The sequence below is a fragment of the Astyanax mexicanus genome, chromosome 19, assembly GCF_023375975.1.
Source record: "Astyanax mexicanus isolate ESR-SI-001 chromosome 19, AstMex3_surface, whole genome shotgun sequence".
Taxonomy (NCBI): domain Eukaryota; kingdom Metazoa; phylum Chordata; class Actinopteri; order Characiformes; family Acestrorhamphidae; genus Astyanax; species Astyanax mexicanus.
The window spans coordinates 20416698-20541549 of NC_064426.1; the positions used below are offsets into that span (position 1 = coordinate 20416698).

General features: G+C 37.4%; 2 protein-coding genes across 4 annotated transcripts; both read left to right on the forward strand.

The window, feature by feature from the left end:
• The first annotated feature begins 1326 nt into the window (after positions 1-1326).
• Positions 1327-81415, forward strand: cpt1a2b (carnitine palmitoyltransferase 1A2b). The gene is made up of 19 exons (XM_022664553.2): positions 1327-1444; positions 7163-7341; positions 8800-8939; positions 10319-10496; positions 12256-12357; positions 15246-15383; positions 16705-16782; positions 18452-18559; positions 20099-20186; positions 20374-20569; positions 29197-29385; positions 37321-37426; positions 38561-38677; positions 57448-57612; positions 66170-66298; positions 68668-68823; positions 74423-74536; positions 77124-77216; positions 78103-81415. The coding sequence occupies exons 2-19, from the start codon at positions 7201-7203 to the stop codon at positions 78205-78207; spliced, it is 2343 nt and encodes a 780-aa protein (XP_022520274.2). The 5' UTR covers positions 1327-1444; positions 7163-7200; the 3' UTR covers positions 78208-81415.
• An 11657-nt stretch (positions 81416-93072) lies between these two features.
• LOC103025085 (uncharacterized) lies at positions 93073-121530 on the forward strand. 3 transcript variants are annotated; one of them, XM_049468241.1, is made up of 17 exons: positions 93074-93403; positions 94390-94484; positions 97875-97934; positions 99888-99956; positions 101677-101814; positions 101994-102135; positions 103016-103033; positions 105530-105586; positions 108143-108190; positions 109364-109423; positions 111736-111786; positions 112886-112951; positions 113040-113143; positions 116140-116211; positions 117415-117477; positions 119339-119378; positions 120637-121530. In XM_049468241.1, exons 2-16 carry the CDS (start codon positions 94416-94418, stop codon positions 119375-119377), a joined length of 1056 nt encoding a protein of 351 aa, XP_049324198.1. In that variant the 5' UTR covers positions 93074-93403; positions 94390-94415; the 3' UTR covers position 119378; positions 120637-121530. The 3 variants fall into 3 exon arrangements, with proteins under 3 accessions (XP_049324200.1, XP_049324198.1, XP_049324201.1); XM_049468243.1 differs by lacking the exon at positions 111736-111786 and having other exon boundaries at positions 93073-93403; XM_049468244.1 differs by lacking the exon at positions 116140-116211.
• Positions 121531-124852: the final 3322 nt, after the last annotated feature.

Sequence of the window (124852 nt, forward strand, 5' to 3'; positions counted from 1 at the left end):
AGTTGTGAGTCTCTGATAAATCACAGTATTGATAAACACATTCTTTGTAACTTAATATGTAATATGTATTGTATGTAAACTCCACGAGAAGCATGATGGGAAATAATCTCACAAATAGTGACCCTGCAAGATCCCCAGTGTCTGTGACTTGTCTTTAGATCTGAGAGTGTGTCAGACTTTAGTCTGTTAAAAGTCTTTTTTAGAGTCTTTTCAAATTCGTATAGATCCTTCAAGATCCCCAGTATTTGCAAAATCTTAGTCTGTAAGTAAAAAGTCTGTGACTAGTCTTTCAAAGTTGTGTAGTGCAGAGGTGTAAAGTAACGAATTACATTTACTCACAGTACTGTAATTGAGTAGATTTTATAAGTAATTTGTAATTTTTTAAAGTAGTTTTTAAATTAGGTAATTTTACTTTTACTCAAGTTCATTTTGACACAAGTAATTTACTTCGCTACTTTGGAAAACTCCCCGTTACTGAGTAACAAATGAAATGCTGAAATGAAAAAAAACAAACAAATTGTCTGAATAAAAAAAATGAGTTTTGTTCTCCATGGTAGCACAGCTGAACCTCTCCATGCAGTGTTTATTACGGTTAGCGGGAGAGACGCTGTGTGTATCAGCTGTGTAAGCTGGGGTCTGTGCACGCAGCTCGGGGGAACCCATCGATATGTGCTCCTTTACGGCACTGCGCATGCGCAGACCAAATTTTTTTTGTATGATTTCATGTTTTTAATGATAATTCCTTAAGTTTTTATTGGGAACATTAAACAATCTGCTTGGGTGTTAAAAAAAAAACATGTAAATAGCAGTTAAAGCATAGCGATGGCAAGTTAAAAAATAATAATGGTTAAATATTAATAATACGGTTTATAGTCACCTATATGACCATAACTTTTTAACAGTGAAGAAAGAATTGCCACTTGTTCTTGAAAAAAAAATTTTATGGGGTGTTCTGAACAAATACTGCCTGAAAGGTCCAAATTATTTAATTTAATAATGATTTAATTTATGATTTGTACTTTTTCACATCAAATAAATAAAAGTAACTATGTAACTTTTACTCAAAGTAAATTTTAAATTGAGTACTTTTTTACTTTTTCTCGAGTAGATTTTTAGATAGGTACTTTTACTTTTACTTGAGTAGAATTTTAGCAAAGTAAAGGTACTTATACTTAATTACAATTTTCCAGTACTTTTTCCACCTCTGGTGTAGTGTATGGTTAGCATAGTTCCTCTCCATACGGACTAGTGTATGACTGAAATAAACGTGACGTAAGCGAGTGGTAGGCGGCGTGGTTGGGGGTGTGTCTCTGTGTGTGTATAGGGTGTGTGTGTGTGTGTGTGTAGTGGAACATCTACTTCTCACTTCTGTAGCGCTGGAATCTTCTGGAGCCGCAGCTATAGCTACAGTCTACACAGGATAGCCGGCCGGCCGTGTTTAAAGGTAGGTTCGTTTAGGTTTAGTCTTCATTGTGTTTGTGTCTTTTTCTCTCTCTCTGGTTTTCTGTTTTTTTTTTTCTGCTGGATAAAAGCTGTAGTGCGCGCTTTTGTTGGAGAAGGGTCTGGAGAAGAGGTGGACAAAAGGATCTCTCAGTTAAACAAAACATAACCTAGCTACCACCAAAACACTAAAAACAAGAGGAGAAAACCAGATAACCAGAAAAACAGATAACCAAGTGAGTAAAACACAGAGAAAAGACGGTTAAGCAGGTTAAGTAGCTAAGCAACGTTAACTAGCTAGGCTAGGTTAACCGCTTTTTTTTTTTAAACTCTTTCTAAACCAAGTCGGTAACTGAACGTGACTAACAAGCTATTAGCTAGGTTATGTTTGGTGAAGAAATGTTCGTGACTAAACTATGAGCTAAAACTCACAATTTAATGTCCAAATGTTCCAAGGGTGCATTTCTTTGGCTGTAAACCCTGTTTTTCCTCTGAAAGGTTGTGTGTGTGTGTGTGTAATGTGGAGGGAGTGGTTTGTGTCAGTTCAGGCTTATGTAAGGTGTTTAATAGTCCAGTAGCTTCGTGTATGTGTTGTAAATGTGGAGTTTGTGTTAATAATATATCATTTTAAGTAACATTGTGCAAATTCTAACGACTTCTCTCGTCAAATGGCTAAAATTTAATCATAATACACAGCAGCGTTGTGATTGTAGTACTCCCATAGGCCGCTGGGGGCACCAAATGTATACTTTAGTTATACATTTAGGGGGAGTGATCTGCGTGATTTATGGTTATGACTGTTCTGAAAACAAATTGATCTTTTGGGAAAGCATGGCCTTCAAAATTCACGTTTAAAGGTCTCATTTAATCTTTAGTATGAATAAATGCCTTGTGAGCCATTTTGTGAAAAAAAAGTGCTCCAGTGATTCTTTATTTCACTGGATTACAGGTCTCTGAAGAAGGACAGGATTTCAGCTCTTAAATATCCCTCCCTGCAAACATATCGCCTACCTGCCTCCCTCCACAGTCAATTTTACAATTTTGCAGCTCTAAAACTCAAAGCACAAAATGTTTTCAGAGATACAGCCTTAGTTAGTTAAAGATTTAGCACTGAGTGCTAGGTAAAGTTAATCTTTAACTTCGCTTAATGCCACGGCGCCTAAACTAACGCTACTAAACTTTTACCTCAGACTTGGTGATTTGGTGCTTGGGTAGTTTTGCAACGCCAAAGCCCCAGAGTCCGCTTTATATCATTAAATCTGACCCGAACGGCGCCCGATTTGTCTGCTGTTCTGTCAAGTTGTGCTACCTTGTCAAACCGTGCTTGCTTATTGTATTTTTAAGGTCTTGGTAAAATGCGGAATCAATTGGAGAGACAATTTAACCCAATAGTTACTTACACATGATAGCTAATGCTAACTAGCTGTGTAAACACTAGTTTTACAAAAAAAAGCTGTACACTCTTTAGCTGACAGTGTCGGCTGTGGTTTTTCCTTTTTTGCATCTTGTAACAAAAATCTGATGGTATAATGCAACTTACTTTTGTTACAAGACGGAAAAATTAGAAAATTGAGAGGAGATTCTTTTTCATTTTTCTTGAAATTCTAGTTGTGAGGTGCAAAAATAAAAAATATGAAAATGGAAGAAAACCTGCTTTTTCAATACCACTCCAAACTCTTTATTATTTAAATAATAAAGAGGTTTTACAATTTTTTATTTTCGAATTTAGCTCTAAATTCTTAAACAATTGAATTGATAAACATTGATAAACACTAACCAAACATAATCTTTACCATACCTATATTAATCCAATATCATATAAAGCTGTAATATAATCTTAATCATACACATATTAAAGCAGAAGTCCAGTGTGAAATAGATTTGGGGTGTAGTGAAACCTGATAACAAATATATACTTTTATCAAATAGCCCACCTCTGTTTACCCCCAGAATTCCAAAATACAGCTTTTTTAGCTGATGGTCCCAGCATTCTTACAATGCTAGCGATGTGGGGCATAGCATTGCCCATGCAAAGACATCGTTTTTTTTTTTTAACACATTTTTACACCATTAACAAGCTCAAAGTAGCTTCACACTTGATTGGTAGAATTTCTGAGGGCCCTGACATTTAAAACGATGTGCTAAGAACTTTGAAAGTGGACAGTATTTTGTGGTACTTCTCCGGGTACCACCATCTTAAAAGGAAGTTATGATGATAAGTCATTCCTAGACTTAACCATTATCATGTTAAGCTACAATGTAATGTTAACCACAGTCATATTAACCCTAAACTTGACCTTAACCTTATCGTAATGCCCATAATCATAACTCTAACTGCACAACATTAGGCCCATACCCATGGGTGCATGGGTGTACCAGTTCTCAAGTCTTGAGTTCATCTAGGTGCTGTACTCCAGTTGGTTGTGGTCATTTCAATTGGTTGAATGACAAGTTTAAAGATTGTTTGTAGAGCTTGAATTGTAAAAAAGTGCTAATGGGTGCCTTGACTTTTTGATAAAAACAGCCTGTTTAAAAGTTTTTAAATTTAATGTTTTCTTTTAATCCCATCACTGTGAGAATGTTTATTCCTCACAGATATAGTAGTACAAGAACACACACACAGACACATGCTGTGTAGGGAAATGCTTTAGACAAAGGTCTGCACGCTCTGCTGGTGAAAGAGAAGGGGCTAAAATGACTCGCTGTAGTTGACCCTCAGTGCTGAGCTCATTCCTTTACAGCTCTGTCTCACCCCACACTCACTCTCTCTCTTACTGGTGTGAATGGAGCTCTATGGCTGTGTTTAAACAGGCACACACATCCTACAGTTCCCTAGTGTGTCTGATATGTGGAGGGCTTTGTACTTGAAGTGTAAACATGACTCTGGAACCAACTGCTGTTTTAAAGACCCTGGATTTCTGTATAACTGGACATGCAGTTATGTCTCAGGCAGATGTATAAATGTGTACCCGTGTGCTTTGATTAGACACTAGAAGCACAAGACAGTGTTAAAGTGCTTTCCCCATTGCCCTAAAAAAAGGCTCTGAGAACATACTTTTGTGTAGTGTACCTTTTGGTGAGAGATCACTGACTGCTAGGCATGACACTTTGATGCACTCAAAGACATGCTACCTAATTAATAAACATTGAGAGGGGCTTCTTATTGGACTGAGAGAAGCAGGATGGTTGTTTTGATGAGCATCTTGGTCATCTTTCACTTTTGTTTGCAGTGGTGTTGGTAATGAGAAATCTGTACTGCTAAGGACTGGAACCACATCTTCTTTAGTGATGAGTCCATGTTTTGTTTGTGATCTGATGACGGACACTGAACACAATCAAATCCTAACAGCAATGTTCCAAAATCTCTTATAAAGACCTCCTTGGAGAGCAGAGACATTAACTTCAAAAAAGCTTGATAAACATAGACACAGGTGTCCCAAAAACTCTGTGCAAATCAGTCTATTCAGCCCATAGACTGTGTATAGCTGGACAGAGCATCGTCTCTCAAAAGTGAAGCCACCACAGGTTGGGTGCCCCCTGCTGTTCGGTTGCAGAAAGCTGTGTAACCCCACCCATCCCCATTGGTTTCAATGGCAAAACAGACAACTTTCAATCAAGTTTTTTTTCCAGTATACTGTAATTCTACGTCCATTATTTAAAAGCAGCAGCTAGGGTAACCTCTGCTTATATTGTCAAATTTTTATATCCCCACAGAACTCGTTTTTTTAAACGTTATTCAGCTCTATTCAAAAAGGTGTGGTTTTTGTAAAGGGCTGGGTTACACCTAGCCATGGTGGGACCAATGACTGTATGGGCGGGACCATAGACTGCGTATAGCAGCCCTCAGGGGTGGGTTTATTTAAATGAGTAGGCTGTCTCTCCACAGTCCTTCTCCCTCCTCTGGTCTCTACTGCACAGATTGGGGTTTCAGGATCGCCAACATGGCGGAAGATTTTGACTTCATTTTCATTGAATGAATGGGAACGACGACACAGCGTCCATCTTTTTTACAGTCTCTGATTCAGCCTAATCCCTAATCCTAACCTTAAACCTAGCACTAAGCATAAGTAAAAATGTAATCATAACTATATTAGCCTTATATCTAACAAACCACAACCATTTTAACCCTATTTTTTTCTTTATCCTAAATTCTAAAAAAACTATTATGTGATTATGTGATCGGAAATCAAGGATGATTGCGGTTTTTCAAGGGTTTGGAATCGGGTGAAAAATCACTCATTTATTAAAATGTTATGTTATAACTTCACGAGTTCACAATAGACTCACATCGAGAATCCCTTGTGATGTAAGTGAGTTTTTGGCCGCTTGCGCTGTTTATCAACACTGATTTATTGCCGATTAGCACACTAATTCAGCAATCTACTTATGGAACCATCCGCTACCTCAATTAGTAAAAAAAAGTCTAGTCTAAATCTAGTCAGCCTGGCCTAAACCACACTACATCATTATTACTGTCTTTGTGTACTGTTGTTGTGTAACATTTTTAGTTTGTTTATGTAAGAAAAGAGGCATATTTAAATGGAAATTATTTATATGGCTATTTAGTACTTGTTTGTTTTGTACTGAAAATGGTCATTTTTGATATCGTAGTTTCAAGTATCAGATTGGGACTGAAAATAAATAACTCAACTAATTTATTTTGTAAAAAGTTTATTGTAAAAAGCTGAACTGTTTGTCCCCATGTTATTAGTGTAATTTGTGCTGAATTTGTTCTACATATTGTCATTTGTGGTGGATTTGTTTTACAAGTTGTCATTAGTGCTGGATTTGTTCTACATGTTGTCATGGACATTGTGTTTGGGGTCAGTTCAGGCTGCCTCTAGACAATAGGGGGCCTAGGACAAGATTACAGTACGTCTAGAGGCCCCTTTGGTGAACCTGAAGTACTTTCTTTTCTTTAGGGTTGGGGGAAGGGGTGGGGCTTTGTTCTAAATCTGCCCGTCATACCTCTTCATACATTAGCTGGGGCCCACCTTGAATTTTCAGCATTGTTTTGTTGTCCTACAAGCGTCCGTCAAGATAACGAATGTTCTGTCACTCTTTTCAACAAACTGAAAGCCCCATCATTATGTAGGCCCTAGCCATCTGCTTTGGTGTTGTTATAGAATAAGAGTGCATTTTTGGGCCTAGACAGTGATTTGTTTATCTTTTCTTTTTTTTTTTGTCTCTCTCCTTCTATCAGTTCTCACTGTATATCTGAGGAGCAAACCTGGTTGCTTTGTTAATAACGATATGATAACGTAACTCATTATCGACATATTAAGTGCAGAGCTGTTCAGATTTTGCTGTTTTTTGAAGAAACTGCTGAATTAATACTACTTTGGTACTAAAATTGACCAGGTTATTTAAAATTAACCACAAAAGAACTTCAATCTGTGCTTTTAATAACAACAGTGTGGAAAAGAAAGAAAGAAAGAATGCTGTTTATCTTCTTTTTAATCTTTAAATAATCATAACAATCATAATTATGTAAACCTTCTCTTCATACCATGGAACGCACTTAAACAAACATACAGGAACTGCTCCTACTGATGACTTTATTATGAACACTACACTGTCATGCCAAAAGTCATGGGACAATGACTAGTATTGGGTTCCGTGACTTGATCATGTGGGTTTTAATTTTGGCTGATCACCTAATTTGTAAAAGGATTGGAATTGAACTTTGTTAATTGTATGTATTTGTTCTTTCCTTCATCAGGGTGGTGTTTAGCTGTGTTTAGCAGTGTGTTTACTGCAATGGCTGAGGCTCACCAGGCCGTGGCATTTCAGTTCACCATCACTCCGGATGGCGTTGACCTGCAGCTGTCCCGCCAGGCCCTCGGGCAGATCTGTCACTCTGGCCTGCGCTCCTGGAAGAACCGTTTTAGCAGGATGAAGGTGGGTGTGGGGTTAAAACAGGACATGCAGAAGTAGTGTAAAGCACTTTTTTAATGTACTGGCATACCACATAATATTACCACAGTTCATGGTATTACCTGAGGCAGGGAGAAGTGTGAGCCAGTGAGCAAGTAGTGCAGATGAACATTTTGCATTAGTTTATTTAGCACGATAGCTAGCTGACATAGTGTTCACCACAAAACACACTCAATCAGACTGACTGAAACGCCATTTATAAACATTTAGACAAGATCAACTCTCAAAAAGGTTGATGGATGGAAAGCATGTCAGAGGGATAGAAGGGCAAAATGTGACCGGTTCTGCCTTGTTTGTACTCCAGCTCTGCTTAAAACTACATAGATAGTAACATTAGCTAGCCAGATAACAAACTAAACACCCCAGCCCAATAAAGAGCATGTTCAAACACAACACAATGCAGGTAAATCTCTACAGTGCTGAACTCTGAACATTTTAGAACATAACATCACAATTTAGCTTTCTTCAGTGAATCAGTTCTAATTAAGCAATAATACACAAGAGGGAGTGCTTTAGCATGTAATATTGGCACTACTAGAGTGTATTATTGAGATTATACCACAGTTCCATTATCACTTTTTATAAAAAAAAATTTAGCTAACGAAGAAGAGAAAATTCGAGCAGTTTGGTTATAAACACTCTACAAGTTCAAAAAGTTCCATTGCTGCTCTGTTTGTAGCTGCATTGTTTGGCTTGTAAGCACTGCATCGTTGCTAGGTTACCTGTATGTGGCAGAGTAATACATGGAGAGCTTCAATTACAGTGCATTACCGGCTGATAACGGCACTCTTAGAACCCCTCTCAGCCAATCACATTCAGGATCATAACTAACTGTGGTAAGATAGTCTATCTTAATAATTGTCTTAATTTGTAAAAACTAATTTCATTTTAAGATACAGGGCCCTATCTTACACACTGCGCAAGGTGTGTCGCGATGCTCATTGCTATCTTTCACCCTACATATTTTCACCTATTCTGCCTGTTTCGTTTAAATAGCAAAGTCACTTGCGAATATGTCTACATTGGTGTATGTGGTAATCTGGAAGTGAGGTGTGTTTAAGTAAATAAGCTATTTTGGCAACAGAAAACACAGGTGCACTACTGATTAAAATGAACCTGGACAACAGTCAACTGTCAGATGTTTATTGCTATCTTGGCAATACAGGTGCTATTAATATGTGTACACCCCCCCTTTTCACATTTTACCCAAAACACACCCATGATTAATTAAGAGAATTAGTAAATTTCTTTTGCATGCTTGCATATAGACAGCTAAAATAGGCCTCACGTAGTTTTTAGATATTGTGGCATATGGTGTAACACTGTATAAAGGTTATTAATGTATTACACTATCCAGTTTTGTTTGTTGTGTGTGTGTTTGAGTTATTAATGTGTATTTATAAATGCCTTCTCTCTTAACAGAATGGGGTCCTGAGGGGTGTGTATCCCGCTAGCCCCTCCTCCTGGCTCTTTGTTGTCATAGTGATCCTGGCCACCTTGCATGCACAGTCTGACCCCTCCATGGGTCTGATTGCAAAGATACAGGATCACCTGCCCCTCAGGTAACATACACAGGCCAGGTAACTTCTATATCTATATTGGTAATAACAGTGATGTAAGCCAGATTAGATCACTTCCCAGCTATGATACACTCAGTGCATGTACTGCTCCAAAATACAGAAGAAAGACTTCCCTGGACAGCAGAGACAGTTATTCCAACAAAAGCTAGATACATGTTTTAAAGAAAGAAACAATAAATAGTACATCAGTACCTAGTTAATCTTTTGAGAAGCTAGATGTTAAATACTGTAATTAGTATTTAAATACTAAAGCAGGGGTGACCAAACTACGACCCGCGGGCCATTTGCGGCCCGTTTCCTTTTTTGGAGCGGCCCGCAAGGTATTTTAGTAATAGAATGAAAGTTGGCCTGCTGTTAAACAGGTTTTATAATGTGAGATTCAAAGTTTGAACGCTAGGTGTCAGAAGCGGGCCAAAGAGTCGGAGAGGGTGCGCATTTGTAGCGCAAAAAACGGGGCAAAAGAATCTAAAAGCAGAGAGGGTGTGCATTTCTAGTGCAGAAAAAAAGGGGCAAAGAGTCTAAAAGTGGAGTGAGTGCGCATTTCTAGCGCAGAAAAAAGGGGGAAAGAGTCTAAAAGCGGAGAGGGTGCACATTTCTAGGCAGAAAAACGGGGCAAAGAGTCTAAAAGCGGAGAGAGTGCTCATTTCTAGCTCAGAAAAACGGGGCAAAGAGTCTAAAAGCGGAGAGAGTGCGCATTTCTAGCGCAGAAAAACGGGGCAAAGAGTCTAAAAGCGGAAAGTATTACAGAGTCTGTGGCCCGTGACTTAAAATATATTTCTTCTTCTGGCCCCCAACAAAAAAAGTTTGAACACCCCTGTACTAAAGTCATTTGTAAATATATATGAAGGGCAGAGGATACAGTAATTGCATTTAATATATAACTATATAATATTTATTGTAATTACTGCATTTTAGGGGTGGGCGATATGGCTCTAAAATAATATAACGATATTTCAGGGTATTTTTACGATAACGATATACTTGGCGATATAGGAAAACTAAAATAATTAATTCATTTCAGAAATATAGTATAATAGTATAACAGAATAATCATAATGTGGCAAAATAAATGATATAGCATAAAATAATATAATGCAACAAAAAATATTGCAGAATATTTAGTGCATGAATATAAACTGCAAACTAAAACAATTATACAATAAATACAACTAAAGCTTCACAGTGAATAATAGACTACGTTTAAGTTAGAACAGCCCTATTATCACGATATGGATTTTTAATATCATAATATTTCTGTGTCACGATATATTGTATACTATATAATATTGCCCACCCCTACTGTATTTATTACATAATACTCTTTCTTTCTCTCTCTCTCTCTCTCTTTCTCTTTCTCCTAGTCTTTCTCTCACTCTGAGTGCTAATGGTCAGACGATGGTGTCAGCACTGGTGTTCAGTACTCTGCTGTGGCTCTCTGTGATCTCGGCTTTGAGGTTCTGTCTGAAAGTTCTGCTCTCCTATCACCGCTGGATGTTTGAGCAGCATGGCCGCATCTCCAACATCACCAAAGTCTGGGTGGTTAGTGTCTCCCCTTCATTAACACATATTTTCAGGACAATCCACAGTGACGATAAAAATTCATCATTAATTCTTCATTCGTTTTTTTGAAGAAGGAACGTGTCCAATGGCACTTAAGCCTCGTCTTATCCTATTCATTTCAATGAAAAAGCCACCAGAGTCACTGCATGCCACAGTGCATGCTGGGTTGCATTGAACGCAGCCCCTCTGGACAAAAATCTTTACTGATGAGTCCATAATAAGACAAAGGACCCATGTGCATATATATGTGGTGTGCAATATTATTTCCACAGTAGATTATGCTTGCAACTGCTTTATCAATTGTAAATGTAAATTAATTCTTATTCATAAACATATACACTACCAGTCAAATGTTTGTTAATTTTTTTCCCTACATTGTAAATAAATACTAAAATCATCCAGACTGTGAAGAAACACAAAAGGAATTATGTAGTAACTTAAAAATGTTAAACAAACCAAAATACTCTGGATACTTTAAAGCATTTAGGTGACTCTTATCTGGGCTGCTGGTAACTTGCTGTTTCTGAGGCTGGTAAATGTGGTGAACTTATCCTGTGCAACAGAGGTAACTCTTGGTCCTTAATCTTTCTTAATTCATTTTATCATAACATTTTTGATGGTCTTTGCGACTGCACCTAAGAATACTTTCATCATCCTCTTCTTCAAATATTTTGGACTGACTGACCTTCATTTCTTAAAGTATTTTTTTTACTTAAGTATATTTATATCTTGTATATATATATATATATATATATATATATATATATATTATTTATTATATAAATAATAATATGGATTAGTCATATAAGGGCTGTTCACTGTATACCAACTTCACAACATAACTGATGCTTTCAAACACATTAAGAGGCCAGAAATTCAAGTAATTAACTCTTGACAAGTTCAGCACAGCTGTTAACTGAAGGTTATTTAATCTCATAAAGCTGACTGAGAAAATGTCAGATGTGATTTCTCTATCTAAGCAAGAGGTGCCTACTTTGAAGATTCTAAAATATAAAACATATTCTGGTTTGTTTAACACTTTTTTTGTAAAACTTGTTTTTGTTCTTAGTTTGAATGAGTTTAGTGTAAATCAGCAATGCAGAATGTTTTAATGAAAAAAAAATCTAATTTTTGGTAAAATAAAAAAAAAAATGAATCTGAAGGTAATCTGTTACGCTCACATATACAGTCCAAGGGAGTTGGATTCTGTCAGGGAGGCAGAATTCAGCACAACATTTGGAAAAGCAACTCACTGGATTGTCGACATGCCAATGTCCGACCCACACCCCTCTAAAACAAACCAATGTCAGGTATACAGAGACAGCTCACATAGGTGATGAGAACAGAACATACTATACATTCACTAAACTGCAGTGTTAAACCAAAACTAATCAGATCAAAAGTATACATTGGAAAAAAACTCATGAACCTTGGTCCAGACATTGAGGTGTGATGAAAACGCCCTAAGACAATACAGTTCCCACAGAAGAACATAATAAACATAATCGATATCTTACATTAATACCTCATTTATTATGTGCATAGATGAGATTGCACAGTTGTTGACCTGCCCTGGTTAAATGTCCTTGACAGAAAGGGTCAGGCGACGGTCATCCATTGTGTCCAAAGTCTTTGCATTTGTTTTAAAGCATTTACAGCACCAATCTGCACCATGCTTTTAAAACTAACTTTTGTTGCTTTATTTACATAATATTTCTATCTGTCTTCCCCCGGTCAGACCCTGGTCAGGTTATTTTCCAGCAGGAAGCCGCTGTTGTACAGTTATCAGACTTCTTTACCACACCTGCCTGTTCCTCCCATTAAAGACACACTGGACCGGGTGAGTCACTACATGTGGAATGTACTTGTGTGTTTGTGTTTCAGGAATGTAAATAAAAGGTATGCGTGCCTAGCTGATATTTAACACAGACTGGCAAAGGCCCATAATTACCCACAAACTCTGCATGTATGTGATTCAGTGTGGAGCTCAGTCTCCAGCACACTTGAACTTTTTCATATTTAGCCGTCTTACAACCGCAAATTTAAATGTAATTGATTGAGATTTTAAGTGATAGACCAACACAAAAAAATTGTATAAGTGTGAAGTGGAACAAAAATTATACATGGTTTTCAAAATGGAAATCAAATGGAAATCTGAAAAGTGTGATGTTACAACCCCTTTAGTTTGTCTTGGTATAAGAGGGTCATTTAACATTGTGGATGAGTTAAATGTGTGTAAATCTGTGAGGGAGAAAACCACAGACCAGATAAATTGCCATTTAAACCATTTACTGAAGCCACAACTCAATATATACAGTGACAGAAGATCCAAAACCAATTTCTCAAAAGAAAAACTGGAACTCAGGACGGCACCAAAGGAAAGAACTTAACAAAACAAACCAAATCCCTAAGCTAACAAAACAAAAAGAATAACAACTTTTCTAAAGAAACAATGAAAACAATAACTAAGTACACTAAACCTAAAGTAATAAATAAAACATACAGAGAGTGGTGCCCCCCCCTTACCTAGGGTGTTTAACAAAAGAAGGCCTGCGTGATGGAAAATGTATGAGCGCGCTCCTTCTTACCTGTCCAGCACCTAAAAAGGAACAAATAAGGAGACAAAATACTACTGGCTATAACCCATTTTAGAACTGATTGTTAGAAATACATGATTGCATGTATCTGTCTGTCCTCTATTTTCCTCTGGTGGCAGACTTTAAATAAAAGGAGCTCCACCCACTGTGGGACCTCAGCACCTGGACCACACCCCAGGCTGCACCTGCAAACAGACACACACAAACATACACACAAACATGCTCTACGTGCATTTGCACGTAACAGTGCCCTACATGGCTTGTGGCAAACATGCAAACATCACTTCTTGTGTCTTTCTTTTAACAATGGTTTTCTTCTTGCCACTCTTCCGTAAAGGCCAGATTTGTGGAGTGCACGACTTATAGTTTACCTGTGGACAGATTCTCCCATCTGAGTTGTGGATTTCTGCAGCTTCTTTAGAGTGACCATGCGCCTCTTGGCTGCTTTCCTGAGCAGCGCTTTTCTTGATCAATCTGTCAGTTTGTGTGGATCGCCATGTTGTTTTAGAAGTTGTAGAATACTTTAATTTTTTTTTTGGATGATTGATTGAACAGTGCTGCTTTAACCCTGCTTTAAACCTCTCCACAACTTTTTCTCTGACCTGTCTGATGAGTTCCTTGGTCTTTATTATGCTGTTTGTTCACTAGTGTTCTCTAACAAACCACTGAGGTCGATACAGAAGAGCTGTATTTATACTGAGACTAAATTACACACAGCTGGACTTTATTAACTAATTAAGTGATTTCTGAAGGCAGTTGATTACACTGGATTTTATTTCGGGGGTTCAGAGTAAAGGAGATACTTTTGCACGTAACACTTTTTAGATTTTTATTTGATTAAAAATAAAAAAAAACATGTATAATTTTTATTACACTTCACAATTATGTGCTACTTTATGTTGGTCTATCAATTAAAATATGAATACATTTGCAAGCTACCGTAGGCAGTAAAGCTTTGCGAAATTAATTAAAATTGTATTCTACCTCTAAAGGGTTCTCTAGCTAAGTGTCATGACCTTTCTTCTTTACTTTTAGTCTGGAGCTATCAGGCTAAAGGAGAAAACAAATAACATAGGCATACTTGATCAATAAACGCGTCACAAAACATGTGGAGATGTTCAGTAATTTCTAATAGACCTATTTATTTTTTCTGAACTAAGAAGCATTTGAAATAGATGCAAATTTGATCGGTTAATCCACTGCAGGAGGGTTGTGAGCAATATGTTATAGCAGTTTATAGCAGTGTAAACACATGCATCTTTCCACAATGCATTCAACAACTTCTCACAGTCTAATAATGAATTATTTATTCTTTTGATTGTCCTGACCATTAAAGAACAGTGAAAGGAGAATAATAAGATATGCATAGAAACATATACAGGTTTACAATGTGTCCTATATGCTCAGTGGAGCTCAAAAGTCGGATAATGGTGGAAGAGACAATGTCATAATGTTATGCTTGATTTCTGTTTATTTTTATATAAATATCCAGAAAGCCAACTATCAATGATTTAGCAATGTACAGGGGTTGGACAATAAAACTGAAACACCTGTCATTTTAGTGTGGGGGGGTTTCATGGATAAATTGGAGCAGCCTGGTGGCTAATCTTCATTAATTGCACATTGCACCAGTAAGAGCAGAGAGTGAAGGTTCAATTAGCAGGGTAAGAGCACAGTTTTACTCAAAATATTGCAATGCACACAACATTATGGGTGACATACCAGAGTTCAAAAGAGGACAAATTGTTGGTGCACGTCTTGCTGGCGCATCTGTGACCGAGACAGCAAGTCTTTGTAATGTATCAAGAGTCACAGTGTCCAGAGTTATGTCAACATACGCACCACCAAGAAGGATGAACCACATCCAACAGGATTAACTGTGGATGCTGTAAGAGGAAGCTGTCTGAAAGGGATGTTCGGGTGTTAACCCGGATTGTATCCAAAAAACATAAAAACACGGCTGCCCAAATAAAATTATTGTGGTCTAAAACCAAGTGTTTCAGTTTCATTGTCCAACCCCTGTATTTAGCAATAAATGTCTGACTTTACTTTGGGCAAAAAAAAAAAACTGTGGAAGAGTTTAGTCTCAGTAAACTGTACTAATGCCTCTCTATGTGTGTCCCATTGTCAGTATCTGGAGTCAATTCGCCCCCTGCGGAGTCCGGCAGATTTTGAGCGCGTGAGCCGATTGGCTGCTGAGTTTGAGAGCAGTCTGGGAAACCGCCTTCAGAGATACCTTAAACTTAAAGCCCTGTGGGCCACTAATTACGTACGTATTTACAACATTTACTACATTCTTATTTTCCCTTGCATTGTTGCTTTTTTATTTATTTGTAACTTTGGGTAATAATATGTATGTTCCAGATTCTATTAAAAGGCCTTTCTGAGCTGTATTTTAGGGCTGTTTACAGTGCAGAGAGTTGAATCTAGCTAAAATGTAAAAGTGCCATGGCTCATAACTCTTCCTGTTAGTTGGTTGGATTGGTGTGGTGTAGTGGATAACAACAATACCACCAATACAACCAATAAGAGTTTTAGATTTTTTTGAGCATGAACTCTGCTTTCTCCTACCTGTATCGCATTATTCACATGTAAGAGCACGGATAAAAGTGCTCAAACCACCAAAACACCAAAATAATATTTTGAAATCTGTTAATGTTTATTTTTATTCCATTTTTATTTTTTTTTTCCACATTATAAAGAGTAGCTGTAATTATGGGTGGGCAATATGGCCCTTAAAGTTTCTTAAGATATTTCAGGGTATTTTTGCGATAGTATTTTTTGGCGATATGACAAAACATTGAATGAAAAAACACTACTTCAACAAAATGAATTTTATTTGGCGATATTATTGCATATGATATGATATGACACACCCTTAATTGAGATTTTACCCAGATTGTAACAGAATTGAATCATCCAATGATCCAATATGGCATGATGCCAATAATGCACAGTAAAATAAATGATATTGGGCAGATATAAACTAATCTATAATATCTCATAGATATATAATGAAAAATGAGAACAGAACAGTGTGAATCTTCATTTTGCTACAAACAGCAAAAAAGTTGTACACTTATGATCTATGTGGCCCTAAAATTATATCACGATATTTCAGAGTATTTTTGCACTAACTATATTCAACACTTGGCAATATTACTGCATATGATACAATATGGCACATCCCTAACTATAAACACATTTTAAATGGGTGTGCCAATTAAATTAATAAAGCAATATTTTTTTGTACATTATTTGATGCGCCAAGTGCCTGAACTTTTGTCTCAATTTAAATGTTCTGTTTAATTGGATGTCATTTTTAGAATTTGTTTAATTTGTCTTTTTCAAACAATGCAAAGGAGATACAAATGAAAAGAGCTGTATAATTTTTATGATATAATTTATGTGTTAGCATTGTAATAGTATTATAATAATGTGTAACATATAACGTCATTGTATCTTTTATTGTTACCCAACATAATAACGCTGATCTTATGAACTTTCTAGTGACCCCCTCATGCTTATTCTCTCCTATGCTTATTTTTTCACTGTTGCCTCCTTGCCCCACCTCTTGTCTCCTTCTGCAGGTGAGTGACTGGTGGGAGGAGTATATTTACCTGCGAGGCCGGAATCCCATCATGGTCAACAGCAACTACTATGGAATGGTACTCTTACCTAAACTGCTTATTAGTTTTCATGTCCATGCTCTGATTATCTTTCTCTCTGTCTCTCCTTTAGCTCCTGTCTCTCTCACTCTGTCCTGTTTTGTACTATTTGCTCTGCATTAATCTTTCTTCTCAGACAGCAGGTTGTGAGATGTCTGAGTCTAGTGCTAATGAGGTTAGAGGTTTAGCTCTGGCACCAAAACATTCTCAGCTCATTGTTTTTACTCAGTCAGTCTGGTTTGTATCTTGTATTCAAACATCTGTGTAGTTTAGATCATTTATGAAGATGAAGAAAGCTCATTCATATTCTTATAGAGTTTGGTGTAAACTGTTTTGAAGGGATACATTTAAGGTAATTTGAGACAAAATAGTCCAAAATAGTTTTATCAACGTTACATATAGTCAACATTACATATATATACAGCATTACATATAGTGACGGTTGCATTAACTTGCATTACCGTATCTCATTTTAAATATGTAAATAATATATCTATTGTATGACCATAATTTGGTTAGTAAAAAAATGATACTGGTGTCACATGCGTTAGCCAGGCTGTGCCTAGGGAAATGTTGCCGGGGGCATATAAAAATTACCTACTCAAAGGGCGCTTTAGTGGTCCAGCGGTCTGATGTGCTGCCACTATGAGCGGGAGGTCGCAAGTTCGAACCCCCGCTCATTGCCATCAAGCTGCTGGCGCTCAGAGGGAGCAAAATTCTGGGTGGGTAGATGGTACTCTCTCCCCACATCATTAAAGGGTGATGTCTGCAGCACAGGTCGTCTGTGAGCTGATGTATCTTAACCGAGTCGCAGCGCTTTCCTCCAAGCGCGCTGTGATGCTACTTCACATGTATCGGAGGAAGCATGTGTTAGTCTTCACCCTCCTGGTGTGTTGGGGCATTACTAGTGATAGGGGGGGTCCTAATGAGTGGGCTGGGTAATTGGCTATGTAAATTGGGGAGAAATTGGGAAAAATTAGAAATAAAAAATTTTAAAAATATATATATATTACATACTCTAAATATTATCCACTTAGATAGTGTTCAATACTGGAGTGTTCTCCTGACTAATTTGTGTATTATACAGCTCTGGAAAAAATGAAGCGACCACTTCAGTTTCTGAATCAGTTTCTCTGATTTTGCTATTTATAGGTATATGTTTGAGTAAAATGAACATTGTTGTTTTAATAAATGTTATTTATATAATTTGTACAATTTGATTTTCTGGATTTTATTTTTGATATTCTATCGCTCACTGTTGAAATAAAAAAGGAACCTACCATTAACATTATAGACTGTTCATGTCTATTCATGATATAATTGAACAATGAAAGCAGTGCTCCAAAATCTAGTGAATCTAGAGCATATTTCCTGGACAGTAGAGAGAGTAACACCAGCAAAAGTAGAATAATCTCTTTTAAAATAGTTCCGATACTTTTGTCCATGTAGTGTATGCGTCGGTTCATTGGTGCTTCTGAATAGTGAATTAAATAATTAAACTTGTGTCGAAATCATGGTGAAACCTGGTTCCATTTACCACAGCTGTAGAGAAATCAGAGTTACTATGTGATAAATGTTTCAAACTTAACTTTAAACTAAAACCCATAAGAAGAAATCCATTTTTTATGCTAAATTGTTTCCATTATAATCTGGATTTCTGTTTCCTCAGGATTACCTGTATGTGACCCCCACAGCAAATCAGGCAGCCCGAGCCGGAAACACCATCACCGCCCTGCTGCTGTACCGGCGCAAGGTCAACCGCGAGGAGCTGAAACCTGTACGTTCTGCCTAAACACTCTTTAGACACACCCTCCACATGCATGCAGCCACTGGCAACTCTGTCTGTCCGGGGAAAACAAACATCTTGGGCTCCAGGTAGTCAGGGGTAACTGTGTTACTCAGCTTGTTTTGATCTCAGCTTGCACACGTGACCGGCATGCTGAACATGTCAGCACAGGTCATGTTCATGTGATCTGGCTCAGCTGAAGGGATGTTGCTTTAATGCAGTGGTTTTTTTTAAATAAAAAAACTGAAAAGTGAGGGAGGCAATATTATTCGCCCCCCTTGGGTTAATACTTTGTAGCGCCACCTTTTGCTGTGATTATAGCTGGAAGTCGTGTGGGGTGTGTCTCTATCAGTTTTGTCTCTCTATCGTGAGACTGAAATTTTTGCCCATTCTTCCTTGCAAAACAGTTTGAGCTCAGTGAGGTTGGATGGAGAGTGTTGGTTTGTGAACAGCAGTTTTCAGCTCTTTCCACAGATTCTCCATTGGATTCAGGTCTGGACTTTGACGTGGCCATTCTAACACCTGGATACGTTAATTTGTGAACCATTCAATTGTAGATTGTGCTTTCTTTTAGATCATTGTCTTGTTGGAAGATAAATCTCCGTCCCAGTCACAGGTCTTTTGCAGACTCCAACAGGTTTTTCTTTTTTTTCCAGAATGGTCCTGTATTTGTCTTCTACAGAACCTTCTTCTACATGTTTGCTGTACAAACAGCACTTCTTATGTCTTTATTTCAACAGTGGATTTCTGCTTGCCACTCCTCCATAAAGGCCAGATTTGACTTATGGTTGTCCTGTCTGATTCTTCCACCTTAGCTGTAGATCTCTGCAGTTCATCCAAAGTGATCATGGGCCTCTTGGCTGCATCTCTGATCAGTCTTCTCCTTGGTTGAGCTGAAAGTTTAGTGGGACGGCTGGTCTGGTCTGATACTCCTTCCATTTCAATATGATCACTTGCACGGTGCTCCTTGAGATGTTTAAAGATTGGGAAATCTTTTTGTATCCAAATCCAACTTTAAACTTCTCCAAAACAGTATCTCAGACCTGCCTGGTGTGTTCCTTGGTCTTCATGATGCTCTCTGCGTTTTAAACAGAACTCTGAGACCATCATAGAGCAGGTGCATTTATACAGAGACTTGATTACACACAATGAAATTAAGTTGCGGGGAAGGCGTGTGAGTGGTACACACGTTGCCAAGATAGCAATGATAATCTGACTAGTTGTGTTTTCTGTTGCCAAGATAGTAATACACAAGAAATTTGGCGTAGGATAGTAATGAGTGGGCATTATAGAGCTTATTTAAAATATTTAAGCACATAAATGAACCTGAGTGGCATCCAAACTAAGGAAGCTGTTCAGTCTGCCACTGTTATTTATACATAAGTGATATAGTCAACGCCATTTAGTGCACAGTGGTTACTGCAAGCACCTAAAAATCACAACCCAGATCTGTGCCTTAAGGGGTTAAGAAAAGAAAAGTTGACCAACATACAACCTAATGACTGGTCTGTATTGCTTTCTTTTTCACAGAGTCGTATTCCAGGTACTGTAATACCGCTCTGTGCAGCTCAGTGTGAGCGAATGTTCAACACAACACGTGCTCCTGGAGAGGAAACAGGTAACAATAACAATTTTTTTTATGCGCAGCCATACCCTTTGCAATCCTTAAAGCAATGGTTTGGAAAAACCTCCAATTTATGCAGGTTAATTTTAACACCACATGTTGGTGAGTAGCTAGTGTGTAAACTAAGCTTTTCTATGTATATATGTGTGAATATGTATGTGAATTTCTCTCTCTCTGTCAGATGTTCTGCAGCACTGGGAGGACAGTGAATATGTTGCTGTGTACCACAAGGGGCGCTTTTACAGGCTGTGGGTTTACCTCACTGGGCGCCTCCTCTCGCCCAGAGAGATCCAGTACCAGATTCAGAGAATCCTGGATGACCCATCACCTCCTCAGCCAGGAGAGGAGAAACTGGGGGCGCTTACTGCAGGAAACAGGTACAAATACACACTCATGAACTCTATAGACAAAAGGTTTCGCAGGTTAATGTTCAGGGCTTTTATATCCCTAGCAATAGACATGGTGCCAACAGGTTCATATTTATGCTTCAACAGGTTTATGTTTGTGCTTTTTTAATCTGTGTCAATCAAAGGGTGCAACATAAAATAGCTAAATGGTTTCATTAAAACGGATTCCACAAACATTTGGACATACAGTATAGTGTATTAAAATGATTTTCATTAATAGAAAAGGCTCCAAACATACCTACCTACACAGCATTTAAAAATATTCAATATATAGTATACAGTGGCTTGCAAAAGTATTCATACTGCTTGAACCTTTTCAAATTTTTCACCTTACAACCACAAACTGAGTTGTATTTTATTGAGATTTGAGTGAAAGACAAACAGAAAGTAGCACATAATTGTGAAGTGGAATGAAAATGTTTTTTAAAACTTTAATCAAATAAGGGCGTTTTCACACCAGCACTATTTGGTCCGGTTAAAACGAACTCTGGTCCGTTTGTAACTTTAGTGCGGTTTGATTGAGAAGGTGTGAAAACAGTAATCGCACTCGGGTGCGGATCAAAAGAACCGGACCGAGACCAGCTAGAGGAGGTGGTCTCTGTCCGGTACCAAACGAACTCTGGAGCGGTTCGCTTGTGGTGAGAACGGGATCCGGTCTCAATCGGATCCAGCTATTAAATATAAGCCATTTTTTTGAGCTAAACTGCTGATAAAGCAAGCACAGATTAAACTGATATATTAGCCAGATAACGCTAATTACCACAGCTGTGAACAAACATTGTGTCCATGCATGCGCCGTCTGCGCTGCATTCACTGCTCACAGCCACGTGACTCTGTTTATTATGTATAAATCTGCGCTGCACGTAGAAACAGATTGAGAGGATCTTTTCATGTCTTGTGTCAGAAGTTTTAGGTAGATTTAGGTAGAGATGGAACGGTCGAACAGCTATGTATAGGTATCTGCCTTTTTTCAGCCAAAAATACGGTATCCACGATCGGCCGATATTCCTCTGATTTAGGCGATCTGATTCAGGAGTTTAGAGTTAAGCAGTTAAGCAGTGCTGTGTGTGGATGACCGTTGAAGCTGCTCACTCAAAGGAAGCTGCAGTTCCTCATCCAACCACTAGCTGGAGCCAGACTACAGGCTCGGCTCAGCTCAGTGGAGGAGTCAGTTCGGAGCATTTTTTTGGTTTCTGCAGTTCATATGTGTAGGACCAATGTGCCTCGCAATGAAAAGAAAATAAAGGTTTTAACCCCACTAATAGGATCATACGGCTCTTTACAGTTCATCTTTCAGCCCAATCAGTGAGTCACGGAGTTAGTTAGCTCACAAGCTAACAGCAGCAGCTAACGACAGCAGGAATAACGGTGTTGGTTAGCTCACAAGCTAACAGCAGCAGATAACAGCAGCATCAGTCATGGAGTTAGTTAGCTCACAAGCTAACAGCAACAGGAGGAGTCACGAAGTTACAGGAATATAGTTCAGACTGTTTTTAGAGCTAGATATGCAGACGTTTTCGTTTGTTTCCACCCTGAATTACCTCAGAATTATAACTATGCGTATTTTATAACTTGTAATAACAGTTTATGAGGGCGGACAGGGTCAGGCTGTATTTTTAGCCCAATCTAAGCTCTAGCTGGAGTGTTAACGTTAGATTACTGTTGTTCTTATTAAAATAATATTAGTTATATATTAACAGTAAATATGAGCTATTTTAAGCAGTAAGCTGACTCCGAAGAACAAACTTCTGGTGTCTTATAAATATTTACACATAACTTATATCTCTCCTAAAAAAAAGTGTTTATTTTGGTCAGTAACACTTTTGCTTAGGCATGGATGTAATTAGGGGAATCTGCACCAGGTTTCTCTGGCACCTGTGTGGCATTAATGTGGCATTTGGCCCCGCCCAGTTTCGGTATCGACGATCGGCTGATTGAGATGAAAGACAATCGGCGATCGAAATCGGTCCTAAAAACACTGATCGGTCCATCTCTAGATTTAGGTCAGGACTTTGATTGAGCCATTTTAACACAATAATATTTTTTATCTGAACCATTCCACTGTAGCTCACTATAGGCTGTATGTTTAGGGTCATTGTCTTGCTGGAAGGTGAATCTCCTTCCCAGTCTCAAGTATTTTGTAACAGGTTTTCTGTTCCTATCAACTCTGACCAGCTTTCCTATACCTGCTGAAGAAAAGCATCCACCACACATAGCACCTTCTTTCACTTGTCTTTCTGTCACTCATATTATAAGTATTCAATAAAATACATTTAGGTTTGTGGTGGTAAGGTGGCAAAATGTGAAATATTTCAAGGGGATATGAGTACTTTTACAAGCAACTGTATTTCAATGTCTTTTTTTAATATAAAGAATACAAGCCTCACACTAGCCCACAGTTTAACAGTCTTAACAGTCATGTTCCCTGAATAAGACTGTGGCCAGTGTTCTCCAGCAGGGGGAAGCCTCACTCTGATGTTGATCTGAGATTGTTTTAATAGCTCAGTAGAAGCTGCAATTCTCTTGTGCCCTAGATGGTGGTGCTCTTCTATCTGTCTGCTGTCTGATGATTGTTTCCACAAACAGAAAGTGCTTCAGCAGACTTTTTTTGTTGAAGAGCCATAAAGAAGAAGAGCTTTATGGGAAACTGGCAAAGACAGCAGTATAAACATCCTTTAGGACTCTCCACAAGGCAGCAGACTGAAATATATAAGGCAACAATTATTCAAGGCATGTTTGCCCCACTACACTGACTGTCTGCTTTGTTTCAGTTTCCGATTGGTTTTCCCCCTTGCTTGCAGCTATTATTTCCAGCTATTTCATCAGCTGTTACGTAACTTTGGCTTAAAACATTCAATGTTTGTTGTAGGTATGAAACAGCTTTAAATAAAAACTGTATTAAAATAAAAAAAGGTTTATTGAGTACTAAAGCAGTACTTCAGCTCTGGAGTAAATAAACTTTGCCTAGATTTGATATAACTTTATAACTTTTAATGGAAATCAATTAGGGGTGTGCCATATCGTATCGTACATGATAATATCGCCAAAAAAAACTGAATATCGTGAACAATATTATACCCTGAAATATCGTGCCATATCACCAACCCCTAATTATCACATCAGAGTACTATTTTCATTCCTTTACTTTTTCGCAAAAGAAAAATTCACACTGTTCTCATTTCCCATTATATATCTACTAGAGACAGATTATAACTGTTCATTATCATTTATTTTACTTTAATCCTGGATACTTGGAGATATTTGGAGTGCATTACTAGCATCAAGACATTCTGGATCATTGACTTCTGTTACAAATCTGATAAAAGTATTGTTTTTTAAATCTCAGTTAGTCATCTCATATTGCATGCAATAATAAAATTCTAAATAATTTTTCTAATTCAGTGTTTTGTCATATCGCTAAAAGTATCTTTATCATAAAAATAGCATTAAATACCGTGATATTATTTTAGAGCCATATCCCCACCCCTAAAATAAATGTAAAAATATTTTATTTCGAGTCATTTTGGAGCTTTTCTATTACTGTATTCTCCGGACTATAAGGCGCAATTAAAATCCGTTAATTTTTTTTTTAACTCTAGAGAAGATCTTTTTTTAAACAATATGTTTATTAGAGTTTTTTTTAACAAAGTCATGTTCAAAGAACATTCTGCTTGAAATATAATTACAAGAAGATTAAAAAGGGAAGAACACTAAAAGACAGGACTAACAGGGCGTATATACTAAGATAATTTTTGTTTGCCAGTGCAAAGTCAACATAGATAACTTAGAAGAAAAGAAACAAGAAAGAAGGTCTCCATCAAACTCCTCAAGATGGTCTAAAAATGGCTGCCAGATTTTATAAAATAATTTCCACAAAAATCAACAGTACAATTTATAATCTGGTGCACTTTATGTATGAATTATACCAGTTGGGTATTAAGGAGTAGTAAAGCCACTCTGCTGATGTACAGCATTATAAGCATTAGCGTTAGCCGCTAACCACAGCGGTAGCTCTTTCGCCGCTAAGAGTCGAGTATATTGGATTGTAGTTTGAATGTTTGCCGTGGTAAAACAAGCTACGTAGGACGAAACACTAGCTGAGAGCGTCCTGGTTTACCGGAACACTCAGGGTTTCTCAGTCTAGCGCTATCAGGCAGCATTTATGTCCCGCTAGTGCTGCAGGTAGCGGCTAATGCTAATGCTGCTGTACCCAGCCTTAGTGCTTTAAGAAACTTCACTGAAAACTCACCCTTAGACAAAATGAAATTGAAATTGAAAATCTAAGCATGCTGTAAATAAACGGAAGCGCTTCACTCACCCAAATCTGTGTAGATTAATAGTCAGCGCTCATTTGACTCTGAATTTTTTTTTTTTGGTGACACCCTTGCTCACTTCGAAGTAGGCATCCCTACTAGAGTCGAATAATGTGCATTATAATCCAATGCACCTTAAATATGGTAAATACAGAAAAAGATGGTAGTCCAAAAGGTTATGAACTACTGCCACATAAAATATATGAAATATATAAAATATCAGTAACCCTAAAGCACAGTAATAAGTATGGTTTTAATTTGAATGTCACCTTAATAAATATGAATAGTAGATGCTGTATCTTGTATTAAAGTAAAACAAAGCAAAGCTGTCTGAACAAAATGTATTAAAATACTTTTATGTAGTTTCAGACTTTATCTTTTTTTTTATTTATTTGGTTATTTTTTGTTTTCTTCAGAAGGTTTACATCAACACTAACACCTACTAAGTCAAAAATCCTTTCTTTTATATTTAAAAATAAAAAGTTGCTTTTGTTCCAGACATAGTATATGCTATAGCTGTTTAAACTGATCTAGGATCAGGTCCTAGGTCAGGGTTAATTTCAACTATTTATTTTTACAATATTTTACTTTCTGTTTTTAATAAAAGTCTTTATTTTGACTCTATTTTAAATGTTTTATTTGACCATTAAATTTATTTATTTCAGTTTTAGTTTCTGGGCTATAGTAATTCCAAATCAATCCAAACAAACTTTACCAAAAGCTCTTTCTCTCTTTTTCTTTCTATAAAGTTCAGTATATAGCCATGTATTTTTGTTGCTATTTGCTTGTTTCAAACACTGATGATGATTTTATCAGTAAACCACATTTAAACAGTGACAGATACATGCAGATTTAAGAGATAAGTTCCAACACAAAACCAAAAGATTAATATCAGCATCAGATTAGCACGACACAGAACTGAGGGGAAATACGTCTCTGAGCACTGTGGGTAATGCAGCTGTAAGGTTCTCTCAAGTTGTGCTGCAGGTTTTCTTTTAAGATAACTGTGTTCATCAAAGGATATAGTTTATTATAATATAGGTTAAATAAAAAAAAAAACTAACGAAAAAAAAAACAAAAACAAAAGTTTAGTTCAGCTATGTTATAAGATTAGCGACCGCTCCCTTCATCCTTAAAAGCAGCTTTTATTCTAAATAATCGAAGAAAGAAGAAATCAACTCCTTATATTTTAAATAAGGAAAAATGAAAGAGATGAAAATTTTATAAAGTTTATAAATTCTTTTTACAGTTTCTGACAGAAACACAACTTATATGATATGCCTGATATGCCTTCTGGCAGTTACTGTACAAACACTTAAACTTTAATAAAAGTCAATTGTTTACCATTTAAACGAATTATGCTATTTATACAATTTTAGGGCAGGGCCCAAGAACAAATATAGTGTAGTTTTGAACAGCATTTGTTAATTTGTTATTTTAATTAATCATCCCTGGTTACTCCAACTCTATTCATTTTTATCCACAACCAAGGCTTAGAGTCTCATTTGCCTGACAGGTACCTAAACCTTTGGTAGAGGTCCCCAAGTTCTAATCTTTAGCTATAATCACCCATACATATTTACTTGTTTTTAATTTCTTGTTACTCCTGTTTAGGGCTTAGTATCAAAATTCGTTAGACCGAAAGGTCTAAAAAAATATATTGGTAAACACATCAAAGATTCATCCACATTTCATTTTCTTCAAATTATTGACACTGATGTGCTCTCTCGCTCTCTCTCACACTCACTCACTCTCTCTTTCTCTCTCCTGAGATATTATAATACAGTAAAAAGACCCAAATCACACTAATCATTAAGTGATTGACACAACTGATGTAAATTATTTTCAAATTCTAATGCTGATTTTTCTTTGAAAAGAACTCAGAAATACATCCAGAAATTTGCTTAGGGAAAATATTTTTAGTTTAAGCACAAGTAATGCTTGTTCTTAATAAAGTGCCGCAAACAAAATGCTTATTGCTCACAAGATCCAAAATGATGAAGCCTTTCAAGGTGAGAGTATAAGAATGAGATTACTCATGTTGGCTGTTAATAAATCTGTTCTATTTTTTGTTACAATTTAGGAAAAAGGTATTGAAAAGAGTATTGTTTGGGTATTGGTATTGGATTCAAAGTATTGTATCAGTGTTGAACATTTTAAATGATACCCAGACCTACACCTGTTTACTTTTATTATTACTTTTATCCACGACCAGACCCTAAAGTTTAATTTGCACAACAGACACCAATTTGCATGCAGTCCTTTAGGGCAGGTTTTTAAGCTCTAATCTGCGGCCATACTAGGGCTGCACGATATACCGTTTAAGCATCGTCATCGCGATGTGCACATGTGCAGTGATCACGTCACAGGACGTGCGATGTAACCTAAGGCAATTCAAGCAAACACGTCATGTCGCAATGTTTTGATTCTTCACACAAGTAGTAGTAGAGACACAGCGTTGTCTCTGTGTCTGTGTGAGTGACAGGTTGCTGCTGCTGCCTGAGAAGCACGAGGGGGAGCGCGAGTAAACACTTGGCAACGTGCTTGTAAATGCAGGTGTCGAAAGCTGTGCACCTCAGTCCAGCACAGTTACAGCTGATCTGATGCTTTTAATCCCAGAACAACGCTCTTATTTACCTTTTAAAAGGCCATTTGAATGCCTGATTAAAGTGTAGATTATTGTTGTTTAGCTGTTTTTCTTAGTTTTCAGCGCTCGGCTGAATCTAAAGTGCTGACTCAGCTCTCGATCTCTGTCGTGAGACAGTGCACGTTTTGTTTGTCCTGCATTGTTTAATATTGCGAAATATATCTTCAAAAAAACATTGCAATGTAAAAAAATGTCCAATATCGTGCAGCCCTAGGCCATTATGACTCACACACATTTCTTAGTTGTTTTTTCATCGCTTGTTCCACTCATTTTAGATATGCAACAATTTTGTGTTTCCTTATTATTATTATTTGTATATCCATTGCATACCTGGCCATTTAACTTGCATTTTCTCTTTTAGACTTAGGGTTTACTTACACTAAGCACGGTTTGATTAAAGCTGTTTAGTGTTCCAGACTTCAAAACATTGATTATCATCGATTATTTTATCGACAGAACCAAACCACAGGAATTTATCCCAATTCAACTTTTTTTAATCTAATGAGCTGCCAGATTTACAGAGCGCATTCCGCAATTTCAGATACTGCACACACAGTTTCTTTAGCTTGTTACAACACTCTTCAACAGTTCTTTTTGTTGTTTCCAGCTGTTGATCTATACTCTCATCATCTTTTTCCATGCTTGGGCATGAATAGCGATCACACTGCATGCGTACCGCATGAGTCCAAGTGAACCGAGCTCTGGCCCACCTCTTTAAGTGAGTTCAGTGTACCGTGCCCTGGCATGCTTTGGAGCAGTCACACTAGTGAAAGGAGCCGCACTTTGGGAGGTAAACATTCCCGGGCAGGGCATGGATTGTCTTACATTTCATTTATGGGATGCTTTTATCAAAAGCGATTTACAAATAATTATGTACATTAGCAGTAGAGGACATACAGTGTTGTGCAAATGTTTTAGGCGCCTGTGGGAATTTTAAGTAAAGAAAAAGCTTCTTATCTGGGCAGTAATTATTTATTAGCTCAGTAAAACACTAGAATTACAATAAAAACAAACAGCTTTTACAACACTGTTTTCCTTACAACACACCTCCAAATCTCCCCTCATCCTAGTTTAGTAGTGTTATTTCTAGTTCTCATCATATCAACACCTGGTTTCTGAAATCAAATCTTACTGATGTTAAATCAGATGAGCTGCTGATGGAAGTGAACATATACACATGCTGGCTGAGGGCATCCAGGAGAAATGGGGAACTACACTTTGTTCTACAGCTTGGCTCAGGATACGACCTACTTACCAAAAAAAGGGGACATTCTTGTTACTTTTCACTGATTTTTTTTGTTTATTTGCATCTGTTTAAATCATATGTGATGCCTTTGTCAGGCAAAACCAAAAATCGTATTGCTAAGATAAATGGATTAGTGTAATTTGCTTAGGTGCCTAAAACTTTTGTACAGTACTGTAAAAGTTCAAGGCAGAAAACATTTTTCAAGGGGCCATGTCACATGTAATCACACATAGTGACACACACTTAGTTGCCTGTATGCATATAATAATAATAATAATATAAATAATAATAATTAAAGTAATAATACTGTCAATAAATATTGGAATGTTTGCTGATCTATACATAAAAAGACTGAGTGTGCATGTTTGTGTGTGATCTCTGGTCTGTGCAGGATTCCGTGGGCTCGGATAAGGAAGCAGTACTTCAGTTCTGGTGTAAACAAGCGCTCCCTAGATTTGATAGAGAAAGCAGCATTCTTCGTCACTCTGGATGATGAGGAAGAGGGGATGAGGGGGGATGATCCGGCTGGAAACCTCGACCGCTATGCCAAATCCCTGCTGCACGGCAAGTGCTATGACAGGTCAGTGAGACATGATTATACAACAAGTCATCTAGAGGTGTCGCGATTCTCTAAATCCTCGATTCGATTTTATTCCTGATTTTAGGGTCACGATTCGATCTGATTGTCGATTTTCTTTTTTCTTTCTTTTTTTTTTTTTACAGCAGAGAGGCCTATGCCAGTTTTAGATTAGTCTGTGGTCAGTCATTGGTTTGATAAGAGATTTGCAATTTCTTATTTCAAAAGGTGGGCTTGATATAAGTGATGCAAAGTGATACAAGTGATCTGTAATACACCACATTAGGCACTAATGGTCACATTTAAATAATTTAATTAAGATATATATGTAATGCCATCTAGTGGCTTTTTTTGGTAGCAGCAGTGTGCACTATTAAAACAGCAATGTGCAACATAACAAAATAAACAACGAACAAAACAAATATAACAAAGATATATTATTAACTTTATCTGAGAGAAAGATGCTCCTTAAGGTACCAAAACTATTAACATATTTGAGGCTAGACAAAACAACTGTTATTTTTATATTTTCAAGTTTTTCTTTAAGAAGATGAGAATGTCCACATTCTCTGGAGAAAGGGCTGCTCTTTGAGCAGTCACAATGTTTGCGGCGTCAGCTGCAGTGCGCTGCGCCATTTGCGTAGCGTGCTGCGCCATTTGCCTAGCGTGCTGCGCCATTTGCGTAGCGTGCTGCGCCATTTGCCTAGCGTGCTGCGCCATTTGCCTAGCGTGCTGCGCCATTTGCGTAGCATGCTGCACCATTTGCCTAGCGTGCTGCGCCATTTGCGTAGCGTGCTGCACCATTTGCCTAGCGTGCTGCACCATTTGCATAGCGTGCTGCGCCATTTGCCTAGCGTGCTGCGCCATTTGCCTAGCGTGCTGCGCCATTTGCGTAGCATGCTGCACCATTTGCCTAGCGTGCTGCGCCATTTGCGTAGCGTGCTGCGCCATTTGCGTAGCGTGCTGCACCATTTGCCTAGCGTGCTGCGCCATTTGCGTAGCGTGCTGCACCATTTGCCTAGCGTGCTGCACCATTTGCATAGCGTGCTGCACCATTTGCCTAGCGTGCTGCACCATTTGCATAGCGTGCTGCACCATTTGCCTAGCGTGCTGCACCATTTGCCTAGCGTGCTGCACCATTTGCCTAGCGTGCTGCACCATTTGCCTAGCGTGCTGCACCATTTGCCTAGCGTGCTGCACCATTTGCCTAGCGCGGATGCTTGCGTAGCTTAGAGGGAGGGATCGTCGATCCTCTTTTTGACTTCGAGGATCGAGACCATGACATAATTTCGATAGATTTTTGATGAAATATCAAAATGGTGACACCCCTAAAGTCAACTAAACAATAAGTAAATGAATAAAAGCACAATAAATAAGGACATAAACTGCCTTGCCAAAAAACTGCACAAAGCCTTCTCTCATTACTCCAACATAAATAGTATAAACCCTTTTTAATACTCCTGATTTTAGAAGAAACAGTGAGTACTTTGTTCATATGGTGAGTTATAGTCTAGAAGTATTAGTAATAAAGACAACACAGTACAGCCATATTTACCATATGTGTGCTGGAGCGTGACTTCTGCCTTTAACTGACCTGTGCATTGAACACACATACACAATAGTGAACACACATACACTTTGACATATAGTGAGCTCACGTACCCAGAGCAGTCGGCAACCGTTAGGCGGCCAAGGGAGTGCTGAAGGTTAAGTGCCTCGATCAGATATTAAACCCAAAACCCTTTCATTTATACTCCAGTGCTTAAACCACTAAAAAAAGGTCACACACTAATATTTTATTGGGCCGCCTTTAGCTTTAATTGCGGTACACATTCAGTGTGACATTGTTTCGATAAGCTTCTGCAATTTCACAAGATTTATTTCAATCCAGTGTTGCATTAATTTTTGCAGCATTGATGATGGTAAAGTCTGACCACTGCACAAAACCTTCTCTATACAGCACATCCCAAAGATTCTCAATGAGGTTAAGGTCTGGACTCTGTGGTGAACAATCCATGTGTGAAAATGATGATCTCATGCTCCCTGAATCACTCTTTCACAATTCCAGCACCATGAATCCTGATATTGTCATCTTGGAATATGTTCGTGTCATTAGGAAAAAAATAATCCATTGATAGAATAACCTGGTCTATATTTAGTATATTCAGGTAGTCAGCTGACCTCATTCTTTCAGAACATACTGTTGCTGAACCTAGACCAACTGCAGAAAAACCTAGATCATTTACTTAGTTAAATCCAGGTGGAGAGTTTTTTTTTGGCCAGGCAGTGTATAAGGTTTTGCTGTTACACCAAAACTTTGTATGTCTAAAATGATAACTTTACAGGGGAAGTAAAGAATTTGTATAATTTGTTTTTAAGTCATTCTGGACCATTTATATTAGTCCAAAATGTAAAGAACTACTGCCACATAAAATATATGAAATAACAATAATGCTAAATCACAGTTATGAGCATGGTTTTTATAATAAAATAATATAATATTTAATAATATTTTCTTAATAAATAAGAATAGTAGATACAAAATCGCAAAATTAAAGTAAAAAAGCAAAACTGTCTGAACAAAATTCATTAAAATACATTTATGTAGTTTTAGACTTGTTTTTTTTTTATTGCATCAATAATTTAGCACTTTTGTATTTTGGGCTGAATTTTGACATCAACTATTAATATGTATTAATTTGGCTATTTATTTCATACATAGTTATTCCAAATCGATTCAATCAAACTTTCCCAGAAGGTTTATCTCTCTCTTTCTTTCTATATGGTTTGATATACACCCATGTATTTTTGTTGGCATTTGCTTCAGTGCTTTAACGTTCATCTCGGTTTTAAATCAAAGATTTTATCAGTAAACCACATCTAACAAGTGACAGATACATGCAGATTTGAGAGATAAATTCCCACACAATACCAAAAGATTAAGATCAGCATCAAATTAGCACAGTGCAGAGCTGAGGGGAAAAACGTCTCCGAGCACTGTGGGTAATTCAGCTGCAGTGAACTGTGTAGAAGTACTGCAGATTCTCTCAAGATAACTGTGTCCATCAGAGCATATAATTGTTTTAAATCAATAATGCATTTTACAAGTCTGTTTACCACACAGTAGGTGTGTTCCCTAGACTGTAGAGACAGTTTCTCCAACAAAGGTAGGACAAACCATTTTTTTAATACTCCTGATTATAAAACAGTGAGTACTTTGTTTATATGGTGAATAAGTTTAGAAGTATTAGTCATAAAGACAACACATTTCAGCCATATTTATCATATGTGTGCTGGGCTCAGATGGAGCATGACTTCACACATACACACACTATTGAGCACACATACATTGTGACATATAGTGAGCTCACATACCCGGAGCGGTGGGCAGCCATTGGGCGGCCATTGGAGTGCTGAGGGTTAAGTACCTTTCTCAGGCATTGAATTCAAAACCCTTTAAAAAATCTCTAAAAATAGCTTGTTTAATTATAAGGGAATTATATGGCCTGTTTGGCTGCACCAGGAAAACAGATGGAGGAAACCAAAAACCAAAATTTCCATCACAAACGAGAGACACAAGCAGATGTTTATCTGATCATGACACTCGTCAAGTGTCTTCATCAGTCAGTGTACCAGTGTTTCCTGGTAAATTCCACTTTCAGGTCTTTTAAATGGTGAAACAACAGCAAGTGTCTTTTTCATCCATGTTTGTGCTGCTTCTATAGTTACACTTTATTTACCTATATACACAATTTACAAGCAATCATATGACATTGTGTACATACCAGAGACTGTAAAAAAAGATTCATTCAATGAAAATGAAGCCAAAATCTTCCGCCATATTGGCGATCCTGACACCCGATTCTGCGCAGTAGAGACCAGAGGAGGGAGAGAGAGAGTTGAGACAGCCTACTCATTTAAATAACCCCGCCCCTGAGGGCTGCCTCGCGGTCACAGACTGCAGAGCGGGCGGAGCTGACGGTCTGCTATTGGTCCTGCCCATAACCAGCCCTTTACAATAACCACACCTTTTTTAAATAGAGCTGAAGAACGTTTTTAAAAACAAATTCTGTGGGGATATAAAAAATTGACAATATAAGCAGAGGTTACCCTAGCTGCTGCACTTAAATAATGAAGATAGAATTACAGTATATTAGAAAAAAACGTGATTGAAAGTTGTCTGTTTTGCCATTGAAACCTATGGGGATGGGTGGGGTTACACAGCTTTCTGAAACCGAACAGCAGGGGGCGCCCGACCTGTGGTGGCTTCACATTTGAGAGACGATGCTCTGTCCAGCTATATACAGTCTATGGTACATACACATACAGTAATAATAAAGGCAACCTTTTTATATACAGTCAGGTCCATAAATATTTGGACAGTGAAACAATCTTCATGATTTGGGCTCTGCATGCCACCACACTGGATTTAAAATGAAACTAGTGAGATGCAATTAAAGTGTAGACGTTTAGATTTATTTTAAGGTAAATAAAAATTTAATAAAACTACCCTATGCAATGCAAAGGAATCACTATCATTTTTCTTTAAAGCCTCTTCACCTCTTCACAAGTTATCAAAACTAATTGGACAAATAATCTTTACCATAAATTTTTTTAATTTTTAATACTTTGTTGAGAATCCTTTGCAGGCAATGACTGTCTGAAGTCTGAAACCCATGGACACCACCAAACACTGGGTTTTCTCCTTCGGGGTGCTTTGCCAGACCTTTACTGCAGGTGTCTTTAGTTGTTGTTGATTTCGTCTTATGCGCGTGAAATGATGCTCAATCGCATTCAGATCTGTTGAATGTCTGGTGAATTTGCTACAGAATATTTAGCTTTTTCCCTTAAAAACTCCTGGGTTGCTTTCGCGGTATGTTTTGGGTCATTGTCCATTTGTACTGTGCATTCCTGTCCAATCAAGCTTGCTGCATTTGGTTGAATCTGAGCAGAAATTAATCCCTGTACACTTCAGAATTTATCCTTCTGCTTCTTTCTTCTGCAACATCTTCAATAAACCTTAGAGACCCAGTGCCGCCTAAAGCCATGCACACCCATGCAACCACCACCATGTTTTACAGAGGATGATGTGAGCTTTGTGCGGAACTGTTCCAAGCCTTCTTCATACTTTCTCCTTCCAATCATTTAGGTACAGGTTAATCCGGTTTCATCTGTACAAAGAATGCCGTTCCAGAACTAGACTGGCTTCTTCAGATGTTTTTTTTTTTTGTTGTTGTTTTTGTACAGTCTAGTCTGGCCTTTCTATAAATAATTTGCAGCTTGTGGTGAACCCTTTGTATTTGCTTTTAGGAAGCTTTCTCTTTATGCTAGACTGAAATACTGAGACACCTCCTATCTGAAGAATGTTCTTCACTTGGGTGGATGTTGTGATGGGTTTTTCTGTACTATGAAAAGGATTCTGTGATCATCCCCCACTGTTGTCTTCCCGGAACGTCCAGGTCTGTTTGAGTTCCTGAGTTCACGAGTTCACCACTGCCCTCTTTTTTAACAGAATGTATCAAACTGTTGATCTGGCCACTCCTAACATTTCCACTATCTCTGTTTTTTTCAACGATGATCTTTGCCTATTACCTGCTTAGCTGATCATGAGGAGGCTTTGTAGAAAAATGGCTGCACTTCCTAAATGCTTAATAAAAGTTTTTGTTCAACCCTTTCACTACACTTCAACTGCATCAACATAGCAAATGTTCTTTTATCGACAATATATATCACAATATTAAACAGTGCAGATCCCATAATGTCACCGGCCCCGCCCCCCACCCGTTCGCTGTCTCATTTGCCATTTGCGTTTACAAACATGTGCCCAACCATGTGGATGGAGGCCATGCCGTTACCTCATGTTTACTCCGGCCCCCTCTCCCCTCACGCTTCTCAGGCAGCAGGAGCCTCTCACTCACACAGACACAGAGACAGCGCTGTGCATTTACTTCTTGTGTCAAGAATCAAAACACTGAAACATGACATGTTTGATTTAATTGGCACGTCCTGCGATGCGACTATTGTGCATGCGCACATCCTCTAGACAAGGCTTAAGCAATATATTGTGCAGCCCCAATTTCACATCCAGTGTGATGGTATTCAGAGCCCAAATAATAAAGATTGTGTCACTGTCCAAATATGTGTGGACCTAACTGTAGCTCCACTTATACATTTAAAAATACAGCTCATGGCACTTTGCAATGCAAAGTAAAAACAATGAGAGACAAAAAGAAAAGCAGGTAATTACGTGGACAGGATGTCATGTCCTGACCCTGTTTCCTGTCTGTCCTCGTGCCTGTGTGTTATTCCCACGTGACCTCTGCTCCTCTGTGTCCCCTGTCTCCACCACGTGTCTCATTTGTAACTCCACCCCTAGTTACCTGTCTCCCCAGGTGTTCATTGTTTCCTGTTCATATAAATAGATCCCCTGTGCCACTTTGTCTTCGTCGGTCTTTGCACTAACCGGTCTTTGTTTTGTCTCTCCGTGTCTTATAGCCCTAGTCATTGCTCCGTGTTTACCTCAGTTTATCTTATGTGTATGTTTCTAGTTTCTTGTTTATTTCCATGTTTCCCAGTCCTCTGCTTAGTGTTTAGTTTCTAGTCCATTCCCTGTATATATCCCTGCCTTGTTTTGTATTTATTCAGTCCCTCGTTTGTTTCTTTGTTTATTTACTCCCAGTTTGTTTATGTTAGTTATTATCTATCTAGTTTATTTCCTTGTTGTTTTCCTAGTTTATTTTTCCCTTGTTTATATCTGGTTTATTTTTCCATAGTTGTCCTGTTATTTCCCTTGTTTTCCGCTTCCATGTCTCCCTGCCTGGGTCAATTCTGACACAGGGGTTATCAAAGAGGGTATTAAATAGTGTTTTCTGAACAAAACAGGCCCACTTATGTGCCTTTAACTTTCATTTTCATTTTGAAATGCCATTTAAACAGATTGTCTCAGTCTCCGCCTGGAGCACTGGTGCATTAGCAGGATGATATCATGTAATTCACTTGATCTTTATTCTGACTAAGTGCAGTCTTCAAATAATTGCAGCAGTTTAGAGGAATCGAGGCTGAAATCATGCCAAAATAGTAGAGCACTTTTGGGAGGGTGATTATAAATAATTAAATAAGGCATGTTTCATGGTTACTGTATTGCACTAATGTCTCTGCTGCCCAGACAGATCTTACCACTAGATTCTTTATGATGTAATGCTGTGAGGATTTTTTATTGCATTCATTATGCTAGGTTATCACCCCGTCCATCTAACAACCAACACCCCCCACCCAACTCATCCCAGAGAACACATTTAAAGTGCTCCACTGCTTAATGCTTGCTTTGTTTTTTTTTTTGGCCAGGCAGTGTATAAGGTTATGCTGTTACACAAAAACTTTGTATGTCCAAAATGACTTTAAAACTTTAATTTTTTATTTTTATTCTGAGTCATTTTGGAGCATTTATATTAGTCCAAAATTTAAAGAACTATAAACTCGAGTACAATAAAAAAAAATCTAGTCTAAATTGAGTCAGCCAGGTCTAAGCCACCTTACAATAGTATTACACTCTTCCTCCTAAAATACAGACCTGTCATCATTTGAAAAAATGAATCATGATCTTAATTATAATTAATCACAGAATAAATGTTGATGTGTCATTTAGTTTCATTCGTTCCATTTTAAATGGAAATAATTTATATTTTAAATAATTTATATTTACTACTTGTTTATTTTGTCATAAAAATGGTATGTTTTGATACTGTTTTTTTTTCAATAATAATAGTAAAAAAAAACATCTTGGACAAATTGGATGTGTTTTTTTTTTACTGCATCACCGAAGTATCTCATCCGTAATCAGCATTGGCATTGAGATAGAATTTAAATAATACTTGCATCAGTAGTTAATCGTATTTGTTTTTTTTTTGTTTGTTTGTTTTTTTTTTCATTCTTTCTCAGGTGGTTTGATAAGTCCTTCTCTGTGGTGATCTTTAAGAATGGTAAAACAGGCCTGAATGCTGAGCACTCCTGGGCTGATGCTCCTACAGTGGCTCACTTATGGGAGGTAGGAATCATAATATGTATGTGTGTGTGTGTTTGTGATTGTTTTTGCTTATTTATTTACAAATTCAGGTACAGCATTCTTTAGTACAAACTATAACACAAAAAATTATGCAAAGTTAAAAATAAAAAAAACACCATAGTCCAGCTATTAAATTACACCATTAAATGAGGGCTTCAGACTTGTGTCTGTCCTCTTAAACATCCCACGACTATATGTATTGTGTGCGGTAAAAACGATGGTTATACGAGAGAAAGAGAGGTCACTGGTTGAAATATGAAATTTTAGTCCTTTCAATGCTCAACATGGCATCTGCAAGTTATGTCGCGATGCTAATTTCTATCTAACACCTCGAAAACAGTCTATTTTCACGCCTATTTTCATTAAAATAGTGAGTTTACAAATATATCTATGCCGATGGGCGTGGTGGTGGTGGTGGTCTGGAAATTAAGTGTGTTCAAGTAAATCTCTGCTGTATTGCTATCTTAGCAATGAAAAAAACACAGGTGCACCAATGACTGATTTGAACCATGACAACAGTCAACCGTCAGACGTCCATTTTAAATCTTGGCAAACGCTGGTGCACAGTTCACGCTCAGTGTGCATACACCTGTGCTTGTTACACACACAAACAAGGAGGTGCAGCTCGAGTGCACAAATACAAAAAAAAAAAACTAACATTGCTGTTCCCGTAAATGACTTACTCGTGCCGCTTCACAGTGAGAAGGCGCAGGTCAGGTTCCTCTGCTGAGAATTGCTAAATGCAATGTAATGTAACGATTAAACTTGTTTATTGTGTAGGTGTTTCCATGGTTCTTAAGTTTATAATCATTTCACAAGTGAAGAGATGGTGCTTGACCTTCTTTTTACCCTGTTTATATGTATCTATATGGGTGTTAAACTCCTCGCTTCTCTATTGGTTGTGGGTGGTTAATTTTCCATTGGTTACTGCAGAAGTAGCTTCATCACAGCAATAGTTAACTGACCTTTGTGCATTAATGACCTTTATTGTTCTGTGATTAATCTAAAGCTGTTCATGTGTAAATGAAGAATTTGTAATGAAATGATGACCTGTTCCTGTCTCTATCTCTCTCTCTTTCTCTGTCTTTCTCTCTCTCTGTCTCTCTCTCTTATTAGTTCACATTGGCCACTGATGCTTTTCATTTGGGCTATGACACCAACGGAAACTGCAAGGGTGAAGTGGATTGCTCTCTGCCTCCTCCTCAACGGCTGACTTGGAACATTCCATCAGAGGTCAGATACATACACACAAACTTACATACATATACAAATGCAAACACCCACAGCACTTTTTTATTGAATGTCCCTTGTTTATATGTTCCTACACTCACATCCGTCTACTGAGCAAAAAAAAAAAAAAACACAGAGCAGGTATTATTTGGGTGGTGGGTCATATATTTCCAGCACAGCAGTGACACTGACATGGTGGTGGTGTATGAAGTAGTAGTGTGCGTTGTTCTGGTACAAGTGAATCAGATACAGCAGTGCTGCTGGAGTTTTTAAACACCATGTCCACTCACTGCCTACACTTATTAGACGTTCCTACTAGGGCTGCACGATATTGGAAAAAAATGACGTATTTTGCGATATTAAAGAATGCAGGGCCCATGATCTCGTGTCCGGGCCGATCAAGAGCTGAGTCAGCGCCCAGCAATCAAAACCCGAGGAAAACAGCAAAACAACAGTAATCGAACCTTTAATCAGGCTTTTTAATGGCTTTTAAAAGGTAAATCAGAGCGTTTTTTCTGGTATTAAAATCATGAATTTAGCTGTAACTGGAAATATCTGTGCAAAACTGTGCTGGACTGAGGTGCACAGCTTTCGACACATGCGTTTACTACAAGTGCGTGCCCAACCGTGTGGATGGAGGCCATGCGGTTACATCGTGTTTACTCCTGCCCCCCTCTTGCGCTCCCCCCTCCCCCTCCCACTCGCGCTTCTCAGGCAGCAGCAGACAACACTGTGTATCTACTTGTGTCAAGAATCAAAACGTTGCAATCGCGAAAACAATGCTTAAACGATATATCGTGCAGCCCTTATTCTAACCTACAGTAACTGCTCCACCTTGTAGATGTAAAGTCAGAGAGACAGAAGCTCTGAATCTGTTGCTGCACAGTTTGTGTTGGTCATCCTCTAGTTCTTCATCAGTTCTCACGGCACACTGGTCACATGATGCTGCTCACAGTACGCTGAACGCTGGATATTTCTGGTTGGTGCCCTTTGTTACTGGACCAGCAGTAAAACTGTAAAGCATGGTGGTGGAAACGTCATACCTTGTGGTGGTTTTCTGCAAAGGAGACCAGGGTGACTTCACCATATTTAAGGGAGGATGGATGAGAATATATATCGCACATTTTTGGTCAACAACCTCCTTCCCTCAATAAGAGCAATGAAGATGGGCCATGGCTGGGTATTCCAGCATGACAATGACCCGAAACACACAGTCTCAAAGTTCCGGTATTGATCATCCTTTAGTCCTGTATCACTGATCACAGGACGCCGGTCACAGGACGCAGCCCACAGAACGCTGATTGCTGGATATTTCTGGTTGGTGCTCTTTTCTTAGACCAGCAGTGATACTGAGGTGTTTAAAAACTCCAGCAGCACTGCTGTGTCTGGTCCACTCGTACTATCAGCACAACACAGACTAACACCTCATTTACCACCAATTTTTTATGAGACCCGATCTTTGAGTTCACCAGTCTTATGTTTGCTAAGGTTTCAGTTGATGGCACTCATCCTGAGTTTGTATGTATATGTGTTTTATTCTTGTGTATTTTGTTGGCTATAGGTCGACTTTTTCTTAACTGGAAAAATAAAACTAAAAACTAAGCTTTAGAGATTTGTCCTATACTTTTTGGCACAATGATCACAGGGATTGTGCTGATTGGATTATGCCTTGCCCTGGTGTATCATGAAATAAAAGGTGTGGGGTCAGCTGTCAAAGGCCCCGAAAAGCTGCCCGACATGCGGTGGGCAGAGCTGTGGCAACTCCGACTAGGACTTTTAATCGCAACAGAGAATACGGATCAAGGGTGTCTCAATGGGAAATTGATTGTTGCCTGGCAGTAAGAATTTCCGACTCCCATCCTCTCGTACCCTTTCCCACGCCTTCATTGCTGGGTTTTTGTGTGTAGTGTATGTGCCTGTGTGCTGAGTTTTTTTTATGTTCCTACACTTAGCTCTTTACAGAACAGTCTGGGAGTATGTTTTCTTTTTTCCCCTCTTCTTTCCCATGATATCCCTTCTAATTGATGTAATGATGGCGGCACGTGCACACACTGCGGCTCACCCTGTCTTCCTGTCCTGTTTCCTTCTTGTATGTAACTGTATGAATGGATGGATTGATGGCTAATTTCGCTGGTACTTGTGACCATGTGACAGAGTGTGATAACACACTTCAGGTTGCTGGTGTCCTGTTTGAGGAAGTATGTTTTGCGGGTAAGCAGATTTTCTGGTTTCATTGAAAGCTGTAAAGTCGATTAATGAAGGTTCCGCATTTTTATATAGATTTTTTTAGTGATAATAGGTGAGATAATAGAAACATCCGCACATGACCTAACAGAGGTGGTTTTGCTCTACAGTGATCTACAGTGGGTAAAATAAGTATTAGATACACTGCTAATTTTGCTGATTTTGCAAGTTTTCCCATCTGCAAAGAATGGAGGGGGCTGTAATTTTTATTGTAGGTTCACTTCAGCTGTGAGAGACTAAATAAAAAAAAAGATTTTAAAATAATAATTGCATTTTATTACATGAAATAAGTTTTTGATTACATTCCAACCAGCAATTATTCTTACTCTCAGTTACTTACTCTCTGTTAGTTTTTCTTTAAGAGATTTTTGGTATCAACTCCACTCACCGTGTTTGGAGAAAGAAGAAGGAGGAGTACTAGCTGAAGAACTCTGTCCCAAATACTTTGGGGGTGCTTTTCTGTAAAGGGGACAGGACGACTGCCCCGTATTTAAGGGAGTATGGATGGGGTTACGTATCGTGAGATTTTGGCAAACAACCTTTTTTTTCCTCAGTCTCCTTGAGAAGCATTTTAAGGTTTTGGAGTGGCCTAGCTGGTCTCCAGACCTGATCCCAATCCCTAATCTTAGGTAGGAGCTAAAACTCCCAGCTACAGCCCTGAAATCTGAAAGATCTGGAGAAGCTCTCTTTGGAACAGTGGGTGAAATCTCTGTTTCAGTGTGTGCAAATGTGGTCAAGAACTACAGTAAATCTATAACCTCTGTAGGGCTGCAGCTATCGATTATTTTAGTAATCGAGTACTCTACTGAAAAATGTATTGAATTAATCGAGTAATCAGACATAAAACATAAAATAAGATATTTCATAAAATAAGAAATTTTACTTATTGATGACCTATTGGTTTAACTTTTAAATTCACAGCATACATTTCCACATTGCAAACACAAAACAGACATAAATATCACAAGTATTAATTTATTAATTAATAGTTTAATAAATTAAGTTACATTATTTCAACTTAGGTTTTCTTGTAAATAATAAAGGCATAAACATTGACTTTGTTCACTCGGATTCTCTGACAATCCACTGAGGCCTTCACAGAACAGCTGTATTTATACTGAGACTAAATTACACACATCTGGACTCTGTTAACTAACTGAGTGACCTCTGCAGGCAATTCATTTCCCTGTATTTTATTTAGTGGTTTCATGGCTTTTGCACATCAGACTTTTCAGATTTTTATTTGATTTGTTTTTTATTTGGAAAACCATGTATCATTTTTGTTCCACTTCACTTTGTGTTGGTCTTTCTCTTTAAAATCTCAATAAAATACATTTAAGTTTGTTGTTGTAAGGTGACAAACTGTACTGCACTTTAGGACATAGCATGACTTGCAAAAGTATTCATACCCCTTAAACACATTATGTGCCTACATGCACACTGCTTGCAAAAACACTCATAGACAAGCATGCATACACACTTACTTATACAACGCACATGCACTCATACATGTACACACTCGGGCCCCTAAAACCGCTTTTTTGTCATCTATGTCACTCTACCCCACATATATTCCAGCCTGTTTTCCTGTGGGGGTTTTACAACGGAAAGCACCCGAGAGTCTATTGCACACAAACGCACCAATATACACACACCCACACACGCACACATTAGCATGTCCTGTATTGGGTCAAAGATATTCAATTGTTCCTAAACTTTTTCATTTTCATCTTATTTTTATGAGAATTACAGACAGATTGACTAATATACAGTGAGGAACAAAGGTCTAACGGAAGCAAATGTGGACAATTAGCCAAGATATGTGTGGTGTCTACTGCTTAAAAGCTGAGCTCAATTCATTTTTTTTTTTTTTTTTACTTTTGTGCTCTGTTTACTCCACTGTAAATAGTTGTTGTTAAATTACACTATACACAGTGTTCAGCAGTCAGTGTCTGGATAGTGAGAGGTTTGTTAATATGAAAGTTTTTTGGGTTGAAAGTGTGTGAAGGTTGAGAGTATTGAGAGTAATAGCACGTTGTGGTGTGTCTCTTGGTGTGAGGTTTGATAGTGTTTAAAAGGATTGAAAGTGTGTATGAGGTAGGGCTGCAGTTATTGATTATTTTAGTAATCGAGTACTCTACTTTAAAATCGATTCGATTATTCGAGTAATCTGATAAAACATATTTGTTTTTTTAAAGAGTAAATAATGAATGACCAATTGATTTCCTTTTTTTGATAAGTTATATTTTTAAATTCACAACATTACTTTAATAAATTAATTATTTTCAACAAGGATTTCTTGTAAGTATCAAAACTATAGGGAATTAATCAATAAAAAAGGCATAAATATTTGCATTATGTTGTGCAGCTTAGCTTTTGAACAGCAGATATGTTGCAGTTCGTCTCAACAAGCTGGTTACATGTATTTGTTTATAAACTCCTCAGCGCTGTGTTCACTTACATAAAGCCTGTATTAGGTCCAGAATTGTCTGTTTTTTTTTAACTAACTGCACATTAGACAGTATTCCTAATAGTCAGTAATCCACGGCACTGTCGTTGTGTTAATAAGCTACATTAATGTTAATCTCATTGATTTATTATGAGTTATATTAACCTTCTCTCGGCTCCACCGCTAACGTGTCCTCGGCTGAGATTTCCGATGGTATCTATGTGTGAGGGGACTTACAGTGTGTTTGAAAGATCTGAAAGTGTGTTCATCTGAGAGTCAAATTTGAATTTTAGCCTGAAGGGGCTCTCATACATCTCAGCTTCCTCAAAGTAGAACAGTGTGTTTATTTTAAAGCTGACATCTACAACAGACTCCTAAAATCAACAAGTAGATAAACAGGTTCATATGTTTACTCCACTATATAAGAGTTGCTGTGAAAGAACATTATACACAGCCTGCAGCACTCAGTCTTCAGTGTGGAACTATTTTAAAGTGGAACATTTAACATGTAATATCTGTAGTTCCAGTGTTATATGTGCACATCTAGAAAATAACTTTGGTTAACTTTAGTTCAGTACAGACATTACAGAGAAACCTCTGAAATCCACAGATTTTTACTATTCTCCTAGTATAAAACATGCTGTCAGTAGCTTAAAGAAATATATTTTTCTTTATAATGCTACTTTTATTAAAGAGTTATGTGTCCTGAGTCAGAATATATTGATAAAGTGCCAGCGCAAAACTGTATTACACAGCAGCACTAGTTTCAGTACAGATATTAATGTAACAAGTTGTAGGCATTTCAAAAACATTACAAAAGACTTTACAAAAACAAACAAAAACTGAGACAGAGAAATAAACACTAAGACTTAAAAACAAAGACTATAAAACAAATGACTAACTAGGTCTTAACAAACAAAGAAGTGAAATGAACAAACAAAGAATAAAACAGTCTAAAGAAAACAAACCAGAACTCTGTAGCAAAACACAGCAGGTCAGAGGCTCAATAAACACAGATACAAAACATCCTGAAAAAGCACGACAGAGAACAAAGGAGCACATGGGGTATTTATACACAGGCACAGACAAGAGACACCGTGGTAGTAATGAGGGGGCGGGGTTATAAATGAGACAGGAGGGATTACAGATGTCAAGGTGCAGCTAAGGCGGAGACAAGACCAAAAACAAACAGTGCCATGTGAAGCACATGGGGAGCTAAACAAAACAAGAGAATAGAGAACAGGAGCAGGAAGAACCAAAAAAAAGGAAAACATAAGACAGACACAGTCAAAGGAGTGACAATTACAGTCAAACCTCTAAAATCCACTGATTTTTACTATTCGCCTAGTATAAAACATGCTGTCAGAAGCTTAAAGAAATATATTTTCTTTCTAATGTGACTTTTATTAAAGAGTTATGTGTCTTGAGTCAAAATATATTGATAAAGTGCCAGCTCAAATCTGTATTACCCAGCAACACTAGTTTCAGTACAGATATTACAGTCAAACCTCTGAAATCCACAGATTTTTACTATTTACCTAGTATAAAACTATTTTCAGTTTTAGAAAATAGACATGAGGAAGTTTCCCAGACAGGGATTAAAGGAGAACTCCTGTGTGAAATAGACTTTGAGTGTATTAAAACATAATACCTTTGCTGAAAAGCCCATCGCCGCTGTCCCACAGCTTTCTGAGATCCAGTATTTTGTGTACTTTGCCCAAACAGCCTGTAGTATGAGTGAGTTGGGGTCTGCAGGTAAATCTCTTTTTCCACCATTATTCAGGCTCAAAGTAGCTCCACACTTCATTGGTAGACTCCAGAGAGCCCTGACATTTAAAACGAGGCATTAATAACTTAAAGAGTGCACAAGAAGCTTATTAAAAAACACTGTTTACATCCCATAGCGTAGGTAAATCTCAGGGCGCTGACATCTTAAGTTTTAAGTCACAATAAGTCAACCATTGAGCACGAACAAATGGATGAAATAGTTGAATAGTGGAAATGCATGAATTCCAGCTGTTGCTGAAAATATCTGGTTACTGTCGATATTAGAATGCAAAGAACCAGCAACAATTACATAAACATTGCTCAAATGTTTTACTATTCGTGCTCGACTGTTGACTTATTTTGACTTAAAACTTAAGATGTCGGCGCCTGGAGATTTACCTATGCTATGGGATGTAAACAGTGTGTTTTAATAAACTTCTCATGCAGTTTTAAAGCTATTAATGCCTCGTTTTAAATGACAAGGCTCCCCAGATTCTACTAATGAAGTGTGGAGCTACTTTGAGCCTGGATTACAGTGAAAAAGTGGAAATCCCTGTCTGGGAAACTTCCTCATGTCTACTTTCTGAAACTGGTGTGCTATTGATGTGCTGTCACAATGATGTGCTTCTTTGTGTTGGTCTATCACTTGAAGTCTGAATAAAATACATTTATGTTTGTGGTTCTAAGCTGACAAAATGTAAAAAATGGCTATTTGAGGGGTATGAATACTTTTGCAAGCCACTACACTTACATCTAAGCAAATTTTCCTATCAATAAGAGATATACCCTAAAATATCGTGCCATATCACCCATCCCATTTCCAATTATATATCTACTAGAGACAGATTATATCTGTTCATTATCATTTATTTTACTTTAATCCTGGATATATGGAGATATTTGGAGTGCGTTAACATTAGCATCATGACATTCTCGATCACTGACTTCTGTTACAAATCTGATAAAATTCTTGTATTTTTTAATATCTCAGTTAGGGGTGTGCAATATTATATCGTATATCTTTTTTTTTTTTCCTTGCAGTATATAGTGTATTTTTGAAATATTTTTTTAAAAGTGTTTTGTCATATCGCCAAGATTATCGCTATTGTGAAAATACCATGAATTACCGTGAGATTATTTTAGGGCCATATCGCCCACCCCTAGTTAGCAATCAAACTATTTGACTGAATGTTTGTAGACAATTAAATGAATGTGTAATGACATTTTAAACAAAACGAACTAAAATAACCTAAGCCACCACAATTAGAAGAAGAGCTGGCGATAGCGGCTTTGACTCGCTGTAGCAGGTATCATAACAAAGTCCATACCTTTTAAAACGTTGGATATACCAATCCATTTATTGGTCTTACATCAGCAGTACATATTCCAGCAGTAGTTCCAGCGATCATAATCTTTAAATGTCCCGCTTTACACACACAAATAGCGTTCACCGTGCGGTCAAAATACTGTTGACTTCCTCGCCAAACTCTTCCCCGCACTCTACCATACATTCACCTATAAACCTTGGCAGCGCCCCCAAGTGGAAAATGTCAAAATAAACCAAAATTTTAAAGAAACATAAATAGCTCCAACAGAATGTATTCAGCTGCTTTAAGTTGCTGAAACTGGTGTGCAAGTACACACACACACACACACACACAGCATGTCTAATCACTGCAAAGACGAAGAAGCCTGGCAAATGTAACAGAACTATCTGGAGTAGTTAAACATGAATACTTGGACACCATGCCTAATGCCAGATGCTGCTGAGAGGGGTATAAAATCCTAACATTAAATTCCTCACTAATCCTTAAAATCCAAACTAGATATGCAGATATCTAGAGTGTGTGTGTGTGGAAGTGAGGAAATAGTCCAGTAGGTGACAGAATAACTATGAGTAAATGTAGGTAAGGAATGAGTTGAGTGGGAAGTGCAGGGGGCAGAATGCTAAAAAATATGGGAAAGTCTGATAGATGCATTGTAAAGTAAAGTGCAGGGTGCAGAGTTTGTATGGGTGTCAGTGGGGTGGGTTGGATCAGAACACTGTTCTACTGGCTGTTCCACAGCCTGGTCGCCTGGGGGAAGAAGCTGTCTCCGAACCGGCTGGTTCTGGTCTTCAAGCTTCTGAGCCTCCAGTTACTGGTTGCCAGTTACATTAATACAATATAACTTTAAAAATATGTAGTGAAACACTCATTTATTAGAATTGATAAATGCTCTGCAATATGGGCAATAAGTGACATTGCATGGAAGTGTGTTGTATTTAAACCAAGTTGCACACTATTTATGTATTGGATCACACTCATAGCATCGTCCATAAATACATTCTGGAAGCTTTCAACTGGAGACTGAGCTACAACTGCATATGCCCATTGCGTAATGTCTCCAGCAATAAAAACAAAGAGGATTTTAGCATAGTAATGATTAATTATTAATGACAGGCCAGACACTGACTGCATTCAGACAGTATTCCTACTACTCCAATAGTAGGAATTAAGCTATTAACCTCTGGTCAGTAGCCAAACCCCAGAGCACTTGCACAATAACCGACCACTGTAGATGTTCATGTTTGAAGGCACTCAATGACTCCTTTGTTGCTGCTAGAGGACTAGACTGAGAACAAGACTTTTGCTTGGTAAGCATGTTGAATTTGGGACATAACGAGCAAAAAAAAAAACAATGTTCTCATTTGGGGACTGTCATTTTTTTTTTTTACATCCTTGCCATTTGGGATCAGAAGGATCCAATTAGTCCAAAAACAAACTTTTGTCGTTTGAAAATCTGCACCCCAGATTACTGCAAAAACCAGCATGCAGTTACAGTGGCTTGCAAAACTATTCATACAAATTGAACCTTTTCACATTTTGTCACCTTACAACCACAAACTATTTTATTGAAATTTTAGATTATAGATCAACACATAGTAGCACATAATTATAAAATGGAAAAAAATAATACATGGTTTTCTGCAGCTCCTCCAGAGTGACCATGGGCCTCATGACTGCTTCTGTGTATGTCAGTTATTTAACAGGTATGGTCAATTCAACAAATTGTTTAGCTTTTAGGCTGTCTGTCAGTCAGCCTCTTTCGCCTCCTTTTGCAATGTTGTTGCAAATTAGAATCCTGGACTGCTGCAAACCGGAACTCTATCATCTATAGGGATAAATACGGGTTCGGTTCGGGATCCGGCCATGGGCGGGATTGAGTATGGAGGCCTCGTAGTTGATCGAGCTTCAATCCTGTTTTTGCTGTGGAGCATCACACAGCTCCAATTCCATGAGCCCTATCATACACTCTGCGCAAAGCATATTGCAATGCTCTTTGCTACCTTACACCTTACACCCCATCAACAGTCTATTTTCACGCCTTAACTCTATTTCACAAAATAGCATTAAGGAATATATCTACACTGATGGGTGTGGCGGTCTAATTTTTGGTACTTTGCTATTTTTAACGGCTGAAAAAACAGGTGCGCCACTGACTGAAATGAACATAAAGAACAGTCATTTGTCAAAGTCGCCTTGCAGAGTGCAAATCCGACTTTTGCTTCAACAATAAATGGAATGAAGAATAAAATAATCTTGCTGTTCACTTAAATAGGGCCCCGGCTATGATGAGGACATCCTGTACAGCCACATGTGTTGCCTCTCATAACAGGGCTTTTAACTGAAACCTTTTAGCATAAAGAGATAGATAATGCTCATCCACACACAGCAAGGGTTTCCCAGGAATGTCTCCACCAGCCAGATTGCGACACTTATTATTGCAAAATGTATTATTTATTATTAAACGAGCACTGATGTGACTGGCTGGGACATAAATTTGGTGTACTGTGTAATTTGACATACATAATATTGCATTCATATAGGGGATCATGCATTGAAATGGTTATGGATGATAAGGCTTAGAAACTTATTCTTCAGCAAGAAGCACTAAATACTATACTATATAGCTCTGGAAAATATTAGAAGAGCCAATTCAGTTTCTGAATCAATTTCTCTGATTTTGCTATTTATAGGTTTATTTTTAAGTAAAATAAACATTGCTGTTTTATTCTTAAAACTACGGACAACGTTTCTTCCAAATTCCAAATAAAAAATATTGTCATTTAGAGCATTTATTTGCAGAAAATGAGAAATGGTAAAACGAACAAAAAAGATGCAGAGCTTTCAGACCTCAAATAATGCTAAGAAAACAAGTTCATATTCATAAAGTTTTAAGAGTTCGGAAATCAATATTTGGTGGAATAACCCTGTTTTTTAATCACAGTTTTCATGCATCTTGGCATGTTCTCCTCCACCAGTCTTACACACTGCTTTTGGATAACTTTATGCCACTCCTGCTGCAGAAACTCAAGCAGTTCAGCTTGGTTTGATGGTTTGTGATCATCCATGTTCCTCTTGATCATATTCCAGAGGTTTTCAATTAGGTAAAAACAAAGAAAGAGCTGTATGTACAAAAACAAGAGAATTCTAAGCATGGAACACTCAACTTTAAGTTAATATAGTTCACAAAATGTGTGTATGACAACAGTATACGATGGTAGTGTAGAGAGAAGACTACAGGCTTTAATGTTACTGTGGTGCAATTACAAGTGTATCAGCATTATTAGAAAAGGTCATGTTGAATTGTTCATAAAATGATTAATAATGTATGTCATTTATAATGACCAATATAAGTCATAATGAGTCATATAGTACAACTAAAACATTAATTTTCCAAATGTGTCATTGCAGTACATATCAGTATAACTTTTTTTTTTGCTGGTGGTTAAGTTGGTGGCACTATCCCCCTGAAAGTAACTTATTAACAGATCAGATGAGCTGAGTTTACACAATGATTAAACAGATAGTTACAAGGGGAATTATGGAATGTGTGTGTAAAAGTTTAACAGAACCTTGCTAAAGAATCTTAATGGTTTAAGTAGGGATGGGGCAAGTCGTGTTTTGTTTAGGACTAGGTGTACTACTGGTATTAAAGGGAATTAAGCCAGCATTAAGGATTAACTGTCTGTAGACAAGAATACGATGATTGGCTGCTGAGTTCTGAGCACATTTCAAAACAGTGTTTTTTCATTATTACTTGCTGAGAGACTGAATGAAGAGACATTTCTTAGCAGCTTAGTCTGGGTTGCTGGTCAGTTGGGGATTTTCCACGTTTCACACTGTCACGGCTCAAACAGTGTTTTTCTTCCACAACTTCCTGGTGTAAGGAGGAAAAGTAAAAGGCATGTCTACCGGAGTGGCGTTCCAAACATGCCAAACAAATTTGCTCTATTTATGTGTTGCATAGTGTTACAATTCTTTATTTTGGCGTGTGTCTAAAAATATTTTTACAAGTTTGGTTCTGACATTCTTTCACATTTCTCAGTACTCTAAATACTCTCCTGCAAATAGTTGGTTTTAATAGGCTTTAGTCACTTCACAGACGAAAGGAATTCTAAATAATATTAATTAAAAAACAATTAAGGGATTAATATACAGTACATATCGGCTATGTATTAGTAGCAAGCTTTTTTTTGCTGGTTTTTATTAATTTTTCCTCTTTCAGTATTTGAAGAAATGGCAAAACTGCTTAAATTAAAACCCTTAAACTTTAATATATCTCAGCATACAAACCAAGAAAACACAATACATTTACCAAAGCAGTGCAATTCTAATCACAATTTTACACTTTTATTTTTTTTAAGCTGCCAAATATTTTGTAAGTCCCTAGTAAAGATTGTTAACACCAATAACCGGATACCACTCTCAAGAGTTCTTCATTCAGCTCAGAACTGCACATAAAGGTCCTGTAAAGCACAAGTTGACAATATCAAGAGCTCTGCATGCAATTTGTCTGTATTGGAAACTGACTAGAAAGTAAAACACATATGAAGTATTTTAAATTTAATTTAAAACTCCCAGTAACACCCTGGATCATCAGATAATTGGATCTAGTGCTGGGCTGTATCCGCTTTTTTCATACGGTCACATTGTGTCAAAACATTACCTCTGTATACAGTATGAAACCAGGTGCAGGGATTGGCATAAGCTTTAAGTCTTTACATGTCTCTACAAGTGTTTACAAGTGTTTACAAGTGTTTACGTGGCTACGATACAATCAAATTCTGGGTTATTTTCAAACTGAAAAATGATTCAATACAAAGTTCAGTTAGTTTACAGACTAAGTGAACACTGCACAGATGTTTAAGTCCCTCAGTCTGACGCAGTGGTGTGCAGTGAGGCCCTTCTAACCCTTCAGAGAAGGGGTGACAATAAATGCATGTAAATTATTACATAATATTTAATCAGGAAATATATATCATAGCTATTGAAATTGTAAGAATTAATTTTTTTATAAATTAAATAAAAAATAAAATACAGCAACTAAATTAAAAGCATTAGTCTTAGTTTTTCAGTTGCTATAGGACTCTTATCTGACTGACAGCTGTTCTAACCAATCAGAGCTTGGTTAAAATGGCTTCTGCCCCCGCATGACTGCGTGCCCCTTCACCTGATTTTAAGAAGGGTGTAGTAATGAATCTATTAGCAAAGTCGAAGCAAGTCTAACCAATCATATTCATGATTTTCACTACGGGGGCGGGGCCATGGCTGTGTAACCCCTTCTCAGCACTGTGGTGAAGGTGTTACGCGTTGCTTAGTCATAAATGGAGCTCATGCTGGATTAATTTAATAGTTAGATCACTATCATGGAATTGCGGCTGCAAATGAGACAGATATTGTGTCATATTGTATTAAAAGGCCTTTTAAAGGCTGTCCTTCAATGTGCAACTAAATCACAATAATAGGCTGCCTGACTGGTGAGTTTTTGTGTGTACCTAATGTTTTGGCTGCTCTGGTGTACTGTAGACATACAAATGAGTGATCTTTGTTGAACGGTTGTACTTGTAGGAAAATTAAGCATTTATTGTTGGGTCTATTGTATACTTTTGTAGTTTGTATCTGTATTTGTGGGCTGTTGATGTGTATTAAGTTAATATAACTAAGTCAAGAGAGAGAATATGTAGTTATTGTTTTTTTTTGTGGGGGGGGGGGGGGGTATGGGTTGTATGTGGTTGCCCACTATATTCACTGCACGCAGCTAGTTAGCATGATGGCTAACATTCTCTTCACTACAGAACACACTCAAGTCTCCCCGACCGAACCCCCGCTTAGATATGTTGGGATGAGATAGATAGAGCGACTGGACGGACAGAACACAGAAATTAGTGGGTTTTTTTTTCAGTGGTGCTGAAGCTCACTTGCTAAACTCACTGTAGCCTCTAGTACAGATACTACTGAGAATCAGACAGCTGTCTCAGTACAGCTGTTTTTGACAAGCTAATCCCCTCCCAATCCAAACTGGATCATCAGGTTGAAGGAAAAGCTACTGCTGTGTTCTCATTGGTCTCTTGACCTAGGCGCAGTGTTCCTGTTCCAGGACAACAACCACGGTGATTCCTGTACATTTGTTCATTAGTCACAAACTCAAGGATAACAGATGGCTCTTGGGAGATGCAGTTCAGTAGATGTACTGGCTAAAGAACGAGTGTAAGATAATACAACCTTGTGGAACTCAAATGCTTGCAGTAATTTAACAGAAGTTGTATTTGAATGTTGTTTTTCCTTGAAGGTCTTTCCGACCCACTGTCGGGTTGTGTGCAGTACATTTTATTCTGCTTTTTTGTGTTTAATTCTCAATACAGTACAGACTTGTGTTCCAGCTGCTTAACATCTGTTTCTGTTTCTGACAGAGAACAATATACTAATGTTTCCTTGCTAAAGTGGCAGTGGCAGGAGGGAGTTATAAATAATTAATTAAATATAAATATATTTACTATTTATTCATTTTTGCCATAAAATATTAACTCTTTGAGTGGACACTGCCCAGTCCTCCTGATGTGTTTCACAGAATATAACTGTGTGTGTTATTGATTTTATTATTTATTTGAAACTGATTTGAAGCTTTCGGATCTTTCAGAATATTTGCTCCCCTTTTTCCATCAAGACAAAATCTGATTTTTTTCTCAATCTGATTTGAGTTTATCTGCATTAGTGTTAAAGCAGTTTAAACAGTGACTGCATTGGTTTGGGCAAGATGGGCATTTCCACATTGGCCCTGTATAAAACAAAGGAATTTGAAGCTATTTGTAGACATTTTAGAATAAAATTCTAAGAAAAACAATAAATGTAAGAAAGAATTAACATTAGCTATTAACCAATATTTATAAACAGCCGTAATAACCTACAGTTTAGGACTACATTGTTTCCTTTCAGATTAAATATAATTACTGTTTATGAAATTATATCCTTTGCCATAAAATATCCACTCTTTCAGTGGATATCTTTTCGTCCTAACTCTCCTGGTGTGTCCCACATGCAATAACTGTGTCTGTTATTGATTTGATTGTTGGTCCTTTTTTTTACCATCAAGACGAAATCTGTTTGTTTTTTTTTCTCTAACTGATTTGAGTTTATCTGCATTAGTGTTGAAGCAGTTTAAACAGTGACTGCATTGGTTTAAACTGGCGCATACTCAAATGACATGATCATATGGGGACTGTTTGGGCAAGATGTGCATTTCCACATTGGCCCCGTATAAAAAAAGCAATTTGTAGACATTTTAGAACAAAATTCTGAGCTAAATGATTGAAGAGAGAGATAGAGATAGAGAAACAAACAATAAATGGAAGGAAAACTTGTAAAAATTAACATTAGCTTTTAAACTATCACTAATAAACAGCCCTAATAACCTACAGTGTAGGACTTTGCCATAAAATATCCACTCTGGTACTGGACACTTCCCAGCTCTCCTGGTGGGTCCTACAGGTAGGGCTGCCACAAACGATTATTTTTATAGTCGACTAATCACCGATTATTTTTTATGATTAGTCGACTAATCGGATCATACGTTAATTGAATATAAAACACAGTTTATCACAATAGAATGCAGCTGCTATTATACAACCAACATTAGATTTCAGCTATATGCTAACTAAAAATAAAAACAATTAAAATCATAGTTCATTAAACCTTTAATGAAATATGCAGCTTGTTGTAACAGACAATTATTTTACTGTTTAGCATAAAGTGTAAACAACTGTGTAAAATAAGGATAAGGCACTGGCATTTATGAAACATCTCAACCGTGAGGTAGTTTGAACTATTATGAAAAAAAAGTATATTAATAAAAATGCCTCTCTGTCCAGATATTGTGTACATTACCGTACACAGGGCAGCGGTCTGCACAGATCTGATTGGCAGAGGAGAGCGTTTGGTGATTTTACACCACACATGACTGATCTGTGAGTTTACTGCACCGAAAAGCACTGAAAACAGAAGCCACTGTCAGAATGAAATCCTTCTCTGTAGTTTATCGGTTTGGGACGGCATTTGTGACAACGTCTGGGTCCGGATCCGGATCGCGGTCCGCCTATTAGTGACCTCTGTTTTAAAGCTATCAAGATGAGTAAGTTAAGTACTAAGTTAACGCTCTGTTTACGCTAATTTTAGCAGCTAAATAGCAATTTAGCTTCTTCGTCATTTAATCAGCCACAACATGCCTCCTTTTCAGGTGCTCGTGCATCGCGGTTGTGCTGCCGAGGAAGGCAAGTTCTTCATTGCAGATATTGCATTGCACGCGTTTCACTTTTATTTTCTTGGTGATCCCACACTTTTGAGTTCTGTAGCGGGGTAGCCATGAAGCCAGAGCCTGTCTGTATAATGTCCTGAGATGTCGTCCACTACCTACCCCGGTTTCCACTACTGCGCATGTGCGTACAGGACAGAAAGGCAGTCGCAGCAGTTTGGAGAGAAAAACAAAGAAAAAAAAAAAAAAACGACTAATCGACTATTAAATTAGTCGTCAACTATTTTAATAGTCGACATAATCGTGACTAGTCGACTAATCGTGGCAGCCCTACCTACAGGCGGCAATAACTGTGTCTGTTATTTGATTTGATTATTGATCCTTTTTTCCATCAAGACGAAATAAGATTTTTTCTCTGATTTGAGTTTATCTGCATTAGTGTTAAAGCAGTTTAAACCAATGACTGCATATTAGGGGTGGGCAATATTATATTGTATACAATATATCGTGACACAGAAATATCATGATATTAAAAATCCATATCGTGATAATAGGGCTGTTCTGTCTTAAAAGTAGTCTATTATTTACTGTTAAGCTTTAGGTGTATTTATTGTATAATTGTTTTAATTTGCAGTTTATATGCATGCACTAAATATTCTGCAATATTATTTGCTGCATTATATTATTTTATGCTCTATTATTTATTTTGCCACATTATGATTATACTGTTATACTATTATACTATATTCCTGAAATTAATGAGTTATTTTAGTTTTCCTATATCGCCAAGTATATCGTTATCGCAAAAATACCCTGAAATATCGTGATATTATTTTAGAGCCATATCGCCCACCCCTACTGCATATGCAGCCACATACTCAGATGACATGATCATGTGGGGACTGTTTGGGCAAGATGGGCATTTCCACATTGTCCCCGTATGAAAAAGCAATTTGTAGACATTTTAAAACAAAATTAAGAGCTTAATGACTGAAGAGAGAGCTAGAGACAGAGAAAAAGAAACAATGCATGGTGGGAAAAGAACAGAAATGAAGAAATTAGCATTTATTAACCAACACTAATAAACAGCCCTAATATCCTACAGTATAGGACTAAATTGTCTCGTTTCAGATCCACTGATGAGTCTCACAAAAACATTACTTTCAATTTATGATTAAGATGTTTTTTTTCTACAGAACAACTGAAAATAATATATATATATTTTTTTTCTATTGTAAATGTGCCAAGCTATTAAATATAGAAACTAGGGGTGTGACGAGACACTAATACCACGAGACGAGACGAGACACAATATTGGGTTCACGATAACGAGATGAGATGAGATTTAAAAATAAAATTTTAAAGAAAACTCTTTTTTTTTTCTTTGGACAAAATCATATACCGCAAACTTAACAGACTGGTTTCTCTCACACATTGATTCTATAAGGAATAGAAATAAGAATAAAAAATAAAAATACAACTTTTCTAGGTCTTATATAGTGCAGACAATAAGTACAAACCACAACCAGTCATATTAAGCCTATGGTTTGTGTTTTTTTCTCCTAAATCTCTTGTAATTTAACTATGTATAACCATAACCAGTGATATTAAGATTATGCTTGAAGTGCAAACAGAGACAGAACATTTTTTTTAATACAGTACAGAGCTAAGGGATTAGTACAACTGCCTATGAAACGTGTAGGATTTACTTACAGTATTTATATATGGTTTGTGTCTTGTTGGTCACTCTGTTACCGTTTATTGTTTCCACTGGAGCCAAAATGCAGCCAGACATACAACTTAAAAGTAGCAGAAGCATCTTCTATATCAGGTGTATTTAATTATATTAAATAATTAAGTGCTATATCCTGTAAGGTTGTTTGAACTGAATTATGTAAAAATATAGAAGAAGAAGAAGAAATGCCTCTCTGGACAAATTTTGTTTTCATTTATCCCCTGTCTCTCTGTCGCGCTCGGCGTCACTAGTTTCCGCCCGTTCTCGTTTTTCCACCCGATCTCGGGCTCCCCATCTACTTATAAAGGCGGTTTTTCACGGCCGCGGTACCGCGACCCTGACAACACGGGTTCGATCCCGCGTGAGGAGCGGTGTGTTTATTTATTTATTTTTTTCCTTACCGCGTCCGCACAGATCTGATTGACTGAAGAGAGCGTTTGGTGATCTTACCCCACACGTGATTGGTCTGTGAGTTTACTGCGCCGCACAATTAAATCCTTCTCAGTAGTTTATCGGTTTGGGTCCGCATTGGACAACGTTTGGGTCCGGACCGCGGTCCGCCCATTTTCCTCTTCTGCTGAGAGCTGCTCTCACACTCGCTGCTACTGGGTTGCCAGATCCCTCTTAAAAAGTCCACATTAAACTTTTTTTTTCTCTCGCGAGACAGGTTTAAGCTTGACGAGAAATATCGTCATATTTAATCTCGAGATTTCGTGGCACGATATCTCGTCACACCCCTAATAGAAACTAATATTTACTTCTTCTGGCAGGTTCTGTACAATTTTAATTACCTCACTTTGAAAATCCCAGTTAAAACCTCTTAGTTCTGATGTGATAAAAGTGCATAACTTGGCAGGGGACTGACAATTTCCCAGAGAAGGAAAAAAGCATGTGCTGCCAAACATCACCTTATTGTACTACAATCAGAACGAAATACTTCATAGAACAATAAGTCACTGCAGACTGAATTATCTACTCATGGACTTTCCACTTTCTGTGTTTTCTCAGGTTCAGGTGCAAGTGTCGGATTCTCTGGCCGTGGCTCGGGCTCTGGCTGATGATGTGGACTGTCATGTGTTTCCTTTCCAAGAGTTTGGGAAAGGCCGCATTAAAAAACTGAAGATCAGCCCAGATGCTTTCATTCAGCTAGCGCTGCAGCTCGCTTACTACAGGGTATGCACTCAATCAACATAATAAACTCTGTCACTTTCTCTCTCTCTCTCTCTCTCTCTCTCTCTCTCTCTCTCTCTCTCTCTCTCTTTCTTACACTGTTGATTTATACCAGCTGTTCTCCCTCCATTCACTTCTTTATCTCTGTCTTCAATCATTCTGCTCAGAATTTTGCTGTAAAATGTATACCAGTTGCTTTTCCATACGGTGCCAATATGGAAAAGCTCATCTTACCTATACAGGTCCCGCTTGCAGCCCACCATGGCCCTATTATTTGCCCACATTGACAGCAGTGAATGATTGCTCACATAGGCCCCAGGTGCAACCTAGATTGGCTCTTTTTGGGGCCATTCTAAGTTGCGAAAGAAGAAAACGTAAAATTTTAAGGCAACTGGACCCAGCTAGCATATAGTCACGCTCAGCAACCCAACTGCAAAAAGCAACTTGCTCTCATAGCCTTCAACACTGAGACCAGGCAGTTAACTATTCTATAACACACATATATAACCCGTACGAAAAGGCAGTCTGTGGATATGATTACATCCTGATGGTGAGTGATGGTGAATTAATGAGGGTGGGAGGACACGCCCAATATGCAAATAGATGTTGCCAGGAGCCAATAGGAAAGGTGTACGTTTTCCTCAAAATGGCTGTAGTGGGCACAAAAGAAGTAAGCAGGATCAGCATCAGATGAAAACCCCTGAAGAATTGCTTAGGAGACCCCGTTTAAATAAAGGGTCAAGCTGAGCATGTGCAAAGTAGTTGGCCTGGCCTTAACTAGTGTTCAACTACAATTTGTAAATCTCAAGAGTTTTTTCGGTCAAGAAAAGCCTGAAAAGTCATGGAATTTAAAAATAGCTAATTGCAAAAATTAAAATTCCCAGAAAGTTTTTGGAAAAGTCATGGAAATTAATTCGACAAATCTTTTTGTTTCCGTTTATTGATGGAGAAAAACTATTTTGTGCTAACAAATACATCAGCAATTTAGCCCTACACTATGGAGCTCTCAGGATCTGACACACATTTTATTATTAAAGATTGTGTATCAGCATTTTTTAAGATTCATTTTAGACCTACAATAATCTAAATAATATAACCATAAAAAATCATATGGTCATGAAGATTTGCCTTGAAGGCATGGAAAAGTCATCATGGAAATGTATTGGTTAAAAAGTGTATGAAACCTGAAATCTCGGCAAAAGAGATGATTTAGTTAGACCAACACAAGGAAGCATGGATTTTTTTTGGAGGTTTCTTATATTGTCACATGTATGAGCTTGAATAGTCTCACAAAGTTCCTGCAGATTTTGTGGTAGGGTAGCATTCCACACATTTTCAATCGGGGCATAGCATCTGTTGCTTCAAGGAAAGCTCTTGAGGCAGCAGGAGTATGTGGACCATCATTATCTTGTTGCAATAGAACACTGGAGTGTAAATTCAAGAAGGGTAGGGCCACTGGTTGCAGGACGTAATTAACATTGCTCATTAAAATGTTTGGTTGTCACAGTGCCTGTGAAGTAGAGCAAAAGTGATCTGCCATCAACCAACATTGCATTGGCATCTTGGTGTCATGGTTAATCTAGGTCCTGAACACAGGCTCCTCATACACAGATTTGTTGTTGACAAAAGTGGGGCTACTCACTGAAGATAATCCACTTCAATTCTAAGTCACTCCACGCAGTCTGGCACAACTACCCACCAGCTTTCATTCCTGTCAGTTGATTCCTTCTGGTTGCAACCATTTTTGCAGATGAGTGCAGAAGATTGATATTTATGTACATTAAATAGGTCATCATACACCCTAATCCTTATACCATGTGTTTGATTGCTCACCTGTAATCACCATCATCTTTCAGGGAACAATGTTCCACTGCTTCAAAGCTCTTAATAGTGCTGTGGGCTTTATATCCCTCTAGCCCAGGAGCTCATGCCAAGCATTATGCATGGTCATAATAGGTTTATGTTTATTAACTGCTTCAAAGAGTTCTGTTCTTTTGGCAACACTTTAATACATGACTAGACAAGCTGTGTTACTTTTTTTTTTTTTTTTTAATATTTTAGTATATTTTTCATGGTATACTGAGGATATGATACTTTGAAGTGAAATGAAGTGTAATAGGATGAAGTGCTACAGATTAGTAGCTCTCCAACCCAGAGAGTTGTTAAACCCAATTGCAGAACAGTTAATCTCAAAGTAGATAATCATCATCATCATCAGTGCCTGTTATGCCGGTCGGCACATAGGGCAGCGACAAAGGTCCTCCACTTTTGTCTGTCCTGGGCCAGTTTCCACACAGTGCCCCAGCTGTGGTTTAGGGCCTTCATTTCTGCCTCCACAGTTCGTCGCCAGGTGTTCTTAGGCCGGCCCCGCTTGCGTTTTCCCTCTGGAGTCCAGCGTAAGGCAGTTTTTGTGATGGAGTTGTTCCTGCTTCTGATGGCGTGGCCAATCCAGCGCCATCGTTTCCTCATCAGTATGGTGGTCATACTCTCCTGTCCACACTGGATAAGCAGCTCCTCATTGGAGATTGTCCTTGGCCAAAAAATGCCCAGGATTCTTCGTAGGCTTTTGGTGTGGAAGACTGACAGTTTGTTAAGGTCGTTGTCAGTCATTCGCCAGCATTCCGAGCCGTACAGAAGAGTGGACAGGACCAGACTCTGGTAAAGTCTCAGCTTGGTGTAGATGCTGTACTGGGTTGTCTTCCAGATGTTACTTAGGCTACAGAAGATGCCCCTGGCTTTGCTCAGTCTGTTTTGGATGTCACAGCCTGCTCCTCCATCTTGCTTAACTACACTGCCCAAGTAGGTGAAGCTTTCAACCATCGGGAGGTCTTCTCCCTCTATGCTGATCGGTGTTGTATTGGTGGAGTTCAGGGTCATTACTTCTGTTTTTGTCCGGCTGATGTGCAGTCCGACCTGCTGCGCAAAGGTGTTCAGGCGAGTCGTCTTCTCCTGCATGTGTCGATGGGTGTGTGACAGTAGGGCCAGGTCATCGGCAAAGTCTAGGTCTTCTAAGTTTGTGGAGAGTGTCCATCTTATGCCCCTTGGTTCATCCTCCGTTGTGTGGCGCATTACCCAGTCAATGACAAGGTTGAAGAGCAGGGAAGACATTACGCAGCCTTGTCTCACTCCGGTCCCGACCTCAAAGTAGATGTCACTGTTTCCAACACAGCATGAAAAGTTCGCATAGAAGCTTTTAATCAGCAGCACAATTTCCATTGGTATTCCGTGCGCTCTCAGGATGCGCCAGAGGCTCTCTCTGTGTATACTGTCAAATGCCTTCTGGAAATCCACGAAGTTAATATAGAGCTGTCTCTGCCACTCTGTACACTGTTCAATGATGTTGCGTAGTGCGAATATGTGGTCGGTGCATCCTCTTCCTCTGCGAAAACCTGCCTGCTCTTCTCTAAGTTGTGTGTCCACTGCCTCTGATATTCGTTGAATAATGATCTTTGTCATGATCTTGCTCGGGATGGACAGGAGAGTTATTCCTCGCCAGTTGTTGCAGTCGCTAAGGGATCCTTTCTTTGGGATTTTAACAATTACTCCTCTGGTCCAGTCATCTGAGACTTGTTTCCTTTCCCATACTGCGGTAAATAGGGGTTGCAGGATATTGGCTGCCAGTTCTGGGTCCGCTTTGAATAGTTCAGCATTCAGATTGTCCTGGCCTGGTGCCTTTCTGTTCTTCAAGGACTTAATTTGCTGTAATGATTTCCTGCTTCTCTGGCGGGGCGATGTTAACGTCCAGGTCCTCAATGGCTTCTTGTATGTCGGCTTCTTCGGGAGGCGGTGGTCTATTCAGGACCTCTCTGAAGTGTTCAGCCCAGCGTGCTTCTTGTTCTCTCTCTGTCGTTAGCAGCTTCCCTTCCTTGTCCTTGACTGGGGTATTATTGGTACTGTGGAACTTGCCGCTAATCATCTTAGTGATCTTGTACAGCTTTCCTTGTTCTCCTTTTCTTGCTGCTTCTTCGGCTTTGCTTGCCAGGTTGTTCAAGTAGGCACGCTTGTCTATTCTCGCCGAGCGCTTCACTTTCTGGTTCATCTCTCTATACTGTAATTTGAACTTCTCTTGCAGTCTTTCAGATCTGGTGCTAGCCACCTTCTTCTTAAGGTCTCTTCTTTCCTCTATTGCCTTCCATGTCTCTGGTGTTATCCACTCTTTCTTCTTAGTTTCTCTCAGTCCAAGACTAGTCTCGCTGCTTTTCTGGTATACTGTTCTCACAAGGTCCCATCTCTGGTTTATTCCTTCTGCATCTGCCTCGCAAGTGTCTGTCATGTCTGCAAGTGCCTGAAAACTGTTTTTTACTTGAAGAATGAAGGCATTTTTCAGTTTGGGGTCCTGCAATTTTTCCACATCAAAGCGTCTGTGTGCTGCTGGTTTGCGTCCTGTACTTCGCAATTTCATTTTTATGTCTGCTATAACAAGGTGATGGTCACTTCCAACATCTGCTCCTCTTCTCACCCTGACGTCAAGCAGGGAACGTCTCCAGGTGCCGTTGATCATAAGATGGTCGATCTGGTTGCTGTCCCTACCATTGGGTGAGCACCATGTTAGTTTGTGAACGTTGCGGTGAGGAAATAGTGTTCCTCCAATCACCAGGTTGTATGCAGTACATAGCTCCACTAGTCTCTCTCCGTTTTCGTTCCTGCAGCCACAGCCATGTCTACCCATAGTTCTCTCTACATGGGTGTTGTCGTTCCCAACTTTGGCATTCATGTCGCCCATCACAATCAACAGGTCATGGCGGGGTGTTACACTTTCTTCTGCTTGTAATTGATCGTAAAAGGTGTCTTTCGCCTCATCATCGCCATCGTTGGTTGGTGCGTAGCACTGGATCAGGGTCATGTTGCCATGTCTCCCCCTCACTCTGATTGTAATCAATCTGCTGTTGATCGGCTTCCACTCTATCAGGTGCTTTTCTGTTCCTTTCTTCAGGATGATGGCTACTCCCTCGTGGTGTTGGTTGTCCTCTCTGCCAGAATACAGCACTGTCTCTGCGGTCTGGGTCTTTACTCTTCCAGAACCTGTCCATCTGCTTTCACTTACTCCAAGGATGTGTAATTTGTAACGCCTCATCTCGGCCGTAATTTGTGTTAGCTTACCAGTTTCATACATGGTACACACATTCCAGAAACCTATTCTGGTCTTGCATTTGGCGCTCAAAACTTCCATCTTCGTGCCAGTAGTTTCCTTTCGGCTTTCACTACTAACAGTCATACAAGGATCTTGTAATACCTCTGGGAGCCCATCGCACACTTCAATAGTGGTATTTCTCTCTGTCTCTGTTTCCGTAACAATAGTGTTTTTTTTATGGGACAGGGTTGTTAGCCCTGTGCCCAACCCCCAACCTGGAGGACCAGGGATCATATTTCGTCTGGCATCTACCCTTTGACCTGCCCGGCTTGGGTGTCCCTACCCGGTATAGCTCTCAGGGTCATCGACACACACAAGCCCCCCGACCTCGACAAGGTAATGATCCTCCGGAGAGAAAGTAGATAAACCCAAGAAGAAAGGGGAACCCTTGTCGTCAGGGTCACAGTCCAATACATTACCACTGCCCCAACTAGTGAATTGGGACATGGTCAGGAAAAAAAGCTGTTATAAGAAGATAGGGAGCCCGAGAACAAGCGGAAAAAAACGAGAACAGATGGACACTAAAATCACGTTGAGTGCGACAGAGAGACAGGGGAGAGAGACTGGTCTAGAGACATGCTTGGCCAGTCTATCACCTTTATTTTCAGCTTCCTTGGAGGTGTGTTTGTGGTCATTATCGTGTTGCAATCAAGTTGTCAAAGGGAGGGGATCATGTTCTGCTTCAAAATGCCACAGTACATGTTGGAATCCAGCTCCTCAGTGCTGGCAGCACTCGTGTAGCCCCAGACCATGATGCTACCACCATTGTGCTTGACTATATACAAAGGAAAGTTTTCTTGGTACTCCTCATCAGGATGCCACCACACATGCCGGACACCATCTGTGCCAAACAAGTTTATCTTGGTCTTGTCAGACCACAAGACATGGCTTTCATGGTTTCATCTATGGTCTTGGACTGCTGGTCTTTTAGCCAAAGCTTTGCAGGATTTCTTGTGCATCAGCTTCAGAAGATGCTTCCTTCTAGGACAGTGCCATGAAGACAGAGCTGATGCAGTATGCAGTGTATGGTCTAAGCACCGCAGGATGCGTTTTAGACCAGGGGTTGGCAATAGGCAGCCCACGGGTCAGATGTGGCCCACAAGCATAAAACTATAATGATCGATAATGAAAAATAAATAAAATAAAATTCCTCTTTGGTGAGCTTTTGTTTACATTTCTCCCGTCTCGCTGTCACGCTCATCCTGACTTTAGTTTCCACCCGTTCTCTTTTTCCGCCCGTTCTCGGGCTCACTATGTTCTTATAAGGGCCTTTTTTTCCTGGCATGTCCCAATTTGCTAGCCGGGGCACCGGTAGTGTATTGGACTGCGACCCTGGAGACAGGGGTTCGATTCCGTGTGAGTAGGATGTGTTTATTTATTTACTTATTTATTCCTTTTTTCTTGGGATTACCTGCTTTGAATTCAACTGTTCTCCAATTGGATTCAACAACCCTCTGGGCTGGAGAGCACTGGACTGTAGTACTCCATCCCATTACACTTAATTTTACAAATCAGATACATAATAGTTTGGAAAATGTCTGGCCGGGGGCTAAACTTAGGCCATCTTTGTGGAGTGCATCTTCAGAGAGTTCTTTGCCATGAAGTGCCATGTTGAATATCCAACGCCCAGTATGAGAGAATTGAACACTGGAAATTTAACAGGTCTGCTCCCCATTCACACCTGAGACCTTGTAACCCTAACGAGTCACATGATACCAGGAAGGGAAAATGGCTAATTAGACCCTGTTTGGTCATTTTTACTTAGGGGTTTACTCGCGTTTGTTGCCAGCGGTTCAGACAAATTTACACATTTATACAAGCTGTGAACTGACTACTTGTCATATCTTCAGTTTTTTGCAACCCTCAACTTTGCACCTGAACTTCTCTGCACTGAACGCATGCTGAGTTGTAGCTGCACATGTAAGTTGAAGTCCTGTTTATTGAGGACATTTCAGAATCTTTTTTAATAATGAAGCAGATCATTATTTTAATATGGTGCAAAACAGGATGTAGTGAAGAACTGAAAGGCTGAAGCTCAACCAATGACAGAATACACACAGAAACTCAATTGCCACACTGTAGCTATCTAAATGACCATTAAACACAGTCTGTGACCTTCACTTTATCTCTTTAACCCAAGTCCTCCATCTTTTTGACATTTTGCTCACAATGAACAATAAATAGCCTGAAACACGAACAGAAGTTTTGAAGTTAAATCCGTGCAAAGACTTTGATAAGAACTGGCATAAGGGAAATGTTCTTGTTGCCTGAAGCTGTGGACTGTGACGTGGTTGGGATGAAAATGCTGTCTGTTGGAGAGGAGAAAAGGTCATTTGTTTTGCGTGCTACAGTACAGAAGGGCCGAGACATGATCTGACAGTTCTCAGGCTTAAATGTGCTTGTGGGAGGAAAAGGGACACAGAGCTTTCAACATTCAGTTCTTATGCTGGTTTACAACCAACTTTAATGATTGTTGTTAAGTTTTTTAGCTTCAGTTTGTTAAGACTAGGGTGTTTGTCCTCTGCAAAAATTCAGCAGTTTAGTTTGCGTTCAGCTAAGAGCTGCATTGTGGCAGCATTCTTTTTCCTTTTTTATATTTCATTAAAGCTTCTCTGTTGGAGCTTCTTAGTGTTCGTGTTCAAAACTATTGCTTTTCTAAAAAAAAAAATACTCAAAATATTAAGAAATACTAATTTAAAATGAATCCAAACTACACTGATATTATAACATACAGCTCTAAAAAAATAAAGAGACCACTTCAGTTTCTGAATCAGTTTCTCTGATTTTGCTATTTATAGGTATATGTTTGAGTAAAATGAACATTGTTGTTTTATTCTATAAACTATGGACAACATATCTTCCAAATTCCAAATAAAAGTATTTAGTCATTTAGAGCATTTATTTGCAGAAAATGAGAAATAGCTGAAATAACAAAAACGAGGCAGAGCTTTCAGACCTCAAAGAATGCAAAAAGTTTTTAATCACAGTTTTCATGAATCTTGGCATGTTCTCCTCCACCAGTCTTACACACTGCTTTTGGATGACTTTATGCCACTCCTGGTGCAAAAAAATAAGCAGTTCAGCTTGGTTTGATGGTTACGATCATTGATCATCCTCTTGATTATATTCCAGAGGTTTTCAATTTGGTAAAATCAAAGCAACTTATTATTTTTAAGTGGCCTCCTTTTTTTTTCCAACTTTTTTAAAAGTTACTCTAGTTTGTAGTGTGTGCATCACTACACTTTCATTTGTTTTTGTTTTTTTCCCTCCCAAAAATAAAATTAGGTCTGAACATTTAAACTTGTGATTAAAGTTAAGAAAGTTGTTAAGTTATCATTTTGGGGGACTTTTTGTTCTTACAGGATTGTCATTAACATGAATATTAATAATGTTATGAATGTAAATGTGTGCGTTTGTGTGTTTATCCAGAACAGAGGAGGTTTTTGCCTGACGTACGAGGCCTCCATGACGCGTCTGTTCCGAGATGGTCGCACTGAGACTGTGCGCTCCTGCTCCAACGAAAGCTGTGACTTTGTCCTGGCACTGGAGAACGGAAAGGTACCAGCATTCTTACCACCAACTCTTATCACCAGCGCAGCTGTCGAGCCGCTGCCCTGCAGATAATGTACAGAGTGAGCCACAGCAAAAACCACAGCAAGATTTTAAAGATAAAAAGAAGATAAAACGCTGGCAGGCACCATCTGTACTGAACTTTGCTGAACTCAGCTTTTATCTGATTGAAATTGGCTTTAATGTTATCAAATATGGCAAAGATTGAACCTCAATGCTTCTGTTCCCTCTCCGTCAGCCAGAGGAGTTGTGGCTCGAATTTGTGAAATGTGATCAAATAAATGCTTATTTTAAAAGTCCTGTAAAATAAGAGCCAAGTTCACTAAAGACTATGGTTGTAGTTTGTTGTACATACCCAGTATATGTTAAATATAAAGCTGTGTATCTTTATGAATATGGTTGAACATTTTAAAGGCCCAATATCGTAAGAAACATTCTTACAGTTGCAAGAAAAAGTATGTAAACCCTTTGGAATTACTTGGATTTCTGCATAAATTGGTCATTAAATGTGTTTTGATCTTCATAGACAAACGCAGTCAATAGACAAACGCAGTCTGCTCAAACTAATACCACACAAAAATATATATGTTTGCAATGTTTTTATTTAAGACAACATGTTAACATTCACAGTGAGGGGGAGAAAAAAAGTATCTGAACCTTTGGATTTAATAACTGGTTGACCCTCCTTTGACAGCAAAAGTATTTAAAATGTTGCTTTTTTTGTTTTTATTTACGTTTTGCACTTCTCAGGTCTAATAATTAAAACATAACTAAGACTCAATGATATAATACAGTAATATCATAGCCGTGCATTTATGAACCCTAAGATAGTAGTAAATTGATATTTTATCCATCAACTGAACAACACACACTTGCCTGTTTGACCACACAAAGTGTCTGAAAATGTTTTTGTCTCACTGGCCGAATGTACTTGTAGGTGAAAAAAACATTACATTAATGTTAATGTCATTGATTTGTCATATTTACATTGATAAGTTATATTTACCTGTTTTGGCTCCACCGCTCCATTCTGGGTGTGTTCAGGTGAGATGGTGCAGCATTAAAACATGCTGTTGTGGTAGGAAAGAACCACGTTGCACCGAATACATGTCACTGTGTTATTCTTGCCGTCGACCCTAAAATGTTTGCATACTATTACCCTTTTTTCTCGTAAGTTCGCACTTTTCCCTCACTGCTTTCATATTCCAAAACCTCTGCCTCCTCCTCCTTCTTCCTGTGTGTGGGTGACGTAACGCTAAGCGCATTGTGTCACATTAAATGTAGTCTGCGTGAAATTAAATAATTCCTCGTGGCACAGAAAATAATTGATCATTTTTTTATCGAGTAACTCAAATTACTAAAGTAATCATTTTAGCCCTAATAGAAACTAAAGTGCAGAAACAGTCCACTTTAAATGAATCATTGTTGAGAAGTCACACACATAAAAAAAACATTTACAAAAAACTCAGTCTCAGCTTTTAGAAATCTTATCCCTCTGTTAGCACTAGGTAGGATTTTCTTGATTTTTGATCTTTTTAAAGAAGTGAAATTACAGCTTGAAACTCACTGCAGCGCTGCATTGAGGTGTAATAGGAGGAATAGCGTTGCTTTTGTGTCTGTGCCGGAGCTCCTCTGAGCTCAACCCAGACTCTGTAAGTTTTCCGAGGTGACCAACGCTCGCGACAACTGCGACCTGCTTTCCAACCTTTAGTTCTAACAGTTCTACAAAGACTACTGGTTCATTCTTTACAAACTAACATACAGACACTCTGGCAGAAGCTGGAAAGAGACCGAATATGTCTGTGAAAGCCAGAAAACGAGAAAGAGAAACTAATCCGCCTGAAACATTTATTACACTCTGCAACTGTAGGGGGAGCCCACGAGCAAAAAATCTCAATCCTACCTTGTGGAGCTTTAAATGTTGTAAGTAGGGGTGGGCAATATTTTATCGTATACAATATATCATGACAGAAATATCATGATAATAAAATCCATATCGTGATAATAGGGCTGTTCTGTCTTAAAAGTAGTCTATTATTTACTGTGAAGCTTTAAGTGTATTTATTGTATAATTGTTTTTGTTTGCAGTTTATATGCATGCACTAAATATTCGGCAATATTGTTTGCTGCATTATATTATTTTATGCTATATTATTTATTTTGCCACATTATGATTATACTGTTATACTATTATACTAAATTCCTGAAATTAATGAATTATTTTAGTTTTCCTATATCGCCAAGTATATCGTTGTCGCAAAAATACCCTGAAATATTGTGATATTATTTTAGAGCCATATCGCCCACCCCTAGTTGTAAGTGTGCCCATCCTCTCTAACCTGTTATTTTCCTTCTAGGGAAGGGAAGAGTGCTGCAAGCTGTTCCGCAAAGCTGCTGAAAAACATCAGAATCTGTACCGGCTGGCAATGACCGGCTCAGGCATCGACAGACACCTCTTCTGCCTGTATGTGGTCTCCAAATATCTGGGAGTGGACTCTCCTTTCCTCAAGGAGGTACGTTCAGGTGCATGAGAGGAACTGTGATCGCTGGAATGATGGTGTTCCATTTAATAATACTGGGATGAGTTAGGGGATGAGTTTGGGGTGGTGATCATCCAACATGTTGTTCTCAGTGACTCTTGTTAATGAATGCAATCAAATCCTGAAAGGATTGCTCAAATATAAATAGAAGTCTATCCTGTACAGCAGAGACAGCACAGTTCTCCAACAAACGTAGAATTAACTCGTTTTTTTAAAGATCCTTGGAAGAAACAGTGAGTGAGCAGTTAGTTATTCTAATGGCTCCATTCATGGGTGAATTTGAGTGGCATATAGGGGTGTGTTATATCATATCGTACACGATAATATCGCCAAAATTTCTGAATATCGTGAACGATACTATACCCTGAAATATCGTGCAGTATCACCCACCCCTAATCAATACATCAGGGTATTACTTTTTTACAGTTTTTAGCAAAAGGAAAAATTCACACTGTTCTCATTTCACATGATATATCTACTAGAGACTCATATTATATCTGTCCAGTATCATTTAATTTATTTAATCCTGGATATATGGAGATATCTGGAGTGAATTATTAGTATTATTAGTATCATGTCATTCTGGATCATTGACTTCTTTTTTTTACAAATCTGATAAAATTATTGTATTTTTTATATCTCAGTTAGGGATGTGTCATATCATATCATATTGTATGCAATAATAAAATTAAATTTTTATTTTGTTGCAGTAGTATATTCATGATTTTTTTTGTTTTGTCATATCGCCAAGAGTATCGTTATCGCGAAAAATACCATGAAATATTGTGATATTATTTTAGGGCCAGATCGCCCACCCCTAGTGGCATGCACAATTGTGCATTAAAATGGTGCACACCTTTAATGCTTCTCAAAAGAACCCATGGTGATGTATGTCTCATACCCTTTAAAATATGTAAAAAGGTACATACAGCACCTCACAAACTCTATAAATGACATATACTGAACATCCTGTGTGTGTTTACAGAAAGAAAGAATCCTGAGTTACTGCTGGAGATAATATTAGTTCCTTTAAAGGTCTCATCCTTTGGTTTTTTCATTCATTTTAAAATGGCTAGTTGTGGTCTCTAGTATGAATGAATGCCATGTGAGTCATTTTTTGTGGGAAAAAAAAGTGCTCAGGAGTTTCAGTTTAGCCCTGCTTTAGATCACTGGATTAGAGGTCTCTGAAGAAGGACAGGATTTTGGCTTTTGCTCATGAATATTCATATATGCAAATCTATAGCCTCTGATTGGCTAACAGTACTTCAGCAGAGAGCGGCTACCTGCCTTTTCCTCACAGTCAATTTTACAGCTCTAAAACTCAAAGGAAAAATGTTTTCAGAGTTACAGCCTTAGTTAGAAAGATATAACGCTGAGTTCTAGATTAAGTACGGATTCGGTGCTCGGGCAGTTTCACCACGTTGAAGCCCCAGAGTCCACTCTATATTGTAAATATTTATATACCAGATCACTGGAGCACTTTTTTCACAAAAAAAAAAGAAAAACGGCTCACATGGCATTCATTCATACTAGAGACCAAAACTATAAATTTTAAAATGAATATAAAAATGTCTGTTTCACTCATCTAAATGGTAAGAGAAGTCCATTATTGTCAGATTTATGACCGTTTTGGTATGTAAACTAATTTGGCATTAAAAGAGGAAAAAGTTTTGACACATCCAGAAAAACAGAACTTAACACCCATAATAATAATAATCATCAACTGGTGAATAATTTTTTTCAGGCTGTTCCTCTTTTCCTCAAAACAGAAGAATATGCCAAAACACTTCATCTCACATTCGGACAGGGTTACGTACGACTACATTTCTGAAATGCACTCCATGCACTACTACATTTACAATCAGTGTTTCATGTTTCTCAAGCCTGGTCGCTACTCTCCAGAGAAGGCTTTCTATTAGATTTGGGTTCACTGCTGTGAGGATTTGATTACATTCTGTGCCGAGTGTTCAGTCAGGAGGTCAGAATGTTGTAGGATCATTACCTCACCTCATCCACAAATCATTCCAAAAGTATCGGGTGGATATGGATACTGTGCCAGATGTACATTCATTTTCATCTGCTCCAGAGCGTCCTATATGGCAGTACTTCTCTACAGGGACTAGACAAGCTGTAAGTGTGTGTGTTCGTTTGCACATCTGTATCAGCAACAAGTACAACTTAAAGTTCTCATTCCATTGTTTTTTCATTCATTTTAAAATGTCTAGTTTGGGTCTCTAGTGTGAATGAATGCCATGTGAGCTTTTTTATTTTGTGTGTGAAAAAAAGTGCTCCGGTATTTCTATTTAACCCTGCTTTAGATCACTGAATTATTGGTCTCTGAAGAAAGACAAGATTTGGGCTATTACTCATAAATATTCATACATGCAAATATATCGCCTCTGATTGGCTAACAGCACTGCAGCAGAGAACGCCTTCCTGCCTTCCCCACACAGTCAAATTTACAGCTCTAAAACTCAAAGGAAAAAATGTTTTCAGAGATACAGCCTTAGTTATAAAGATACAGGACTGAGGGCTAGGTAAGGTTTCGGATTCGGTGCAGAGTCCGCTGTATATCATAAAATCTGACGCTAACGGCGCATGCTTTGACGGGTGTTCTGTCAAGTTGTGCTACCCTGTCAAACCGTGCTTCCCTAGCATATATTTAAGGTCTCTGTAAAAAGTGGAATCCACTGGAGATCCCATGTAAACTTATAGTTACTTACACAAGATACTAGCTGCTGTAAACAGAGCTGTAAGCTCTTAAGCTGACGAGATAGTGTCGGCTCTGCTGCAGCCTGGCTTCAGCTGTGTCTGTGGGTGGTTGCGAGCCAAGGTGGGCGAGGCCATGAATACTAATTCACTGGTTGACGTAGATCCATGTGCTTTTCCTTATCGACTCGTTTTTCTGAGTATTTTCTTTTCTAAGCTACTGCAGACAATAAGGTCAAAGAACAGTTTCATGTGCAGCATGCATATACAACTCAGAGAGACCTGTTGTGTTTCACAAAGAACAAGAAAAAGTGGGTTTTAGCAAAAGGAGACCTTTAAAAGAAGTATTTTTTGCTTCTACATGTCTGTTTCAACTATTTAACAATTGAAACGCTTTAATTAAATGTTTTACCCATCATATAACTAGTTCTGGTCTGATTTATAGAACAAAATGTTAAAATACAGGTTATTAAATAGTTGTTATTGATGTTATTTATGTTACATCAGAATGTTAACCTAAAACTATTTACAGTCATGTTTTCACAAAAAGAAAAAAAAAACATTAATGAGCTGCTCACTAAACTTATCTGATTCAATTTTGAACTTGGTATTAATATACAGAAATGGGCCTGGACTCTCATGGGTTAAATTAAAATCAATATCATCATGAAAAGTCATTAGGAAATGTTTATAATTGTTTGTAATTAAAGTGCAATGTCCAAATAACATTCACTGTATAAAAACATAGGAAGATCATTGTGACTTTTTAAAAAAAAATTTAAAAAAGGATGGTTTTAAAATACCATCCAGAAATCCAACTTTCAGGCTCATTCAAAATGAGCACCACATGTCTGCTTAGCAGGATGTGAAGCAATGAGCCAGAAGCTCACACAAAAATGCTTTCTGTGTGTTGCAATGAGGAAACGTGCAGCTGTGAAAAAGCTCAAGCAGTGACAGAACAGGAAATGTGGGCTCCTAGATTATGTAACAGCGAGGCTAGTTTTTATCAGATAAAATGTAGGTTTTTGTGTTGTTGATTTTTTTCGTGTTTTTTTGAGTTATTTAATTACTTTGAATAAAAGTTTAATCATTTAAATAACTAAAAAGAATCCACTGTGTACAGTCCTATTAAATTTTGTCCAAAAAAATCATCTGGTAAAAAAATGGTTAGATAACTGACCAAAAAACAGAAATACTTTAAATTCTTAAAACACTTAGCCCAAGTACTCAAACATAATATTCCGTGAAAAAACATGACCGGAAATACTCAGAATAAACTGCCAAAATACTCTATCAAAATGTTCAAGTGAAATATTTGATGAAAATATTCTAACAAAATTCATAACTAAATACGTAAAACATTTATTCAGACTACTCAGACTACCACACCAAATACTTAACATACTCAAAAATATACAAAGACTACTACAAAATATATAACCAAACACTCAAACTATGTGAATGAATATTTAAGTATTTGACCAAATACTTCAAAAACTCAGCAAAACATGCAAACAATATACCTGATAAAATATTTAAACTACTTGACCATTTTTTTTAAATGCAGTACCAGTCAAAATATTTGGGCACACCTCTTCTTCTGTGTTTTATTAGTTTTTATGTTTTTTTATATTGTAAATTTAATATTGAAGTCTTTATTAAAGCTATACATGAACACATGCATAATTATTCATGTGTAATTATGCATATGTAAACAAAAGTGTTAAAAGTCTCATACCATCGTTTTTCGTTCATTTTAAAATGTCTAGTTTTGGTCTCTGAAGAAAGACAGGTTTTGTCTTTTGCTTATGAACATTCATACATACAAACATATCGCCTCTTATTGGCTATAACAGCACTGCAGCAGAGAACGCCTAACTGCCTTCCCTCCACAGTCAATTTTGCAGCTCTAAAACTCAAAGGAAAAATGTTTTCAGAGATACAGCCTTAGTTAAAGATATGTACTAGGTAAAGTTATCCATTAAACTTGGCTTAACGTCAGACTCTCAGCGAGGCATGCGGCCCTGCGGCCGAGATCTGATCTCCCCACGGCAGCGTGAATAACCCCCGCGGCCACAATGCCACGAAGCCACTCACCCCACGACAGCATTAATAACCTAAGGCTAAGGCTACTAAACTTTTACCTCACACTTGATGATTCTGTGCCTGGGCAGTTTCACCACATCGAAGCTCCAAAGTCCGCTCTATATCATAAAACCAGTGCTAACTGGCCTGCTTTGATCAGTGTTCTGTTGAGTTGAGCTGCCTTGTCAAACCGTGCTTCCCTAGTGTTTCCCTAGTGGTCTCGGTAAAACGCAGAATCCACCGGAGATCCGATTTAAACCTATAGTTACTTACACAAGATAGCTAACGCTAACTAGCTCTGTAAATAGAGTAAACAGAGCTGTTAGCTCCTCTTTAGCTATAGCTCCTAATGCTGTATCCCAGGTTTAGCTCTGCCTGTGGGAGGTCCTGAGCCATGGTTGGTGAGGCCATGTAGTCACTGGTTGACTTATTATAAATTACCTCAAATCACCATCTCAGCTGATCAGGTTTAGGTCATGGGATTGTCAAGGATTTTTTTTTTTTACTGTTTAATATCTAATTTCATATGTGTCCCTTAATTGTTTTCATGTGTTTAATATAAATGAAGAAAAACAAGAGAAGGTGTGTCCAAACACTTGACTGGTACAGTTTTAGACACTCAGTCAAGCACTCAAACAAACTACTTAAATTAAATATTCAATAAATAAAATAATAAACTTTTTAACAATACTAAAAAGGTGTGTGTTTGCTGCAGCAGGATGTTATGGAATGTTATTGAATGTTATTGTGTTTGTGTGTGTGTGCGTGTGTGCTGTAGGTATTGTCCGAGCCCTGGCGTCTCTCCACCTCTCAGACTCCTATTCAGCAGTTGGAACTGTTTGACCTGGTCAACCATCCTGAGTTTGTTTCTCTGGGTGGAGGATTTGGCCCGGTAAGTAATGTGGAATTTTTTTTTTTTTTTAATGAATATTTTTATATTTGTATTTTTGATCAAACAATGGTGGGTAGTTTCACTTTCGTCTTTGTTTTCACATGTTTTCACGCTCAGAAGGCCTGATCTCGTGTGGATTGCAGTTTCGTACAATACCACCTTTGTTCTTCATTACAGGCCCTTAGAAAGCCATAACTTTTCTGCACAAAATCCGGTGCAGCACATTGTCCTGGAAGATAATGCCTGTTTGCGTAACTGCTGTCATATCAAGAGCTTCCCTTCAGTGTCTACCATGTCTATCTTCACCAGACCTACAGTTGTGTTCGAAACTATCCAACCCCCACTGCAGTAAAGTGTTTAACAAGTTTAACATTTGTTTATTATCTGGTCCACAATCAGGTCAAATTAGGACTTTTAGACAAAAGTAACATAAATTATTTTTTTTTTCAATATACCAACAAATGTCCTTGTTGTGATTTTCCTATTGACAACATTATTAAACCCCTTAGTTACATACAACATTAGTACTTAGTAAGAATGTAAATGGTACAGAAAATTGTGTATAGCCTCACCTTTATTAACTTCATAATAGCATTGAAACTTCATTATAAATATGTTTTGTTTAACACTCCTCTGTATTTTTATACAAGTTTACAGTAGGGTCCAAACTAAAAATAAATAAATAAATAAAATACTTTAGTAATGGCTTGGGACCTGTCTGATTTCACATCTACAGGCTGATTAAAAGCAGTGGGTATAAGTAGTAGGGTTAGAGTTATTTTTTATTAGTTCTTAGGTTATTGGTAAGTCTGGATGATGGCGCCGAATATGTGTTAGCAATGTTGAGCCCATTTTATACTTCTGCGTCAAACCTACGGCATAATAGTCTACGCATCTCCAGCGAGAGTACGCTATGCAGCAGAACACGTTCATACTTCTGCGTGCGCGTATTAGCGGATATGCGTTGCTCTGCAGTTTAAACCGCGAAGACAGGAATGTGTGGAGCTGCGGTAGTCTGCGTCGCACAAAGTGTACACTATATGCATAAAATTTACTTGAAAAAGGTTTCGCAACTTTCTGCTTTTGCTTTTTTAAAGTTAATTTAATTTCAGATAAATTTAAGTAATTTCAACTCAGTTTCAAGACCTAAATGTTACATAGAGTAAATAAGTAAACTGAACTTCAGTCAATCCTTTCTTTTAGTAAACTTTACTTTATTTATTTTTGCTGAATCAATCCTTTATTTTATTAACCTTTACTTAATTTCTGCATATAATATTACCTAATTACAATTACTTCATTTATACAATATTACTGAAATTGAAATACTTCATATACTACATATACTACATATATTACACTATCTCAACACATGGATGGCATTAAATACATTATTTTTAATATTATAAAAAGATTGCATTACATGCCATCCATGTGTTAAGACAGTGAGACTTGGTCTGTTTGCAAAATAAATATTTGATATTATGTAAATATTTGAATTTCAGGAACTAGAATATACTATGTATCATAAATTATTTGAGTAACATTTTATAAATTAAGTAATTGTAATTAGGTAATATTGTATGCAGAAATTACAGGGGTTGGACAATGAAACTGAAACACCTGTCATTTTAGTGTGGGAGGTTTCGTGGCTAAATTGGAGCAGCCAGGTGGCCAATCTTCATTAATTGCACATTGGACCAGTAAGAGCAGAGTGTGAAGGTTCAATTAGCAGGGTAAGAACACAGTTTTGCTCAAAATATTGCAATGCACACAACATTATGGGTGACATACCAGAGTTCAAAAGAGGACAAATTGTTGGTGCACGTCTTGCTGGCGCATCTGTGACCGAGACAGCAAGTCTTTGTGATGTATCAAGAGCCACGGTATCCAGAGTTAATGTCAGCAAATGCAGAAAGTTGCAAAAAAAACTTTATAGTAAATTGTACGCATTATTTTTTCAGTGTGTTAAGATGTGTTTCCACAAACATAACCTACAATGTGGTTGTGTATGCCTGGGAGTTCTGGCACAGAGGCCTTCATCTCACAGTGTGCGATTTATGGTCTGGGCTGAAACCTGAGTACCTCAGCTGTCACTGTCACTGTACGACTGCCTAAGGCTGCTGAGCGCCAGCGGGGGTTAGTTTAGCACACCATCTGCATTTGGAGCATTTTTTTGGAGAAAATGAGAAATGCAGAGCTTTCAGACCTCAAATAATGAAAAAAAAGTTATATATTCATAAAGTTTTAGAAGAAAGTTCAGAAATCAATATTTGGTGGAATAACCCTGGTTTTTAATCACAGTTTTCATGCATCTTGGCATGTTCTCCTCCACCAGTCTTACACACTACTTTTGGATAAATTTATGCCACTCCAGGTTCAAAAATTCAAGCAGTTCAGTTTGTTTTGATGGCTTGTGATCATCCATCTTCCTCTTGATTATATTCTGAGGTGTATATTTTTCATTTGTTCATTTTAATTTGGTTGATATTAGATATTATGTGGTTTTACAGTAAAGAGTAACTACAGATGTGTGAATATTTATGTAGAGTAATACAGATGCAGTCTGGGATAATGTCTCTGACAGGTGGCTGATGATGGTTATGGTGTTTCGTACATCATCGTCGGTGAGGACATGATCAACTTCCACGTGTCCTCCAAACACTCCTGCAAAGAAACTGTAAGTGATATCACGTGCACACACACACACACACACACACACACACACACACACACACACACACACACACACACACACAAAGCCAATTAGTAGCAACCTAGTCTCTCTAACATTTTAACACAGTATTACAACACAGCTTGTCTAGACTGCCTGGGGTAGATTAATGTTTACCTGTTGGCACAATGTCAAATACCAGGTTTTGGCTAGAGGTGTATAAAGCCCTTTATTGAGCTCACTGTAAACCCATACGCTGTTTGAACTCGATTGATTTAAGTCTGTTTTACACAAAATTGGGTATTTCTAAACAATACTTAACTATTTAATTTTGAGTTATTTGAATATTTGTGGGCACATAAATACATTCAAACTGAGATCTTTGACTAGCTGAGTTTAGTCTGTTGTCATTCGCAGCTTCTTTTCCATTGGCTTCTGTCACAATCTATTTGCATACTGGGTGTGTCCAACAGTTTTTGACTAACACTCACCATCAGTGTGTAGTGATTCCCCCTGGACTACCTTAGAAATAAATCAAGTTCTCCTTTAGTTGTAATAACTTGATGTATCAATTTATTTCATTTCCCATTACTTAAAAAACCTGTGCAAACCGGCTGCCTTAAAAAGTTAAGTAAACTCAACGTATCCGGTCTTACAGTAAAACAAAAATAAAAAAGTTAAATCAACTTCCCCTTTAGTTGTAATAACTTGATGTTCTAAGTTATGTTAACTTAACTTTTTTAAGGCAACCGGTTTCCTCAATTTTTGCCTCGAGTGCCATCGGTGGTACCCGTACCACAGTTTGAGAACAGCTTCTCTAATTGATTATAAAGGTTTTTACTGGATGTTCCACCATACTTGTTTTTTAATGTCTGTTATCTTTTGTTTTCAGGACTCTCATAAATTTGGCTTTGAAATTAGCCATGCCTTAACAGACCTCATGAATCTTCTCAGCACGGGCTCTAGTGGACCAGCGCCGGAGAAAAAACAGCCCTGAACTGTAAAAAAGAAAAGAGAAAGTCTGTGAGTGAGAGTGTGTGTGTGTATATAAACACTGCGTTATCTGAGCTGGACTAGGTTTCCCTGAGGAGCTTAACAAATACAATGTGCAGGATCTGACAGATTGAAATGTTTTCTAAATTTCCCACACATAACACAGATTAAAAGGTTGTAGCACAGACGTTCAAGCCATTTATTGTTTCACTACAGATTACACTTAATGAAGTTCCAAAACACAGCTGGACAAAAACAGTTGCAGTGCTGTATCGGACGCATCTTCTATAAACATTACGCCACATTAGAAAAAGTACCAAAAACAACCTATACTCACCGTCAAAGTATAGTTGCACCCAGAAGCAATCAGCTGACAGGAAGGAAACTTTGTGTAGCCTTGATTTTATAAAGCGGCATAAAGCGGCAGGCCATATAAAATGACATTGAGGGGTCAGAGGTCGCCAACTTACTGTTTCTGCAGAGTCAAGCAGCTGCATCCAGTCCTTACATGACCAAGCAATGCAACGTTAAGTGTCAGATGCAGTGGAGCAGTAAAGCACACAGCCACTGGATTCTAGAGCAGTGGAAATGTGGCAATCAGAATTTTTATTTGGTGGATTTGGTGGCTTGTCTTGTCTGGTTACATTGTGCAGGGGGGGGGCAGCTGCACGACTTAGGACTATGTGCATGCAGACCATTACTATGGCTTCCCTAGATTGTCTCCAGTCTTCTACAGTGATAAGTACTGTTTTTATCTTGGTGAAGACAAACAACAAATCTGTGTGGATGCACAGTGCTCAGTCATGGTCACAAATGAAAAAGTATGATATACTATTGAACGTGTTTTCAACACTTCACCCCTAGCAAAGATTTTTTTAAACTGAGGGAGGAACCTCTACAGCTCCAAGCTAAATCATCATATGCGTTAAGTTATCAAATATGGTGGCCCAACCCCATATTGAAAGGATGTAGCTCAATAAATAAATACTCCTGTTTAAAATCCTAAGACTAGTTTAAAAAAATGCACTTTTGGATCCTAATAAGGTTTTAAGTAGAGCTTCATGATGCTTAAAGAAGGAATGGGCGCAAGAGACAAAACCTTCTGAGCAGCCAATTTATTGACAACTGCATTTAAACTCAAACATGCTTTTTTTTAGCTGATCAAAAGTTTAAGACCACAGGATGGATTTCACGTCCATTATCTGTCAAGTATTCACACTGTTAATACCTTCTGACGGCAAAAGAAAAAAAGCTCACTGACTTTGAAGCTGGTTGGATTGTTGCTATCCCTCGTTGCAGGATCCGATTGGAGTCCACCAAGACTCTGGATGATGTTCGACCCAAATTATGGCCATTACTAGTGAAGACTGCAGCTCAATAACCATCATACAAGAGACGAGCTTTAGAAACAAAAACATCTTTAAAGGTGAAAAAAAAAAACAATAAAAAATGTAACCTTGACGATCCTGATGGCTTTTAATGTTACTGGCATGACAAGGACATCCTTTGTCCTTCAATGGAACAATAGAGCTTTAGGTTGTTCAGGAGCATCAAACAGCGGCTGGCTATGTGGAGATGGTAATGACTGGGTTTTTCAACAAGACAATGCTGGACTTCTTCCAGGAGAATAACATTAATGTTTTGGTCCATTCTGCATTTTCCCTTGATCTATCTTTGATTGGGATAAACATCCAGGGACATTTACAAAAATGGACAACAGTTCCATGACAGTTCCATGCCCTTCATGAAGCCATCTTCAGTGCTTTGAGCAAAGTTCCCACTAGCCTCCTGGAAACGCTTGCAGTGAGCATGCCTAAATGATAGTTTGAAGTGATCTACAAATATAGTGGAGCTACTCACTACTGAGTCACTTTTTTAACAGTGCGATTTCTGTTTCATGGGGGTTTCGTTTTTTTTGTAGTAGTAGAAGTAGTATAAGCCTATTTCAGTTCAATTGTAGGTTTCAATAAATTGCCTTAAAACTGCTCAAAATGTAATGTCTCTCCTATTTCTTCTTTTTGCATTGTAAGGCTGAGATGATGAGTGTAAAACATTCATCAATATTCACCAATATAACAAGCAGAGAACAAGCATGAAACATTTGGCCTGTGAGGTTGTTTGAACTATAATGAATGATAATGAAAAAATAAAGAATAAACTGCTTCTCTGGTGAGATTTTGTTGACATACCTCCCAGTCTCTATGTTGTGCTCGGCATGACTTTAATTTCAGCCCGTTCTCGGGCTCCCTCCAGGAAAGTGGACTCTGTGGGTCAGTTAGTGGAGAAGAGGATGAGGTGTTTAATGGAGTGTATCCTCAGTAATAGCAGACACCCTCTGCATGGGATCCTGGCAGCTCAGAGGAGCAGACGCAGTGATAGACTCCTCTCTCTCTGCTGCAGGACTGATTGGTTCCGCAGGTCATTTGTTCCTGCTGGAATTAGACTGCTTAACACCTGATGTGTGTACTTAATAAGCACCATTTAGCACTTTTTTTGTACCTGGGTATGGACTCTGTTGTGTATGCTTTTTGTGTTACTTCTTTATTAGTATTACTATTATTTTTATTATTTGTGCGCTGTTGGACAAATGAATTTCCCCATTGGGGATTAATAGAGTATCTATCTATCTATCTATCTATCTATATATATTTATATATATATATATATTTTTTTTTTTTCTCGGGTTTTCCTGTTTGAACTCGGGTTCAACAACCCTCTGGGCTGGAGAGCTACTAGTCTGTAACACTCCGATTTAAACATTTTCCAACACACTTTTTTTGTGGACCGAATGGAATGACATGGAAAAAATATCGCTTTAATTGCTTACGACCCTTGCAGCATCACTTTCATGAGCCATCAGGTGCTGTCTCAGAACCCCTTTGGTTAAGAACCCTTGATTTAAACCATTAATTTCGTCTGTGTCCAGTAAAAAAATATATATATCTCTTTTTTGTTTATTTTAAGTTTACTGCATAATTTGAACAGACGAACTGTCCCTTACACTGTGCCAAAATTAAAAAAATACTTCAAAATTACCTGAAATAAACTCTTTTTTTATTGACTTCCATTTTTCAAGTTTTTTTCTATCTCCTGTAAAGTTGCTTTTTTTTGGAGATACTTGTTTTTCATTGAACAGCGACAAAATTAAAGGACCTGACATTTACATTAAGATAGCTAACATTTACCCATTTGAAATGTAGACAGTTTGTGGTTTGGGGTAAAAAAAAAAAAAATAATAAAAAAAAAATTATCCCACGTGCCCCCATTTAACAGTGTGTTTTTCGTGAAAACTCATGTTGCGATAAATAGGTAAAAAGGATGGTAAAAATGATGCACATGCTGCAGATTCATACTGGATTTAACTCACATTTCACAAGTATTACTATTAGACTGTAACATCTCCACACACTGCAGATTCAGCCTGGAATTTATTTCAGATCTTGTCTCTACAAATCACTAAAATTACAGAGCCTCCTCAGGCAAATCTAATCCAGCTCTGATAGGGCTTTAAAGCAAAACAATGCAAAAAGCAAAAACAATGCAAAAATGTAAATTTCTAATACTTAAATTCCAGAGAAATCCAAGAAATGGCTTGTTAGAATTCTTAAATAGATGAATAGATGAGTTTTTGTCTCTTGTTATGTTAAAAAACAGGCTGCAGGAGTCATGAGGAGATATAAGAGAGGGTGAAAATGTCTGTTTTGATGTATGGCCATAAAAAGGAAAAGCTCTGTGACCTTAGAGGCTCTGTGGTCTAAAAGCTGAACAAAGCTTCATTTCCTGCCTACTCTTCTATGAATATTTCCAGCTGATAGGAAAGCAGATAAAAAGGAAGTTTGATTTCACCTTTTGAGTGCAGCCTTTTTGTTTTCAGTAGATGATCTCTTTCTGTGCAGAGACCTTTACTTGTACTCTTTTTTTTAATACTTGTTTATCCTTTTTTAAGGTGCAATATGATGAAATGAAAAGGAAATGCACCATTGTTGGTACTGTCTTATGATTTACTTCATACTGTATCTAAATCTGGATCTTATTATGTTATGACAGATTGATATGATATGAGATATATTTTCTAATAATGCTAATACTGTTTAACAATGCAACAAACTGTTTGTGTTTTATGTGGGTTTCTTTCTTCATTTGTTTTTTTTTTTTGTATAATATGTCTTTTTCACTTTGTCATCTTTAATTTCAATATTAGGAAGGTTTTGGGTGACTGTGATTGAAAAAATAAAATGAAAATAAAATCATTTTCTTTTAACTTGCATCACTACAAGTCATGGTTACAAGGATGTGTGTGTGTGTTCAGATAAAAATACAGCGTTCAGAATGCAGAATGTCTGGTCATTGGCCTATGATCAAAATCTCACAGTTGGGTTACGCAACAAGACAACCATCTAAAGCATGAGAGTGTGTGACTTAAAAGGAAGAAAATTTGAAAAAGCAGGATTTTGGTTCTCCTGCGGGAGATGCTGAAAATCTCCCAAATCTTGAATGTGAGTGTGTTTGTGTGTGTGTGTGTGTGTGTGTGTGTGTGTGTGTGTGTGTGTGTGTGTGTGTGTGTGTGTGTGTGTGTGTGTGTCAGTCCATCCTCCGAGAGATTTTTCTTGAGGGTTTTTTTTCCCACCAATAACAATTCTGTCCCGAGCCGCAATATATTCTGATGAGTCCCGCGGGACTCCCACGGAAGAACAGACCTCTACCCCAAATCTCTTTTAAGCAATTGGAAAGCGACAGTTTTCAGATTCCAAACATGAAGGAACCTTCTACTGTCAGACGAACTAAATCTCTTTTGGTTGACACTTGATTGCACACAAAAAAAAAAAAAAAACAACAAAATGTCCTAACCTAAGAGTAATTCAATGACTGGGAATGAGACTGCGATGAGTGTAGGACTAACAAATAGTCTAAAAAATGGTCTAACAAATGCCTTAGGCACAGGCAGCGTGGTGTAATTGAATCAAAGAGGAATCCAGAGCAGGACATTTTCCAGCTGGTTAGTCAGCCTGGTTTAAATATATTGGAAACAGAGGGAATTTTTTTGTAAATATTGGCAAATTCAGACAGGCTAGTAATAAGCCAGCCTGGCTAAATCCATGGGAAAGAGACAGAAAATAAGACAAAACAAATGGATCAGGAAGTTTGTGGCAAATATTGGAAGATTTACACAGCAGGACAAGCCTGATCCAGAGGGAAGGCAGGCACCAGCACCCACCCATAAATACAGTTATGTCCATAAATATTTGTACAGCAACACAATCTTAAAACTTTGACCTCTGCATGCCGCCATACTGGATTTAAAATAAAAATACAAGCAAATAAAAATATTATTGTAGTGTAAACTTTCAGGTTTAATTTAAGGGGTTGAACAAAAATCTCTTATATTTTAGGAATTACAAACATTTTTCTACAAATCCTCTTTATTTCAGGGGCTCAAAAGTAATTGGACAAATGAATTTTACCATAAATAAAATGTTTATTTTTAATACTTTTTTGAGAATACTTTGCAGGAAATGACTGCCTGGAGTCTGGAACCTACTGACATCACCGTACACTGAGTTTCCTTCTTTAAGGTGCCAAAAATTCCAAGCAGCATCTCGTCTAGGATGAAAAAAAACTGCCCATCCACACTAATAACTGATTGGCTGACTTACAGACTCTTTGTAGAAAACAGGCCAATCAGAACTCTCAGTTTTACTCTCCCTCTCTTTGCCACATCTGATTAGGGGTAAAAGTATGTGTTGTCTGCGTTTCTAGGAGATTTTATCTGACTTGCCTGACTTGCATCAGGGAGCCGTTATTGATATGCGGTAGACTCCCACAACTTCCGGGAGACTTGGGACATCTTTGATGCTCTGCTAGTCCTTTACTGCAGCGGTCTTCAGCTGTTTCTGGAACAAAAATATAAGAAGTTGTTCTTAATTTGAAGACTTTTGACCATCCATCTTCTTCCTGATTAGATTCCAGACCTTTTAAATGGGTTTCCGATCTGCAGAATGACTGACAACTTATTCAAATGTCAGTCAGCAACTGCTACCATAAAAATAATGGAAAATGGCAGCTACAGGGAAGTGAATGGACAGAACATTTTGAAACCATAAGGATTGGAAGATAGAGGACTGGAGTAAGATCATCTTCACTGATGAGTCCATTTTTCAGCTTTGCCCAACAACTGGTCGACTAAAGAACTTGCTTTAAGGTGTGAATTAAGGTGTGGATGAAGGACCACCAGATCAATACCCTGTCATGGCCAGACCAAACTCCATACACATTAAAAACATATGGAATGCAGTCAAGAGGAAGCCATCAAACAGAGGCGAACTTCCTCTTGATTGGATTTTTGCAGCAGAAGTGGCATAAAGTCACCCAAAAGCAGTGTGAAAGACTGGTGAAGAGCATGCAGAGACACATAAAAGCTGGGTTATTTTACCAAATGCTGATTTTTGTGCTTGTACTGTTTTAAAATAATAGTATTGTTGAACTTGTTTTCTTTGCATTTTTGAGGTCTGATAGCTCTGCATCTTTTTCCTTATTTTGTGTATTTCATATCTACTCATTTTATGCAAATAAATGCTCTAAATGACAATATATTTATTTGGAATTTGGGAGAAACGTTGGCTGTAGTTTCTAGAATAAAACAACAATGTTCGTTTTACTAAAACATAAACCTATAAATAGTAAAATCGGACAAACTGATCATTTTAAAGTGGCCTTTTCATTTTTTTTCTGGAACTGAGTAAAAGAGAATCCTAAGTTTCATCAGTGGTGCTGGGTATGAGTGAGGACCCATCTAGATTTATATTAATACTGTCATTTAAAACCTTGCAACACTTGTCAGTCGTCCCGTTTTAATTTCTTTAAGACAGTCTGTTATTTTATTAAAGCAGTGGTCCTCATTTGGGTTAGCTGATACTGTACATGAAGCTGGGTGTGGTGTAGCAACGCAAGTGCAAAAATACTGTATGACCCCAGAATTTATCCTTATCAATCATTATCACTGCTAACCAATAGTCTCTAAATCATTTATGATAATATTCAATGGAAAGACCTAACTGTAAGCTTCTACACTAAGCCTTTATATCTGCGTTAAACCATGCGTGAACGATGTTGCTGGGCAACCGGCTTCAAACATGGTGGTGGCAGTGTCAAGCTGTGGGCCTTTTAAGGAAGTGTGACTTCTTTATCAGATAATTCTTTGGTATGCTGTCTGCACATGAAATGAGGCTGAAACAGTACAAAACAGCAGAGCAAATCTACACACGAGTGACTGAGAATGAACTGGAATAATGTTTTGGAGCAGCCTGATCCATGTCAAGACTTTCTATACTAATAGAAATGTTCCGACAGGACCTCAAATGATTCACTCTAAAGCCTTTCATTATATCTGAGTTAAAGCAGTTCTATAGACATGGTGTAAGGGTCTGGTGGAATAATAAAATAAAAAAATCGTGAGAATGTTAAATTATAGTTCTCCAAGTGAAAAAAGGAAGCTATTTTTCTCTGTCAATATAGGTACTGTTTGTAAGTTGCTTGACGAAACAAAATCATATAGCATAACAGCATTTCCTTAGGGCTAAAACAGCACTCAAACAAAGCATAGACAAAAAAAAGTCTATTTTGGAGGGACACCTATCTATAAAAGCACAAAAAAACACTATACCAACTGCATTCTTCTAATGTTGAATGAAGACCTAGAGGCGCACAAGAAATGATATCTTGCACCCCCTGTGAAATTTAGTGTAGGGTCGATGATGACCTGGAGATGCTTCAAGAAGGCTGGAATCAGGCAGATTTGATTTTTGGCGAAAATAAAAAACAAAAAGGTATATCAAGTCACATTCAAGCTGCTCTGGCACGGTTCTCCAACTCTCATGACTGTTTTTTTAACAGCAGGACAACGCTCCATGTCACACAGTTAGGTCAATCAAGGTTTGGATGAAGAACCACCAGATCAAGACACGGCCAAGACATGTCATGGCCAGCCCATGTAATCATTTAATCCATCAAACGAACCTGAACTGCTTGAATTTTTGCGCCAGGAGTGGAATAAGGTCACCCAAAAGCAGTGTGAAAGACTTGTGGAGAGCATGCCAAGATGTATGAAAGCTGTGATTAAAAATCAGGGTAATTCCACCAAATATTGATTTATGAACTCTTAAAACATTGGCATTGTTGTTTCGAAATGAATATGAACTTGTTTTTTTGGAATTTTTTGAGGTTTGAAAGCTCTGCATATGTTTCATTATTTTGACCATTTCCCATTTTCAGCAAATAAATGCTCCAAATGACAATATTTGTATTTGTAACTTGGGAGAAATATTGTCAGTAGTTTATAGAATAAAAAACAAAATTTTTATTTTACTCAAATATATACATATAAATAGTAAAATCAGAGAAACGGATCATTTTGAAGTGGTCTCTTTTTTTCCCCCCTTTCCTTCTCTTTTTTTTCCCACAGCTGTATTTCAATACTAATTGTGGTCTAGGAGCTGTCATGTGATCAGTCATATGAAGGAGTGCATAAGTGATGTCAGTGTGTGGTGCATTCTGGGCAATGGAGTCCAGAGTTGGGAGATAACTGGTAGACACGGGTGCAGGAGAAATAGAAGCACCTTGGGCACCAAGTCTGACGGTTCCTTTCAAATCACAATGTCTATATTTAGGTATAGTGGCAGAGGATAGCTCCGCCACACATGGGTAGACTCACATTCCTTCACTGAAATCTGAAGAAATGTCGGTTGAAGTTATTTCTGATAAAATTATTTTGAAGGAGGAGTTATTTTGGAGGTTATAAGGTTTGCATGATGGATAACTTCAACATGTTTATGTATAAACTTTTTTTGCTCTTTGTCTAGGATTAAAGTTCACCGACATCCTTTACTGTAGTAAATACAAAACTTTACTGAATAATAGAGAAAGTTATTCAGAGGCAAATTACTTTATGGAGAGGGGAACAACGCTGCTCTAATTGTGAGTCTTTGTGGAAACAGGAAAGGTAAGAAGGAAGGAAACTGGTGGTACTTGCAGTACAAACAGATCAGATAGGCTGTAGCCTTTTCATGAATCCACACACTTTCCATGAAGCTCTAAAATCATTCTTATATTTAATATTGAGGTGCCCCCAAAAGATTCCAAGGATTTTTTTAAAGTTAACTTTGAGATGACAGCTGCATCCTGATATTCTGAACTCAGATTTTTTTTTTCTCTGGCAAAAAATGTAAATGCTATGAGGATGAGAAGAGTTATTCTAATGTGTTTCATTTAAATTCAGATAATTCTGATTTCTGGTTAGGGACTTTTATTGGAATGCCCCCCATATCAGATTTCATACTTGGAAATTCGGGAGAGTCTGACCAGCCCTGATAACAGAACCCCAGTAGTAACAGCTGGAGTTTTACAGATCACTTCTCTTTGTTTGTGTCTCAATAAATCAGTCATACACACAGTTCTGTCCAGCTCAGACATGCTTCCACTGTGTTTGGATACACAAAATACCATATAATGTGTTGTTAACATCCGGTATAGCTAGCAATGCTAACCTAAGACAGTGTTAACAATGCTAACCTGGTACACAAAAAGTGAGACAGTTTTGGTTAAATTGTCGTGAAACACTGGTAAAAGATTGTCAAAGAAGTTGTAGCCAATTTCAAAGTTTTTAGCTAACAGTTTTTTATTATTTATTTCTAATTTTCTCCCAAATTTAGCTCGATTGATTGTCACATCTATTAAGATGCTACTCAGCTGTATATCCCCCATAACTGGTGAAGACTTGCACATGCCTCCTCTGATACGTGTGAAGTCAGCCACCGCCTCTTTTTGAGCTGCTGCTGATGTAGTATTGCCGAGTAGCATCATCACAGCTCGCTCGGAGGAAAGCGCAGCGACTCAGTTCTGATACATCAGCTCATAGATGCCTCGTGCTGACCTACATCACCCTAGGAGTGAAGAGGGGAAGGAACTCCATCTACCCACCCAGAGAGAGCAAAGCCAATTGTGCTCTCTCAGGACTGATGGCAATCTACATGACCAGGATTTGAACCTGCGATCTCCCGATCATAATGCACTCATAACTGTTTTTTTTATCGTGTAAAATTATGTGAATGTTTACCTGCAACACGGTCAACATCATTTTAACCTCCGACATCCAACTTCTGAGGTAAATAAATGAGATACAGCATCAGTTGTACTCAGTAGATATATAATCTAGTTAGAAATCGGAAATATAATCTAATATAATATAATCTAAAATGTGTTGCTCTGTAATAATAAAACATACCAGCCCTGCCTAAATATATACATATATATATATATATATATGTATGTTTGTATGTATGTATGTATGTATGTGTATGTATTATGTATGTATATATATATTTGATCATATTTTGATCAAAAGATTATTTTCTAAAATCTAAGCAAAAAATAAAGAATCCAAACAAAATTTTAAAAGATGGATGTTCTTTATAATTTTTTCTATACACCTTTTAATTAATTCGATCCGGCCTTTCTGATCATTTATTATGAATCCCAAAATGCAGGATAGTGGCTAAACGCTAGCTAAACATTTTTTTCACGCATTTTTATATACAGATAAATAAATATCATGCAACCTCTCTGGAGTTCCCTGATATCTTTTGGAGAATCCTCAAGACCTTTTTCGTTCACAGCAACTCTGCTATCAGATTATCAGATTACAGAATTCTGCCTGTTGTAAGCAAAAAGGACATATAATGACTGATTGACCGGCAAATAAACTTAGATTATAAGAACAGAATACCTGCCATTTCTGCTTTACCTTACACCAAGAAACCATTTAACCAGGAAAAAAACATGGGTAAGTACAACAGGAAACAGGTAAGTGTAATAGGTCAGTATAATTAGTATAACGAGAGGGTGACACACCCTAGAACCACCTGTTTTACCACAGCTCTGTACAGTCTACAGATAAAAACAGGCATGTTTAACATGATATTTACTTTATTTATTGCTGTCAAGAGATATCTGACCAAGAGGGCAGCATTAAAATCATTTACACACACAACAGGGAAACAATAATAAAACAATAAACACTGATAAACCAGTGAGAGTGTAATATCACTTTAGATTAACAGCAGAATTCTGTAATTACAGACTGTGGTCCAGCTGTTTCTCTATATAGGTTATTATCCTCCCCTCACCCTGTTATTCAATTTAATGGTATGGGACCCATATGTTAAAAAAATGTTTCTTGCATTTATCATTATATCTTTATGTATTTATTATTTATTGGGGATTACACTTTTGGCCATTTTCATATATAATTATACAGCTCTGGAAACTTAATAATGTTTTTTCTTGATGGTACCAAATTGAAAACCTCTGGAATATAATCAAGAGGAAGATTGATGATCACAAGCCATCGAACCAAACTGAACTGCTTGAATCTTTGCACCAGAAGTGGCATAAAGTTAAAAGCAGTGTGTAAGACTGGTGGAGAAAAACATGCCAAGATGCATGAAAACTGTGATTAAAGACCAAATATTGATTTCTCAACTCTTCTCATTCAACATTTTTATTTTTTTTATGCATTTTCTACATTTTAGATTATCATTAAAGACATGAAAACAATTAAGAGACACATATGGAATTACGTACTTCAATATGCTGAGAAAACTATTGCAGGTGACTCTACCTCATGAAGACACTGAGATGAAAATACCAAGAGTGTGCAGATCTGTCCTCAAAGCTAAATGTGGTCGTAAAAAATATTACGCTTGTGGTTGTGCAGGTGAGTGTTTAAGTGGAAGTAAAAATACCTCCAGGTCAATTCCAACACCAGCAGTTTTATTAAATAATCGAAAACAAAATGGGTCAAAATCTGATCATAGACACAGGACTCTACACCAGTTAATACTTGCCGTTTTAACCAGCAGGGCATTCTAAAGCCCCAGCAGCATTGCTGACCCAAAATGGCTTCCCTTTTTAGACGTCCCCATAGGTGTTGCTACCTGCCCTTTTATACCTGTAGCTCCGCCCCTTCTTCAATTGGCCTATACCATTACTACAGGGTAGTGGTACCTTAAAGGTATACACACACATTTATATACAAATACATCCATTAATGCTGACATTATTTACACCACATTTACATACAGATTTTGGACATATCACTAGATGGTAAGTATTAACTCCCCTTCTTGTTAGAACAAAAATGTGTTAACATGGCCGCCATTCCACAGGAACCCCCCAAGGACAACAACCAGGTAAGTATATTTAGTCTATTTTTACACCCACTGGCAAGTGGCTAGTCTTCTGCCATCATCACAGTGGTCCTTATAAGAATTTAAGGCCTAAAACATATTCTTGTTTGTTTAACACTTTGTTTACAAAGTAATTCCTCACGTGTTCCTGTTTTTAATATAGTCTTCAATATTACATTTCCAATGTATAAAATCATTAAAAAGAAAAACAGGTACTGTATGTTATAAAAATATATATTTCAATTTATTTTAGGTCCCATATATTCAGCCATTTGTTTTATATGGACTAATGTATAAATTGTAAACTAGTGATGAACTTGTTAAGGATAAATAAAATGATACTATGCATTTAGATCATTGTTTATTTATATATTATTTATTTCTTTTTGATAACACACTGTAAGTGTGACTCAGGAAAAGGGAAAGCGAGAATGTAAAGTGAAAGCTGAAAGTGAATCTGCTGTGATTGTGTTATTGATCTGATCTCGGGGGCGTGGCTGGCTCTAAACTGTAACCCAGCCGCTCTGACTGTGTGTTTGTGCTGTTGTTAGAGGGAAAATACAGCGGTCCCCCCTCGCCGCGCGGGAATGGTATGATCCACTGTCACCTCACATACGCGCTCTACACACACACACACACAAACACGGACACAGGCGCGCGCTTAGTCAGAAAGCTGTCTATTCGCTGTTGTTGTCTGACGCGTGTTTAATGCAGTAAACTTGCTAAAACTGGAGTGAAGTGTCTTCTTTTCTGCTGAAAACAACTGTTACCTTTCTTTTCTGGTTATTTACCCTGCCGTAGATAGAACCAGTGGACATTTTAAGGCTGGAGTTTCTCGGACTGGAGCGAACTGCTCTGTGTAATAATACCCACTTTTACTTCATTTGGTTTCTTTCATTTCCACACGAACCACGAACGACTCATCAACCTAAATAACCCTTCACTGTTACATAGCCAGTATTGCTAATTTATTAATTTATTTTTTTATCGCTAGATTTAGCAACATTTGAGAACCATGTAACAATTTTTTTTAAAGGGAGTAAAAAAAAAAAAAATCACCCCAACTCACTCATACATGCTTAAACAGTGAAATTTATCCTACTTTATTTCCATTATTGAAGACTTTTGTGATGAATTAATACATGTAGGCAGTTAATTAATCTAACAAACTCATCAATTTAGGGACTTTTGAGAACCTTGATTTATTAAGTAAATAGAAGAAACTCCCCTAACTCACTCAGATGTGAAAGTGCAAGAACAGTTTACTTTCTCCTAACTAGACATATTCTCTGTTTTTCAGGAGTTAAGGACATTTTGGGTCCCTTAAATAATTCTAAAGAAATTAAGCATTAAGGGACTTTGATGGGCGTAATAGAATACTTTGATTAATACTTTGATAGACTTAATAGAATACTTTGATTAATTTAGGGAACGTTTAAGGGTTTATGATTTCTCTTAAAAAGGCATCTTTTTTACACTGATCTTTAAGGGATTGTTAAGAGCAATCTTAAGGGAAACAAATTACTTAAGGTGATTTATGCAACCGAGCACTTATGATTAAGGTTAGGGTTTGGGTCTCTTAAATAGTTTTAAGCGAATAGACAGTTAAGGGACTTTATGCAACACTTAAGGAATTATTTAAGGCAACCTTTAAGGGTATCTCTTAAGAAAACCTTTAGAAAACACATATTTAAAAAAAAAAAACGTTTATATTTAAAAGTAAAAAAGTAAAAAATAAATCACCGTAACTCACTCAGATGTTAACATGCATGTGTAATCAGTGAGATTTCTCTTACTTTATGTTTAGTTCATTTCCATGGACATTCCTAGCTTATGAATTAATAAATGTAGGCTGTATAGCTAATCAATCTTAAAAATTTAACCAGTTAGGAACTTTTGAGAACCATTTAACCTAATATTTAACTTATTAATACTTAACTTATTAAGTGAGTGAAAGAAATCCCCCTAAATTACTCAGATGTGAACGTAGATGTTTAAACAGTGATGTTTCTCCTGCTAGACATATTCTCTGTTTTTCAGGAATAAAGGGGACATTTTGGTTCCCTTAAATAATTCTAAGGGAATTGAGCATAAAGGGACTTTGAAGGACTTAATGCAACACTTACAGGAATACTTTGATATACATTAAGGGGAACATTTAAGTGTTTGACAATTTTTTTTTTTACACTTCTTTAAGGGATTGTTAAATGCAATCTTAAGGGAAACAAATTTTGGTGTTTTATGCAACCGAGCAATGAGGGTTACGGTGAGGTTTTAGGTCTCTAAATTCATTCTAAAGAAAACAGACAGTTAAGGAACTTTTTAGATCGCATTTAAGGCTTTTTTTTTTGCAACAAACTGATCTTTAAGAGATTGTTAGGGGCAATCTTAAGATAAACAATCCATATGGGGAGTTTTATGCAACCTGGCACAGATCCTAGAGTCCTCGGGGAATGATGTCCTATCGAAAGTGAAAGTAAATGCCTGAGGGTGGAATATCCCAGGTTTTTTCCTTTCCTTCAGGAAGCGGAGAGAGAGAGGGGGGAGGGAGAGAGGGAGGGGTTGTTTAAGGTGGGTGTGTGCAGCTGTGTGTTAAAAAAAAAAACCTGGCCGTGATCTGAGAGCAGAGGCGAAATTGCTGCAGAAGCGTAGAAGAGTGTGCGTGAGGAGGAGCGCAGTGCAACTGGGGGATTTTTTCTGGACAGTAGGGGGCTTCCTTCCGGCTCACGCTCAGGATAAAGGCGCGAGGCATCAAGAGCGAAAGTAAAATGAGTGAAGAGCTCGAGGACAGCAGATTGGGGGGGTGTGTGCACATCTGCTGAAATACAGCGAGCTGGATTCAGTGAACGCAGGCGGATAATTACAGCGGAACAGAGAGAGAGACAGAGAGAGAGAGAGAGCACGAGGCTGAATGGAGCTGTGCGCTCATCTGGAGGAAGAGCTGCTGCTGACTGTGTGGAGGTATTGCTGCTACCGCTTTACTTACTGCTCAGCTCGACCTGTGGAGGGGAACAGAACAGAAAACTGGGAGCCTTAATGAAGCCTCAGCGCGCGCGGAGAGAGGCTACAGCACGTGCCGCTGTCTGTAAAACCTCTTAAAGCTTTTTAAAATGTAATTTTATTGAAAGGGGGTGGGGCTCTGCACAACACCTGGATTAGTTTAGCTGGAAAGTTCCGTTTACGTCATTTTTATAATGAAGGCTACTGCATGCTTTAAAATGAGCTCTTCATTCAAATTATATTTTTTAATGTTGACTAAAAAAAACATTTATTTAACATTGCAAAAACAGGCATATATGGTTAGTGCTGGAATTGACGAGGTTGAGTCAACGTTCATTGGCCGGTTTTAAATTGTTGTGGCTCTTTTGTAATGCTTTTATGTGAAAAGGTGCTTCAAAAGAATAATTAAATAGTATACAAACGAGGTCAAATAAAAAAAATAAATAAAAAACGTGTCCAGACATGCCCAGAATTAGTGCACCAGACTCTAGACTCTAGAAAAACTGATCATAGTACAAATAAGTAATAAGTTGTTTGGGAAAAATGAGCGCGCGTATCTTAGCTTATCTTAACATGGAATGTTATGATCCACTTTAGGGGCGCTTACAATCGTATCGCAATATTATTCATTCAGGCAGAGATACTGCATTTTTTGTAGTATTAAACATTATATGTAATAAGTATAATTAAATATTTTGAACCCCCCCCCCCCAAACTATTGTTTTTACCCCTTTGGGGGGGGTTGAAGTCTTAATTGGAGGGCTGACCCCCCCAATACCCCCGTAATTCGGACCCTGGTTGGAATATCCTGAGCTCCACAAAGAAACCTCCTAATGAAGCTGTGAGCAGCAGTGAGGCGTGTTTTAGTTGATCTGATCAGTGTGTTTCAGGTCTTTTAGAAACATGATCTCTCTGTCTCTCTCTTTTTTTGCATGCTCTGCATCCAGCAACTGGCTCACAGGACCATGAGGATATGACCTTGGATGGTTACCAAAAAGACGTGATGCGCAACAAAACTTGGACATGCTGGATTTTTTTTGCTGTGAGTTTTTAATCACTGTTTTATCTTCTTTCACGACTTCCCTTAAATACATTGTAAAAAAGTTAGATTAATCCCAGTCTGTTAATTTGGCAATTCAGTAAAAACAAAACAAAAAAAACACCCAATTTGTTGTTTTTTATTGTTAATTTTTAATTATTTAAATTAAATTAAACATACCATTTTATCAAACAAATGCGTTTGTGAAAGTCTTATATTGTTGTAGCTCACACTTCTTAAAGGATAATATTTACTTACTAAATAAATTAATGGAAACATTGTATAATATTTTTATTTACTTGAAACAAAAAAAACATTAAACTCAACAGTGCAAATATCAAACAGTGCATGTATGTGTAAACTATATGACATTCCAGATTTTGAGCTTTTAAAAATAAAATGTGTATTTAAATGTAAATAAAAGAATCAGTGTTAATTTGGCTGAATAAAATTATATTTATATTTGTGGTGACAGTTTTAAATGTATTGTATTAATCACCACAATTCATGATTTATTTATTTTTTTTAAATGCTGGTAGCTACCTGTACTGTTGGGAGGGAGACTGGAAGACTAGATTTAGACAGGACTGTATTATGATATCTCAGGGTAGTTTTAATTAATGTTTTTTTTATGAGAATAGTGTTCTGAGTTACTGAGTTTATAGATAGAGACAGAGAGAGTGGGTGAAAGAGAGACAGAGTCTTCAGCAAAGTGATGCGGTGTCGACTGTTTGGAGGAAAGTGAAGCATATGTGAAAGAAGCAGATGGCTCGATAGGTAGTTAGCTTGCTGGTTTAGCCTACCAGCCACCAGCTCCTGGCTCGGACCTATCAGAATGGGGACATCCTTAATAATGTTGGTTGATGGTTGGTTTTAGATGGTCTAAGCTAATCTTTGATGGTTGATGGTTGAAAAGCTGGTCATCCAGGTGAAAACATATACCCTATATTCTAACTGGTTAACCAGCTCTTCAGCAGCATAGTATATGTTGTATTTGATTTTGGTAATGATTGGTCATGATGATCATCCAGTTTGGCGATGCTGGTCATGCTGGTCAACAAACTTCAACAAAAAAATTCCGCTGGTCAAACAGCTTAATCCACTTGACCAGCTTGAACTGGTGATTAAACGCTGTGTAAGATGTTTAGTATGTGGCTGCTCCCCTTGAATTTGTTTGCTGTTTATTATAACCCATTTGCAGGTTAGAACACAATGTCAGACTCCTGATCATGGAGGGCTGAGGTGTTGATACGATTTAAACTTGATTTCCTGAGTCTCCTGACACGCAAACAGTTTAAACTTTAGACATTTCTGTGTCTAAACAGGTTAATTTATTCAAAACTGTGTTCTCGTGGAGTACCAACTGCCTCTCATCAAGTGTGATAAGTTCAAGTGCTAGTCAGAAGCCTCTCACATGTATATTAATATTTTTATTGAAATATTTTTATTCTAAACTCCCGAAGACACGCCCATTTGAATTACTACAGTACCTGCTTCATTAGTCCATGGGGTGGCGCTAATCAAATGCATAGGGTAAACCTGCTGTGAAGAATATTTGTTGTAAAATACTGTGAAACTGATACCAACAAATACATAATACAAAAGTGTTTTGCTTATTTATTAGTATGTTATTCTCTTCAGTAACAGGTACTGTGAGGTATAGTATTGTCTTGCGATATATCAAGTATTTGCAGTATCACAGTCATATTATCGTTATCATGGGTTTTAATCTGCAGAAGAAAGTATAAACAGCAAACAAACTAAGGGGGAGGAGCAACAGGCCAAATATGTTGCATAATAATGAATCAATTTCATGTTTTTAAGGCACTTTAAATTTAGAAAAATTTAAGACACAGTATCTCTGGAAGGTTTGTTACATTTTCTTTTGCTAAACAAATCCAGCTTTCATATTAATTTTAAGGGGTAAGGGTTTAATCAATACTGTTGATGTAATTTCCCTTCTGTCTTAAATTATTAATACATAAATGTCTTTCATATGTGTATGACAAATGTAACCGTGTCTAATGGCAGTGTAGTGATTTATTTCTTTGAGTGAATTGCAGATCCCTGCTCTGGTTCTGTTTGGCAATAAAATGCATGTAGATCATGCAAAAAAAATCTCCAAAATGGCAGTTTAATTGGATATTTAAAAATTTTGTGGAAATCAATATAAAACGTTTTCCCAGGGCATTTTGAAATATTGGTCTTGGTCATGAAATTTGGACACTGTAAAAAAAAAAAACATCTGCTAGATTCACATTATGTCTGAAATTCAGAAAATGCAGAAATGTAAATAAAAGGCCTTTGTATGAAACAATGATACATTTTATTTATTTTCTACAAAATTAATACTTGCACATATTGTTTCACATTGTCTTGCATATTTAATCAATAAGAGTGATTAAGTTTTTGTGTGCTTAAAGTAATTTTGAAACTATTTGGGATTTTAATGCACATTTTAGACAAAGGTACCGTTGCTGTCTAGTGACAAACAAGTATTTCCATTTTTGTTGAGTTTTAGTTTACTGCATTTAAAAACACAAACTGTCTCTTACACTGTATCACAATTTCATGAAGAATGGAACAAAAGTAGTTCTTCAGAATGACTTAAAAAACTGTAACTGTTTTAGACATACATGTTTTTCATTGGACAGCGAAAATAATTATTTGCTGAATTTAACATACACTAAATATACAAAAATAACTGTATCTACTATCTATAGAAGGCTTTCTACTTCTGGTGCATTGTTTTGAGGCTTTTTATTGCACTCAATGACCATGACCTTAGTGAGGACAGGATGTTGGATGGTCACCACCTTACTATTATTCCAGAGAACACAGTTTCACTACTCTACAGCTTAATGCTGGGGGGCTTATTACTTCTCGAATGCTTCCACCTGGCATTAGGCATGATGCCAAAAGGTTAATGTTAATAATGTTAATACTGTTGTTTTGGTATTCATTTTTTACAGGGACTAGACAAGCTATTTCAGCAATAGGTGCAATTTAAAAAAGTGATGTCCACAAACATTTGAATATATTTGGATGTACTATCACTTAAAAAGATAATGCATGTCTGGCACAACTTGTAGTTAATATTTGTCCAAATATTTTACATTTGCAAAAAAAAAAATAATAAAAAATAAAAAAAATAAAAAATAAAACCTTATTTACACATTAAAATATTAGAAGTGAAAAAGTTAGAAATTTACCAAAACATATTTTGGCCATTGGTGCCAAAATTTTGCATTTGATGGTATGTATGTGCATGACTCCTAACCCAGGGCAAACACTTGATTATGTGGAAGAGGTTCCGCTATTGATTCTCACTATTGATTGATTGGTCTATACGTGTTAACCTTGTCTTTTAATATCTGTCTTCTCTGTTCACAGGGATTTGTTTTGAGCCTGGGTGTTGCTCGGGATTGCAATTTTTCATTTAAAAATCACATAGTAAGTGTCTCACTATCTTAATCCTTAAAAACTATTGCATGTCAAAGTCCAAACAGCACTTAATACATTTAATACTGACTTGATTAATCTATTAAAGGGGACATATTATTCATCTTTTTGCACAAGTTAGAATTGGTCTATGGGCTATAAAAAAAAAGATCTCACCAGCGCTATTCTTGCCAGTTTTAGTCCCTTTCAGAAAGAGCCATTTAAGCCACTTTAATGGAAATAAGCTGTTGCTGGCCAGTCCATGTATATGCTGAGAGTTTAACAAATTTACTGTTAGCTTGTACTAAATGGCAAAAAACAAACAAGCACGTTCATGCTTATACTGCAATAGAAGCACAAAACTCCTCCCTCATCTGCTGACTTGCCACGGCCAGAAGGTACAGGTTTCTTAGTCAGACGAAGTCTGGTGGCTAATCCTGCTGTATACTATCTGAGGTTCTCAACAAAATGAATGAAATGGTGTTTCTTTAACTAATCTATTGGGTAGGGCTCTGTTAAGGGTTGACACATAAGGGAGCATCCAAACGGCTCATAAACCGTATGACATCAGACTCTTTCAACTGATTTCCAGAAATGGAGGGTTTTAATAGTGTCTATATAAGAAGTCGAGATTTTTCGCACTATAAGGCACACTTAAGTGCTCCTTTATGATTCAATGTGCCATATGTATGAATTTTACCAGTCAGGTTGTAAGAAGCAGTAAAGCCACTCGGCTGAAGTACAGAGTTATACAGGAGTTTCAGTTTAGTTCTTCAGCAGTATTCGCATTAGCCGGTAAGCTCTAGCTTTTTCGCCGTTCAGAGGTGAGTATTATTGGCCTGTAGCCTGCTGCTAACCCCAGCTAGTACTGCTGAAGCAGCATTAGTATTAGCCACTAACCACGCTAATTGCTAGCCCTTTTGCTTTTCAGAGGCAAATATATTGGACTGTAGTCTGCGTGTTTACAGTGTTAAAACAAGCTACGTGGGGCGAACCACTGGCTAATATCTCCTTGGCTTACCGGAACATTCAGGGTTCCTCAGTGTAGCGTTGTCTGGTGCCTTTAGTCAGTAACCATGGCTAGCGCTAGCAGTTAGCTGTTAATGATAATATTGCTGCACCCAACTATAGTGGAAATCTGGAAATCTAAGCTTACTTTAAATAAAGATAGTGTTTTACTCACCCAAATAAACAGTTTTGAGAAGAAAAATCTTTGTAAATTAATATCCAGTGCTTGTTTGACAGTGCTTTTTTTTTTTTTACTTATTTGTGCGCCTTATAGTGCAAAAAATACGGTAAGTGGAAATACCTGGAAAGGCCTGGAAAAAGTGAGTTTTGCATAATATGTCCCCTTTACTAGAAATGTACCAAAATGACCTGGAATCACTTTGCACTGAATTACAATGAAACTATAGAGGTTTTATCCAGAGTCACTGGCAAATTCACCTGACCAGATCTTTTATAAGATGCTGGGATAAAATTAGGTTTCATTTGGATTCATTTACTTCATTTACTAATTTGAAACCTTCTCTGTAATGCTTCATCGACTGATATGTACAGGAACAGTACGAGGTATCAGTATCCCTGCACTCAAAAACAGATCTGTTTTTTCACCAATGACATAAAGTAGAGGTCACTATTAGGCGGACCACTGTCCCAATTCAGAAAACAATTCTGTCCTATGTAGATCTGCATATGCTACAGAAGCATAATGCTAGTTAGATATTATGTTTTAGACCTTGGCTTGATGAAATGTTAATGAAATATCCCTGCACACATATCCAGCAGGTCAGTTCTGCGTTCTTTAAAACATAGGACACACAATACTAGTTCCTGTCCCAAGATATTTGTTTGCATTTATTAGAGTTTGCATAAACATTAAACTTCATCCATGAAATATTTACTTTACAATAAAGTTGTTCCTGATGTTACTTTGTGTGTATTTTGTTTTGTGTTTTTTTGCAGACTGATGAATTGTTATTGGATCATTGGTTTGAGATCCGATATTTTCAGCACCCTGATGAGACAGTCAAGGTAGGATAAAACTCTAATGTCTATTTAATGTGAAATTTAGGTCATAATAAAACTTTTTTAATACACTATGTGTCCAAATGTTTGTGGACACCCCTTCCAGGGAATGCATTCATCTACTTTAAGTAGACTGGTGTTGCACAATGTACGGATTCTAGAAAATATCTCAATACTGTGTCATTAAAAATGGTACAATATTCTATTTATTTACTACCAATTCTTTAACCCAATTGGTTTGAAGTTGGATGGTGATCATTATACACTGTGTCCACACTAACAAATGATTCTTGATTTGATTCCACAAAGAACCTTGTTTGTAATAGTGATGTGTAAGTGTGAAGAACTAACAAAAGTTTGATAAACTTCACTTAAATATTCTTCACTTATTTAAAGGTACACTTCTCTATTGAACATAATTACACAGAATGCATATCTCTAGGTCCATATCTTTACCAATTAATCTTTTTTAAGTTATGATATTGTATAGAACCAAAACTGTTTTTTAAGAGCCAATTCATTACCTCTAATTCTTAAACATTTGAAGCACCTTTAATTTTAGGAATTTGGGAATGATTTCAGTAATTAATGTAATTTAATGCTGGAGCTCTTTGGACCCTCACTCAGCACAACATTAAAAACAGGCATGATTCTGTACTAGAAATCATGGCATTGACTCAGGAACACTTTCAGAAATCACTGTCTGTAAACACAGTTCGCCAGTTGTGCAACCCACAAATATAAGTTAAAGCTGTATCATGCAAAGAAGAAGCCATTTGACAACACAATCCAGAACCAGGAGGCAGTGGCACCAGGAGGCAGTGAGACCGACAACAGTTTTTTAAAATAAAAACATTTTTACACTAATAACAGTCTTTACAATGTCATATGTTACTTTACTACATGTGAAATGCCCTGCTAAGTGCAGCCACTGACCTAGTCTTAGAGTCTCTGTAAAACGCAAAATCCACCAGAAATCCTATGTAAAACCTATAGTTACACACCGAGGTAGGTAGTCCAGGTGCAGAAAGTAAAAATGTTGTTGGCTGAGCCGCAGCAGAACCACCCAGGCAGTAGGAAAAAAAAACCCTGGGGTGGATTTCTACTTTTAACTAGTGTAAACAGAACTGTTTTAAACATACACCTACCTACATCTCAATTGTACTTAGCTGGTGGTGTTCCATAGACAAATTCTAACCATTTGTTCCTTAGCTCTGGGCATTACTGGACAAAGCATAGAATACTGATGTGTTTTTGCACAAATAACACAGGAACAAACTGCCATGCTGTTTCTAACGCTGTTAGCTTCTATTTGACAAGACGCTGACGCTGCGTGGCTTCAGCTCTGCCTGAGGGCGGTCACGAGCCAAGGTGGGCGAGGCCATTAATAATAATTCACAGGATGATGTAGACACAGTGCTTTGTAATGATCGACTCGATTTCTGAATATTTTATTTTACTAGCTACTGCAGATAATAAAGATAGTTTAAAGATAATAAAGTTTGAAGAACAGTTTCATGTGCAGCATGCATATGCAGCTCAGAGAGACCTATAGTATTTCACAAAGAAAAAGAAACAGTGCATTTTAGTGGAAGGACACCTTTGAAATGAAATAATGAATCCTCATATATTAGTTAGAAGAAAATTTTAAAATATGTGATAAAATATGGGAATTGAACAACATTTTAAAATTAAAATTCTGTGTTTGTGTGTTTTTGTTTCTTAGGACGGCTATACTCTTCTTTCCATTGTTAACATAATGTGTACCAGCTTGAAGAAGTATGGCCATGACTATGATGACCTTGAAAAAAATGAAAGTCGTAGACAGGTTACAGTGTCATACAGAATATTAGTTAATAAAATTGTAAGTATGACGCCTTTTTTATTTTTTATTTCTGGTATGCAAAAAGTTTTCTGCTCTCAATTACACAAGATTTTAAAGCTCTGTTTGTTTGTGCTTGTGTCTCACACACACACACACACACACACACGCAAACACCCACACACACACCCACTAATATCTTTATCTTTTTTGTTTTCCAGCTAAATCTTGAAAGCGAAGAGAACATTCTGCCAGCCTGTGAGAGGCATGCCTGCAACTACTCTTTCAGTAAAAGTTATATCAGCCCAGATGAGCTGGAGAAAGAGTTTCGTAAAGAATGTGCATGGAATGGAACATTGCCAGGTGTGTCTCACAAAAAATAGATCATTTTACAAAAACGTTTTTTTTTTTCCAATGCCAAAAAAACTTTAAATTACTTGAAATCATGAGAAAAATTAGAACATTTACATAAGGTACCAAAAGTCAAAGTCAAAAGTCTGGATACAGCTTCTCATTCAATGTTTTTTTTCCCCTACATTATAAATGAATACTGAAGTCTTTTAGACTATGAACACATAAGGAATAATTTATGTTAAACAAACCAAAACACTGTGAAGCTTTTAGATGCTCTTATCTGGGATGTCTTTAACTTATCCTGTACATCAGAGTTAACTTTTGGTCCTCCTTGGGCCTGATGAGACCCAGTTTAATCATAACGTTTTTATGGTCTTTGCGACTGCACTTGAGCATCATTTTAAAATGCGTGACATTTTACGGATTGACTGACTGATTTTCTAAAGTATTTTTTTCTTTACTTAGTTGTGTAGCTCTTGTCATAATATGGATTTGAACATTACTCAAATAGAGCTACCTCTTCACAACTTTACAACTGATGCTCTCAAACACATTAAGAAGACAAGAAATTTAAGTAATTAACTCTTGACAAGTTAACTTAATTCAGCTGTTAACTGAAGGCCATTCCAGGTGACTCTACCTCAGAAAGCTGGCTGAGAAAATCCAGTCAAGATGTGCAAAAACTTTCATCTAAGCAACAGATAAATAAACGTGTTCTGGTTTGTTTAACATTTCCTTGTTAATAATATAAATAATTGTAAATAATTCCATGTGTCCAAACATTTGACTGGTTCTATGTATGTATGTACGTATATTACAAATCACTCAGTTCAGCTGTGTAAAACTCTTAAACTCTTTCTTTTTCTCTCCCCGTTTCTTTTATTATTAGCTTGTCCATCACCACAGAGTAAGTAATCTTTTATTTGATTAGTAGCATATTTCTTTTGTTGGCACATTGCCTGGTAAAATTCTGCTGATTAGGGCTTTTGAAGGTGTTTTTTTATTACCACGCACAGTAGACTGCCCTTCACACTTAGTGTCACACTTGGTAAATCTGAGCGAGATGGTTAATCTTTCATTAGGTTTTAATATTTTAGGGATTTTTTTTTTCTTTTTTTTCTTTTTTCACAAAATATGGTGATGCTACTGCAGTCTGTTGTGATTTTACTAATAAGAATAATATGAAATAACTGGTATTTCCTAAAGAAACGCACAAAAAAACTTTGTTTCTTTAGTTCCCACTGCCAGATATGTGATATGTGGTTGCTATATGGTGTTACCAAGTGGTTGCTTGGCGTTCAGTGTGCTAGGTTGGTGCTATGCCATTGGCACAGTGATTGGTACTTCTGCGTCAAACCTACGTAGACCCTACTCCACAGCTTACGCCATAGCGCAGCACAGACAGCCACAGCTGTGATTGGACCACTGAGCCTCATGTTCCCGCCTTTGAGGTTTAAACTGCAGAGCGATTCACACAGAAGTATAAACCAGAAATTGTTGGTAGCAGTGGTTGGAAGTTGTTGGGTGGTTGCAATATGTGGTTGCTAAGCTCCTAATAGGTGGTTGCCACTGTATTCCAGCTTTTTTGGAAGGAACATAATGCCTGCACAGTTAAAATGGTGACCACTGCCAGACAGTCAATAGATTATTGGTATGATGTATGTTTGCTTGGTGTCTATTAGTGGTAGGCAGAATGGAAAAATAAAATGTATATCGCACTATGTTTCAAGATTCTGACGGTTTTGTGGTACATCACAATATTTTGATTATTATTTTATTCATTTATTTATTGCCTTTTTTGCATGACAGGGCTTTAAAATAGGTTTGTGGCTTTAAATAAAATGATGCTATAAAACATTTAGGCTTTCAATTAGGGCTTTGATTATTATTGGGTTTATTTTGTCCCACAATATATGAAGAAATCAGACACCTTTAACACAGCTTCCTTTTCAAAACTAAACAATTTAAATAGTTCCATAAAAAAATAAATGGACCTAAAATACTTAATGTTTAAGTATTTAAATATATATTTCTCAAAAGCTCTATTGCACAAGTAAAACACAAGTTTAATATCAGTTCACAATATATTATTTTTAAAGCCATTAGAGGCATTACAGTATTAAAATCAGCTACAATTCCCTTCTTTCTCCAGTTAACAAATGCATTCAGTTCAGTGTATTATTTAAAAATATCCTTCAAGCTTCAGTATTAATATATTTAAAAGGGCTGTAGTTACTGCTCACCTGGTATCCAGTGTTTTAGGGAGTTTTATCTCTTGTCCGAGCAATTCCATTCCTCTCACTTCAGTCACTCCAGTGTGTTTGTTAGCTTGTTATGCTAACTGGCTAGTGTTAGCTGTAGCTGTATCTGCTTCATTGGCTGTGCTGTTCTACACAGTGCTCCGCAGCATCTCTAGTGGTATGGCAGTATGAGAAAAAAGCATATCAGTTTTATTTTTTTCTCCGATACACCGGATGAACCGGTATATCGCACAGCACTAGGGTCTACTATGGTGGTGTTGGGTGTTTGCTAGGAATTTACTATGTTTTTGCAATGTGGTTACCACCACAAGTTGTTGCTGTTGCTAAGTGGGCACTGGGTGGTTGCTATGAGCTTGATAAGCAGTTGCTATGGTATCCCAGGTTGTTACTTTATGCCATTTCTGGTGCAAAAATTAATCCATCTTCCTCTTGATTAAATTTCACAGGTTTTCAATTTGGTAAAATCAAAGAAAATTCCTCATTTGGTCTCTTATTTTTTACAGAGCTGTATAGTCTAACAGTATAACATTAGTGCTCACAGGATGCTGCCCACTCCTTGTAAAAGAATAGTGTATATAAGTATATATTTTTTAAAAGTATACTTAACATGGAAAAGTACACACCTAAAAAAAACATGTACTTAAATGCATATTACATGTAATATTTTGGAACAGCTTATGGCAACTTAAGTATAAGTATATTTCAATTGTTATAAAAGCTATATTTAATTGTGTGAACCTAAGTAGATTTAAGTATGCGTTTTTTTAAACACCCTTTTTAATACACTTGAAGTATATAACACATTGTGTACACCTTAATGCAACTAGAAAAAAGCAGTATTTAATGCCACTATATATACACTATTTTATTTCAACATAATAGATAATTTAAAGCATATTGCTTAAAAATACATTTTATGGAAATACAGAGAAAGTACATTTAATGTGTATTTTCATTAAGTATGTTAAATGCACTTTTAGTATTATTTACCAAATTTGAACATTCTTGCTCCTATATGATCAGTGCAGCTGAAAAAAAATATATAATGGATGTAGAATCAAGAGAAGGTGGACATGTTGAGCTTGATCGGTGTAAATATATATATATATATATATTTTTTTTTTTTTGTTCATGTCATTTAGCTACATCTCCTTCACCATCACAAGTCAGCCATGCAACATCTACACCTTCACCTACCAGTAAGTTGTGTATCACCATTTCTTCATTAAATGCTTTAGGTTCTAGGCTGATTTCGTTGTTAGCTTGGCTTGTGCTGTCTGTGTCTATGGCCGTTTCTCAAGTCTGGACTTCTGAACTTGGTCAGTACGGACGACTCACGTTCGACTCACGAGTGCATACTACAGAGGATGGAAGGACGCAGGATTTTTATTCTTTTATTGAAACAGCTGCAAACTTCATGACCTCAACCTCTCAGGGGAGTGGAAAGCGTTTTTCTGAAAACGTAGGAGTGTGTTTACATAGCCACTCCCTTAACCAATAAACCACATCTCTGAAGTGTAAACCACTACATTCTCTCCTAAAAATAACATTAAACATTATTTTATCACACAGGAGTACTATTTTCAATTCATTGATAGGCTTATGTACTTTTGTCTCTGCTGACATTGGCAGAAATAAAATCAGGAATAGTTTTAAAATAAACTTTTATTTTGAAAGCGCGCCAAAATCTGCATCCCCGGCAGAAAAAAATTTCCTCCTCACAGGAGGAGCTTCAGGTGACACGTTTCTTTTTCCTTATTTCTTACAAGTCAGCATATCTTAAAACCGTATCTTGGGTATTTCCATTCGGCACAACACTGGATTTACACGTGAGGTCCGATGCAAGGTTTCTAGAGAATGTCTTGTTCTACTAACAGACTAGGAGTCTTTGCGTTATCTAACGTTTATATTAACTTAAAAATTTCTGTAAAATGTAAAGTTTAATTCTTTTTTTAAAAAAGGAAACCATTGTAAGAAGTGCTCTCAGTAGACAAAATTAAAAACATAGGACACACCACTAGTGATTTAAAAAAAAAATAAACAGTGGAGAAAACGTAAATATACAACAGAATTGACATGCCAAAAATAAATAAATACATAATAAAAACCAAATCTGTTGTTATTATTTTAATGATTAGGTGATAACTGACAGTTTTTGTCATATGTATATAATTCAGACATTGCACGCGTAATTGTTTTTAACAACAGTAAATATAATTTGGAGTAACATGTTTAGGTTGTAAGTCACCTTTGGTTGGATTTAACTAATAATAAACAGAAGTGATTAACTGTAAGTGTGATTAACTGTAATTCCGCAAATGTTTACAGGGTGGACTTATATATAGAGTGGGCTTTGATTGATTAATTTTAGGAAATGTGTCCCCGCAGCCCCACAAAACAAGCCCACTCCTACGTCTTTCTCTGCCGATACTGCTGCGAGGTGCATTCTGGGATGTCTGACCGTAAGAAGTCCACACAAGTCACTTTCTCTTTTGTAACGGTACAGAAAATTTGTGGTTCTGTACGTTTTTTGATACGGTTTAGTGCAGGGGTGAAGTCACGGCCACAGACTCTGTAATAAAACAAATAATGAAATATACCACTTATAATAATACGTTTTCCTGATTACTTTCATTTACACACCATTTAACTTGACTTACTATATTTATCTTCGACAGTGTTGTGTAAACTAAGATTGATGTTTCATTTCATGATGTCTCATAATATTAAACTCCTTAATTACGGCAACTTTTACACTCTTTGGCCTGTTTTTCTGCACCGCAACTGCGCACCCTCTCCACTTTTTGACTCTTTGGCCCGTTTTTCTGCACTACATCTGCTCACTCTCTCCGCTTTTAGACCATCTGGCCCGTTTTTCTGCGCTACAACTGCACACCCCTTCCGCTTTTAGACTCTTTGGTCCGTTTTTTTTGCGCTACAACTGCGCACCCCCTCTGCTTTTAGACTCTTTGGCCCGTTTTTCTGTGCTAGAACTGCACTTTCTCCGCTTTTAGACTCTTTGGCCCTTTTCTAACACATAGTGTTCAAACTTTGAATCTAACATTATAAAAACTTGCTGAGCAGCGGGCCAAATTTCATTCTATTTCTAAAATACCTCGCAGGCCACTCCAAAAAAAGAAACGGGCCGCAAATGGCCCGCGGGCCAAAGTGTGGACACCCCTGGTTTAGTGGAAAAAATAAAGAGACTGGGCATTCCGAATAGCCTCATAATAATAATGGAACTTCATTATAACCATGTTTTACACTCCTCTATGTTTATAAAAGTTTACAGTAGGCTCCAAACTAAAAAATATAGATTTTTCTTTGAAATTACTTCAGTAATGGCTTGGGGTCTGTCTGATCTCACATCTAAAGCAGCATGAATAAGTAGTTGGCAGCGCAGACACACTGTCTTTGTTCGGTCCACATGCTCTCCAGCCCTGCTGTGGTTTACAGACAAAAGCTCAAAAGCTCAGATTGAGAAACGGCTTGTGTGTTTGTGAAGAGGGATTGTTGGATTTCCTCCAAAATAGTTTTCCTTTCAGGGCCTCCACTTTTGCAAATTTTTGCCCGCAGCTACTGTATCCAGTGCTGCTATAAAATCAGAATCATGCACTCATTATAGTGGCTCAGATTAGTACGCTACAGATGCTTCACTTTCTATTAATGTAGTTTTTATTAAAGATCCACATCCTTTAAACACTGCTTACTGCCCTATCTGATTTTATTGTATTTATTTTTGTTTCATTTTTCAGATTCACCAACATCTACTCCATCTCATACTACCACCCACCAAAGCACGAGTAAGTTCCTCCACACTGTTTGTTTATATGCGGTCAGTCAGGCAATGGCCATTTTATGACTGGACCCTAATTCACTTTCAATATTAATTACAATAAAATATAAATAATCAATAATTGAGTTGGTTTGTAAACACATTTCCACATTAAGGTACACAATTTAAAATTTACAGCATCCGCCACTGATTGTGAGTCATTACAGTGCACATTAAATTAATTGCCAAATGAATTTTTCAGAAGTGTTTAAGTACAGACCTCCATTGTAGGCATTCTTGGTAGCTTTCCCCTGACTTTTAAAATAACTGTCATTAATATCTATATTGAAATTATATTGTATCAACTGAAATTGAGAAATATATTGTGATAAAACAAAATTGTAGTTGCTCAGGTGTTGCAGTGGTATAGTTGTTGGTTGCTTAGGTTGTGGTTGTTTAGGGTTTTGCCAGGCCGTTGCCAAAGTGTTGCAGTGAAATATGTGTTGGTTGCTAAGGTGTTGCTAGGTAGTTCCTAAAGAGATGCAGTGGTATAGTCGTTGGTTTGATTAGGTTGTGGTTGTTTAGGGTTTTGCTAGGCCGTTGCTAAAGTGCAGCAGTGATATAGGCGTTGGTTGCTAAGGTGTTACTAGGTAGTTGCTTACGGCTTGCAGTGGTATAGTTGTTGGTTGCTTAGGTTGTGGTTGCTAAGGTTTTGCTAGGCTTTTGCTTAAGTGTTGCAGTGATATATAGGTGCTGTTTGCTAAGGTGTTGCTAGGTAGTTGCCAAAGTGTTGCAGTGATTTAGGTGCTGGTGTGTGGGAGAGCTGAACATTCCACCATTTATTTATTTGGGAAAATATGAACGACAATTTTACGAAAATCATAAATTGTTTCAAAAACCATAAATCATTAAACTATTCTACTTGTTCTACTAGGGACGCATGATGATATCAGAAATATATCAGTATATAATAATGTTTTTGGATGCTCAATGTACGCATGTCACTGCATTTATCTAAAAGCTGTATACAGGCAGATGATTTTAAGACTGACATTAAAAATTGCAGGTTTAGTGACAAAAAAGGGTTGAATAATAAACAAAGTAAATAATAAATAAATAATGAATAAAGTAAAACTTACTGCAATCACACTAATTAGCAACACAATCTGAAGTAATACAATTTATTTGTCCTTCCACTTAGGAACAACGACATCATTGTCATCACAACCCAGGAATATGACCTCCCCATCTGCATCTAACGGTAAGGAATACACATATTATTTGTGTTGATTATTATTAGCATTATTTCTTAATTGTTTTAGTCTGATATATCCTGTCTAAAAAAATGCATTCAGCTACTAAGCAGATATGGTCATGGTAATGTACAGCTCCTGAAAAAATTAGAGACCACTTAAATATGAATATGACTCTAATTGAAAACCTCTGGAATATAATCAACAGGAAGATGGATGATCACAAGCCATCAAACCAAACTGTAAAGCCACTCTGCTGAAGTGCAGCGTTTTACAGGAGTTTCAGTTTAGTTTCTCCACCACCGGGGGTGGAGTAGCATTAGCATTAGCTGGTAGCTGCTATTTCCCCGTTCAGAGATGAGTATTATCGGCCTAAAGCCTGCTGCTATCCCCAGCGAGCACTGCTGGAGCAACCTTAGCATTAGCCGCTAACCGCTCTAGCTCTTTCATCCTTCAGAGGGAAGAATTTTCTGATTGTAGTCTGCATGTTTACTGTGTAAAACAAAGCTACGTGGCACAAACCGCTAGCTAATATTACCCTGGCTTACAGGAATTCTCAGGGTACCTCAGTATAACTCTTTTGGGAAACGCTTTACTCACCCAAATAAACAGTTTTCAGGAGAGAAATGTGTGCAGATTAACATCCAGCGCTCATTTTACTTTAAAAGAAAGTCTTTGTTTTTTGTTACAGTTTTGTTTACTTAACTTAACTGTTGCTTGCAGTGTTGTTCTGAAAAAGAACCCTGGACTGCAACAGACTGGAACCATGTCATCTTTAGCAATAAATGCAGGTTCCTTTTTTTTTGTATATGATGACGTCAGTACTGCGTCAATACTGCCTTTGCTATGGAGTTGCACACTTCCCCGACTGGTGGTGTGATGATCTGGGGTTTCATCACAGATTTACAGTTTAATCGTGTGTATAGGACATTCTGCAGCCACATGGGCTTCCAAATGGCAATTTTCTCTCTGCCAGGTTGCAACACTTCCTTGGCATGCCCATTTGCCTGATTTATTTATCAAGCATTCATGGGATCAGTTGGGATGACGATAGGCCCACCTGCAACATCTGTGGGTAAATATATACCCACATATGCCTATTCCTGATGTATATCGTTTCTGAAAAGGCCAGAGTGTATAAATCTGTTGTCTATTATCTGGTACTAAGGAAAAACAGTTAAGTTCAGTTAATTCTCTGGCATTTTGTGCCACAGACATGTGCTGTAAATGTGAATAGGACTATAATTACTATAATTATGTATAATTTATATCTTTTTAAAGATGTTTAGGAGACGGTGTGATGAGGATTCAAGTGTCAATTAGAGAAGATGTGGTCATCGCTCTCACTGCACATAATGATCTCATTTATTCAAAGAGTGTGATTTAGCTCTCCATAAATCATGATGTCACTGCCTCAAGGTCACAGGATTTGTTTGCTGTCATTCAGCTCTTATCACACTTTGCTGAATGACCGGATAACAATCAAACCTGCAGACTCTGGTGGTACAGTGCATATACACTCTTTTTATCCTCCTAAAAAAAGTTATTTGCTTCACATACGTTTTCACGGTGCAAAGGGAAGAAGATCCATAAAACCATTTTGGGATGAGTTCAAATCTTTCTGGCATGAGTCAGTGTGATAAAGCAGAATTTTGGGATTAGTCAGAGTGACAAAGCTTCATTAAAACTTTGGGATGAGTTGAAGTGGTAAAGTTTGGTCCAATTGTATATCTTTTTTTGGTTGTTGTGATAATTATTTGAGGAAACATAAGTGCCAACACTCAATCCAACCATTCTTGGATGGAAAAAAAAAAAACCTGTCAATCACATTTGGGATGACTTGGAGAGATAAAGCTTCATCAAGCTTTTTTTGGATGAGCTGGAAAAGCAATGTTTCATTAAACCATATTTGGATCAGTTGGACACTTTTCATTAGAGCTGCAATAGCAAAGCTTCACCAATCCATTTTGGAAAGAGTTTATAAAGATCTGTCGAAAAATGTAGGGATAAATTGAAGGAATGAGGCTCCTTTAAACCATTCTAGGATTACTCCGATTGCTGGAGCCCCATGAACCCATTTTCAAAAAAGTTTTTCAGCTTTATCAGACCATTTTGGGATGAGTTTGAATAAAGACGCTCTACCAAGCCCTTCTCTAAAGAGATGGATTAGCATCTTCATCAAATAGAGGCTCTTAGTGCAGCCATGGTTGATTATAATGTCCAAGCTCTCTATGAGGGATGCTGCCTGATTGTGTGGTGAACATGCGCTGGTGCGTGTTGTGTGAATATTACAATTGTTTATTGATCTCAATTTTTACAGATACAAAGACACCTCCAGCATATCAGCCAACGTCTTCTACTAACGTCACAGGTAGGACAGTACTAAAGAATAAAGGGCTTGTTGGTATTGCACTCTAAATGCCTGTTGCAAATTCACATTTACTGGTAAGGTACAGTATAGCCTTAGCTTTTAGCTTCTGATCAGCCATTCTATGTTTTCAGGTACAGTATAGCACTAGCTTTTAGCTTCTGATCAGTCATTCTATGTTTTCAGGTACAGTATAGCACTAGCTTTTAGCTTCTGATCAGCCATCCTCTGTTCTCAGGTACAGTGTAGCTTTAACCTTTAGCTTCTGATCAGCCATTCTCTGTTCTCAGGTACATTGTAGCTTTAACCTTTAGCCTCTGATCAGCCATTCTATGTTTTCAGGTACAGTATAGCCTTAGCTTTTAGCTTCTGATCAGCCATTCTATGTTTTCAGGTACAGTATAGCCTTAGCTTTTAGCTTCTGATCAGCCATTCTATGTTTTCAGGTACAGTATAGCACTAGCTTTTAGCTTCTGATCAGCCATTCTATGTTTTCAGGTACAGTATAGCCTTACCTTTTAGCTTCCTATCAGCAAAACACAGGGATTTAAGTTAGAGCTGGGCAATATGGTAAAATTGTATTATACTGTGATAAATATTCTTTTTGTTTCAACAATTTGCTTTGATGAGTATATTGCAGATATCAAAATGCCTGTTTATTTGGATGATTAATTTGGTGCAATTTTTTTTGCTATGCATAAAAGAGTGTTTGTTTAAAAAGCAGGTTTAGAGAATTTGCCACTGCTGATGCATTTTGTCTGTGTTATATAATATCTTGAGTTTTTTAATAGTGTAATATAATACTTAAACCATGTCCCTAACTCTAAATGTGTGTGACATATACACCAGATGTTGTGCCTTATCTTCAGTTCATATCGGAAATATATTGTTTCGGCTGAAATAAATATATACTGTATATTATAATATTAGTTTTGCCTATATTGTCCAGCCCTATTTTAAGTACACAACAGACAGCCTATGACATCTGGGGAGAATATCGAGAGGGCAAGGCTACAATGAAGGCACAGGAATTAAAATTTTATCACAATGTTTGTGTAAAAAATCCAAACCCTTTGTACTGATCGATGCTCTTTCATATTAGAAAACAGTGGAAATATGCAAAAGAATCAAGCAGATCTGGAAAAAAACAACCTGGAAAAAAACAAAGGTAAGTGTGGGACCACATTACACATTGTTAAATTCTCAGCTTCTACTATTTTACTGACTAAAACCAAGTCTTTGCCCTTTTTTTCTAGATAATATTTTCTTATCATTATTGACTGTATCCTGTACGGTCAATGTTGCTTTGATTATCCTTGTGTTGTGGCAGTGCAGGAGCAGGCGTCCAAATAATCTTCAGGTAAGATATTTATTTAAATTCCTTACATTTATGTGTTTTTTTTGTGTGGAAGGTGACATAGAGTACCAGTTGAAAGTCTGCATTGTAGATTAATACTAAAGTCACTCAAACTATGAAGAGAATTGTATACAAAAAAGTGTTAAATATTATTTTACAACCTATTTCAATGTCCATTGCTTCATTTACATGCACTGGTTTTGTTCATAAGGACAAAAAAAATCAGTATGTCCAGTTGAGTTTGTCATTGTATGTATCTCTAATTTCTCATGAAATCTTAATCATTCTTGTTAGAACCTCCTCAAACCCCACCTTAACTACTAATGACCAAAAAACGCAGCTCTGTCTCTGTGTTTAAAATGCCTGCTAAGAACTTCCTGCAACAATTGGAGCTCCAAATTTTGGACTTCTGTTGTCACAACTCTTTCTCTACAGTTCTGGTTAAACCTAAGGGAGATTTACAGTTTTTTTTTTATTATTCAGTCGGACATTTGGAAAGATTACAAAAGAAGGATAAGATGGAATGATACAGATAAAAATACAATAAAAAATAAAAGTAGAGTATTTTAGTTTATTTATGTGTGTAATGGAGGTAGTGTAGTTAGACACAATAAAACACCAATAAACACCAGTTGTTGTGCAAATTGAGAAGATGACTGATGTCGGCCATATAGACAGTGCAAGAACTCAGTTATATAATAATAATAATTTAGCAGTGCAAGTTTGAAAAGATATAAGCAGTGGACAATAAATAAACCAGTAGTGCAGGATATGGTAAAACTATGAAAATATCATAAAATGTTATAAATAGGGCATTTTGGAGGGTGTGTCCATTGTGTGACCAAAGTGCCTGGAATTAAAAAAGTGTCACAGAGTCTTTAGTTTGCTGTGCTGAGAGGAGTTGAACACTCTTATGGCCTGAGGGACAAAAGACCTCCTCAGTCTGTCTGTGGAGCAGGACTGGGACAGCTGTCTGCCACTGAATGAGCTCCTCTGCCTGGTGATGGTGCTGTGCAGAGGGTGGTGAACATTGTCCATGATGTTCAGCAGCTTGCTGAGTGCTTTCCTCTCTGCCAGTGGTGTTAAGGACTCCAGCTCTTATTCCAGCATAGAGCCAGCTTTTCCCACCAGCCTGTTGAGTCGTCCAGCATCCTTCTTGCTGATGCTGCCTCCCCAACACAGTGGCCCAATTAGAAATTAGGTCACAGAGGTTAAGCCTCAGTCAAAATGCTGTGTAGTCCAAGGACAGGCCTAATCTGTGTTTTGAGAAACTTCTCCATAGTGTATCTGCAGATTTGATTTGAAAACATTGATCTAAATGTTTGAATTGAATTGTAGTTTGGATTGAATCACCGGATTCTTCTATTGTTATTTGTTATTGTCAGTGTTGCTCGTTTCTCATGTGAATTAGTGCTGACTCACTTCTGCTTTACAGCAGCTTGGCTTGTGGTGCAGGCATTCTGCTGTTGGTGCTGACGTGGGTTTTGTGTGCTGTGGTGAAGATTTCGGTGAAAATAGATTGACTCAGGAGGAAGATGGTGGCTTCCGTGGTAACAAGTTTCTCTGAACTTGTTCTACTTAATCTTCTCATTATTTTCCTTAAATAAACCACTGCTACTTGTTCAGCTACATCTCTGGCTTCTAAATGCACCACTGAGCTTTTATTATTCAGTACAAGCTAAATGATTAATTGAAGAGTTCATTTTCCAAATAAACACCTAAATTTATTTAATATAGTACAGGTGTTTCGGTAGAGCTTCTATTACCTTACTATTATGTTTAGACAGTGCTTGCAATGCAAAACACTTTTTTTTTTTAAGGATCAATAACTCAAAAAAAAAAAAATTTTTGACCTAGAAACTTCCTTTAAATTTTGTTTTATAAATTTTCATGAGTCATGAATACATTTAAAGATATTCATGAAAATGACAACATTTTACCCATAGACTTATACTGGGCCACTGACTGTTACCTCAATATCAGGTTTAAATGGGATTTGTCTGGCCTGAACTGGTACTTTACTGTCACTGTGTTCAGCCTCCCTTTCTCTCTGTCCCTCTCAAGCACCTATATATCTTTTGATCTATATGTATTTATCTATTGTATTTTTTACCTTTATTTATTTGTTTATTTGTGATGAGTGGTACCTCCTTCATTTTTTTGATTAATGTAATGATATTGAATGAATGAATGAATTGTTAGTTGATCAATCTAATGAGTAATTTATCAATTAATCTAAAATGGTTTGACTTAAAACTTTAAATGCCTTCTTTGTGATGCATTGCGGAACATTATGCAGATATACGTGTTTCCATAATTGATGGCATTGATGGCATTGTCTACTAAAAGATAGCTAAAAGATGGCTAGGGGTGGTACTATGATCAGGAGATTGCCGGTTCGAATCCTGTTCATGTAGCTTGCCATCAGCTACCGGAGCCCTGGGAGAGCACAATTGGCCTTGTTCTATCTAGGTGGGTGCTCTCTTTCCACTCCTAGGGTGATGTTGATCAGCACAAGGCGTCTATGAGCTGATGTATCGGAATAGAGTCGCTGCGCTTTCCTCAGAGAGCACTGTGATGCTACTTGGTAATGATGCATCAGCAGAAGTTAAAAAATAGGCGGTGGCTGACTTCACATGTATTGGAGGAGGCATATGCTAGTCTTCACCCTTCAAGTTTTGGGGCATCACTAGTGATAGGGGGAGTCCTATGAGTGGGTTGGGTATTTGTGAGAAAATGGAGGGGGGGGGGTAGAAATATAATTATTTAAAATATGATACAAAAGTCAGTTTACAATTTAATGTCCTTGCTTGCTTTAGATCTGTGAAAAAAAGCTGACCAACAAAATCTTACTCAGAAAATGGAAAAGAAAATAATAAGTCAAGCAAATAAACAGCTCCTGTCAGAATAATGGAAAGCCAACATTATTGAATGTGCGAAAGTAAACAATGAGGAGCAAACAGATGTATAGCTAAATATGGTGCTGTTGTGTTCAACAGGACTACTTTGAAGATTATCATCATCATCATCATCATCACAATGTAGAGCTTGTGTACTTGAGTAAAGAAAAGGTAGCACTTCTGGAAAGGAGTTGACTAAAACACACTAACATGCTGGCTAAAAATCATCTGTCATCTAATCTAACTAAAATATCTGCTGTATCATCTGAACGAATTATAATTAAATCAGAACTAAAAATCTGCCAACTAACCTGTACTCTAGTCTCTAATTTATAATCAAATCTTTATAATCTGTAATACAAAAAAAATGTAAATACAATACAAATACAATCTCATAGGGATAACGCTTTTCTTGGATGGTCCAGTGTAGATTCCTCGTAGATGCTCACCTAACACATAACAAAATGTCTATTAAATGCAACTGAGTTCTTAGTTAAATGTAAATAAATCTCTATTGAATGTAACCCTACACTTAACTCAAACCCTATATTTTAATTGAAATCTTTTAAAGGAGAAATCCAGTGTGAAATAGACTTGGGGGTTTAATAAAACAAAATAACAAGTACAAACTTTTGTTGAATAGCCCAACTCCATATACCCCAGCATTCTGAAATACAACGCTTTTAGCCAATGCTCTTAACAAGCTTACAATGCTAGTGATGGGGGCATATCATTGCCCATACAAAGAAATCAATATTTTTACACTGTTAACAAACTCAAAGTATCATGCATTTCCACTGAATTAATGTTGCAATCTGTTCCCTTATCCTACCTATTAGTATGTACTTATCAGTCGAAGTTCACAGTGCATCCGTCTATCATTGTAGAAAGTGTGGAGCTCCTTTGAATTTGTTAATGATGAAAAAATGGCAATTTCTTTGCATCAGCATTGCTATGCCCCTATTGCTAGCACTGTAAGTCTGTTGGGAGCATTGGCTAAAAGTGCTGTATTTCGGAATGCTGGGGGAGAATGGAGGTAAACTATTCGACAAAAGTTTGTACTCATCACCATGTTCCACTACACCCTTATCTATTTCACACTACATTTCTCCTTTAAGATGTTTAGAGCTAGATTTAAGTTATAGGCTAGTGTAATATGTAATTTAATCTGTAATCTAGTCACAATTACAATATCTAATCTAATTAAACTTTGAATTTAAACTGCACTGCACTAATTACTTCATACTGTAACCACAGTGTGATGTGGCTGCTGAATGTTCTGTGGCTGAGTCTGAGTGGAGCTTATAGGAACTGCAGTTATTCAGCAGCTTGATTGAACATTTCTGGCTAAATGGGTGCTGTTTTGTTTTACAGAACCAGTCTGAAGGTAATCACCACCCTCTCTCAGAGTCCACATTCCTGCACAACAGAGAACAGGTAACGCTACTAGAGCCTGTACCTTCTGAGTTTTACATCTCTTAACTATTTTCATAAAAAGGCAATATACAGTACCAGTCAAATGTTTGGACACACCTTCTTATTTAATGTTTTTATTTTATGTTTTCCTTACATTGTAAATGAATTAGGGCTGCAACGATTAGTCGATATAATCGACAATGTCAATTATTTAAATTTGTTGACTACAAATTTTAATTGTCGACTAATCGTTAATTTGTAGCAGTACCACATTACACAAAGTGCTGGGCACAAAAGCGCAATGGGAGTAAATGGTTTGCTCACACGGTTTACAATCAACTTAGTTTGTGTCTCCAGAAGTGCCCGAACACAACAGATTACATGTTTAATTACTAAATATCAGTACTTTCCACATTTAAATAACATTCAGATATTCAAATGCCATTTAAATCTAATGTTCTGTTGTTTTTATCATTTTTAGCGATGGCAGAAATAATCGTTGACTAATCGACTAATCAGAAAAATAATCGTCAGATTAGTCGACTACCAAAATGATCATTAGTTGTAGCCCTAAAATGAATCCTAAAGTCATCCAGACAATGAAGGAACACATACAGAATTGAATTCTGTAGTAACTTAAGAGTTAAACAAACCAAAATATTGTGTGAAGCATTTAGGTGCTCTTATCTGGGGAGTTGTTAACTTGCGGTTTCTGTCTTGGCGATGGGAAGTACAGGTGCTCCACTGACTGAATAAAACCCCGAAAACAGTCAACAGGCTGCTCAATTCTATCTTAGCCATGCATGCAGGAGCACCTTGCGCATTGCACATGTACACCCCTGCTTGTTACACAAACAAATAATCAGATATAAACCAGAATAAAAAATAAAACAACATTGCTGTTCCCGTAAATTACCTGTTGGCATACCTTCACAGCGTGAATGCATGAAAGCACTGTGCTGTTAAGATATTAACGTGCCAAAGTCAGAGCGCAACTGGCTCTTAAAGGAAATCACAACTGGCAACACCGATTGGTTTATTTCACATTACGCCCAAAACACAATTATAATTAATAAAGAGAATTAATAAATGCCTTTTGCATTTTAAAATGTGCAAGGTGTCCCTTCTAAAAGGAAAATTTACTAAAAGTAAATGTTTTAATACAGCATAAAAGCAATTTTAATAGACTTGAATTATTATTGATGCACATATTGTGTACACCTTAATGCTACTGGGGAAAAAAACTACAAAGTCTCATTTAAAGCATACTGCTTAAAAATACATTTTATGAAAATACAGAGAAAGTATATTTAATATGTATTTTCAAAAAAGTATGTGAAATAGAAAATGTACTTTTAGTATCTTTACTCAGTTTGAACGTACTTTTAATGCTCTAAAGTATACTTCATTTTCTTCCCAACACAACTGATGCTCTCAAATTAAGAGACAGGAAATTCAAGTAATTAACTCTTAATGAGGTCAGCACAGCTGTTAACTGAAAGCCTGAAATTCCAGGTGACTCTACCTCATAAAGTTGACTGTGCCCAGAAAATTTGTAAATAATGAAAAAACACTGAATTTGGGTGTGTCCAAACTTTTCACTGGTACTGCATGTGGTCCTGATCATTGAGGAACAGGATGAAAGGAGGATAATAAAGTATACAGAGTATACAAAGTATACAACTAAGATGTGTTCTATATGCTGAGTGGACTTGAAAATGAATAATCGGTGTAAAAACAAGGAGGTGGTCATAATGTTGTGCTTTAATGTTGTATTGTAATACACTGAATGTGCCATTAACCTGAATGGCAGTTTACTGCTTAATTTTCTACTGAAACTACAGCATGCTAAAATGTCTGTTTGTTTGTCTCTTATTGTCAGAGTGAAGATAATGTGAACTCCAGTTATTCAGCTGCTTGAGGTGACTTTCTTTGGTTATTCTGCTTTTACAATTTCTTTGCATCAGTATCTATTTCTAAGGTCTATTGTTTACATTCTTTAGCTAATTTTCTGATGAGTCTGATTTCTTCATATATTGTGTAATTATGTGGGACAAAGTAAACCCAATACTAATCAAATCCTTAATTTAAAGCCTTTGTGTTTTATATTATATGTACTCCTAACAGTACAGTAACTCACAAACCTGTATAAAAGCCCAGTCATGCAAAAAATAATAATAACAAAATTATAATAAAAATACTGCCCAACACTAACCCAAAGTAAATTTTACACCGGAGATCTTCTTTAAAAAAAAAACAGGGCTCCACCCTTTCACATCTGATTGTCCCACTGTTCTATTGATTTAACCCAGCTGACTCTAATTTCACCCTCATATTATCTGCTAATTCTTAAGATTCACAAACAGGGGTTGGAAAATGAAACTGAAACACCTGCCATTTTAGTGTGGGAGGTTTCATGGCTAAATTTGAGCAGCCTGGTGGCCAATCTTCATTAATTGAACATTATTGCACCAGTAAGAGCAGAGTGTAAAGGTTTAATTAGCAGGGTAAGAGCACAGTTTTGCTCAAAATATTGCAATGCACACAACATTATGGATGTCATACCAGAGTTCAAGTGAGGACAAATTGTTGGTGCACGTCTTGCTGGCGCATCTGTGACCAAGACAGCAAGTCTTTGTGATGTATGAAGAGCCGCGGTATCCAGGGTAATGTGAGCATACCACCAAGAAGGACCAACCACATCCAACAGGATTAACTGTGGACGCAAGAGGAAGCTGTCTGAAAGGGATGTTCGGGTGCTAACCCGGATTGTATCCAAAAAACATAAAACCAGGGCTGCACAAATCACGACAGAATTCAATGTGCACCTCAACTCTCCTGTTTCCACCAGAACTGTCCGTCGAGACAATAAACTATTGTGGTCTAAAATCAGGAGTTTCAGTTTAATTGTCCTACCCCTGTACTTTTGCCACTTACTGGCATTAAATATTGGATAATTCAATTATTTATTTCTCTTTTAGGACTTTTTTTGATCAAATTTTCCCCAAAAAGTTTTAGGTCAAATTTATGCAGAGAGTTTCTGAATTTCAAAAGGTTTCACAAACTTTTAGGCACCAACTTTTTCTTTTATGTCTTGTCACCATGTTGACTGTGGTTGTTATTTTCAGGGCATGTTCACTTTTATGATCTGATCGTCTTTCCTTGCTTCTCATATTTCAGCTCAACTGATCACATCAACATCAACAGCACTTGGACAATGATTTTAGAAGAAAGGATTACTTTGTATTACTGGATATACTGGAGACTCCTTGCAGTCTCCAGAGGAGCCTTCTCCATTCTGTCCGAGACGTTTGTTGTTTAGACTTGTGTGCTACTGAGACATTGTGTCTTGCTGAGAACTGATCAATCGGGCTTAATATGTGTATACATCTTATAACATGCATATACATAATCTGTATTAAAGAAGAGGATGGAGGAACACTCAGGCACAAAATCCAGCATCAGGATTCTGAAGGCATCTACAAGGTTCACACAGAGACTGGGACTATATATTTCTAGCTCTAGAAGAGACAGACCATCTGAAGAAGAAGAGTGAATTTTAATGACATCATGACTGGACTTGACTTTTCTTCAGTCTGAGATCTTTGACATCAGGTGAAGATCTTAGACACATGTGGGAAACATTTGACTTCTGGGGAAGATCTTCTGAAAGATTTAGTTTTACAATGACTGCAGCTAATAAGGTGATGAGAGACTTTGTATTGAAGAGGGATAACATTTTATATATATATATATATATATGAGTTTGAGCTAACATGCTAAAGATAATTTATTGAAAATGTATCAGTATATTTTATTTATGCTTTGCACTGTAGAGAGCATATAGCAGTATAACCTTTTCTCATGATGAACAGCCAGTAGAACAACAGGACATGGTTTTGGTTTTGACAAGGTTTTGTCTGCCGAAAATAGGGTACGGGTACTGGACGAGTCTGCCTGCCTGCAAAATTACAAAGAGTATATGCTTTACCGTCTCAACTACTGCTGGACATGTTTGAGGCCTGCAAGCAGAAATGGATGTATATTAGAAGAAAAAAAAAAAAAAAAAGGTGAGCAGACAAAAAAATATATATACACTGCTCAAAAAAATAAAGGGAACACTCAAATAACACAATATAACTCCAAGTAAATCAAACTTCTGTGAAATTAAACTGTCCACTTAGGAAGCAACACTGATTGACAATCAATTTCACCTGCTGTTGTGCAAATGGAATAGACAACAGGTGGAAATTATTGGCAATTAGCAAGACACACTCAATAAAGGAGTGGTTCTGCAGGTGGGGACCACAGACCACTTCTCAGAACCTATGCTGTCTGGCTGATGTTTTGGTCAGTTTTGAATGTTGGTGGTGCTTTCACACTCGTGGTAGCATGAGACGGACTCTACAACCCACACAAGTGGCTCAGGTAGTGCAGCTCATCCAGGATGGCACATCAATGCGAGCTGTGGCAAGAAGGTTTGCTGTGTCTGTCAGCGTAGTGTCTAGAGGCTGGAGGCGCTACCAGGAGACAGGCCAGTACACCAGGAGACGTGGAGGAGGCCGTAGGAGGGCAACAACCGAGCAGCAGGACCGCTACCTCCGCCTTTGTGCAAGAAGGAACAGGAGGAGCACTGCCAGAGCCCTTTTTATAGCCCATTTTATTTCCATTGATGATTTTTGTGTGATTTTGTTGTCAGCACATTCAACTTTGTACAGAACAAAGTATTCAATGAGAATATTTCATTCATTCAGATCTAGGATGTGTTATTTGAGTGTTCCCTTTATTTTTTTGATGTGATATATACTTTTGCACGGTTCATACTGTCTTTTTTCACTTTTGTTTTTACACTGTGTTAAAGTTCCATGATGTATAGAGTTATAGAAACTCCAAACTAACTTGGAATTAATTGTGGCGTTTCTCACAGTGCACGAGTAAAGAAAAGGGTGTGACCCAAGTAAAGTGTTCTATTTCCTATTGTATTTAATAAGTGCTTTTATTTTTATACATGTGCTATTTTTAGAGTTTTATTTGAATGTCTAGGGTCCAATACTTTGTGCCTTTTTTGCATATGTGAGATGGGAGAACGGTAAGCTCTTCTAATATACATTTAAAAAAAGTGTGTGTATATATATGTGTGTGTGTGTGTGTGTGTATAGAATTGTTAATCTAAAAAATTATCATATTTATAAAATGTTCCCAACTTTGTACTTTTTTCCTGCACATTCTGCATAGTTCATGGTGACTTTGTTCTGTCCATAGTTTACTACAGCAGAGTGGACAGCATACGCTTTACCAAAGTACCAAAGTAAGGAGAAAAAAAAAAGATAAATAGTAGGTAAATAATAATTCAGTAATAGCAGCAGCACTGAGGACATAACATCCACGGCCCCCCTAATATCATTCAAAGGAAACTTTAAAATGTGGAAAAACTACCTTAAATTAAAGTATAATTCCTCTATTAGTAATAATGTGTTAATTGGGAGTAACAGTGTTTTGTATAAAATTTAACTCTTTTTAGCAGAGGTAATTCTTAACCATTTCAGTGTTATTGATCAAACTACTCATAATTATTTGTTTACATCTTAACAGTTCAATTTTGCATATATATTAAAAGATCTGTGTAATTCTCTTATCCCAAAAGTCCAAGATTCATTAGTGGTCCTAAACGTATTACTGCAAAACTGTATTTGATTTCTGTACTGGATTATTTTCAGATTAACTCGTGAAATGCAAGGTTTTACTTGTGTGTGTGTAATTGTTGGCAGCAATTTTAAGACTCTGTCATCTGTAATGTGTCTAGTTTTCTATGAACATGCACATGAGTGTATGTTGAAAAGTGCAAAGCTAATGCTGCCTTCAAGTCCATCTTAAGACTTTGGAGCTCATAAGAACAAAGTTTAGAATGGTTTCAGCCTGGTATTTTTTTTTTTTTTGCTGATGTTGTTAAAGTGACAGTCTTTATGTTTTTGTGGAGTGAATTAATCTGACAGTTTTAGCTCGATTATCTTGCTAAGAACTTTCTTTAGTCCTAAATCTGTGTTTCTTTGGTGTAACAATGTGTAAATGAGCAGATGAAGAATGAATTTGCAGTTTTGATATCTCCGTGTTTGCATTAGCTCTTGTATCAGCGCCATTAGCATCACTGCAGTTTAGGGATGCATGATGATATCGGAATCATATTGGTATTGGCTGATACGGGCGATATTTTAAACGGCTTTTTGCTGATGTATTTATTGTGTGCTGGAAAAGGACCACAAAGGACTAAAATAGGCCAACACTGGCCAACTGAGCTACTTTACAGTTCATTAATTTAAGCCAGTTGTTATTTATTTTTATTAGTTTTATAGTTAAAGTTAAACATGGGTGTGTAGTCTCTCTGTAGGCTATAAAAGTGTATATCAGCATTGGTATTTGCAGATATGTATCAAATTTCCACATTGAGTGTGCAGTAGTCGATCCATGTTTAAAAAAAACGCTGTTGTTTGTAAAAACAAACCGGTGATAAAGAACTCCTCCCCAAAGCGCCCAGAATCGATCCTGAGTGAAGACTCATTTATTAGGAACAAGTGTAGAAACACCCTCAAGCTTATTGAAAAACCAGAGTTGAAGGCAGCATAAATCTTCACTTGTCCAGACCAAGATGTGATGTGTAACATCTGTTGTCCATAGCATGTGTTGTGTGTGTGTGTGTACTAATTAAACTAAATATGCACATGATTTTAATGTGATATCTGATTATGTGACTTATACTCAAAGTGATCTGTGCTGTTTGTTAGAGAAAGTCTATTGGTTCAGAACAAACAAACTAAAAGTGGATTTTTCAGAATGGCATAAACAAAGAGCAGACTTCGGCCCATGCAGAAGCTGTGGTCTTTATTTGGACCTTACTTATTTTGGTAGATCATGCTTGGAAAGCCTCCAGTTTGTTCGAAGTAAAGTAAATCTGCAAGGGAGCGAAGGCCAGGATTCCTCCATAGTAATGTGTAATAAAGATGTGAGATTTGAAATAAAGTAACTTTTCAAAGATATTAATTTTTTTTTAGATGGTCCTGTAGTTGTTGCACAGCCAGTGATTTGAAGCTTAGGAGACATTAAAACACACAGTGTTTTCTTGTTAGTAAATACAATGGTGGTTTAAAAACTGTATATGGTATGAAGAGCTAAACCAGTGTGAGCAGTGTGAAAAATAAAGGAAGGGTAATCGTTTTTTTCCCAACACTGTCTTTTATATTAATTGTTTTGCAATGTGTTTTGCTTGCAAGTTTATATAAATAGGTTTGCAATTCATTCATCCATCCTATCTGCTTCTGCTAATTTGATATTAACAAGGGGAATCGCCGGGCTTCTCATGATACGATATTATCACAATACATTTGTGATATCACAATACACA

Coding starts and splice junctions, on each gene's coding strand:
- cpt1a2b (XM_022664553.2), top strand. CDS start 7,201: ATGGCTGAGGCTCACCAGGCCGTGGCATTTCAGTTCACCATCACTCCG. Junction 12,358..15,245: donor TTAAAGACACACTGGACCGG/GTGAGTCACTAC, acceptor TCCCATTGTCAG/TATCTGGAGTCAATTCGCCC. Junction 20,187..20,373: donor TGCTCCTGGAGAGGAAACAG/GTAACAATAACA, acceptor TCTCTCTGTCAG/ATGTTCTGCAGCACTGGGAG.
- LOC103025085 (XM_049468241.1), top strand. CDS start 94,416: ATGACCTTGGATGGTTACCAAAAAGACGTGATGCGCAACAAAACTTGG. Junction 111,787..112,885: donor GTCTTCTACTAACGTCACAG/GTAGGACAGTAC, acceptor CTTTCATATTAG/AAAACAGTGGAAATATGCAA. Junction 113,144..116,139: donor GGCGTCCAAATAATCTTCAG/GTAAGATATTTA, acceptor TGTGTTCAACAG/GACTACTTTGAAGATTATCA.